General features: G+C 34.9%; 5 protein-coding genes and 1 long non-coding RNA gene across 6 annotated transcripts; 4 read left to right on the top strand and 2 right to left on the bottom strand.

The window, feature by feature from the left end:
* The first annotated feature begins 1,351 nt into the window (after nt 1–1,351).
* LOC137405108 (uncharacterized) lies at nt 1,352–3,797 on the top strand. Its single transcript, XM_068091332.1, has 4 exons — nt 1,352–1,502; nt 2,010–2,125; nt 2,920–3,104; nt 3,659–3,797. The coding sequence occupies exons 1-4, from the start codon at nt 1,352–1,354 to the stop codon at nt 3,795–3,797; spliced, it is 591 nt and encodes a 196-aa protein (XP_067947433.1).
* Nucleotides 3,798–9,478: 5,681 nt separating this feature from the next.
* On the top strand, nt 9,479–18,684 carry LOC137405109 (uncharacterized). Its single transcript, XM_068091333.1, has 13 exons — nt 9,479–9,597; nt 10,385–10,538; nt 11,834–12,026; nt 12,134–12,238; nt 12,541–12,738; nt 13,184–13,452; nt 13,968–14,150; nt 15,171–15,327; nt 15,664–15,871; nt 16,410–16,503; nt 17,471–17,625; nt 18,094–18,232; nt 18,425–18,684. Exons 1-13 carry the CDS (start codon nt 9,479–9,481, stop codon nt 18,626–18,628), a joined length of 2,178 nt encoding a protein of 725 aa, XP_067947434.1. The 3' UTR covers nt 18,629–18,684.
* Nucleotides 18,685–24,363: 5,679 nt separating this feature from the next.
* On the bottom strand, nt 24,364–25,118 carry LOC137403593 (uncharacterized). The gene is made up of 3 exons (XR_010979594.1): nt 25,048–25,118; nt 24,717–24,782; nt 24,364–24,423 (listed from the first exon to the last, which is right to left on the bottom strand). It is a non-coding gene; the product is annotated as an uncharacterized lncRNA (long non-coding RNA).
* A 12,859-nt stretch (nt 25,119–37,977) lies between these two features.
* LOC137404232 (intersectin-2-like) lies at nt 37,978–66,217 on the top strand. The gene is made up of 14 exons (XM_068090395.1): nt 37,978–38,080; nt 40,475–40,538; nt 41,628–41,789; nt 41,906–41,943; nt 43,889–44,008; nt 44,635–44,858; nt 46,025–46,188; nt 47,241–47,409; nt 57,308–57,491; nt 57,857–58,053; nt 58,936–59,106; nt 60,547–60,658; nt 61,877–61,957; nt 65,681–66,217. Exons 1-14 carry the CDS (start codon nt 37,996–37,998, stop codon nt 65,851–65,853), a joined length of 1,944 nt encoding a protein of 647 aa, XP_067946496.1. The 5' UTR covers nt 37,978–37,995; the 3' UTR covers nt 65,854–66,217.
* An 8,066-nt stretch (nt 66,218–74,283) lies between these two features.
* On the top strand, nt 74,284–78,226 carry LOC137403724 (uncharacterized abhydrolase domain-containing protein DDB_G0269086-like). The gene is made up of 3 exons (XM_068089739.1): nt 74,284–74,464; nt 76,271–76,338; nt 77,062–78,226. The coding sequence occupies exons 1-3, from the start codon at nt 74,377–74,379 to the stop codon at nt 77,791–77,793; spliced, it is 888 nt and encodes a 295-aa protein (XP_067945840.1). The 5' UTR covers nt 74,284–74,376; the 3' UTR covers nt 77,794–78,226.
* A 12,246-nt stretch (nt 78,227–90,472) lies between these two features.
* LOC137403617 (medium-chain acyl-CoA ligase ACSF2, mitochondrial-like) lies at nt 90,473–124,766 on the bottom strand. The gene is made up of 15 exons (XM_068089594.1): nt 124,478–124,766; nt 123,231–123,362; nt 122,518–122,571; nt 121,677–121,834; nt 120,958–121,078; nt 114,561–114,635; nt 113,125–113,291; nt 110,514–110,679; nt 103,660–103,761; nt 97,104–97,252; nt 95,949–96,096; nt 95,686–95,741; nt 93,437–93,494; nt 91,767–91,850; nt 90,473–90,737 (listed from the first exon to the last, which is right to left on the bottom strand). Exons 1-15 carry the CDS (start codon nt 124,631–124,633, stop codon nt 90,633–90,635), a joined length of 1,731 nt encoding a protein of 576 aa, XP_067945695.1. The 5' UTR covers nt 124,634–124,766; the 3' UTR covers nt 90,473–90,632.
* Between the last annotated feature and the right edge of the window lie 517 nt (nt 124,767–125,283).

Genomic DNA, 125,283 nt, shown 5'->3' on the forward strand with positions numbered 1-125,283 from the left:
TGAGCTACTGCAGATTGGCCGACATGTTTCACAAAATTTTGTCTATTCAGTGTTACCTTATTCTGTTTATGTTGTTGCAGGTATTCGTTTCAATCCTGGACAGAGCTTCAATGTTACACTTAATGCTTTTGAAGTCATCGCTTTGAGATCAGTTGGAGATTTGACTGGAGCAGAGCTCATGTCCAATGATAAGGTTGACCTCTCTTATTCTGATTGATGCTGTTTTTATTTGGTCACTATCTACTTTCTCTTTACTCTAACACTATCTACATGAACTTTCTCTTTATTTCAACACCATCTACAGGCACTTTCTCTTTATTTCAACACCATCTACAGGCACTTTCTCTTTATTTCAACACCATCTACATGCACTTTCTCTTTATTTCAACACCACCTACAGGCACTTTCTCTTTATTTCAACACCATCTACAGGCACTTTCTCTTTATTTCAACACCATCTACAGGCACTTTCTCTTTATTTCAACACCATCTACATGCACTTTCTCTTTATTTCAACACCATCTGCAGGCACTTTCTCTTTATTTCAACACCATCTACAGGCACTTTCTCTTTACTTTAACACCATCTACATGCACTTTCTCTTTATTTCAACACCATCTACATGCACTTTCTCTTTATTTCAACACCATCTGCAGGCACTTTCTCTTTATTTCAACACCACCTACAGGCACTTTCTCTTTATTTCAACACCATCTACAGGCACTTTCTCTTTATTTCAACACCATCTACAGGCACTTTCTCTTTATTTTAATACTAGCTACATTTACTTTCTCTACTTTAACACCATCTACATGCACTTTTTCTTTTCATTAAAACCATCAAAAGCGCTTTTTTATCTTTACTACATTTACATGCAGCTTGTTTTTGTCTTCATTTTATTTACATGTCATCTTTTGTTATATATTGTGTCCCTATTTTTCTACCGTGTACTTTTCACCTAAACAAGGAGTTACTTTTGCCTGTAAATTTTCTACACCATCTTTACTTCTATGATCTTTGCTTTCAGGCATTTTCTCTTTTCGCCATCACTTGTTTGTACTTCCTAGTTGTTTGGTTTACTATACGACTTCTTGTTTGCTTTTCTTTATTTTCATACACTTGATTAGTTTTCTATTACATATTCTAAGGTTTTTTCTGTTTTCATATTTTTACTTTTCAGCATTATACAAGCTGATTATTTGTGATGCTGTTTGTAAGTGTTTAATTAGGTCAGTTCACTTATATGTATTAGGTCAGCTTATTTACATTCCTTTAGGGGTCAAAACTCACCAAGCATAATTTATTTTACATTTTCACTTCATATAAAATAATTTTTTTGTCTATCCCACAGATGGCTTGCTTCTCCGGAAATGTCAGGGCTCACGTAGAAATAGGTCAAGAAGGATGGTCAAGAGACCATTTGGTTTCCCAGCTTCCTCCTGTGTCTACCTGGCAGAGAGAGTTTGTGATTGCACCTGCACCATCTGGTTTAACAGGGGCCTGTAAGTAGCGTATACAGAAATCTTAGCCTCTGTATTCTGTTGTTTTAGCCGTTGTTTTAATATTGTACCCACAAACTGATTGTATTGTTTTCATCTGGCTCATTACTTTCACCAACTATTTCTTTTTTCTATTATTTTTCTAAAGATTTCATAGTTATATATAGATATTTATGTATATTTGTAGATACATGTATATATATTTATATATATATATCTACAATATATAAATAGATTTATATGTATATTATTGTGCATATGTATATATATTTATAAATGTATATACAGTATATACATGTATAAATATATATACATGTATATTTATATACCGTATATATAAATTTATACATGTGTATATATTTATACATGTATATATATATATTATATATATACGTATAGTTATACATGATGTAGTTTTACAGCCACCTGTGTTCAGCTGTCACAAACAGTGAATTTTATAAATGCATTTACAACTACTTATTTATGTACTATGCGTCTGCATTCTTTTAGCGCTGGGAGAAACTCACATATTTGTGAGCAGTAAACCTGACACTACGATTGTAATAACCCAAAATGGTGCAGCTCCAGTGACTCTTTACATTCCGGAAGCTCGTGGAAAAGCTTTTGTAAGTCTGACCCCGCATGCCTTCCTTAGCGACAGATGACAGTGGAGTAGGAGCTCAGACTATAGATTATATCTCCTTAGAATACGATGAACATATCTTATTAAAACTAATCAAGGAAATATTGAACTTTTATAAATATTATTCTTATAAGTATGTACTAATAGAAGTTATCCAAAAAGTGTAGCATTTTTTGGTGCGGCATTATTGCATTTAGTAGAGAAAACCCTCTTTATACACACATAGCCACAATCTTTAGTTAGGGTTAGCAGGCTTGAACTCAGTCTAGCTTGATTGACTGACTTTACTTTAGCTCAATTTTGATTGGCTGACTTCAGCTTATTTCTGATTGGCTGGTTCTGGTTTAGTTTCAATTAGCAGACTTTAATTTTAATGTAAAGCTGTAATGCATTGTTGTATTCTTAAAGTATTAGGGCTTTGTATCATTTACGAATGGCTGTGTCGGCACTTCCTTCAACTCAAGTCTGTTACTCTCATGCTATAATATTGCCATTATCAAAACCCTCTTTATTCTCTTAGTAAGTTTTCCATCCATTGATCTAAGTTGTGAAATCATCTGTTAATAGCCTTGGTTCTTGTTAGCTAGAGAGGTTTTTCACCAATTTTCACAAATTTTACTCAAAAATAAGTTGTAGCCCTTATCTACAAATTGTGACAAAATGCTGTTCTTTACTTAATTTATTCGTTAATATTTTTGGTTTCACTATTATGTTATATTAACAGATTTAATTACGTATCTCATGCTTTTAGCTGATTGGTGACTTACATGTTTTCAGATAACGAGTTTGAACAGCTTTGCACATGTTCAGTCCAACAAGCCAATACAGATAGCTCAAGTGTTCGGTTCACAGCAAGGTCGTGATGCCGCTGCTACTGGTGACCCTAGTATGATAATATACGGTGGAATAAACCAGTACTCCAGCCAACCACAAACAACCTTGCCTCCAGAAGGACACTTTGGGTAAGTATTGATGATTGAGTGCAGGTCACTGCGTACGAGCACCCTTCCTCTAGCTGATCTATATTTAGGGTAGCCGAAAGGCTTATAAAGCTCGACCGACTTACAGATTTTTCCTCGGGACTCAGGAGAGACACAAATCAAAGCAAACTCAACACATTGCTTGATTTCTTTCTATTTTTATATGAATGAGTTGGTCATCGTCCAAATCCTTAAACATTTCTGCCACTAGTTTATCAGCTTGTCAAGGACTTGCTCCTTCTCACCCGCCATTCTCTCATAGCATTGTACCTTTAGTTTGTCCAACTGTAGCATTTAGGAGTTATCAGCCACATGCTACAGCTTTCCAGGATGTCTACTAGCATTGTTTCATGAATGACTTTTTAAAACCATTTCAAGTATATAAATGATCTCCTCAAACCATTTCACATGCATAAATGACCTCTTCAAACCATTTACCGTAGGTGCATAAATGACCTTTTAAAGCCGTTTTGGGTACATAAAAGGCCTCTACAAAGCATTTCATTTACATAAATGACCTCTTGAAACTATTTCAGGTACATAAACCGTGTGATGATCATCATTGACCGAGATGAAAGGACTGGCTTAAGAATGAGCAGAATTCGAAGCCGTAACCTGGAGAACAATGGTTGGGTCTCGATTCCTAACACAAACCTTGTAGCCAGATGTAAGTGATGATTTACACACATTTCTCAGACTATGATAATATAATTCGGTTTGAGACATAACATTTTTTTCATTTTTATGATGGTTTTTAGTATTAATAAGATATATATACAAGAGTTAAGTTTAGCTTTTAATGAATAGAACACAATGTAGTAAGCAATAAAGCTGACTTCCCTATGACTCTATCAAAGTAGTTGACTAGTGATATCTAGTAACCTTTCACAGAATTAAATAAACTTGTATATTTTGTGTTGGCCAAAGGAAAATAAACCTCATTGCTTTTGTAACTAATCCAAATTGAATGTGTAATTTATGACAATATTTGAAAAGCAAGTTCTATAATATGAAGCAATAAAAATTTTTAGATCTCAAGGCTGCCGAAGGTCGTGTGACACAGATTTATCATATTAACCCTGCTGTCAGGTTCTCTGTCCAATACTACGGTTTCTCTGACAGAGAGAGCTATACTTACGGTGGAGCCATAAACCTGAATGTGGTGAGCTCATTATAGCTATTATGTCCCTGCTTTCAAACAACCATTCAAACCAGATTACCATTCTTAACTAGTTCGTAATTAATAATTCTTTATTGTTTTTCGTTTGAGAAACGCTCATAAGTTGTAGTGTGGAGTGAAACTTACGAATTATAAAATTTAGTTTTGCAAGTTTTTCAAAGAAAATTTGGTTGAACAGGTTTTGGAGGTGAGTGAACAAGTGAAGCCCAACAGCAAGATGTAAATATCAGCCTGAGATTTTGGTGAATTTTTTATAAACAAATTACATGAAATCAAGGAAATAGAATGTTTACTATACTATTTTGATGTAATTCACAATATGGTTACATTACATGCTGTGTGTAGGGTTGCGATCACACACCTGCCATAGCTGGGGATGGAATTGACAATGACTGTGATGGTTACATAGATGAAGAGATCATCGACAGATACGGTGAGTGAGTTGGAGGGAGTCTCTCCAGTTATTTCTATTGTTGTTGGAATAATTTTGGAATGAAGCATTACTAAATTATCAGCTGGTATGTAGGCTAATTAGATCAATTCGACAAATAGCAATTAGGCTTGTATCAAACACGTAGTCATCAACTGGCAAGAGTTATTACTGAACAAGTACAGCGCTCTCAGAAATTATGAGACCACCCAATAATTCATGCCTTTGTTCACCTTAGCAACCTTGCTGGAGTCATGTTAATCTATTTAATTACCAACTATCTCATATGCACCTCATTAGATGCAAAAATTTCTCTTTGTTCAAGCAGAATAAAGCAAATGTCATTCAGTCACATTTTATAGCAGAGATAACTGAATTACTGTTATCAGTGTTACTAGTATGGCTAATACTTCAGTTGCTAAATACATGTATTTAGCAACTGGCAATTCAGTAATAGTTATTCACACATTTAGCTACTGGTTGTCCTCACTCTACTTTGGCATTGCTGGTTTAAAATATAGGTTGTAAATGGTACATAGATGTTACCAGACAGCATCTTGACAGATTTTGCTTAGGATAGTAAAAATGTTTGTTATTAGGTTGAAAATATAATATAATACACACTTAGCTATACTCCATACCCGTCACTTGAAAAAATGTTGTTAAAAGCTTTGTGTTTACTGAGCGCCTAGTTACGCTGCCTTGACCTTGCTTTGACCTTGTCTTGACCTGTTTTAGACAATGACAATGATGGTCTACTAGATGAAGATATAAACACTCGACACCCACATGAGCTGGCTGGAGGCAAGGAATATGTGCTGACGTTCATGGAAAATGCTGCTGAACAGTTTGGACAACAAATTCATCTGTACATGTCGGTTGCGCCAGAAGTTGGCGCTGACAGAGTCGATGTTACTCTCAGGTATTGCTGCTCAGAGGAGCCGCTGACGGCTCATAAGATATACCTTATATACCGCTACCCACTTGTTACATAGTTACTAGTGTTACATGTGTTTTAGTTGTAAACATTGAATAATTTATTATTCTGCAAACAAGTAAAGTATTTATAAAATTTATTGCTATCTTCTACCTTATCACTACTATTATTAAGACTATTCTTACTATTGAATGGTGAAGTTTATGCACTATTTATGCTGTTATTGACCTAGAATCTCTCGACCAGTAATGCTGGCTGATTCCAGCTGCTATGATATGGTGTATCTTTTCCTTTACTTCTAAGGTTCTAGAGCTTCTAACAGTCTATTTAGAACTTCAATTACTTCTGTTATCTCCTTGTATTACAACATTAATTTCATACTCCTTAGCTATAAGTCAAAGTGTAGCTTCCAAGTTGTTATATACTGTAAAAGCGTTTTACTCAATACACCTGCTGTTCCTAATATAGTTCACTTTTGTATTGTCTCAAATGGCCTGCTGGCTCCAAATTCTGTCTGACATGGCATATAATATGATTATCTTTATTCTTGTTATTGCTCTTATTGGCATTATTATTATTATTCTCGATGGTGAAGTCTAGTCTATCATTATTTTGATTATAGTTATTGCAATTTTTTTTTATCAATATTAATGTTATTACAATTTTTTACGATTACCATTGTAGCTATTATTAATATTATTGATGAATTTAACCTGTAGTTTAGCTTTAGTTGGTTGGGACCAGATAATCTGATATACTCATCACATCCTCAATAGGTTCTCTTATTGTAACAGAGCCGTGCACTGTATCTTGCAATAGTTTGTTTTCTAGACACTCATATGGAGTAAGCTACACTGGTAGTTGTCTCACCTTTATGGGTACTAGCGACTATTTCATTAAAACTTTGTCATTATATTTTCAATTTACATGTAAGCGTAAATCTTAGAACTAATGGCGTTCTCTATTTCTTCACCTCCAACAATATTATAGCTAATGCTATTGTAAGCAATTGAGAAGTTTGTTATATCCAGTCAGCATTTCCCTATAATTGATAATATTGTTATTTGTGAGTTGCTGTCGCAAGACTTGTTATTCATTAGTCTTGTCTTTCTCATTTCAGTCAGCCACGACTTGCACCACCTGCTGGATTCCCTACAACAACTGTAACTATTACCAAGGGACGTTTCCATTTAGTGAACCTGCCTCCCAGTGCTACTGTCATCTACGGTACCACCAAGTAAGGTTTTTTTCTTTAGAATATTCTCATTTTAAAAATACCAAGGTTTTTAGTTGTAAATTTACCTATAAACTTAATGTCATGTTCTAACACACCTTATGGCAACTGATGGCAGGTACTTGGATGTCATGTTTTGGCACGCTCTGTAGACACTACTTTTGTGCCATGAACTGACTCACTCTATTGATGTTAGTTCTAGATCCTTGTATACTATATTCTTGCAGACTCTAGTGACATCAATTTCAGGTACTTGTGCGTCATGCTCTCTAGACATTAATTACAGGTACCTGTATGTCTTGCTCTGACATTGTAGGTCAGATAGAGTTATAAAGATACAGGCCACAGAGAGAGTTGTGGTATATGCACTCAACAGAAAGCTTTTCTCACTTGACGGAAACTTACTCTATCCTGTTGATAGACTTGGTACAGAATACTACACTGTCTCTTACAGGTATGATTTCAAATGATCACTCTGTATCTAGTTGTGTCAATTTGTATTTAAGTGATGACAAGGCAGCAGAAGATGCATTCTATTGGTCTCTGTACTATTTCAAGAACGCTTATCACACATATCGTCAGTTCCAACCAATTTTTCTACTCAGTTGCATGTTCTATGTCAAAATCAGACGGTTAAGCCTGATATAAAGACAAATACCATATAAATAACAATAATCGATGAGCTATTTGTGAATCCAGCTGAATTATGTAGCCAATATACCTACATGTATTACCTGTCAACTTTTAAAGAAACTCAAATTATCTGTAAATTTTAGATATCAATGGCATCGGCGAAATACTTTAAGATGCACTATATTGTTTTATTTGTAATAAAGAGTTCATCATATCTGTTGTTAGTATTCATTTATCATCTCTAAACAGTATCACTATAAGGCTATTATTATCACTATCAACATTCTTGTTTTAGCCCAAGTCATGTAGCCACACAGTTTGCAGTGGTTGCCACTGAGCCAGGAACTGTTCTCGATATTGAGTTTCCTCCAGAAGTAACTGGCACTCCATGGGCTGATGGCCCGATACAGGTAGCCTTTTAAAACTTTGAGTGAACCTTAATGTTCATATCAGGAGACAGCATAAAACATACATTTTACTCCTACCTTCATTTCTAAGTAGTTGTGAATCACATGATATTTTCAGGTTATAATGTTCATTATACCCTGTTGGAGTTTTGGATGAGTGTGTGCTTTCGGAGTTGTCACATCTTTGCATCAAATACTTGTGCCAGTGGTACAAAGGCCTTCTCATTGGTCACCAATAAGTTACACGCTAGTATAATAATCAGAGCTCAGCTATATCAAGATAGTTTTTAGAACTTTAATATCTCACTTCAAACGTAGTCACTTTTGACACAGCAACTGTCATGCTTTTTACATATATACTGTATATATATTTAAAAAATTTCTATTTAAACTGAAATTATCGGCAATATTATTTATCTATCTATTTATACACTCTATCAGTAATAGTTTCATTTAAAAAAATTTTTAAACTATGCCATATAAGAGTCATAAAACAAAAAGGGGCAACAGTTACGCAATGAAATCCAATTAATGATTTGACATACTTTTTTCTACTTTGAGGACGAATATTAGATTCGAAATGATATTTTCAAAATATTTGTTAGAAGTTTTATGTAATTTGTTCACATCGCGTACGCTGAAGTGAGTTGAAACCTGTAATTGCCCTGCAAGAAATGAGGCGAAAACCCATGAAAGATCTTGAAACCTGTAATTTATGTAAAATAAACATTCAAGATAAGGCAAAGTAAAAAGTTGGTGAAAATTACTGGGAAAAGTTGCTATACCTCAAGTGAGTGCCAAGGTAACTAGAAACCGATTGCTGTTCACTTAGTCTCATAACTAATAATTCCCTGTGTTTGTCATCATTTTCAGGTGCCTTGGAATGGCCTTATGTGGCACAACAATCACAAACTTACCATTAACCTTGGTCAATACGAAGCTCTACAAATGCAGAGTGGCTATGACATTCCAAGAACTTTCGACAACCGTTACTTGAGAGGCGATCTTACTGGCACCCGCATTACATCTAACAAACCAATTATGGTTCTTTCTGGCAATGGTCGTGTTAATACCAAACCTTCAAAATCAAGGGTAAATTAATATATAATTAGTATAAAGATATTCCGTCACGTAACTTTGTGGAGTTCGATAATTTTATTGTCTGGCACATACAGCATGGGGGAACAATAAGTAGTATGCTTGCATGGAGCTATTCAGAGGCATAGAATAATTTGTTAGCGTAAAGCAACATGATGACATACAAAAACTTGATGGCGTAGAGTCATCTTATTTCATAAAGTGATCTAGTGGCATCAAGTTACTTGCTGACAAAAATTCTTTCAGTTAGCCAAAATGATTCAGTATCATAGAATGCAGGCTAATATACAGTAGTTCTGAGCTAATGTCCATTTTTCCTATCATTAATATCTTTATGTATATAGACTCCTAAATCTATGTATTTTGCTCATCAGAGACTCTACCAATTTCAGAAGCTGACTGCTGTTTTTTATTATTAGGATCACCTGGTGGAACAAATGCTGCCCGTCTCCTCTTGGGGTAAAGAGTATATTGTCACTCCAACACCTGGGCGCACCAGTGGAGAGTATTACAGAATTATAGCCTCAGAACCTAACACTCAAGTTATTGTTGATAGGTAGGCAACAATTATGTACACAACTAGCATCGCTAACTAATACCCTGGCGTCTAGTGTCCCGTGAGAGATTATCAGACATCATAACTGGTCGAAAGGCGGTCGGTTAGTGCAGTTGTTGGTCTGTCAGGCTGCTAAGCTGAATGTGGCTGAAGTAGTTGAAAGTTCAAATCCTGCACGGAGCAGTTTTTTCCCACTCTCTAACCGAGGCTTCGACAAACGCTGCTCTTATTATAGTAAAAACTAGTACGGTGGCAGTCTCATGCACCGTGAGAGATCATCATGTGTAATAACTATGTGCACAATTATTCTTTGATATGTAAAGGTGGTCTATGGGTGCAGATGGTAGGCTTGGAATCGGAATCTTCAGGTTTGAATCTCGTTTGAGCAGTTTTTTTCCTAATGCTCTAAGGACGGACATACACGGCTCTTAGTGTAAAAGAGATTATTGTTAAGATTGTATGTATGCAGCAATGACATTAATGTAAGTGCTATTAGAAACTGATATAATGCTGTGTCATTAGTGGGGGCGATAAACTTGGCTATTCTGGTAGCGAAGGGTTTTGGTTTACATTGGACACATAGGATATCATCAATATACTCCACTCGACTACCTGCAAACGCAGAGAACACTCGTTAATTATTTACTTTGGATGGAAAGATTAGCCAACCCAGTTTTGAGCTGAAGAATTACAAAACAATTAAAAACTATGTTTTATTGTGGTGATATGGGTTCTGCTCATAATTGTATAATTATAAAGGACATGTATATATTCCTCATGATTACAGGAGTGATGGTGTCTACACGACATTTCAGCTGGACAAGGGAGAGTTTAATCAGATAAATATAGAAACTGGAGGAGTCTCAGCATCCATCTACGCTGATAAACCAATCATGGTTGTCATGTTCATGAAGAGTCAAGATTCTGCTGAAGATGCATTGGTATGCATGTCAATTAAGTTTCATCAAGCAGTCTCTTTCTCTATATAATGTATCTCCACTAGTTGAATTTTTACTAGGAAACAATTTCCCGTGTAGTATGTTTGTTTAGACATTTAGTTTTTCATGTATAGCTTTTAGTTAATCCTATATAGGCAAGCAATGTCAATGAGTTATTTAGTAATGTGAAAGAATTGGAATTCAGGGAGCGTTGATAACATTGGTTGAATTGCTGGTACAGGGTATGTCAATCTCATTGGTAGAATTGCTGGTACAGGGTATGTCAATCTCATTGGTAGAATTGCTGGTACAGGGTATGTCAATCTCATTGGTAGAATTGCTGGTACAGGGTATGTCAATCTCATTGGTAGAATTGCTGGTACAGGGTATGTCAATCTCATTGGTAGAATTGCTGGTACAGGGTATGTCAATCTCATTGGTAGAATTGCTGGTACAGGGTATGTCAATCTCATTGGTAGAATTGCTGGTACAGGGTATGTCAATCTCATTGGTAGAATTGCTGGTACAGGGTATGTCAATCTCATTGGTAGAATTGCTGGTACAGGGTATGTCAATCTCATTGGTAGAATTGCTGGTACAGGGTATGTCAATCTCATTGGTAGAATTGCTGGTACAGGGTATGTCAATCTCATTGGTAGAATTGCTGGTACAGGGTATGTCAATCTCATTGGTAGAATTGCTGGTACAGGGTATGTCAATCTCATTGGTAGAATTGCTGGTACAGGGTATGTCAATCTCATTGGTAGAATTGCTGGTACAGGGTATGTCAATCTCATTGGTAGAATTGCTGGTACAGGGTATGTCAATCTCATTGGTAGAATTGCTGGTACAGGGTATGTCAATCTCATTGGTAGAATTGCTGGTACAGGGTATGTCAATCTCATTGGTTGAATTGCTGGTACAGGGTATGTCAATCTCATTGGTAGAATTGAGGACATAAAATCTTTTAGTGCAAAGCACTTTATTGCCATATAAAGCTTGATGGGCTTCCTTTGAAACCAGTTTTACTCGGTAATACTACCTTTTTGCTGCTTCTTAATGTATTGTTTGGGTGGATTAGTTACATTGATTATAGCAAAGGTTCCCGAATTTATATTTGGTAAGATAACTTAACAGATAAAGCAGCAAGCAAATGTTAAGCTTTATTCGCTTCTTTCCATAGTCAAAGCATCTATCATCGATCTGAAAACCATTGATGATAGCGTATAAGGAACAACAAAACAAGCAGTAAAGTGTTGTCTCTATGTCAATAATAGATTGTGATATCTCTATTGCAGATAGAGCCATCAGATCCAGCCATGATTGTAATCCCTCACAGATATCAATGGACATACGACATACAGTTCGGCACGCCCCTTGCAGATTACCAAGATTTCTTTGTCACTGTTGTTCTGCAGCGCAAGTATAATGGAGGACTCAAGTTGAACGGACAACTCCTTAGTTCAAACCTGTTCACCAACACACCCAGATGTAAGCTAGTCGAATAGCTGGGCATAGCATAAATATGTTTATGAAACTCATTGTAAGAAGTTGTCTCCTCATTCTACAGAGATTAATCACAACACTATCTGTTTCAGTGGGCCACCAGACCTTCTCCTACATCGTACTGCAAGTGCAACAGGGAGATAACTATCGCCTCACACATGAGGATTCATCAGCGAGCTTCTTTGCGCAAATTTACGGTAAAAGCATTTCTTAGTGAAAAGTGAATGGAAAACTTTATATAAGGGCAACTGGTTGACAGTACTTGAGTTCCTAAGTTTATCTTATCAAATTGTTATGATTACCAAGAGATCATATAAAAAAACTTGAACGAACTGCTTGAACATACCCCCACCTCGTCAGAAGGGTTTCACTAAGAACGTAGGCTATCGCGATTAAATGCATCTTCTTGCTCTATTCAGTAACTGGTTTTATCTGTCGGAGCTCTCCTCTTCCCTGATCTATCATATAACAGCCAATAGCGTGCCGTTTGTTTCTGCAGGTACAAGGGACCGTGAGTCAGTAGGCTATGTCCTTGGAATAAATATACCAATCGAAAACAAGGCCTACCAATATTTCCCTGATGCACCAGAAGTGCCCGGCGGTTTCACCTCGGATCCTTTCGACTTCTTCACCGTAGAACTCTGCAATGACGGCATCGATAACGATGGAGATTTCCTTGTGGATGAAGACTGCGATCGTGAGTATTAGATATAATATATTAAATATAATATAAATATAATTTATATTATATGAATTGTAAGTATAAGTATTCATAAAGTGAAAGTTGATCATTGTTCTGCTCAGCTGCGGTTCAATTTAGAAAGTGAAACTATAAAATTGGAAAATTGATATTTTCGTCCTGTAACAGGAAGTTTGAGGAAAGGGGATTTTTTGTCTTATATGTAAGGGTGTATTCTTACACCCGTACATCGTATGGGTGTAAGAATCCATGTACATGCACACATACATGCATGTATATGTACGGCGCACATATTTTTCTATAAATTACAAATATGTTAACATAGTCTAACATTAATTGTGCTATAAGAGAAATAAATAAAACTTATCAAGCATCTTGCTTAATTTTCATATTTTCACATACTTGTACTGTGTTTGAAAATCTCTGCAAAACTTGACTTTAGATGTCCATGAATACTACGCGATGTTCATGACTAACACCGTACCCAATGCCATGGACCACAGTCTAGAGATTCATTGCGTGTCCACTTCTAACCAGAACTACGTGAGACTCACCACTGGTCTTATCAATCGTCGCATCGCCAGACACGAGGTCGAGAAAAACATCATACAGGAAGTGATTCTGAATCAAAATGAGGCAATCCTGTTCACAGTGCCAGGCCATTATCGAGCCCAGCTCAGTCGCAGTGGATATTTTGATACTCAATATAAGGTATGTAGAGATTTTAACTATGATCTATTATAGCAAAAAATAACATTGGCTAAGTTTAACATGTTCAACATAACAGTAAACATGGCATTTTCCAGCAACAATTGAAAATGGAGGATCTATTTTTATTCGTTGGCAGAAAATTTTGGGTTTACTGCTATGATTTAAAAAAACTTAATATGTCGCTTGCTAAATGCAATATACTTTTATGAGTTATAGTTGTTAATTATCATTTAAACATTTGTCTATGAGAAATCTGCCCATTTTCTGAAATTTTAGGCTTTCGGCTGTATCATAAATTCTATGTTCTGATTGTGTGATCTGAAGTCATATAGTTGTTAAAAATTGAAATCGCTTGTTACTGGTAGTTCGTTGTGATACAGTGTGAAACATCAACCAGGAATTAGAGTCGCTGTAGTGAACATCACCTTAAGGTAATGCATCTATATGAAGCGTAAACGCAAGAGAACCAAGAGATTTATAGATTAAATCATAAACTTATTTTTATTGGATTGCAGGGAGTAGTAGTAGAATCTGATTGGGCGTTGGAATGCTTTGCATTCAACAAGGATACTGGCAGCGCTGACGGCTGGATGATGAAAGACTACTATGATCTTGGCAACAGTTATGTTGTATCAGCAGCTCATCCGTACGCTAATCACCAGCTGGTTGGTCTAGTCGGCGTAGATGATAATACAGAGGTAGGTTTGTGCGTTGACTGTGGTCAGTTCAGCCATAATATGTTGGATGGCTGCTCTTTATACACACCCTTTTCAAATGATTATCTTAGTTTATAACTTTAATTATCTTGGTTTTGTCATAAAAATAAGGTTTTCATGACTTTTACATAGTTACAGAGCGTAAATATGTAAACTAAATATGTACTGCTCAGTAGTACCTTGCTGATTTACAGTTTACCTACAGTTTGTGGCTTCAGTATTTCACAGAAAATTTATTTAAGAAAATGAAATAAAATGCCAAAAAGGAAAGTACATAAAATACATAAATATCTCCTATATTCTTGGTTGGTGAGATCCCTCCGTGAGCATCACTGTTCTAGCAGCTGTCCCAGTCTGCTACTTTCCTGTTACATTGTGTTAAGTGTAAAAGTGCAAAGTACTTGCGACACTCTTCATCATGCCTCTTACACTCTCTTACATTTTTGCCTTTTACCTCAACTCTTAAAATCGTATAATAAATCTAAGAAAAAAGGAAAAAATGCTTACGATTAATGAAAATAAGTTTTTATTTCACGGATTTTACCTATCGGGGAGACGTTGTTCCTGATTAACCGCTACTAGCAAGGGATGACTTGATGAGAGTTTGAACATACCCATCAAGTCAGAGTTAAGTCTGACTCGATGGGTTCAAGGTCATGGTCTGCTTCTTTTTCTATTATTGATTTCATAAATATTGATAAGCTGTCGATGACCAGATCAAACAATAGAATGATTATATGAATGAATGATCAAGTATACTTTATAATACATACACGGCTATTTGAGTGAATGACCATTTGTTCGCATGGTTATTGCTACTGTTTATCTCCTTCACTACTTCTCAGGCTAGTCACTCGTCTAATATACTGTTTCTCTAAAATGTAAACTTTTTTCCGCATAATAATTTCAAAAACCTTTTACAATAAAACTATTACCAAGTAACACATTATCATGGTGTTTTTTATTATATGTAGGCTGTAAAATGTTTTGTATTTTAAACAGGTGTCCATCACACTGCCAGTGAATACAGACCCGACCCTCTACTACACATATGTAGATGTTCAGGGGTACAGATACTACGCTGGAGAAACTTTCAATATCACACTTGACAGGCTTCAGATATTCCAACTCGACGTAAAAAATGGTTTTGATTTAACAGGTTAGTACCTAAGTTTACAGTGGCGCACTTTGGTTATGCCTTGACTTGTATAGCTGGTCTCATTTAGAACGTATTGCAAATTTTAGATCAGTAGAAGGTGTGATTAGACTTTTTATTTTAAATATTTTCATGAATAACAGTAGAGTTACAATTATATTCAGCAAAGCCATAACAATATTCTAAGTATTTGATAGACAATAAAATCCCTGGTGTTTACACATTAAATACAATTCTTATATATTTAGCAAAATGCCATCATATTCAGTCGATATGAGTTTGGAGTTGTCTCCTGGTTAGTAATTATGACTGCTAAATCGAATGTTGGTGGTTTTACAGGAACATTCATCAATGCTAATAGACCAATAGCGGTGTTTGCTGGTAATGAAAGGTCAGGGATTCCATATGACACCTACAGAGGTTGGGATCACGCTGCTGACCAAGTTCCTAAGATTGCTAAGAGCGTTGACTTGGACCCCAATCTTGGTTCCATCTATAGATATGATGTCATGCCAACTGTTGGAAACCAACAAAATGACAGATTCCAGTGAGTGATGACTTATTTTTTATTAAATTATTTCCTGTCACCTGATGTCATTGTTCAAGATACCAGGTACCTCATGTGATCACTTAAGATACGAGGTACCTCATGTGATTACTTAAGATACGAGGTACCTCATGTGATTACTCAAGATACGAGGTACTTCATGTGATTACTTAAGATACGCGGTACCTCATGTCGTTGCTCAAGATTACGATGGCTCCATCTTGCTGCCATTTCATAGGATGAGTTAGGATACATCTTTGGTGGCAGCAGACAGAGCATTGCTCAGTAAATTGCTCAGTAACAGCGTTTTGCTGATCTTTACCCTGAAACATAGTTCTAGTTATTTCAAATGGCGGTATAAAACATGCTATGCGGAGTTTCATAGAGTATTCTACCATAGAGCAAGCTTACTAGGAGCATGTTATATCATGATACCTAGAACTTTCCATGTTACTTTGTATTGCTATTCATTTTTTCCAAAGCTCTATTATCTGTAAGGAAAGTTATGTATCATCAACCATGACATGATGTATTTCAGGTGTGTTGGCTGGGCTCAAGACACAACAGTTAACATTCAACAGAACGGTATCAGTTTGGCCACTCTGCCCCTCAACTTCATGGACAGCTTCCAGGTATATATATTGGTCTCTATAGCAGTGTTATGAGCCATGCTTGCCTCCTGTCTACAGTTATGGCTAAATCACAGCTTCTCCGCATCAGTATGTTCAGGATATCTAAAAAAATACTGTTAATAGCTCTCGTTAACAGAAAATAAATCTGTCTATAAACTTAGTGTCTGCATCGAACCATTATATATTTGCTGTTCTCTAAAGTATGTTGTGCATTTGACTCCCTTGTAAAGAATATTTTGTAGCACACTAGTTTGTAAATTGACGAAGCTAAATGTCTGTTAAGCATGCTATGTAATTGGCTGGTCTGTAAAGTATTGTGTAGTTGGCTGGTCTGTAATGCATGCTATGTAGGTGTCTGGTCTGTAATTACTCTGTGTAGTTGACTGGCCTGTAACTCACGCTGTGCATTTGGTTGGTCTGTAAAGCATGCTGAGTAGTTGACTGGTTTGTAAAGCATGATACGGTATGTAGTTGGCTGGTCTATAAAATGTGATGTGTAGTTGGCTGGTCTGTAAGGAGTGCTGTTTAGTTGGATGGTTTGTAAATCACCCTGTGTAGCTGGCTGGTCTGTAAATCTCACAATGTAGTTAGCTGGTTTGTAAAGTATTACATGTAGTTGGCTGGTCTGTAAAGTATTATGTGTAGTTGGCTGGTTGGTAAAGCATGCTACATGTATGTAGTTGGCTGGTTTATATAGCATGTTGCATATTTGGCTGGTCTGTAAGGCATATCCTGCAGTTGGCTGTATTATTTGGGGTTGGCTGGTCTGTAAAACCTGTGTAGTTGGCCGGTCTGTAGTATTATGTCTTGTCAGCTGTCTGACAAGACATAACTCTACAGACCAGCCAATGTTTTTCCATACACACAACGATGATAATAGATGATACATAAAAAATTGCTGTTTAGCACTTTGGTGGAAAGAATTGCATTTCCATTTTTTACCATTTTATTCTTCTTTTCCTTACAGAAAGATCTCCCCAGTCAAAATGGACCAGTACAGATCTTTGCAAACAATCCACTTATGTGTGAACAGTTCGCCTTTTCCGATGAGAACAGAGTTGGCAATGCACCAGAGCTTGCTGCCAATATTCTCGCAAATACCTTCTATGATAGCAGGCCTTGGTAAGTGAAGGTGCAATAGCAAACCTATAAGGGCATTCTAAAGTTCGATACATATATAACTGATGCCTAGTAAAAACTATGATGCATGAAAACTGTGAAACATTATTAAGCATTTCATAAGTATTTGATGGTTTTATGTGTAATATGTTACGAATAAAACATGTGCTTCTCGAATAGCCAATGTTTCAGTGAAACTGTTTAAGCAATATTGAAGTATTTTGAAATGAAACATTTTGCTTGTGTGTTTGTCAAACTCAGGTTACTCTAGTTATATTGTATTGAAAAGAAAATGTGTTTTGTAATAAAAGTAAATTATATTACAAAAGTTGTTTTTCCTCAATGTTAAGTGCTGAATATTTAAGGACTTCTTTCAGATTTAGTAACTTTATTTCTATAGCATATGTTAAAATTTAGATATGTGACTGAGTCTTATATTGATTTCATATTTATTTGCGTTTTTCTATCCAGGTTTAGATTCGTTGTTCCCAAGATATCAACGCTAAGCGCTGTCTATGATGCTCATGTGGTTATTTCCTTCAATATTGACCAGCTATTTGCTGGGGAGTCGCCTGCTTTCTTCCTTGATGGCCAATGGGTGGACAATGTGGTAAGTTTCACTTTAGTCTTCCTCTAGAGCAACATTCACTTTGTTTAAATGTGCTATTTCACATTTTCACATATAAATATTATATTTCGTGTAAAAAGTAAAATGAGTCAACTCGAATTGCGGGTTTTGTTTCAGTTTTTCTGTCAATTGTGGTGATTTATCTTGACTAGCCTGATGCAATTGTATTTACAGGCTGTCACTGTGGTTGGTGATCAGGCTTGGTTCACTATCAGCAACCTTGAGTATGGACCACACGCTATTTCTAGTGCAATAGTAAATGATGCCGACAACACCATTCTCAAGGCTCTTTTGAGATTTAATATTCAAGTGTTCATGAATGCAGGATCAGAGAGTATTGCACTCTCTCCCGTTCCAGAGCAGCTTTATTCTGCCTAACCTTTCCATCTCTCACAGCTATTTATTATGAGTCCATTTATTACGGTTTTAAAATTCATGTGCCTAATGTTTGTGATAATACCAGTTGAATCGCTTCTATTTCAATCATACATATCATTGATATGATATACCTTGACATTTAAATGAGATATATAGTAATAATGACAATATATACCAAATTGTTACTGTACACTTTTAGTTTTCTAAATTCTCAAGCTTCTTCCTTTGGTGCTGTGTGCCTTATTATCCCAAATATATATCTATATATCTTTTAACCATAGACACAACATATATATATCTCTTATCAGCTCTGCATTTCGCCGTCGGTTCTCTGTTTAGGTTGAGAGGCTATTCTATTCATCTCACGTTTGCCTGATATATCTTTTTGTATTTTTATCTAAAGTTGACAACTAGCAAAGCGCTGGAGCTCTACAGATTTTCTCAATTGATATTAATGGCTACATGGTGCATAGAATAGATGCCATGTGTATGTAACTTATAACCATGCAAGTTGTAACAAAATGTACTTTTTTATTTTCATATAAATTGAGAATATAAATATATGAAAAACTTATGAAATATAAAATTTCATATAAATTCAAATAATAAATACATACCAGATGTCATAGCTAATCTACAATGGTGGTACGATCACTTGGTTTAGGTTATGCTTGAGTCCTTGCATTTAGGTGGGCCCTTAGTTAACTATATGAAGCCAGGAGTGTTGGAAGGTACATATATGATAAAGCCAAGAGTATTGAAAGGTACATATATGATAAAGCCAGGAGTATTGGAAGGTACCTATATGATAAAGCCAGGAGTGTTGGAAGGTACATATATGATAAAGCCAGGAGTATTGAAAGGTACATATATGATAAAGCCAGGAGTGTTGGAAGGTACATATATGATAAAGCCAAGAGTATTGAAAGGTACATATATGATAAAGCCAGGAGTGTTGGAAGGTACATATATGATAAAGCCAGGAGTGTTGGAAGGTACATATATGATAAAGCCAGGAGTATTGGAAGGTATATATATGATAAAGTCAGGAGTGTTGGAAGGTACATATATGATAAAGCCAGGAGTATTCGAAGGTACATATATGATAAAGCCAGGAGTATTGGAAGGTACATATATGATAAAGCGAGGAGTGTTGGAAGGTAGATATATGATAAAGCCAGGAGTGTTGGAAAGTACATATATGATAAAGCCAGGAGTGTTGGAAAGTACATATATGATAAAGCCAGGAGTGTTGGAAGGTACATATATGATAAAGCCAGGAGTATTGGAAGGTACATATATGATAAAGCCAGGAGTATTGGAAGGTAGATATATGATAAAGTCAGGAGTGTTGGAAAGTACATATATGATAAAGCCAGGAGTATTGGAAGGTACATATATGATAAAGCCAGGAGTATTGGAAGGTACATATATGATAAAGCCAGGAGTATTGGAAGGTACATATATGATAAAGCCAGGAGTATTGGAAGGTAGATATATGATAAAGCCAGGAGTGTTGGAAGGTACATATAATTTATTGTTGGCATTTGTAGTCATCAACAAGAAGTTGTTTTTTATTATATATCAAAAGGAAAATGAAGAAAAAAAATGAAAAAGTAGAAATCAGGAATTAAGTGAGTTGAACAAATGTGTTTTGCAAGTTGGTAATCTAATAATATTGTGTGGGGAGTTGCATTAGTGAAAGGAATGTTGTAGCAACAAAAAAGGTTGTAAACTAAAACATACAGTGGTAGCTGTAGTATGTTGGTGTAACGAAACAAAAAACAATATTTGTCCTATTTGTGGAAGAATAAATACAAATATATATATATATATATATATATATATATAAAATTGAGTAAAAATGAAAGTTAAAGTTAAGTTTAAAACAACTTTATTACTAATAGTTTCATATTGCCATGCAATAATCATCAGATAAAATTGTTAGCACTGAAAACGACTTATATATAGATGGAAATAAAAGCGTAGGTCTTAAAATACCTAAATACACCACTGATACGTAGGATTAAAATTAAAATTAGCAAGCAACACGATTTAAAGCCTCAACAATGCAGAAGTTTAAAAGTTAAGTCTTAAAATTGCTTAAAAGGAATTTGCCAGCATGTCTACATGTTGAAACTAGTTCGCAGCGTTTGTTTAAGGTAGCAATGTTAGGATTGTATATAATATAAAATTTCTCATACAGACATAGGTTGCATCTGTCTGTGGTCTTGTTGTATGATGTAGCTCTTTTGACTATGCTCCACTTGATGTTATATTCTATGCCTTGGTCTTTTAAGGTCCATATGTGCTTACTGAGCTCAGTGCTTGATCTTTTCTCTACATTTCTAAAGGTTGTCATATGATTGTAATAGCGTTGTTTGAATGTGGTGTCAGTCAATCCTATGTAATGTTCGTCCGTAGATTGATCATTGGTGGTGACTGTCGCCTTATATATAATTGACTTGCTCAGGCACTTTCCTTGTAGTGGGCAGCCATTCTTATGTCGGCAGTTGCATTCTCTTGGTTCTGTAGTTATAGGGGTCTCATTGTGATGCTGCAGCAATCTGGTATTATGAGCGCTAATGATACTGCTCACATTGTTCAAGGTGAGCAGGTGCTAGCAAGGTGTATATATATATATATATATATATACCTTGCTAGCATTATTAACAAAATGCTAGATATCTGATAAAACTAAATGTGATATTCATGCAAAACTGCAATTATTTTTCAGAGAGAACTTTACGGATGTAATTGTTTAGTGACTTACCTTGTGATTTGACAAACTGAATGGATGTAGACAAACTCATTAATAATTTGTTTACGTCAATAATAGTTGAAAAGGGCACAAATTTAAATGTATATATAGCAAGAGTTTTATTGCTACAAACTATTTTTTAAATAATGTTTAGTAAGCAGACCAAACTACGACATTTGTAAGAAAGCAATCATCGAAAACGCTGAACACTGACTGGTCACAAATGAACGACTGAATGCTGATCTTGTTCATGCGTTGAAATTCTTAAAAGTTAACGTCTATGATACATTGTTTTGTTGTTAGTTCTGTGCTGTTTTCATGGTTTATGTATATGCAAGTTAAGTTTCTTTGCTATAGCTATTGTGTATGTCATGTTCAATTTTTATTGTGTTTGTCCTGTCACATGCTACATCTATGGTCCGTATCACACCCTGTTCTATTTTCATGTTGTATTTAACTCTTGTGCTACATCTACAGTATCTGTCATATCTTTTGCTGCTTCCTTGATTTTTATTGTCTCGACTTGTAATTTATTAAGTGTCATATACACAAATAAAAAGGTAATTTTATTAGAATAGGTAATTTTATGGAATCTGACAAAACAAAATATAGCTTGAAATTTTTGAACAAAAAGGACTATGAGCCAACAAAAACTGAAACAAAACAAAATATTTATTTACAGTCAACATTCAAGAGCCTGTGTTCTATCCTTGGGCACCTTTGACCCAAATGTGAGCAATTCTTTCTTCATACGTGGCAGACAACCCAAACCTTTCACCTGGCGTACCATCTGCAAAAGTACACTAGACCTGCTACACAGTGTACAGCGAGAGAAATGTACAAGAGATATAAAAAATTGTCTCAATTATGCATTTTACATAAGGATAGAATATTATAGTATTCAGAAAGCTGTATAGTAGAAAACACAGTATTTTAAGCAAAGGCTGAATTTTTTCTCATGCAGTTGTTCATAAAAATAGTAAAGCTAAACTTTGAAATACCAAGTTATTCTGTTATGATGTTTAATTGGCAGGACAAAACCTCTGAATCTTCGAGCCATTATTTTTGTAGACACACTTTGTATTTATTACTCTACTCAAAAACTAGCGAAAGGTACTTCAATTACTAGATTGTTTAACAAAAATATGACCTTACCAGATTTATGTATTATATAAAACTACATGAAGCGCAAGTGAACGAAGAGCTGACCTTGGCAATACAGACCGGTGCTGAGCTGGTAGATAAGAGATGATCTATGTGAACTCTTGCTGACCTGACTCATTTATGCTTTTAGTTTTATATTAAATATATTTTACTTTGTTTCAACTAGTACCCTGACTGCCCGGTGTGCCATAGTGCCCGGGTGTGCCATGAGCGATAGTCAGCGTGGCTTCAAACAGGCAGATGAATGAACATGGCTCTTATTATAGTAAACATACCATCCAGTTTCTCCATTTTAACTTATATCAGGCTGTTTATCAAAACCATAGGTTGCTGTAAGTAGTATAGTGAGAGCAGATCTACACATAATAGGCGGAGCTTAGGGAGCAGGAAGTGACATCACATCAGGATCTGTTTGATTGACAGTTGGGGGGCGGAGCTAGGCGGTGTTGAGTCATGGTGTGAGTCATGGCGATCTGTGTGATTCGTGGTGCGAGTAATGGTGTGAGTTGGTTGATGACGTCGCGGTGGTGGTGTCGGTGGCCGAGTGGTGAGTCGGGCCGCGAGACGATTCGCGGTTGTATTTGGGATTATCGGATTTCGTTGGCGTCCGGTAGAGGTCGCTCTTCCGTGCCGTTTCGGGGATTGACGGAGAGCTCGGTGGCGACGGGTTGACGGACGGTGGCGGATGGATTTCGAGATCGTCGGAGCTTGTATGTATTTTCTTTTTTCCGATCCCGAATGAGAATGATGTGTCTGCGAACAAATATTCATTTTGATTGTAAACTTCATAAATTCTGAAATTATCCATCGCTGTTATGGTTCCACTACTTTTTCAAAGATAATGTATAAATTGATGAAGTATTATTAGTTAGTGTTGATTGTTACTGGAGCTTCTGAGGAGTCAACTTCCAATAGTATGAATATCGACATTATTTCTGAAAGAACTTCCCAATTGAATATGAAACAAAGAGAGTATAGAAGACCAACCAAGTCTAGATTGAACAGAACTACGTCATTACGAAGATCATCAAGAAAAAGTTCGGTAGTAAAGCGGTTATTCGAATCCAAGGAAAAATATATGGAAGGAGATGAGAAAATTACGTCACCTATTGCAACAGTTTTTAAAACCGAGGAAATGCAAGAACCATGGAAATGGATTGATCTAAAAGTTTTGGATATTCCAGCTTCGTTAGAAGTAATACAAGCAAATAAGTCTGAAGAAAATGACAATTGTGAGATTGCGTTGCAATTCTTCGTTGAACGTAAGGGAGAGCGTGTGGTATTATGTTCGATCATCGATCCTCAAAAGTATAACATTCCCTCATCATTTCAATGGTTGACACCAGCTCTCATGATATTGGATCGAAGTGAGATTTACATGAACTCTAAGTCTTCATCAGGATTAAAACTTTTCAGAATTGACGGAGCATGCAATCTGAAGGAATTCAGAGAGAAATTAAACAAAGATTATAAACTCTGTATATCAAGACAGTAATGAGTTAAGGAAATGATATTATGATTAAATTTTATATAGTTTATTTGATGATATGTCATAGGGATTTAAACTTACTATCAATGGATATGTTATTGAATAAAAGTTTTGTATATAAAAATGCTAAAACATAATATAAAAAAGACTATTGAATTTCATTCAATCCCAATTTTCTTCTTCTTCTTTCATTGTCGAATGAGAATGAACTGTCTACAATCAAAACATACATTATTTTTAGTGAGATATAGTAAAAGTAAGACATACAATCAGATTAGATCATTCATTCAAACTAAAAATCAAATATAATGTAATACTTACTGAAGAAGAAGAAGATCCATCCTTTTTCTGAATGGAATCTTCCTGTTGAGATACGGGAGCCTGCAATTGCAATGATTACAGTCAGGATGGATTACTATAACCTTGCTGAGATAGTAGACTCTACATTCACAATGGACTCCAACTTAAATTGTAAATTTCAATTGCATTAGTCATCGAATCATAGAATGATATGCAAGATGTAATGCAGACAGAATAGGATATGCAATCAGCTAGAGTAGGACATACAGACAATAAGAAAAACAAATATGTTACATCACATAGTCAGACTAGGACACACAGACTGAGGAGGATATTCAGTTAAAATAAAGAAATAAATATAATGTACTACTTACTGAAGATTCAAATTCATAAAGCCTTCTCCGAAAAGGACTATATTTAGTTCGGTGATGCCCAGGATCCTACAATTGCATTGATTATAGTCAGAGTAGAACATGCAGACAAATTAAAACACAGTCAGGTCTTACTTTGAATTTCAATTCCAACTCCTTTTGTTTTAAAGTGGAGTTATACAAAATATTAATTACTGTTTTCACAGATTGATACTCATTTTAACATTCCTACATACCAATTGGAGTGAATTTTGTTGAATGTATTTGATCTTTAGTTACATGTTTTATCATTATACAACGATATTAGACGAAATAAATATAATGTAATACTTACTTTTAAAGTCAATGTAACATCGAAGTTACGAAAGAACTCCTCTCTTTGCTGCTGCATGACCAATGATTTCTACAAAAATTTCCAAAATTACTTTGTATAATTTAATTGTTTCATTTAAGCAAACCCTATAATTCGAAATATATTTAATATGTAGTTTATATTCTCAAGTTTCCTTTAATCAAAAATATAATTTAGTAAAATATTATAATGTAGTACTTACTTTCTTTTGAAGCTTGATCTTGAATCGAAAAGCCTTCTGTTTTTCAGGATCTACCTCTCTACCCCAAGGGCAGTAGCCCCATATCTCAACACACGTGTCGATGCATTTTGTCTGAGTTAGGAGTCTATCCACGTTTTTGTCTCGAGCACACATTGTAAACTATTATAAATAAAATGAGATGAAAAACTTATTCTTTCTCGTTGCTTATATAGTAAGTAGAAGCAATGTTATGGTTGATTAAACTTGTGTAATTTATGATCACGAAATTGTAAAATCAGCTAAACAGATTTCGCGAAATTCAATTTCGCGAAAGTTGACTATATAATATATATGCTGTGAAATTTCGCGAAATCCAATTTCGCGAAAGTCACTTTCGCGAAATTCAATTTCGCGAAAGTTGACTATATAATATATGATGTGAAATTTCGCGAAATCCAATTTCGCGAAATCCAATTTCGCGAAATTCACTTTCGCGAAATTCAATTTCGCGAAAGTTGACTATATAATATATATGATGTGAAATTTCGCGAAATCCAATTTCGCGAAATTCACTTTTCGCGAAATTGAATTTCGCGAAAGTTGACTATATAATATATATGATGTGAAATTTCGCGAAATCCAATTTCGCGAAATTCACTTTCGCGTTGATGTACAAGTGAGCCGTGATTTATAAATGTATATATAATAATAAAATGTGAGTAAGATAAAAGCTACTGAAGATACAATAAACAACGCTAGGATTGTGCTAGTCTATGTTAATATACAAGTGAGCAGTGATTATAATTGTATATAATAATAAAATGTGAGTAAGATAAAAGCTAGGGTTGTGCTAGTCCATGTTAATGTACAAGTGAGCAGTGATTATAAATGTATATATAATAATAAAATGTGAGTAAGATAAAAAGCTACTGAAGATAGAATAAACAAAGCTAGGATTGTGCTAGTCCATGTTAATATACAAGTGAGCAGTGATTATAAATGTATATATAATAATAAAATGTGAGTAAGATAAAAGTTACTGAAGATACAATAAACAGAGCTAGGATTGAGCTAGTCTATGTTAATATACAAGTGAGCAGCGAATATAAATGAAAATATAATAATAAAACGTGAGTAAGATAAAAAGCTACTGAAGATACAATAAACAAAACTAGGATTGTGCTAGGCCGTGTTAATATACAAGTGAGCAGTGATTATAAATGTATATAGAATATTAAAATGTGAGTAAGATAAAAACTACTAAAGATACAATAAGCAAAACTAGGATTGTGCTAGGCCATGTTGATATACAAGTGAGCAATGATTATAAATGTATATATAATAATAAAATGTGAGTAAGATAAAAGCTAGGGATGTGCTAGTCCATGTTAATATACAAGTGAGCAGTGATTATAAATGTATATATAATAATAAAATGTGAGTAAGATAAAATCTACTAAAGATACAATAAGCAAAACTAGGATTGTGCTAGGCCATGCTGATATACAAGTGAGCAATGATTATAAATGTATATATAATAATAAAATGTGAGTAAGATAAAAGCTACTGAAGATACAAACAAAGCTAGGATTGTACTAGTCCATGATGATATACAAGGGAGCAGTGATTATAAATATATATAATAATAAAATGTGAGTAAGATAAAAGCTACTGAAGATACAATAAACAAAAACTAGGATTGTACTAGTCTATGTTGGTGTACAAGTGAGCAATGATTATAAATGTATATATAATTATAAAATGTGAGTAAGATAAAAGCTACTGAAGATACAATAAACAAAGCTAGGACTGTGCTAGTCCATGTTAATATACAAGTGAGCAGTGATTATAAATATATATAATAATAAAATGTATTATTATATATACTCACATTACTTACTCTCATTTTATTATTATATATATATTTATAATCACTGCTCACTTGTATATTAACATGGACTAGCACAGTCTTAGCTTTGTTTATTGTATCTTCAGTAGCTTTTATCTTACTCTCATTTTATTATTATATATACATTTATAATCATTGCCCACTTGTACATCAACATAGACTAGTACAATCCTGCTTTGATTATTGTATCTTCAGTAGCTTTTATCTTACTCACGATTTATTATATATATATATATTTATAATCACTGCTCCCTTGTATATCAACATGGACTAGCACAATCCTAGCTTTGTTTATTGTATCTTCAGTAGCTTTTATCTTACTCACATTTTATTATTATATATACATTTATAATCACTGCTCACTTGTATATTAACTCTTTCGCTACCACGTTAATTGTTGACCAAACGATTATTCTGCCCAAGTTAATTCAAACGGATTTTCTAAAAAATCCGATATACCGTTAGTATTTAAGCAATATCTCAAAAAATGAAAACATATATCGTTTTACTTTTAAATGTATCTTATTCAGAACAAAATTCTCCACAAGATAGGTGTAAAATTGTTTAGCAACTCTTACTCTCACAAAATTCCTGACGCTTTTCTTTGCGTTGAACAAACTCGGTGTGTTTCTTATTGTCATGACGATAACGGTCTGGTTTTACCGTTTTTGAAAAAATAATTAGAAATGGAATTGTTGAACCAAAAATTTAGTTGCACGTCATTGGCAACAAGGTTGTTTCATTGGAAACAAAATTTGATTGGCCTAGCTGATGTGTGGGATTTGTAATTAAAAGAAAAAGTGAAACCCTATTGATGAGTCGATACACCGTCTGATTGTCTGTATTTATATTACCGCGAATTGATGGAAATGTTCAACAAAAAAAAAAATTTTTTTTTATTGGTTACACCTGATTGGCAAAAAGGCTGTTTTATTGGAAACAATTCTTTCAACAACATGTGGAGATTACTGTCTTCTCTTTGCAATATTTTGGAGCAGAGGATGTTCAATAGAAGATTTTCTAACAGTTATGCTAAAAATTTCTGAAACAGATACACGAGATCATGTAGTTCGAAAAACTATACTAGATAGATATGATTGGAATGAAAAAAAATTAGTAAAAGTCTTAATAACGAAGAAAATGAAGGTGTTGACAATGTACATATTCAAGGAACTTCCCAAATTGTTAAATTACTAGAAGATCTGACATAAATTTTTTTTTCTATATTTTACAATTGAATATACATATATACTTTATATCGAAATAAAGTTGGTAACAAATACAACCGAATATTATTTACTTTTTGATATAAGTTTTATATATTGATATACTCACACTGAGTTGGAGCTATCCTCAAAATAATCCACATATTAATCCATGTATGCCCCTTTACTAGTTCATCATCTTCATCTATTTACTGGTCGAGAAACTGTTATGGAATGGTTAAGCCAAACCAAACAGGAGAATTCCATAGGTAAACCTAGGAAAACAATCAGGTCGAATGCCAAGGCGCTTGTCCACACAACAGCCCCTGAAAACAGCGACACTCAACGAACTTAATCGCGAGTAGCCGGCTAACAGAATTCTAGCTGAAGCATACAAGCCTTATGGTATCAACACTCGATCGACCCAAATTCTCAAATATAAGTAGGCATCAAGAGATGGTTAATGAGGCAGAATATTCCATCAGATTATGCAACGCTTATATAGTGAATTGAAGAATGATGGGTGTGTCCAAAGGAATTAATGAAGCGAAAATAGTAAACAGATTTTCGCGAAATTGAATTTCGCGAAAGTGAATTTCGCGAAATTGAATTTCGCGAAATTACACATTATATATATTATATAGTCAACTTTCGCGAAAGTGAATTTCGCGAAATTCAATTTCGCGAAATTACACATTACATATATTATATAGTCAACTTTCGCGAAATTGAATTTCGCGAAATTACACATTATATATATTATATAGTCAACTTTCGCGAAATTGAATTTCGCGAAATTACACATTATATATATTATATAGTCAACTTTCGCGAAAGTGAATTTCGCGAAATTCAATTTCGCGAAATTACACATTATATATATTATATAGTCAACTTTCGCGAAATTGAATTTCGCGAAAGTGAATTTCGCAAAATTACACATTATATATATTATATAGTCAATTTTCGCGAAATTGAATTTCGCGAAAGTGAATTTCGCGAAATTGAATTTCGCGAAAACTGTTTATATATATCATTAGATCACAAAATTATTGAACCGCGACAACACTTCTACTTGTTATAAAACCTTCGAGCGAATATGCCTTTTTAATTCAGTTCATAACTTCACAATGAGTACCAGAGACAACAGAAAAAGGAAATTTCAAGAACGATTACAATGTGTAGATAAATGTGTGAAGCGATGGGGTTACTGCTCTCATGGAATGGAAATAAGCGATCGGAAGCGAAAAGCTTGTCGATTTCTCTTACGTGAAAAGTTCTATCAAGATCTCAACGAAAGATTACGGTTTACAGTAAGTACTACAAATTCAATCTAGATGTTATGTAGGAATGATACAATGAATCTTCTCTTCTGAGTAGTAACTATGTGTTCTAGGCTGATTGTATTCATTGCAATTGCAAACTCCAATATCTTAGCAAATTGTATGTTATATCCCTACTCAGATTAAAACAGATTATTTTAACTGAATATCCTCCTCTGTCTGTGTGTCCTAGTCTGACTATGTGATGTAACATATTTGTTTTTCTTATTGTCTGTATGTCCTACTCTAGCTGATTGCATATCCTATTCTGTCTGCATTAATCTTGCATATCATTCTATGATTCGATGACTAATGCAATTGAAATTTACAATTTAAGTTGGAGTCCATTGTGAATGTAGAGTCTACTATCTCAGCAAGGATATAGTAAACCGTCCTGACTGTAATCATTGCAATTGCAGGCTCCCGTATCTCAACAGGAAGATTCCATTCAGAAAAAGGATGGATCTTCTTCTTCTTCAGTAAGTATTACATTATATTTGATTTTTAGTTTGAATGAATGATCTAATCTGATTGTATGTCTTACTTTTACTATATCTCACTAAAAATAATGTATGTTTTGATTGTAGACAGTTCATTCTCATTCGACAATGAAAGAAGAAGAAGAAAATTGGGATTGAATGAAATTCAATAGTCTTTTTTATATTATGTTTTAGCATTTTTATATACAAAACTTTTATTCAATAACATATCCATTGATAGTAAGTTTAAATCCCTATGATATATCATCAAATAAACTATATAAAATTTAATCATAATATCATTTCCTTAACTCATTACTGTCTTGATATACAGAGTTTATAATCTTTGTTTTAATTTCTCTCTGAATTCCTTCAGATTGCATGCTCCGTCAATTCTGAAAAGTTTTAATCCTGATGAAGACTTAGAGGCGATAGATAATTTCAGAATTTATGAAGTTTACAATCAAAATGAATATTCGTTCGCGGACACATCATTCACATTCGGGATCGGAAAAAAGAAAATACATACAAGCTCCGACGATCTCGAAATCCATCCGCCACCGTCCGTCAACCCGTCGCCACCGAGCTCTCCGTCAATCCCCGAAACGGCACGGAAGAGCGACCTCTACCGGACGCCAACGAAATCCGATAATCCCAAATACAACCGCGAATTGTCTCGCGGCCCGACTTACCACTCGGCCACCGACACCACCACCGCGACGTCACCAACCAACTCACACCATTACTCGCACCACGAATCACACAGATCGCCATGACTCACACCATGACTCAACACCGCCTAGCTCCGCCCCCCAACTGTCAATCAAACAGATCCTGATGTGATGTCACTTCCTGCTCCCTAAGCTCCGCCTATTATGTGTAGATCTGCTCTCACTATACTACTGCTGTAGCTACTCTTACCACTACAATGCCAACCTTTGTCAGAGTACCTATCAAACTTACCTGTACAAGCCATAAGCAGCAGCTACCACTCCAATAGCTATTATGCCGGATTTTAATATGCCATGTGAGCTTTTGCTTGTGTTCTTGGGCAGCTTTTAGGCTACATACAACAAATTGAATAGAACATGACAATAAGAATCAAATATTTTTATTTATCTACTAGTTAGTTCATGATATTTAGACATATTTTGTACTAAGCATTCATGGCTCTACATATAATTAGGGTTTGTGCTTGTGGCCATGTTCAATATGGCTACGAGAGAAAAACTCCCCATTCATTTGCTTTTAAGAAACCTGTAGAATGTCTTCATGATCGCCCATCAAACAGGGTAATTAATTGGCAAGAAGTAATTAACCATAAAATAAGACCAGTAACAATTATTATATATCATTAAAAATAAATTGAACGTTAAAAATGATGATGCGCCTTTAGAATACTTTTAATATCATTGGTTAAAACTGATGCCCTATCAATACTTATTACTTAACACTAACTCTCAATTAGAATAATAACAACAGTATCACAGGAGTCATACTTCGATTACTATCTGAGTAATACTAGTTAGTGAATAGGGGACAACTGCGACAATGACAAGGTGTGACAAATTCAATAAATGTGTTCATATGATCAAGTAATTCATACAGATACAATCTAAATATGCTTTCCTTTTAAATGTTCTACTAACTCTTTTTAAAAAGATATCTGGTTAATTAGCATGTTTTTCAAGCTTCTGATAGGTTGTGGTTGATCCAACTAGATGTGCAATACTTACACTCATTAGAGTCCAGATTTCTCATTTCACTTTGAGATATTGGACTGCAAGAGCTCTCTGTACAACGTCTTCCCTAAATAATAATAGAAAAAATAACATATTAGTTGTTAATAATAACACTGTTAACTGATTGGATAATGATATGTAATATAGACTTATTGTGGAATGTTCAACACTCAACCAGAGACTAAAAACTGCTAGTCATCAGCCTTGACCTACATACTTAGCTGACCTAATTAGTTTACTAATGTTGGTGCATGTTGACTTACTTACTGTTTCTGGATATCCTGTATTTACAGCAAAGAAAGGAAGATGGTAGCACATAATGGATGATGAGTGCCTTGCTTTCAGCCAAATATATTTTATGAAAAGAGTTAAATAAATGCAACCTCATGCAACTCAAGAAAGCTGAACACTAAATGTTGTGATGTCATCGATTCTGCCAAGATTGTGCATTGTAGGTTGAATTCTTTTGAAATTACTCTTAAGAAAAGCAACCAATCACAGGTGGTTGTTGTTCCAAAGCATCTTGTATCCAGTTCTAGAAGGCAATTTTATGCATGTGCCTGTGTAAGAATGTTGAAACACATCAGTAATTTCTCTTACTTTTGCTCATAACCGCAAGAAAAATTTTTTAATAAATTACTTATTTACAAATATATGCAAAAAATTATACTTACTAGAAATTCCACTGTCATACAGCCCACGACCAAAGTGATATTGAAAAAAAGAAAAAGGTACTGATGGTTGAGAAATGCAATTTTAGCAGTCAAATAGGATAACTGCAATGGTAGCCGTAATGTACTGGGTGTGGGTGTTATTATATATAACAAATAGCAATAATGAAAGGAAAATATTACATGTTTATATCTCTCCTCCTGCAAAAAGAGAAATGCAATATTGGCCAATATTAGAAGTCAAATGCACTGATATTATTAGAATAACCAATATTATTTATATAGTAATAATATAAAACTAAAGCACAAATTTTTTCACATTTCAAAACGGCATAGCTAACAATATCACGAAGTTGTGATATTTATATAGATTTTTAGAAAATCTGTACTACGTAGTCATTGTCCTGTAGTCATCCAAACTTATAACTAATTATTGTAATAATCTCATAAGAAACGTTGAAAAAATATCATCATCATTTGCTTTACTAACACTGCGTTGGACATCAGTTAGAATGCGAAAGTATTCAAATATGACGGCAAATGAAATTGAAAATGAAAATATTGAAATCGGCAAAAATGAAACGATTTCTGTACTCCTATGTTAATTGCCGAAACCTTCGGCAATTCGACAATGCTATAGACTGGTGAAAAGTGCACGTGTTTTTTTCGCGAAACACGCAAGACTTTATCGTTCTATTCTCTGTCGCCGGCGTTTCAATTTCCGGTCTTAACTTTTATTCATCCAAGCTTTTCAAGCGTTTTGTGGCGACTTTCGTCCAAAAAAATCTGTCTATTTGTGTATAATCCGATCAGATGGGTTAGTTTTAGGAATTTGCAGTAATCTTTCAAAGGCTTGGTAACATATTTAAATAGGTTTATATGCGTTTTGTATCATTATTATACTTAAACGACTTTACTGAAAAATAGTTAAATTTGTTGATAGGATTTCGTTGCAAGGGTTTGGTGACGGCCGTTAACGGATAATTTTTCGGGAGTTGTGTGCACATGTGCATTTATCATAATTCTCCCAATCAATCGTTTCACTCTTGTTTGGTCGTGGGAAAACCTAACTATTCAATACTTTGCTATAACAAAACAGTCCTGAAACTGAAACAGTCCATATTTATACAAGTGTGCAATAGCAAAGTAGAAGGAAGCGAACCAAGTCAAAAACTTCTTTTACTTTTGCTGATATATTTAATATACATGTAGAGTGTTTAGTAGATCAATTAATACATTAAAATAATATGATTACCACCATATGTATGTGCCAACCAGCAACTTTATGTTAAAAATCAAGTTACGCTCTGCTTTTATCGTATTTAGTTTCATAACTGGTAATAAATGACCTGAGAGCCGTATAAGATCTGGCCTTAGATACACGAATAATACAATTAAATACAAAGATGTTAGGAGATAAAAAAATATAGCGTATGCAGTGTATTTGAAACTTGGTAAAAGTAAAAGTAATGCTCTTTTCACACGAGGTGGTTCTTGGCTAGTGGGACAAATCGTCCAGACAATTGCTAGTGTGAACGCAGCTGAAATGTTACACATGTACTTTCGTGCAACAATTTGGCGCAATAATGTCAACTCACATGAGCGAAAGAAACAGTACGTGATGATTTATTGGTTTTGAAATTAATTCAAGTATAAAAAAAAAAGCTCTCCGCATCAGGGAATTGAACCTCTGTCTCCTGTGTGACTGGCCGGCATACTCATTAATAACACGGATTGACTTATGAGTGTAGAAATTTTACTGTACTGATGCAACATTATATTGTAATAATGTAAATCGCAGAAGAGATGCACCTCTATCGTGATTGCTCAATATGTGCAACAATATTTTTAAAGCTATTGATATTTGCTGCTCCAATGTCGAGCCTGTTGCACCTAGACAACAACTCTCATCTTAATATAGCCATAATTTCGATAACCCAATTCTGGTGCCTACAAGACATTACCATAAAAACAATGCTTCTGTATTATTTTTTCTAATCCAATACAATGACACATCTATTGGTTATATAATATAATTATATATATATGGTTATATATATTATATATGCTATGTAGCTATATTTAATACTAGGCGAATGCCTGGCATTGTAAAGGTAACAAAAAGCAATTTTTGCTCAAAAATAAATTTTTTTAATCAAAATATACAAGATTAACTATTATAACTTTTAAATGAAAGTGTTTGTTTATTTTTGTGTGTGCTATGAGTTTAATTAAGTTTATACTATATATACATATACAGTATATTTATAGTATTTTGGGAAAAGTCTGAGCACGTATTTTTTCTAGCCCACTTGCAGTACCATGGGCCATTAAAGATTGGCAGGTGTAATAAGCATTTCTACAATTATTCTATAGTATGCTGGAAGTAAGCTGGTGGCATGGGATAGTGGTTAAAGCACCTGTTTGCTGAACTGATGTTTCTGAGTTGAAGTCCTCTGTGAAGCAGTTTTTCTTTCTTAGTAAATTGATTAGCATTTATTATTGCTATAACTAAACATACGACAGACAAACAAACACTGTAAACTTACATTTATTAAAATGCATAAGTTTTGACTGAGTGGAGCTTCTTCCTCTTTTTTTTAAAAAGAGGAAGAAGGGAAAATAGAGGAACAGAGGAGATGGAAAAAAAGGGAAATAAAAAGAAATGGGATAAAAGGTAGGCAGAGAGAGAGAGAAGAAAATTATAGATGCGAGAGAGAGAAAACAACAAAGAGAGAGAGGGAGAAAGAGGGAAAAGAGAGAAAGAGGGAAAAAGAAGGAGAGAGAGAGGAGGGAGAGTGGAAGTAGGAAAAAAAGGAAAAGAGAGAGAGGAAGGGAGAGAGAAAGAAGAAAAGGAGAGAGGAAAAAGCAGTGAGAGAGGTTGAGAAAAAGGACAAAAAAGATTGAGGGAAAAAAAGGAAAATAGAGGAACAAAGAAAAAAGAGAAAGAAGGAGAGCGAAAAGAAGAGAAAAGAGGAGAAAGGAAAAAAGAGGGAGAAAGAGGAAGAAAAAGAAGAAAGAGGGAAAGAGAGAAATTTAGAGAGAAGACAAGAAAGGGTGAGAGGGCAAAGGAAAGGAAGAGAGAAACTGGTATGTGTTTCTGTAGTCTGTTGAAACCTTACTATCAGGATTGCCACACAAATGACACGGTGAGCTGTTGTGGTTTCATAAAGTTATAGATTGGTAATCAGTTGGAAAACAAATAAGTCAAGGTATGAAATAAGGAGAATATTTTTATTGCAGCTATAGTTGACAAGCACAAAAACTTGTAAACTTTGTAAAAGCCTTGATACATTTTCATGATTTTTCCAATTGAATTTGGGTTCTTTACATTGACCCTTGGTTTACTAGTCATAAAAAATAAATACTCATCCCTTCCCTGTTTTACATTTTTCACAACTCCAAAAAAGCCAAGTAAATTCCTATACAATCTGCAGAAGTATTTGTGTTAGAGTTTTTTGATTCACCTAAAACATAATCTTTAATTGAATTTTTGTGAAAACTTCATGATTTACATACGAGTTAAAGTGTACTTGCTATTAAAGTTAATCGCTAAAAGATTTCTGATATATAACATAAACTTTTCTTCAAGGGACAGTTTTGGCTGGGTGACCAGAGTTTTTCAATAAGGGCAGCATTAGGAACAACCTTCAAATGCTCTTGTTGCAGTACCAATTTTGGTGACCACTAACTTGCAAATCGCATTCTCAAAACAAAAACTTAAAGTTGACCATCTCCATACAGTGTAATCTGCTTAAAGAGGCTGCATAACTCGCTTCTCAAAGTTACTTTTTTTTAGGAAGGTCGTACACTAGTCATTTTAGGTACATGATCTGGCTGGGAGAGATGTAAAAGATATTCTATGTATCCAGCTGAATGCTATGATTCAGTCGTTCCTTGTTTATCATCAAGTTTTGTGGGTGTTTTTGGTTTTCCAAGTCATTAATCACTAACCATAAGGATTAGTATGTATACATGAGTATGAATTACGTCAATCATATCATCTTGTGATCTTCATACTTACTCATCAAAAATATTCTAAATTTACAGCTGTTTGTATCTCTTATCACGATTCCTTCACACGGCTAGGCAGACGAGAGGTACTAGCTATAACGCACGGAGTTACTTTTAATGTAAGTGTTCTTTATATTGTTCGGACTAAGCTTTTACTAATAACACAAGCATGGTTTTTACATAGCTAGATAATATAGTAGAATGTGAATCTATATATATATATCTTAAAGCTTGTGTGTGCATGCGTACTTCAGGTTGTCTAGCTATAGCTATTAAAATATTGGAATGAAGAATTCGTATAGCAGAAGATTTGATCTCGGTTCCCATGAGATATATCTCACATTCGCATAGTGACATATATTGCACAGAATTGGGTGATATATGTCACTATGTGAGTGAAAATACGCTACCTCTCTGTGTTACGGCGCAACTTAATTTTATGCTTGCGCTCACGGCTTTTATTAGTAAGCTTACTCAAATTAGCCATTGACAACGTGCCAGGCTAATGGTAAGTGGCAAGCAACTACATTACCTCTTACTGTTTATAAGCTAATTTTTAATACCCTGGCAATGCTGGGCGTTCTGCTAGTATTGTTAATACATGGTGCTAACAGATTGTTGTGTATAAATAATATAGTTAAAAATACCTTTAAAGATGTATCACATTAACTACAAAAAAAAGCTGAACACAAAAACTAAATTGCACTTACACTAATAAAACTATTAATAAAAAGAAGTTTTTACCGCTATTATTTTTACCCTTCCTTTGCATTAAGGAGATGTGAACATAGATGTTGCGTTGGTAGTACAGAAGACAAGTTATTGCAGACTGATAAGAATAGTAAACTTTACAAATAAAATAAGCTGTACATTTTCTAATCTGCCTTAATTTATACAAATAAGAAACGTATACTATATAGGATATAGCATTGACCTGATGTAGAAGTGATAGTGAATTTATTTTGGGTTAACATGACATTAGGCCATTATTTTGTACTTTATGAGATATTCTCTACTTACGATCTCTTGCAACAATGCCATATTTAAAATCGAGAGCGGTACACCATCTGAATACCAAATGGATGCTAACTGATATTGGCAGAGGTATGATTGCAGTAAAAACAGCTACCGTTTATAGAGTGATAGTCACAACTGCAGCTGACATGCAACAGTTACAAACCAAAATAAAAGTAACTATTTAGCAATATCTGGTAGTTTTTGTCTTGCATGCTAGTGTACAGTTAACACGAATACCTCATTGTTTTTTCTGTGGTATCTACTGTCGCTAGAAGTGAGATATACATATTATTGCATATGTTCTACTGAAATAACGTATTAATTTATTTTATATCAAGACAGCTAAAAGAACACGAAAGGATTGAGACAACAAAACCTTAACATCTCAACATGGATGTATGGAGAGTTTCTGTGAGTGAAAAAGCCAAATATGACAGAAAGTTTTCTTTGCTGACCAACCTCAATTATCTGACGGGTAAGTTATTGTAAGTTATACTTGGATGTACTTGTTGCTGCGTGTCTGCATTTCTTTTCTCCTTTAGACTCTCCTTCCAGTTGATCAAAGTGTCTATATACATTTGTTAATCTTTACTAAGGCTTTATACAGTGATATTGTAGTAACACCTGCTGGGCCAGTACCGAAGTGCTATGCTGGGCCGACAAGCAGAACATGCCTCCACAAGTTGCTATAGTAGGGTGTTGGTTGAAGCAGCAGGAAAGCAAGACTTATGCACACGTACAAGTGTGATGCTGTTGGTTGCTAAGGCTGCGTCCATGACACAAATATGGAGCGTAGCTTGAGTGTTTTAATTCCAAACAGCAACCCTGAATCATGACAGACTGAGAGCAACACGGCTATTTCTATGATGACATTGCGGTGTCATATGGGATGTCTCGCTCCGCTATCACTTCATGGAAACTTAGTACATATTGGGATTAACCACCCTCAAACAAAGAATAGAACAGTCTTTCCTTGTAGAGCAGAAAAACGCTTAGTAGTTTTGCTCTCTGCTGATGCTAGTTGTGATTTTATACTGTACACCGTTTCTCTAAAGATAGTGTAATTCTATGCTTTTCAAAACTTTTTAAACACACATTGCGAAATATCACATTATTATTTATTAGAGGCAAGAGAAATGTTATTTTATAATCTCAACTAAGAGGTCTGCAATTTATATACATTATATACTAGATGAATGCCCTGCTTTGCATGGGTAATAAAAACAGCTTATAAACATTACCTTACCTATCCCATTCCCTTTACATTATCTGCAACTGTTTATAAGCTGTTTCTATTACTGGTGCACTGCTAGGCATTCACCTAGTGAGGCCAGCTGGTAATGTTACATGGGTCGCATGTCGTTATGTGTATTTTAACCGATGAAATAAATATGTACACCATTGTTGAGAGTTACCCTCAGTTGAACAATCTAGTCTAATAGGTAAGCTCATTGCCTCCAGAGTTGGAGGTTTAGAGATCAAATCCTCTGGTATGTGGATTTTTTGTTACTAAGACTTTATCGCTATAACTGGAACGATGTACACTGAGATTTATATACAATGTATATAGAAGAAGACGATACTAACTGTACACACTTTGTATACTTATAAGTTATAACCAATTGAGCTAATCAACCGCCTTCCGAAACGCCAGAATAATTGTGCCAATCAAAGAAAAAGATTGCCTATTTATTTTTTTGTTTATTCATTTGTTGTATTTATTTGAATGTTTGAAAATTTCTAAAATAAAAATAGTAAAAATTGGAAAGTAGAAATTTAAATTGCTGTACCGCTTTCATGACAACAATCTATGAACAAGTTCATTGAAGGCACCTCCTCTTAATGCGCACAAAGGCACAATTTTGAGTTTCTAGTCAGATACGTAGATTATGACACATTTTTATGGAAAATGAATGTTCTAAAATTGGCAACTGAGCCTGAGGCTTGAAGCTGGGCTGCTTTTTTACACAAAATAAACCATTTAAATTGCGTAGAGGCTCTGACAGTTCTCTCTTATAATTTTTTTCTTACACCAGATTTTCTTAACGTTCTAGAACATCGTTCTCATTATAGCAAAGGTTATTCTACCTATGTGGCAGGTTATGGCAGGTTGTGGCAGTCGTGGTAGGGTGGTTGTGGTAGAGTGTCTGTCTACCAAACTGAATGCTAGGAGTTTAAGACCTGTACATACTGTAGCAACTTTTATGAAGGACTCTAGTGACAAATTGTTTTATTTCTTCAGTGTGACGGATTCAAGCAAGATTACGAGATCCGTGTTTAACGATATAGTAGATAAATATATATCACAGCAGAAAATTGCTTTATAAGATTTTGAAGAAAAAAAGCAAACAAAACTCGAATTTTTCAAAAATCGAAAATTTGATTTTTTTGAAATATCGAAAATAAAAAAATTTAATTGTTTATGAGAAACTTGAAAAACTGAAAGATGAAAACTAGGCTACATCGAGAAGGTTGGGTTTGAATTGGAAGCTTCTAGCTTTTAGTATCTTACCCTTTTGGTTTCATTGAGCATGAATGAAGTTAATTCTGTGCACCACTGTGAAACCACAGCTAAGAACTATAGAGTGGCATATCAGTATAAATTAACATGTATATGACTATTAAATTGTTTTGTTGCTCATGCGGTTAAAGATTCACCAGTACAAATATGTAATATATCACCGATCATGTACCTGTCATTGGTTACATTGATAAACATTAGTACTTTACATCGGAACCCTTAAGTTGGAGAGGAAAAGGCTACTATATCCTTGCCGTAGCTTTCTCACACTTTGGCATGCCAGAATTAGTAGTGTCATGTAAAGTATTGCTACTTTAGTATATGCTTATATGGTATGACAATTTTTAGAAAAGAAAGCTAAAGATTTTCTCTCAGCCAAAGGTGTATCTGAGGAGGTACAGAAGAAGATATGGTAAGAGTCATTCAATGCTTCATGCAGTAATCATAGCTACACAGGATCAAGAAAGCATGTAGATGGAGCAATACTACTTTATGATTCATGATGTACACACTCGTAATGCCTCGATTATGATTTTAAGGTTTTGTTTCAATCAAGGAATTTATGGGTATAAAAAATGTTATTTAACGATTATGATCAAAATTGCTCCGGTTGACTGTTTATCAAACTTGAACATCTGTTGTAATTTTTATTAATAAATTAAAGTATGTCATTGCTATGTGTCTTTTCATTTTGTGACCGATTTCTTCCAAACTTCACACACATGCGCTCTGTGCCTTTTTCCAAGGCTCCAAAACTGTTTGACTTTAAAACTCTTCTGGATTCCTAAGAACCAGCCACTTGAACCCCCACCTTCAGTCTATCTGATCCAAAATAGAAATTCTGTACATCACCGGGCTTCTGATGGTTTAGATTGAAATAAGTAGTGTGACTGCCAGCCAATCAATGAGAACAAGAGTTGCTCAATCACATGACCTCATGTTATAAGTATTTACTCTTCATGTTAGTTTAGTTGAATATTTTTATTTGGTAAATAAATTATTTATTACGTTTGTTGGTATTAACACATTATCTTTTGTTTAAATTTGCGTATCAAAAGTTTCATGTCTCTTTTGTGCCAGTTCCTAGTCTCTGACATTCTCAAATTGCCAAGTCATTTTTTGACCCAGCTGTAGGCTCTCTGATTAACAACGAAAGACATTTTGGGCATCACCTGGCATACTGTTAATTTCCTTATAAACATAAATAATCTGATAACACTGTAGAAATCCATTAAAATATTGTAAGCTTCTTCTAAGAAGTAGATTAAAATACTGCTAATGAAAATATGCAATACTCTCTGACTAAGCAGAAAAACAAAATTTTTATCACCAGCACTCCGAGTATCTCATGATTTGAAGATTAGCTACAGATATGTAAGTAGGCTGTTCATGCGTGATATAAAAGAGTGACAAACAGCTCACAGAGCAAGCATACACCTTGTACCTGACATCAGCTCACTGATCGCTACTCCATCCATCATAACTCTCTATGTTTATGCAGGGAGCTCGCAGATGTCACATCTGATGGGCTTCTGGACAGAAAGGAGTTTTCAGTTGCAATGGTTCTCCGCAAGCGAATGAATCAGGGCTATTTATTACCTGATGTTTTGCCTGCAAGCTTGTTACTTGAACCGATAATGAATCTTTCTACAGCAGATGAAATGTGAGTTTCAACTAAAGAACTATTCAGAACTTACCCGCTTGCAAATATTTATAAGCTACCAGTATTATGTGTTGTAATTACAGCTGAGTTGATTATCATCCCATTTAATATTTTAGGAGATCCCAATATTCAAATCATCCTCCTCCTTCAGAAGGTAAGAATTATACACTAATTTTATCACAGCCCACTCATTTGTTGGCTTGTAAAAAAATGGAGCAAAAGTTGTAGAAGCATGACTGGCTTGAAAAGTTTTGTTATTTATGATCTGTGATAAGTTTTACACTATAATAGAACAGATTTGAAACCTCTATTTAATTTTGTTAATCAACAATCAAATTTTAGTGTTTTAAAAATAGGCTTTTGTAACAATATAATTGTATTCTGAAGTACAATATTTGAAAACAAACGTTTTATTTACAAATATTAGTTTTGTTACAGTTTAAAGAATGAATCTACAAGTTTTTTGTTCGGAACTTTGTTTTAATCAATGAAAACAATACAAAAACTCTAGCTTTGGTCTATTGATTGACAAGTGATTTCAAGTATTGATAAAATAGACTTCTAACAACTTGATTGATTCTGAAGCTGTCAAATGCTTCAGAGCTATACTTGATGACTTAATTATGACCCAAGTAACTAAAGAAACTATAGTATATGTCAAGGATCTATAAAATAATTATACTATAATCGAGATACAGCTCAAAGTGTTACCCTCGTTTCTACTATTAATAAAGAATTCTATGCTCAATAATTTTATAGGTACATATGCTGCTTGGTTCTTTAAACAGAAGAGTTGGTAGTTACTTGTTTAGTACAGTCTTTTTCTTCTGAGCGCTTTAACTGCGATCAAGTTTTGTCGATTTTTATCTTGAAACATCCTGGTACTGAAAGCGTTTAAGATACACTCTCACAAAAAGCTAGCAAATTTTATCAAGAATTATCGGCATTTTTCTATCATTTATGATTGCTTTTGATGATTGAGTTGATCTGACTGCCAGGAAGTTTCAAGGTGAAAATCGACAAAACCTGATCACGGTTAAGATTCTCAGATCAAGCAAAAGTACGAATATGGTGTCTATAGATGCAAAGAGACCGACAGAATAAAGACTGTAAAGCTAAAACTTGAACGCAGTAGCTGATATCCACTATGGCAACAATAGCGACTAGTGATGTCATTTTGTCACGCAATTCTTTTTGAGCGTTTTAATCGCAATCTAGTTTTGTCGATTTTGGTTTTGAAACATCCTCGTAGTCAGATCACCTCAAATATTATTATCTAAGTGATAGAAAAGTGTCCATCCTTAGATTTACTTTCCGATAAAATCTTTTAAAATTTGACCACAGTGACCCTCTGGTAGAAAAGATATTCACCCTACCTCTTCATATTAAGTCAACATGTTGGGTTAAATGACTGTTACTTACTGTTACTGCTACTTACACAAAATTTTAATAGATTGTATCAAAAAGTTTCGACATTTTGATAAAATTCAAATTGCTGTTGATGTTTGAGGTGATCTGACTGCCAGAATGTTTTAAGATAAAATTGGCAAAACTAGATCGCTTTTAAAACGCTAAAAAAAGAAATGCGTGCCAAAATGACATTACTAGTTGCTATTGTTGCCATAGTGGGTATCAGCTACTGCATTCAAGTTTCAGCTTTACAGTCTCTATGCGATCGGTCTCTTTGCAATTATAAACACCATATTCGTACTTTCGCTTGATCTGAGCATCTTAACCGTGATCAAGTTTTATCGATTGTAGTCTTGAAACATGTTGGCAGTTAGATATATACATATATATATATATACATATATATATATGTATATATATATATATTTATATATATATATATATATAGTACTTTATTGGCAAAACTTTTGTTTTACTTAGATCAATTTACACATGAAAAACAATAGCAACAATCAATAAAAAAGTACTGATACTTTTTGATAAAATCTACTAGGAGTTTGAGTAAGTTTATCTTTAATTGTTACATAAAATTATACTTGAATAGCTGTTAAGGAATTCGTTTAGAGCAACTTTATTTGTTTTTTTTCTTGCTCTTTTATTCCATAGTGCGCTATCAACTAATATTTCAGGCAGCACCCTAACTCTTTCACAATCTGGCACCAATGAAAGGAAAGGGACACCTCAAAAAGGTCATAGCAAACATGGGGCAGCTGCTTTTGTACATCCTGGTGATGAAAATTCTGAAAAAGGTGATGAATTTTGTCTACTATAATATATCAATTAGTATAATATAATAATATATAAATATTATATTATAACCGATTACAATGTATTGCAACGCCATATAATGTACTGCTGTGATGAAAAGGTGGTGAAGCTTGGTTATAACACTTTACTGCTCTATAATAATATAACAAATGGTATAAAATAATACAATATGTTATATTATACTGCAATATAACATACTAATATGTTATAGAATTTAATTTGATAAAACAAAATAGTGCAGTATGTTATGCTATCAGACTACAAAGATAATACTATGCACCATTTTATCATAGCTCTTTGCCTTTATTATATTGTATCATTTGATGCTATCCTATATTGTAATATAGGACAACATATTATAATACATTGTATTATGCCATAGTATACAGACCGTGTTATAGAGATAAAAACATATAGATACTAAATAAGAATGTACTATACTTTTTATAGTATAATATATAGTCATGTTTTGAATTACGGCAAGTTATATGACACTTAATTGAAGAATATCTTTTTGCATCATGGTATACTATTATTATTATATATTGTGGTATATTATTTAAAATACTTAGAGTAAAAATAGTTTGTTTTAAAATTTTTGTTATAGTTACCAGAAGTTTCCACATGCTTGTGAGAAGATACATGATTCTCAAAAAAGAGAAGACAAAAGTGGATGAAGATTCGCTGAATGCAGCTCAGAAAGCAGATACTTTTGTTGTTGTGGGAAGAGGAGAGATGAGAAAGAGAATAGAAATAGAACCAGAAAAGCAGATGAAAGAGAGTTCAAAAGAAGAAGAGAAAATAGAAGCAAACTCAAAAGAGACAAAAAAGGTATTGAAACAGTTGAAATATATAGTAGCAAAGAATGAGATGAGGTCTTGTGTAGAGAAAGTAGATGATGAGACATGCGCCAGCTGCTTTATATGAGCATGAAAATGAAATGAATTCCTTTTAGTGCTAAACTATTGTGTATTATAATTGATCATTTCTGTTTATGGCATTACCATGTTAAATGTTTATATGGTATAATAATCAGTATGAGTCATTCAACCAAACTGATTTAAAGACCTGATGATACAATTTGGGTCAAAACCAACTTAATGCTATAACAGAACTGATAGTAAAGAAACAAATAAACGCATATAACGGAACATTTCACTTATCTAAAACAGTATAAATAAGATTGAATTACACATATGTATATATATGTACATTTATTTATATAAAAGTTTCTTCATCCTTTTTAACCAATGTGTGTTTTGTTTCTTTATTATTGTAAACTCATGCTAACTTGGCTTATTTATAATTTCTAGTGTTTTAATGTGTAAAAAAAGTAAAAGCGTGCAGGACCTACATGCGCTATCAATCTCTTGAGGGTTTGAGCACTTGCCTTAAGATCTTAGCCGTTCCCAATAAAGCACTTTTTTGCAGCAGGCTTGTAATAGTTGTTGCCACTATTTGGCCAAGCCATATTTGATGTGCAGGTGTTGTATCCAATGTTCCAATGACTACTGGAATTACAGTTGCTCTTGCATGCTAGCTTATATAAACAGGAAAAACAAAGCTGTAGTGTTATCTTGGTAGCACACAACTATATATGTATCCTACTTTCCCAGAAAATCCATTGTACCTTACACCAGACTACAACCTTGCCAATCCCCATTGTAGAACAACGTTATGCAAAAAGAGCTTTTTCTTCCAATTCGCATAATTTTACTTCACTTGCTTTATTTTTTGTCTCATGGTCTAATTTGATTTAAACGACTTTGACCGGTGTAAATAAAGTTCATATTTATCAAATATAAATAATAATAGTAATAAAAATTGTGCTCATTATAATAATTGCATTACAATATTTGTCAATATGTAAAAAATTCTTTCAAAAGTACATATTTATTTTTTAAACAATGATGCCACTATTTATGGCTGTAAAACAGTTACACATAGAAAGTGAAAGTTATCAACTTCTTGCACTACATGGCTATGTCTGACCACAGGCACTAATATACTCAGAAGCTGAGTGTATAGAGTGTGGATTTTGCTTACGAAGAAATGAATTCATGGAAGAACCGAAAATTTTACCATGTGGACATGCACACTGCCAAGGATGTCTAGAAGGATCTAAGGCTGTACGCGGAGTTCTTACCTGCCCAGACTGCGAGTATGATAACAACTAGTGACGTCATTTTGCACGCATTTTGCTTCTGAGAATTTTAATCGCAATCAAGTTTTTAATCTTGAAGCATCTTGGCAGTCAGATCACCTGAAACATCACCAACAATCGTAAATGAAAAAAAACAGTTTCTTTTTGATAAAATCTACTAGAACTTTGTGTGTTCATTTTTTACTTTGCCCAGTCTTTAGTCTTTTGATTCCTTTCTATATTGAAATACTGAGTAAAAGATATCTCCTTGCTTTTAAGATGGTTTATTGTTGCTGCTTTGTACGCGCTGCATCTTTTTGCATTTGGGATAATTTGTCCAGACTTGTCCTTGTTAAAAGTATTGTAAAGAAACGTCTCATTGACTTATCATACCGAATGGACTATATAGAAATTTGTGACAAGTTGAAACAATTAGCATATATTGTCACAAAAGGCAGCCATTCCCAACCACATATGAGTTAATGCCTAAATATAATATGCAATAAAAGTTGTCTCTGTTTTGGTCATCAAATCATTTTTGCTGTCAGTCTTGCAACCTGGTTGACAACTCTTAGCCTTTTTTCTATTTATATAAATGCACTTATTTGATAATTACAAAATGAACTACACTTCTTCTTTGAATCTTAGGTTAAAATTTTATGTTAATATCCTGCAAGTCGATTTTAGAATTTTTTGTTATTTGTCAGATTTTCTAAAGCTTTTATACTAAAAACAAAAAATTAATACTTATATGATTTTGAAAACTATAAGCTAGTATCATTGGTATAATACAAAAAAATATAAGATTCTGTCATATGTTTTTTGTTTTTGTCTCATGGTCTAATTTGCTCTAAATGATATTGCCCCTGGTAAATGGCATTTAGAACAGTTTAATATCTATCTTATTAGATATATATAAAATAGATAGATAGTAGTATCTTAGTTATATATCTATCTTAATATATATTAAATTAATATCTATCTATTACCATATAATATAGCATCAAATGATACAATATGAACGGCTTTGACATAAAATTCCTGGCAATGTCACCAAACATGTTTTGCAGTGTCATGCTGAATCACCGACCAGACAGTTTACCAAAGGCTCCTGTTAGTAGCTCAGCTTTTGACCAATACTGTGACACGTGTGCCAGAAAAGGAAAAAAAGCAGTTTCTGCTGTAGTCTACTGCACAGACACTAAATGCTGTGAGAAGTACTGCCACAAACATCGCAAGGTAATTACGCAAGGAAGGATCAGTAACATATCTCTCGGTCTACTTGATAGCTGTTATACATTTGATGGTCTACATGTATTAATAAAAACAGTCCAACTGGAAACATGTTAATCATAATAACAATCATTGTAAGTATGGTATGTGCTCTCTTGGCATTCAGTAATATCCAGGCCCGTATTCCCTGGGGCGACTGGCCGGCTGGGCTGCCCCAACTTTTTAGGAATTTTCCGCGGCTAAGTACAGTCAAACTCGGATAACTTGCTCTCGGATAAAATGTAACATTTTATCTCGAACACAAGGTTAACTCGAACGGATTTGTTTGGTCCCTGTTCCCCCGCAATGATAAATTGCTTCAGATAACTCGTCCTCAACATCATTTACTCGAACAGTAATTTGCCCAACGGCTATGGGAATGATTTTTATAGCTGTAGAATATCACTTTATTCCAAGCCATAGAGACACATGAACTTTTAGTAGTTCTTAGGCATCATTATTATCATCATCGGCAAACTATTCTTGCTACGACTTTTATAAAGGTTTGCAAAAGGTCAAGTTTTACCAAACATTCGCTTGACCATGTCCCATCAAAAGCATGGAAACCTTTGGATGAACTTAAAATTAAATCGGCAAAATTGATCTTTGTTAAAACACTCAAAAGAAAAAGATGTCGTTTTTCTGAGTGTTTTAACTGGGGTCAAGTTTTGCCTATTTTAATCTAAAAACGTCTCGGCAGTTGCATCACCTAAAACAAAACAAATCTCAAAAAATAGAAAAATGTTCATACTTTCCGATAAAATTTTTTTATAACTTTACATGAGAGGCCCAGTTGAGGCCCTACATAAGAGAAACCTGTTGGAGGTCTTACACCGCCCTGCTCCACACCCCCAGGTGTTCATAACTAGTCACTTAACATTTGCCGCCCCAACTTGCAACTAGGGAATACAGGCCTGGTTATATCTTACAACTCTGTAGTCAGTATTGGATTTATCTGAGAGACTGGGATGTACGTTTCTAACATGCCTGTTTTATATAGAATTTTAATTTACCATAAAACCTCTAATTGAACACCACCTCTATTTGAACACCACCTTCAATTGACTGCCACCCTGAGGGAAAGGTTAAAAAATAGAGCACCACTCTCTAATTGATCGCCGCCTCTATTTGACCACCATTTTGAAATTACTTGATCTTTACAAGCCTATAATATCAATTGATCAGTAGAAAGGTTTCTACAAAATCATATTAATAATGAATCGTTTATATCAATAACAATTAATTTTCTTGTTGTCTAATTCCAAAACTTTCGATTTTTTTTCGTGTAAATTTTGAAAGCGACACCATAGAAATAATCAATAGTCTGCTCAGTCTAATATTAGTTTCTTGTTTAACGCAGTCGTGATACTTCGAAGTACTTGCATGTATATAAAAACGGTTTACACTTATGAGGGTAGATGAACGACTAGTTTTAGGGTGAAGGTTGCGTTTAACGAGCAAAAATTTTACGCATTGCATTTGTGCTAAATGCAGCGCGCAAAAGTATTGCTCTACCAAAAAGTTGTTTGGACACTAATATCGACTAGTTCAGTAGTGCAGAAAAAGAATTGAGGTCAGAAGACATTGTGGAAGGTATTGGACAACCAGGAAAAGCTCGTTCCATTAAAAGCAACAATCAGAACAAAGCTATCCGAGCAAATGATGAAAATATTTTTGTTTTAAAAACATAATTTCTGTTTCTGCATGTAATATAAGTATGGTTTGATTATGTCACTTGTTCTTGAATATATATTTGTAGCAATTGATTGATTATCGTTACATAACTTATAAAGTTGCAGATTTAGAGCATATTATTTAATAGCATCCTTGTGGTTATCTTAACATGACTTACAATGGTTTTGTAAGCTGCCCTAGTTTTGGCTGCAAGTTGTAGCAAACATATTAATGAGTGCAATGATCTTCTACTCAATATTGTTAAATATAGATATAAAACAAAAGTACGCCTTCAAATTTAGAATGAAATAAAGAATTGAAAGCTCTAACAAATTGCAAAGAAGGGCACAGGCTATACAGTCATACTTCAACTTACGAGTGCCCCAACGTACGAGAAACTTGAGATATGAACCAGCTTTTAAGCAAGTTTTAGCACTATCATACGAGCTGTGTTTGAGATACGAGCATGTGAGTCAGTTGCCAAGTATGTCGGAGGTGTTTTATGAGAACAGCATCACTCTGTATTTTTCAGTGCATTTTTACTGCACGTTTTTCAGTGCAGAATTTAAGTAAATTTAAAGTACTGTGCGTAGACTGAAAGTTAGCCGGTACAATGAAGGATAATGCAAAGAAAAAGCGAATGATAACTAACTATTGATATTAAGTGTGAAATTATTGAAAAATATGCGAAATATGTATGCGTGATTGAGCTAGCTCAGCAAAATGACAGAAATACATTCACAATTATCAAGCAGAAGAATTATATTCAGGGCATTTAGTTTGCAAAAGGACTAACCATAGTTTCTAAACGGCGCAGCGATCTTCACGATTGCTAATGGAGAGACTGCTCAGGCTTTGGATAAAAGACAAACGATTAGACGGCAACAGCGCAACTGAAACGATAATATGTGAAAAGGCCAGTGCTATCTATCAAGACTATCAAAATGAGACATTCGGACAAGTTGGTTAGTGGTCGTGCATTAGCCCTTTGTGACGACACCTGCATTCATCTTTATGGCAACATGTTGAAAGGGCCACAAAGGCAAACGCCCTTAAATAGGTTTTTCTTAAATCGACCAACTGATCGTGAGAGTGAAAAAAAGGAAAAATTACCTGAGCCGCAAGAAACTTAAAACTATGAGCGCCGAAGAAATTTTGATTACGTTAAGTTTAAAATTAAAGTTTGCTTTTAAGTCTGTGCATCAGAATCCAAATTTATCCAAGTCAAATGTTATAATGAAGGATAACTTATCTCTCCCCCTGGCAAATGCTATCGTTAGCTGCTATTGTATGTATTTAATTTTACATTTTAATTAATCACATCTCCTTGCATTATTTTTTATCTGCTGCTTTTTGAAAGCATGTGGTAAGTTAGGACAATAACCAACATGTTTTTTCTGTTACAATATCTTGTTTTAAGTGTTTCTGTTAGCATTTTTTTAGACTATGGAAACCGATCAATATATATTTAATTGTTTTATATATAAGTAAATTGCACGAAAATGCGAGTAAGTTGACATACGAGCTCAGTCCCAGAATACATTAAGCTTGTAAGTCAAAGTATGACTGTAATATCATTGCAGATTAATTGCAAGCAATAGATAACAACTGGTAAAGATATCTCTTGGCTTTCCAATGTGAATATTTTATTTAGAGCTTATCTTATTTGTGTGTAAGCAACTACGTAAAACTTGTACGGGAAAGATTGGAATCCATTAAACTGTATATACATGAGATATGAAAAACTAAACATTTGATTTAGCAATTAGACTAGATATCGAATTAATTGATTGCACTAATGAATATATGTAGAAAAATAAATTTATCTATCGCCGGAGGCTCCCTACTCTACTATTTAAAAGCCAGCTATGTCTTGACAATGTCGATAGCCCGTTTTTATTAACAGAGAAAAAAGCAAAAAAACAAAAGGATATATACACACAAACACACTCCTACCTATATGTATATATATGTTCACACTTATACATACGCTCGTAGACACACACATACACATATATATAAAATTGTTTCCTCACCCCGGTTAACCCGTATGGGTGGTAGTTTCTGTTCTAACTCGGGTCTCCTACCAGAGACCTGGGAGTTTGAGCACTCGCCTCAAGATCTTAGCTGTTCCCAACAGCGCACTTTTCTGCAACTCACCTGAGTTGATTGCTGTTGGTATCTGGGCAAGCCACATTTTATGTGCCGGTGTTATTGCACCCAGTGCCCCAATGACTACTGGGATTACAGTTGTTTTTCCATCCCAGCATTTTTCAATCTTTTCTCCAAGAGGGAGATATTTCTCTACCTTTTCTTTTTCTTTGCTAGCTATATTGCAGTCATTGGGTACTGTTATATCTATTATAGTAGCTCTCTTGTTCTCCTTGTCCACCACCACTATATCTGGTTGGTTTGCTAGGATATGCTTGTCAGTCCAGATGTAGAAGTCCCAGAGGATCTTAGCGCGGTCATTTTCATTGACCTTACTAGGAGCTTCCCACCAGTGTTGTGGTTTATTAAGGCCATACTCGTCACATAGACTTCTATACACAACACCTGCGAAATGATTATGCCGCACAGTGTATGCGTTTCCTGCTAGCTGCTTGCATCCACTGATGATGTGTTGGATGGTCTCAGGTGCATCTTTGCACAGTCTGCATCTAGGTTAGTCTCTAGTGTGATAGATTTTTGTTTGGAGTTGCCTTGTTGGGAGCACTTGCTCCTGGGCTGCCATGATTAGCGACTCTGTATTGGCCGTTAGGTTTCCTTTGTTCAGCCACATATATGTCTGGTGAAGATCGCCAACCTTAGATATTTGTCGGTGGTAAACACCATGAAGAGGTTTCGTGTGCCAGTCAATTTCCTCATCATCAGGGCGAAGGTCCATTGTAAGAGCAGCCGATTGAAATTCAGCTAGCAACTTATCTGAAGTGGCCATGGAGGCTGCATAGGCTTTGATGCTTTGCTCTTCCGCTTTCACTGTCTGCTGTACACTTTTGAGTCCCCTACCGCCATCTTTCCGATCGAGATACAATCTAGTAGTATCAGATTTTAGGTGGAGTGCTCCATGCATGGTCAGCAGTTTACGAGTTGCTATATCTGTTTCCTTGATGGCTTCCTCAGTCCACTTTATTATGCCTGCTGGATATCTTATTACTGGCAGTGCGTAGGTATTTATTGCCATGACTTGATTCTTGGCATTGAGCTGGCTCCGTAGGACCTGCCGAAGGCGTTTTTTGTATTCAGTAATGGCTTTGTGACGTACTTCGGCTTCGTGGTTGATGTTGCTTTGCATAATCCCCAAGTACTTGTACCCTTCTTCTATATCTTTGATGGTACCATTTGGCATTCTTAGACCATCTGTGAGCATAGAATGGTCTTTCTTAAGAATTAGCCTTCCACATTTCTCAATACCAAAGGTCATTCCGATGTCCTTGCTGTATACCTGAGTGAGGTGTATTAGCGAATCAATGTCCCTTTCTTTGTTAGTGTACAGCTTGATGTCATCCATGTAGAAGAGGTGGTTTATCTTGGTGCCACTCTTAAACTGGTACCCATATTGAGTCTTCTCCAGCATATTGCTTAGAGGGTTTAGGCATATGCAGAAGAGCAGGGGTGATAAGGAGTCACCTTGATAGATGCCTCGCTTAATTTTTACACTCTCCAGCTTTTTGCCATTGGCCTCCAGTTCCGTCTTCCATTTGGTCATTGACATCTTGATGAATGCCACAAGAGCAGGGTGAACGTTGTACATACTGAGGCACTCAAGTATCCAACTATGGGGAATTGAGTCATAGGCCTTTTTGTAGTCAATCCAAGCCATGGCAAGATTGGTATGCCTTCTCCTGCTGTCTTGACAGACCGTCCAATTCACCAGTAACTGATGTTTGGCTTCTCGGCCGTTGCGCCCAATTCCTTTCTGAGCACTGGTCATTTAGGGACTCATGTGCTCTTCCAGTTTGTTTGCAACTATTCCTGAGAGCAGTTTCCAGGTGGTGGGCAAGCACGTTATTGGTCGATAGTTCTTGGGAATCGGCCTCTGCTTTGGATCTTTTATCAGAAGTACAGTTCGTCCTGTACTTCTGATATATATATATATATATGTATATATATATATATACATAAATATACAGTCAAACATGGATAACTCGAACTTCACGGGACCGAGCAAAAGTGTTCGAATTATCAGAGCGTTCAAGTTATCAGAGCACTGTCACAAGTCCATGTATTTACTTATTTATTAGTAGATGCATGTACATATGCAAACTATAATATAAATCAAAAGCACAAATGGCTTGTTTCAAATTAAATGCTTCTAATGTAAAGTTTAAAACGTTTTTATCAAAAAGTATAGAGATTTTTCTATCACTTGAGATTGGTTTGTTGTTTGAGGTGATGTTATTGCCAGGACGTTTTTTTAGATTGACATTGGCAAAACTTGATCGTTGTTGAAATGCTCAAAAGAAAAGACATCTTTTTCTTTTGAGCGTTTTACCCACGATCAATTTTGCCGATTTTCTTGAAGTTTTTGCAACTTCAAGAAAAGGTTACCAAAGAAAAATCCCTTACTTTACTCCTAGCCGGGTCACGCACTCAAGGATTTTCGCCACGCACATACAAAACAACATGCTGTTTTTGTTTTGTATGTGCGTGGCGAAAATCCTTGTGCGCGTGACCCGGCAAGCCCGTGCTATTAATCGTATAGCAGTATAAATCAAATTTGACCAAACCTTTAGAAAAGTCGTTGACAAAATTATTTTGCCGATGGTGGTAATAACAACGCTTATGAATTACGAAAAGATGAGGTTTACCTCTATGGCTTTGAATAAAGGGATTTTCTAAAGCGATAACAACCGTTTCGGTAGCCGTTGGGCAAAAAAACAGTTCGAATTAACAGTGTTGAGTTCGAGTTATCTATAGCAATTTATCATTACGTGGGAACGGACCAAAGAAACCGTTCGAATTAACCATGTGTTCGAGCTATCCGTGGACGAGTTATCCATGTTTGACTGTATATATATATCAGAAGTACAGGAAGAACTGTACTTCTGATAAAAAAAGATTGCATTATGAGGGGTTTTAACTCGCAACATTCACCTTGGTAGACCAACACTCTAAGACCTGCGAAATATACCACCATACCAAAGTTCACAATCTCTCATGGCGCACCGGACTGTCAAAGTACTAGTAATAACGATAACCACAGTTCTTGGGACCGTTTTAAGAAAGTTCTAGAACAGCTTTGTGTGATAATCAATTTAACACAAAGAGAAGACTACAATTGTAATAAAACAGGCTTTCATTACAATTGTTTTAGCTACTATCTGTTTTGAAAAATAAACTTCGCCAGTTAACTGGAAACAGCTGATGACATGCAAGAGTTTTATTATACTGAACTAGGTGAATGTCCGACATTGCAGAGGTAATAAAAACAGTTTTTGTAAAAAATATTTATTTAAAATCAACATATACCACATTGACCATTCTAAATTTCAAATGAATGTGTTTGTTTATTTCTGTGTGTGCTATAAATTTAATTGATTTTGTGCTATAAATACATTTTCTACTGCATGCCCGACGTTTTCCGGGTAATAAAAAGGTCTTTGGACATAAAATTTATTTTTATTTAACATATGCAACATTTACCATTCTAACTTTTAAATTTCATATCATGGGAAAGGTGTTTTTTGTGCAGTTTAAGTAAATTGAAAAAAAAACTGTAGTAAAGGTTTTCAAACTTAGTCAAACAACTGTAACTTTTTTAAATTTTATATCATCAAAGAAGTGTTTTGTTGAAATAAATTAGGAAAAAAATGAAACCGTAAAGGTGTTTAAATGTAAATTTGAAATCGTTATCAAGTACTGGCTAAATTTAGTCTGTTTTGCTATGATTACAATAAAAATTTATTTGGTATACGATTATATGATTTTAGTTTGTTTCAATGTTGGCATCATAAGGCGAAAATATCGTATAGCCGTATAGAGTGGTATAGAAACCCACAGTAATTATCTACTGCAATCACTGCCGAGTAAAAATCATCAAAATCATCATCATTCAAAATAGTAACAAAACGATACGTTAACCTTGGTAACTATAGTTACCTACAATAACTACAAAACATTTTGTTGTTATGATCTGCAAGAAAATGTAACATTACAATCTACTACATGCAGAGTTCTTAGCTTCAAGACAGACGTGTAACGTAAATGCTGAATCTAACTTATATGAATTTAGCTTGCTGAAACATACTTGAAGGAAGTTTCAATATGCATTTTAATAAACTTTCAACAAAAATTTTATCACTTGTCTGTTTGCGAACCCATTTTTACCATAACAGATGACGTTGAACTGAGATACAATTGCCAAATTTGAATTTCAAGAGAAATGCTTGCAGATATTGTTTGGCGGAAAAACAAATTAGCCCCTAGTACGGCGAGGACAAACAAGCATTGTGTTTCATAGAGGTAATAGTGTTCACAGAGTTTCAATTAATATGGCATCTAGTGTGGGCAATCAAGCAAAGGTTATACGGTGTATGATAAGATTGACAGAATCGTAAGAACAGAGTAGCTTGGTGGCCACATGCATGGTTTAAAACTTGCGCTTGTAAGTGAGTTCAGATCCAGCAGAGTGTGAGCTTTTAATTCGAAGATTTTAATAGCTATAGCTGGACATACCAAAAGACATAGAGACACAACAATTTTGAAATTTGTATATATGGATTTATAGCAGTTTTGAAAAGTCTGGGCATGTATTTTTTTTCTAGTACACTTGCAGTCCCATGAACCATTAAGGAATTAAAGAATGGCTGGTGTAATAAGAATGTCAATAATTATTACATAGTATGGCAAGTATGAAAAGGCGGCTATGTAGCATAGTGGTTAGTGCACCTGTCTGTAAAACTGGTATTTCTGAGTTTAATTCTAGGGTGAAGCGGTTTTTCAGTTCCTAATGCTAGCAAGCGCTGCAAGTGTGCGTATTTTATCAGTATAACTGGACATACGACAGACCAACAAACAAACACTTAGACTTATATACATAGGCGAGGCAGTTAACTAATCATCACTCTGTGTTTTACTCGAGCTGTCTGGCAGTCAACCAAACTGTTAGAGAGCTTATTAATAAACTGGGCCATCCCATAGACTATCTGCTCATCCGTCCCAAAGCAAAGGAATGCTAAGCGGTGTTGCTCTGCGCTGATATTAGTTTTAATGTCATTCACTGTTTTTCTAAAGATAATGTAAATCAGTGCCTCTCAACACTTTTAAACACATTGTGCGAAATAGCGCATTATCATTCGCTAGAGACCAGAAAATGGTAATTTTATAATTTCAACTACAAATATATAACAGATATTATATATATCTATAGAGATTATAAAAATATATAGTATTATATAGTAATGTTATATATACTAGTGTATATATTATATGTAATATTATATTATTTATATATTACATAGTTATAGAAACTACAAAATGAAAATTTATATATATAATGTTATATATTAATATATATATATAATATATATTTATTATATATAATATTATATAATGTATATAACATTTTTTCTCTAAAGTGATGATATATATATATATATATATTATTTGACTTTAAAGAAGTAGTCTGTCATTGGTTACTATATTACTCAAGGGTAGCAATACAAACAGTCAGTCATTCAGCTCATTCATCAAATTTATTACTCATCCACTCGGACTTTTGCATAGTCAGACATCAAATAGACATAGACATTGCTTGCTCGTGTTTTAAGCTTTTAATTTGATCTGCCACATGGCAGCTCTGCATGTGTATTTGAAACTTTTTTACTCCTGTTAGCAATGCATGTTTCATATGTTTCTAAATTGGCAGCACCATGATGAGCTGGTATGTTTCTATATTGGCAGCACCATGATGAGCTGGTATGTCTTTATATTGGCAGCACCATGATGAGCTGGTATGTTTTTATATTGGCAGCACCACGATGAGCTGGTATGTTTTTACATGTATATTGGTAGTACCATGATGAGCTGGTAGATTTCTATATTGGAAGCACCATGATGAGCTGGTAGGTTTCTATATCGGTAGCACCATAATGAGCTGGTATGTTTCTATATTGGCAGCACCATGATGAGCTGGTAGGTTTCTATATTAGCAGCACCACGATGAGCTAGTATGTTTCTATATTGGCAGCACCACGATGAGCTGATGGAAGGACACGAGTTGATTCAAATTGCTGCCTATGCCAGAGATTACATCAAACACCAAAAGATGTTCTGCTCCCTTCATAAAAGCAGCCCTCTGACTAACCTAGGCTGTCGGGTTTGCCAACAGCCTCTCTGTCTTTGCTGTTTGAATGAGTCCACTGGCTGCGCAGGTAGGTTACCAAAATGTTTTTAAGGTATATCTTTGTTTTTAGTAACAGTCAAATCAGAAAGGTTGTTGCAATACCTTACATTAGATTCCACATAAAACTAACACCACTTTTAAATCACATGATGTTTTATGTTAAAAAGTTGTAGGTTGTTTCTTTTAACGCTCCAATAAGTAATTACAAGAGGAGTTTGTAACGGCTGTTCATTTTTTACTTGCATTAAAAATAAGGTCAAAAGTAAGTAACAGCTTAAATCAAATCATTAAAACACAAACAACATATATTCTGGACGTATTGTGAATTGGTCTCATGCTACTTGGCTAACTCAGATGTTAAAACAAATCTGACTGGCTAACTCTGATTACTAGGAAAATCTCATTGGCCGACCACCTTGAAAATCATGAAAAAAGCAGTCAAAGAAAAAGCAGAGGAACTAGAAAAAAGGGTGGCAAAGAGACAAGAGGAGTTGTCCGAACTATCTAAATGGTGTGATAAAGTTATAAATGACTATGAGGAAGAAACGGAGAGATTAATCAAAACTATCGATGAAACCAGAGGTTCACAGGTTAGTAAATAAGGTAATTGAGCAATAGAGCTATCGCAAGAACTTTGGTCTATTCAACTAATAACATAGAAGCACATACATAGAACTGTGAAAGATTGTTTTTATATATTAGTACTTGCCACAAATTTTGGGCACACTGCGTTGTTTGTGGACATATACCGCAGTAACATGGTTTACTGTGACTACTGCATAGTTTATTTGATTCTGCTCTGTACATGACCACTGCATGACTCATCATACATTTCTCATAATTCTGCAACTGATGTGGAAGGGCGCATGTAAATACAGGAATTTTCTAGAAGTTTTGTTTATAAGCAGGCAGAGCTCAGTAGTAGGAACTAATCCTATCTAAAAAGTTATTCAATCAGGTTATTTGATATTTTGCAGAGACATACGTAAATGAATTAAGTTATGTTACAACGACAGATCGACCTTGTTCACCTTATCGACCTGGTGACAGTACCAGTATGTTGAAAATCTAGTATAAAGGAACAGGCATGCACCTACCTACCTACTTGTTAATCTTTAATGGTAGAAGATGAGTGTATAACTAGTTTGTGATTCAACTTAAGCAGAACATCAAAGGATAACTACTTTGCATATTTCTCACCTTATTATAGATAGAGACGCGCATGCAGCTCTATAGTATGTTGTTTCCGTATCAGTAGGCGCGTAACACCCTGATTCATATGAGGAAATCTTGACAAAAGTCATTGAATTGAAAAACATTCTAGGTGGGAACATCATCATTCACGTTTATTAGGGAAGTGGGAAGTGTTTAGCATCTTATTAATCACTTTTACTCATCAATAAAAACAATTCATATAGCGTTTGTTATGTTTATCTTACTTTAGTAATGGTCTTGATATAAACTCATTTTAGATACTGGAGATTAACAACCAATACGAGGAACTAAAAGAGAATTTCATAGAAGCAAGACTGACACCCAGAAACCAAATGGCAGAGTTTAGAGAAACACAGATAGAACCAAAGCTAATTGACCTAACGTTTAGCTTAAAATCCTTAATAGCAACACTACAACACGGGCATGAGGTACATGTATGTAGCGCCTATACAATACCGATAGATCGGAACAATCTAATTATGACCTAGATTGACAATATCGTAGACAATATTCTTGCTTCTCCGTTTCTAAAAACATAGTAATGCTAACTTCAGATTGCAAAATATGTCATGACGCATACAGATAGTCACCCTTGTTGATTACAAAAGCCACTTTTACCAAAATTCTAATCTAAAACTGCAACTCTTTAAAAGCTTTGCAAAAGACGATTTTGTATGAAGTATAAACTCAAGAAAATTTTACAATGGGTCTTATTGGCTGACTGGCTACACGTAGTGGTTACTTTGTTTGTATAGTAATAGCGGGTTTCTGTAACATGTCTATGTACCTACGACAATAAACAAGCCAAAACATTGATAGAAAATCTCTCATTCTTTCTTGTATGTGACAAGAAATATATCTCTACAATTTATATTATTTATTATTATTTATATTACTCTAAAATATATATCTACAATTTTTAACTTTGAGGCCTTCTATTTTTCATCAACAGCCAGATGATTGTTGAAGAAGCACTGTGTGTGACACAATTTCTATATAGAAATATTGCATGAAATCCTATGTTAGAATCATCTTTATCTCATCTCAGCTTATACACTGGAAAGTTTGAGAACCAGAGTAGCAGTTATTTGCTTTTGATTGAAAGTAATCAAGGTTTGCTTTTCTGGATTAATATCTATTATGAAATATCAAACGCTTAATAGATAATATCCAATATCTAATTTCTAATATCTAATGTTTTATATGCAATATCTAATATCTAATTTCTAATATCTACTGTCTACTATGTAATATCTAATGTCTAATACCCAATATATAATGTCTAATATGTAATATCTAATGTCTAATAATCAATATTTAGTGTCTAATATCTAATATGTACTGGCTAATACCTAATATCTAATGTCTAATATGTAATGTGTAATATCCAATATCTAATATGTAATATCTAATATCCAATGTCTAATATCTAATATGTCATGTCTAATACCTAATATCTAATGTCTAATATGTAATATCCAATATCTAATATGTAATATCTAATATCCAATGTCTAATATCTAATATGTAATGTCTAATATCTAATATCCAATGTCTGATATCTAATTTCTAATATGGAGTATCTCATACCTTATATCTAATGGCAAATATTAGATATGAAATATTACAAGGTGCGAAATGCATATCGGATATTGATTATTGAATGCCACTTATCTAGTACCCCATACCTGCTTTCATACCATAATTATTATACCTTATTCAAAACTTATGAAATATTGCATACAATGTTAGTTTGTTTTGCAACAAGCAACTCTCTAATAACAAAGATCATCTTTTCAATTGATATTTGCTAACACTTTTGGTCACTAGCCTGAGGTCTTTGACTACAATGGTTCGCATTATTTTAGGCTGAGATCGCCAAGACATACAGTGAAACAGAGGCTGTAATAGAATCAACCTTGAAAGAGGGTTGCCCAGCGCTGATTGTAACAGAGCCTGTCGTAGAATTGAAGAACAAAGGTAGGCAGCTCTTGTATGTTTTTTTCTGTACAAAAGAACTCAAGCCTTGCCAAATTTTATTGTATCGACTTAAACAGACAATGACATTGACAGTAAGCACAGTTTTCATACAGACAAATTTGGTCTAAAGAATTACGGTATTTTAAAACAATTTGCAAGACTTAACTGTTATTCTGTTTGTTAATGTCTATCCATTGAATAAATCAAAAAATATTTTATTGCATACGAGAGTAAGTTGGTAAACTATTCATAGATAAATTATTTTGTGAACATAAGCTGCAGACATACTTCATGACAATATAGAATAGAAGAGGTTTGTGAAATACTTGTTTAGTCAACAGTAAGATATTGAGCATAACTAACACTATGGAGGGTTGTCTACTACCGACAGAGCTCAGGCTCCATAGAGGTACCATCTCAATTGAGTTGTTTAAGAAAACAATAGTATTTGTAAAGCAGAGTTTCTTCTGACTAGTCTAGTTTTCCAAAGAATACCTCTTGCGAATGTCTGTAGCTATTGTCACTAACCCAATGAGAAAACAACTTTGACTCTCTCATTTGATAAGCGGTAACTAGTTAATACATTCTGAGTAAAAGAGTTGTCTCACTCCAATGACATGTGCAGATAACTCTATAACTTATCCACAATTATTGTGGAGCTACAGGGGAGATATTGTCATGGGATAATTCTTGTGTTGATGTAATTGATTTTAGAAATAAATCAAAAGCAATGCTTGTCAACTAAAAAGAAAAAAATCATAGGATATTTTTGGGCCGGCTGTATCAATTTTTGTTGTAGAGCCTCAAATATTACTGACCAAACACAATAGTGCATTTATAGATGTGTGCAATCACTTAGCAGTTTGTACAAGTTTAGTTTAAGCTAAGTTTAAGTTTGTATAAGAAGACTTGTGGGCTAGTAGCTAATATAGCTAATGCAAGCCTACAGTTCCGACACTCAGGAAGGTACATGAGTAAGCACTAGGACTCCTACTATATAATCTAATTACAATCTTATAACAAAACTAATTATATGCTAAACTAGATGAAGGAACATGGAATCCACTTATATTTATCACACTTATAAACCATATGTACGTTCTATCTCATGGTATAAACTCTCTCATTTGTATGTCGAAAATATTTTTATACATTCATGACTAAAATTTAATTGACCAGTGCACTGAGAACATATGCTTAATAGAATATAACTTACAGGTACACAGAGAGAACTGGAGCTGGAGATTGCACCTTCTAAGTTTCCATTGCGGATTGATAGACAAGAAAAAACAACACCCAGTAAGTAAAAAGAAACATTAAAATATAAATAAATTAATATTGGATGCCAAGGCTGAAACAAAGATGTAGAAGAAAGTTAAAAAATTAACATTGGGTTTTGTGTGTGCGTGTGTGCATGTGTGTGTGCATGTGTGCATGTGTGTGTGCGTGTGTGCGTGTGTGCGTGTGTGTGTGTGTGCATGTGTGTGTGCATGTGTGTGTGTGCGTGTGTGTGTGTGTGTGTGTGCATGTGTGTGTGCGTGTGTGCATGTGTGTGTGCGTGCGCGCGTGTGTTTGTGTGCATGTGTGTGTGTCTGTGTGCGTGTGTGCGTGTTTTATTCCATCAATTAGTAAAAATATAACATCAAGCAACAAATAAATATAGTTACATTATTGATTAAATGAACAAAAAAATAAATGGAAGTCTAATTCCTACATATTAAGGTATGATGAGACTCACATGCGCAGTAGCACTTCAGCTAGTCAAGGTGCTGGACCAAACATACAAGAGAACATACAAAAGAGGTGCGCCTGTAACATACAAGTAAAGCTTAATAAAGGATTTACCCAAATGCAAATTTGCTAAATGATGCATAACGTTATCAAAGCGACCTAAAACAATATTATAACTGCTACGTGCTAAAAACTTTATAGCATATTTATGACTAGCAAATCATCAAAAATTTTTTGATTGTAAATAATATAATAAACACAATATATATTTAAAATTTAAGTTTATTTAAAATATAAGTTTTAGACAGACGCTAGAGTAAAGCATTCCACTGTAGAAGTCAAACTCGGCTATATAAGTGCCTTCCTCAAGCCTTGTTAAAGTCAGTTGCATAAGTGAAGTAACAACTTTATATGGACTCTAACTGAGACATACTCAGTTGGCAAGAGCAATACTGCGTAGTTGGTGCAGTATTGCTCTCGCCACTAAATTGTTTTATTATGAAATTGCAAAAAAATGGTAAAAGTTTGTTGGTGTACGATTCTAGAAATAATAATGAATGTTTGCTAAAACTGAATGTGGCATAGAACCACACATATCAATAGCAGTTTTAGCTTTTTGTCATTACTATTGTTCTAAAGAATGCTATAGCCTCAACTCTAGCCTCAGCTCCAGCGTCAGCTCTGGCCTAAACTCTGAATCCTTATCAATGAATCAATGCTTAAAAGCTTTTAAAACTAATATTTGTGAGTTCCTGTTTCATTTGATAAACATCTTTTAAAACTAAATTTTCACGTTGTTTGTGATTTTGTTAGAACACAGCCAGGAGTGTTCTAACAGTTTAGATACACGCTAGATTGTTAGATAAATGTCCGATAGCCTAGCTATGGTCGCTAAATGTAGTTAGTATAACAATATAGTTAAAAGACAAGACCTAGCCAAATGGTAATTTTGAATATTCTACTCTGTGGCACTCTATAGATGTTGCTATTTAAAAGTCTAGACAGCTTTTATAACTTTTTTAATTGATATTTTCATAAAACAATTAATAAGCGTTATTGTTGTTGGGAATAATGTCCTCCCAGTTTTAGGAATTCTAGTAAATATTATAAAAGCATTTTAAGAGTGCAGAGGCTTGATAGTCATTAAAGTAATAAATCCAGTTTTTGAAAATGATATACATGTACCTCTCAATTTTAAATTCCCATATAGACTATAAAGGTATTCATAGAGTTAGAGTATACAAGTTGTGATTAATGGGTATTTTCATTTTTGAGAATTCTATTTCCTTGAATTTGGGAACTTTCGTAAAGGTTATAAAGGTATTTATAGACTGAAGATACATACACAAGTAACCATTCATGTAATATTTTCATTTTTAGGCATTATACTCCCTTGAATTTGAAGCTTTAACCCATTCAGGACTAATTAGTTATTGGTTGACTGCTCCCCCAGCCCAATTAATTTTTCACTAGCCTTACAATTAAAATAGAGCTACACAAAATTGAGTATAACTAGAGTTCTTTTCAAAATAATCTGTTTTTGTTTTTTGCAGCTTAACAAAGACATTCCAGGCTACAATGTGATATAAATTTTTGTGCACCTTTACAAATTCTACTGACCACAATTTCTAATAATTCTGTGAACTTTTTTTTTATCAAAATTGTTTTTCATGTTTCGTAGCAGCTCACAAGCAGTTTTTTGATACTGAAATTGTTGGACCTATGTTAGATTGATAGCAAACTTTATCAGCAGCAAATAAAAAAAAGATTTCTCAATTCCGAGCAATAGAACAGGTGTTACTAGCTTCTAACCAACACTACGTCACTGACAGTTTTATCAATTATATAATCAAACAATTTGTTAATTTATATTGAAATGCATTGCAGAGGTTATTATAAATATATTACGCATAAAAAATACTCAAGTTACCAGCTAACAGACAATCAATTACTAGCAAAAAAATAGGTGTAAAAATACAGTAAAATATATTGTAAAAAATACAGTAAAAATGAATATGCATGAAAACGAAACAATATATACATGTATAATAAGGGTGTGTTCATTAAAAAATTATGACACGGTGAGAGTTATTTGATGCCAACTACACATGCATATTTGCTGCCATTATAAGTTAGTTGATGCAGTATTCATCAGATATTGGTGTTGAAGCCCTAGGCTCATCAACAATGGCATCATCACTCACAAGCCCTTGACTGTCTTCACCTACATGTAGCAAATATGATCGGTAGTAAGCAACCTATTTGCTTTCAAACTTCTTGTACAGCCTAGAAAAAATTGTGCTTTAGTAGCTTTTCAGGGTAAATACCTGATAACAAATTGAAAATAAGTAGTCTACTGCAGCTAACAATTGGTAATACAAATTGCAAATATTTTTTGATACTGTAAATATAAACACAAAAAGTCATGAAGATGATTACTGTGGTAAGTGTCCCCTATCGACCAATATTAGAGCCTAGTGGTTGAGGCTAGTTTATAGTAGATGTTGAGGTTGAGAACTATATGCTTGACTAATTGTGGGTTGAACAATTGGATATAAATGAAATAAGAAATTTTTATTATCTTGTAGTTCTACAAGGAAATCATAAAACTATTGTTTATTATGGGGTAATAGAGTAATGAGCTCCTGCTGCAAAAAGATCTAAATTTTATTGGATTGAAAATGTTATAATCATGTGTATCATGAAAAAAATCCATATCTTACACTGTTAGAATAAAGTTTGTTAGAAATTCACAAGAAAAATTTCGGCTTTTTATCGTTTTTTTTTTCGGTAAAATTCTATAAATAGCCACATAAAACTTACCTTCTTCCATCAGAAAATTCTCATTTTCTTCTTGAACATTACTTTTGTTGCTATTTTCTTCCCCTGAGCTGATTACCGCATCTAATTCACTTAAAAATTTTGCCATCGTTCGGATAAACCTTTTCCAATATGGCGATCATCAAATTTCCAAAACAGTTGATATCTATCACATAATTTGTTAGTTAAAACTTTCTTGTCCAATCACATATTTGGTATCAAAATGATGCCCAGACTCTTAAACTTCGTTTGGTGAATGAATAAAACCGATGTACTTAAACAGCTAAGCAATAGAGCAAATCAAAGTTTAACCCGAGTACTTCGGGAATGGGCCCTGGAGAGCACAACTCTTCCCGAGGTATTCGGGAACAGTCCTGAGTGGGTTAATAAAGAGTTTACGGTAAAGGTAGATACTCAAAAGGGTGCAGGCCTTATAGCCTACTGAAACTACTTATCCATTATTAATTGTAGGTGCTGCAACAGCTTTATACAACTTTACTGCGCTAAATGATGATGAACTGACTTTCAGAGAAGGCGATATTATCAGAATAACGTGTAAGAAAACGGAAGACTCTGGATGGTGGAGCGGGGAGTTAAATGGAAGAGCAGGCCTGGTGCCCGCTAACCATCTACTCATCTTTTAATGATTGGCTGACGATCTGCCGGTGCTAGTTAAAGCATTTTTCGGTCTGGACGCGTACGTCTGCAGTAGACCTATAGCGGTAATCTGCAGAAATATTACTTAATGAGTTTACAGACGGCGGTTATACTCGAGTTATACAAATATCTGTATCATTATCTCTTATAAGGCCATTATAAATGTATCACACTTTTTATTTAGTGCGCTCAAAACTTTATATTCTTATAATAGACATGAATGTTGCTAGAAGCATTACTGCACTAATGATTAGCTGTCTATGTAACATGCTATCGTTTGTTACCCGCTGTTTGTTATATCTTATTTATATTTTTTTATTCAGAAAATACTCTTAGTTTGAGAACAGCTTCTCTTACAAGAATAAAACCATTCGATAATTTCTCTGTAGTATCAGAATATAGAGATTATGAAGCTAATATAAGCAATGCAAGATGAAAAAGGTTCAAGCATAAATGAAGCAATCCGATAACAATAAAATTTGGCTTAAATTGAAAATAAACATTGAAAACTGGCATTGAGTATTCTTACACTCTGGTAAGGTTTCCAGTAAATTTATATGTACATGTATATCATTATAGTAAAAATTTTTTTATAGATTTAACAAGTGTTCAGCTATATCCCATACTTTAGTAAGTTATTAATTACTACACAGAGTAATGTTGTCTCACTGTTTGGGTTTGTTGACTTTTTCAGTTTTTTGAAACATTAATATTGATAAAACTGTTTGAGGGGTGTCTGTAGCAATATTTACTATAGTCTTTACAATAATAAGAACTAGTTCGTCTGTCTGTCGGTCCGAAGCCATTGTTAGAGGATAGGATAAAATATTGCTTTCTATAGGATTCGAACTCCTGATAATCACCTTCCCAGCCCAACACTTTAAACACCTGAACTAATCACACACCTTTTAACATTTCAGAGTAGTTGTACGTATACTTATTCTCATGTTTTATCAGCACACCTGACAATCTCTCGGCACACTAAACTATCAGGGTATTATTCAGCTATAAAAGATGAAAAGTTCACTCATTTGTTGCGGCCTTTTGACCAGTATGTAAAATGTATATTTATAAGCGGTGTAGCTTAAAAATTTGATGAAACTGAGCTATATACTTCAAATTGTTACGTTGTTTAATTTCATTAAAATATACAGCGCTTTTGAGTTTGGATAACTTCTAAACATTAAGCTGTAAAATCACAAATAGTCGGTTATATAATTTTCAGTGCGCACCTCTAATCTTTTGTTTCTGGTGTGCCGCTGAAATACTATTGAGCTATAATATATAGTTTTTATTTGATTGATGTAGTGATGCTCAAAATAAATAAAATTATTTTTTACAGACTATTTTTCCATTTCTATGCATAAAAATAATATCAAAAATCAAGTTCTACTCACTTTATCAAACCTTATTAAAAGCCGATAATTCTATAGAAGTATAATAAACAGTAGATAAACTAGTTTAGCAGGTCTTAGTAGGCAATTCAGTCTCAAAATCAACATAACTGAAAAAAAGTGTGTTTGTCAACTTCCAAAGTATCTTGGTGTTGTCTCCCTTAAACATTGACTCGCTAAAATAATGGAAGACCTTCAGATATCTCAGGAGTACAGGCAGCTGAAAATAATATTAAGCTGAACTAATAGATACTTTCGAGGGTGGGAAAGGCTAGTGTGGTGTATGAAAATTTGAGAAATAGTAACTAGAGCAACCACCATATTTTCATTAAAAGGAAATGTTAGGTACATCAGGCTGTAGAGGTGACAGCTTTATTGGATGCTGCTGAAGCATGGACTATTTACAGTATGGAAACATACAAACAGCAAGGTCATGTGATGAGACATTTATCATCAATAACATTATGGAAAAATAAGACAACTAATGCTGAGGTGCTGAAAAACACAAGAAAGTCATCACTCCTGGTCATTCTTATCCAAATAGATTTGAAACGGCTCAGATATGTTGAGAGGATGGATAATGATGACTTGGCACAAGAACTGTTGTAATGTTAGCTGAAAGACGGAAAGTGCTATTAGGAGAGCAAAAATTAATATATAAGGACAGTCTAGAAGAATATGACGAAAGTAAATATACAGTGCACCCCCAGGTTACCACGCCCCTGTTTACGGTTTTTTTGCCTTAAGACGGGGAACATGATGTTTTTTCATTCCCTACTTATGGAATTTTTCTCGCCATGCGACATCAACACAAATGTCTCTCAAAATTAAAATTTGGTGGTAGATGTGCTGAATACGTTAGATTAATGAAGATGGCGATATGCTAGTCGACAAAATCTCTCCCACAATGTCTGAGAAAGATACGATATTCGCTTTCTCTCAGTTCAGCATTGTTTATGTTTCTTACATGCTTGATATTGCGTGAGTGAAATAAAAACCAATGAAAAGTAAGGAGAAGTGAACATTTATTGTGCATTTTAGCGTTTAATGTAATATTTACTATAAACTTTAATTCATTATACATATATAAATATATAACTACATATAACTTTAATTTGTTAGCCATGGTTCCTAAGATTGATAATGACGTTGAAGAAAGAAGTAAGAATCACAACCATAATCATAAACAGATCATGACCACTGAATATACTAAAGTTAATGTAGGTAACTATAGTTACTAAGGTTAATATACTATTTTGTTATTAATTTTTAATATGTACATGTATATAAAATTTTGATGTTTTTTACAAGGGGGTGTTTGCATTAGATAAACACTATGAGTTTTTATACCACTCTATACAACATTTTTGCCTTATGATGCCAACACTAGAACAATTTAATGTCATGTGACAGGGTTCCACTGTACTATTTTGCTACTGGCTTTTAATATGTACAATACGAATATAAAATTTTGATGTTTTTCACCAGGGGTGTTTGCATTAGATAAACACTATGGGTTTCTACACCTCTCTCTACGATATTTCTGCCTTACGATGCCAGCACCGAAACAAACACATGTTGTATGGCAGGAGTTCACTGTATACCATAATGACTGGCAAAGGATCGCTAAAATAGATTACAGTAGAGGTGTAGGATTAGACCAACAGGCAAATGTTTTAATAGAATACTATTATAGTGATGATAAATTTTGATCGGCTAGCAATAAGTAATGAAAAACTAAAACAAGTTGAAGCTAAATTAGTGACAAGAAATGGTATAAACAATGATAAATTATGAAAGTATAATTATAGTATAATAAACGTGTACTTAATTTATGTCTGCTGTCTTCAGCTTACATCTTCAATTAAAATTTTTAAAAAGGCTGGCTAAAAGTGAAGGTAAAAGCGAGTAAGAAAGAGCCAGAAGAATAAAATTGAAATTAAGTTTAGTGTAACGTAAGATTCCAACTTATTTTAAGTGCGTGTATGGTGTGCTAAGCTTTTAAAGTTAGACTTAGAGTTTATGTTATGTAGCGTTACAAAAGTCTACTGTACCAAATTTTTTGCCATCAAGTCTCTTTCTCACCCCCATAAGTCACTACGTCTGTCTCAAAGGTAATAACTGCATACAGTACTGTACATAGCGATGCTACATTTTATTGCAGATCATAACCATTAGATAAGTTTTTTTTACTTTGTGAGCATAGGTGGTAAATTAGAACAATTAGAAACAAGTTTTCCATTGTGATATCCTGTTTTTTAGGTGTTTTTTTCAGATGATGGGAATGGATTAATTTATATTCATTCGTTTTATACAGGAAAACTGATTAGAGATACGAGAGGAGAATTAACGTACGTTATGCCTGGTCTCGGATGTATTAAACTCGTATGTTGAGGTATGGCAGCAATTTATCTTATCAGTTGCTTCAATGTTGAGTGAGAGTAATCCTCTCTTTGGAATTGTTTCTCAAACCTGAATGTGGAGTAAAGTGAATTTTTAGTCAAGAAACGATTTGATACTTACAGTACTATAGCGAGTTTCTCTGCATCATTAATGTTGCCTAAAACATACAAAAATGAGTGAATATTTTTTTAAGCTGGAAGTTTTCAAATTTTACTACTTGCATTTTGATGCAAGATCAAGTAATTTCTAGTGTCGAGCAGCAGTTGACCTTCCGACAAGAGAAACGACTTCTAATTTGAATGTCTACTATTATTTTTTGCTAAATTTTGGTGCATTTTGGTGAAGATGAAGGGTGAAGATTTTGAAAGTATGAATACTGGCAAGAGAGAGACCACTCAAGCTTATGACTATTCTGCACCAATCTAGATCAGAAATATCTGACTACAGTCAGTGTTGCTAAGATGCTGGTAAGAGACCAGACAAGAAAAAATATAAAGACCTTGAAATTATTAAAACTAGCACCCTGGTCGTTTAGTGCGCTGTCAGAGATCGGCAAGTCTGATATGAGAAATCTTTAATAGGTGGTATTTGCACTTCCTTTATGTCAGTTTTGTCTCTTATACCGCTAAGAAAATAACTATTTACACAGTTTTTCTGCATAGCTGAAAGGTGGTTGATTAGAGCTGGTGTTAGAGTGTTGGTCTAACACATTGAATGTCAAGAGTTGAAGACTCATTGAAAGCTATCTTTTATCATAACCTCCAACTTTGGCTTCAGACAGGTGGATGAACAAACAGACAGGCACCGCTCTTGCTATAGTAAATATAAGGTGATTCTTTTTGTATCTGTAGCTTCTTGACTCAGTATATACTCTGGTTTATGCTCTACAGCCTCCTGAGGTCGTGCAGTATCTTCATTGCACCAATCAATTGTTTTAGTTTGCTTGACCTCATTTAGTATTCAATTTGTTCATCAAGCCGAGCTGTTTAGCAAATTAATGTGTCAATATGTCTGAGATCACCTTCCTTTCATAAAATAGTAAGTCGATTCATCTTTTTCTTCACGAATCAAAATAGCCTTCCTCTGTCATCCTCGTTTCTTTTGGGTTCCCAATCTGCCAAAGTATTGCCGAGTGTTTAAGTGACTTTTTTTCAGAGCAGTAGTGTTAAGAATCTCAGAAGCTAATCTATTTCAAAGACACTTGTGAAAAACGTGTCTTACTACGCTGCACACGATAGTAAAAATTAGCAAGATAACTACAGGGTAATAAGTACAGATAACTACATTACTACTGCATCTGGCAGGTCACACTGACCAAGCTTTAACTCATCCATATTCTTTCTTGACTAACCATGCCATCATCTTCCTGTTTGGCACAGTTGCACAGGACCGCAAACTGCAAAATACAGAACGGCATACAAGCACATCAAGCTGTGATCACTAATTATGGTATCTTCTGATTTGTTGAAGAACTGAACTTATCATAGCATTTAGCTCACATTGCTCAAGAGTTTTCCATTTTCAATCAGATCTTAACACAAGTTCCTACTCTGCTTTTATCACAGCAATCCATGAATGTGTTCAGTGAGGGCAATTGTCTTTAATGCACAGGAAGGTGCATTCTTGAGTTTCTGATCCAATAGGTGTTAGAGACACTGATTCTTAGGACCCAGTAGAGTTCTGAAACAACTATTTCAGCGACCTGGCGGAAGCTACAGAGCATAAACAGTCAAACATGGATAACTCGTCCACGGATAGCTCGAACACATGGTTAATTCGAACATTTCCTTTGGTCCGTTCCCACGTAATGATAAATTGCTATAGATAACTCGAACTCAACACTGTTAATTCGAACTGTTTTTTTTGCCCAACGGCTACCGAAACGGTTGTTATCGCTTTAGAAAATCACTTTATTCAAAGCCATAGAGGTAAACCTCATCTTTTCGTAATTCATAAGCGTTGTTATTACCACCATCGGCAAAATAATTTTGTCAACGACTTTTCTAAAGGTTTGGTCAAATTTGATTTATACTGCTATACGATTAATAGCACGGGCTTGCCGGCTCACGCGCAGAAGGATTCTCGCCACGCACATACAAAACAAAAACAGCATGTTGTTTTGTATGTGCGTGGCGAAAATCCTTGAGTGCGTGACCCGGCTAGCCCGTGACGAATAGTTTTTCGACGTTGATTCCGTGTTGAATCAACGTCGGAATGTTGAATGTTTAAAACGTCTTAAAAATTGTTTTTATTAAACGTATACCTTGTCTTAGCTAAAAAAACTATTCATCGTTTGACCTAAACACAGAATACGTGTGTACATTCAATAAGTATTTATTCAAAAAGCGTGAGTGATATACAATGTACCGTTAAACCTCGTAAAACTTTTAATTGAACTGCCTCGGAGTGTTGCTCTTAACGAATCCCAGGTAAAGTAAGGGATTTTTCTTTGGTAACTTTTTCTTGAAGTTGCATAAACTTCAAGAAAAATTGGCAAAATTGATCATGGGTAAAACGCTCAAAAGAAAAAGAGCATTTTCTTTTGAGCATTTCAACAACGATCAAGTTTTGCCAATGTCAATCTAAAAAAACGTCCTGGCAATAACATCACCTCAAACAACAAACCAATCTCAAGTGATAGAAAAATCTCTATACTTTTTGATAAAAACGTTTTAAACTTTACATTAGAAGCATTTAATTTGAAACAAGCCATTTGTGCTTTTGATTTATGTTATAGTTTGCATATGTACATGTATCTACTAATAAATAAGTAAATACATGGACTTGTGACAGTGCTCTGATAACTTGAACGCTCTGATAATTCGAACACTTTTGCTCGGTCCCGTGAAGTTCGAGTTATCCATGTTTGACTGTACATGTCAAGTTTGAATAAAATTGATCAAAAATAAGGAAATGCATAGCATTCACGCAGACTAACAGACAGACACAAGGACAAAATGATATTTATTTGTAGGAATACTTATGGAGATCATATTTTCCATATTTCGTGATTGGAAGCTACAGATCTCTTCATTAGTCAGCAGATGTATCAATATCATCGCATTTGATACATTCACGCATAGCATTCATGCAGACTAACAGACAGACACAAGGACAAAATGATATTTATTTGTAGGAATACTTATGGAGATCATATTTTCTATATTTCATGATTGGAAGATTGAGCTTCCTCTTTAAAAGAGCTTGCGGGTAGCTACAGATCTCTTCATTAGTCAGCAGATGTATCAATATCATCGCATTTGATGGCACTCCAGTTAGAGATCTAGCAGAGTGCGACACTTTCAAAGTTTAAAATACATGTATATACCTATTTTTCCTCCGCCTGATGCTAATCATTCTGACGAATTGCTGTGACGAAACTTTTCCTATTGACAGCATAGATATGGGCCTTGCTAAAAAAAGTCTTCCATTTTATAATGAGCTCTCTTTTATGCAGCTCAAGCAAGAACTACCTGTTTTTGCACGTCAAAAATTTGACACCCTGTAGCTTACAAAAATATATAATCATCTGCATTTCTATTAATAGTACGAAAACAAATTTGATGTAAATTTGCCTCTGCCCGAAAATGTTGAGTCTGCATATATTCAGAAGGCAGACCAATAGAGGCCAACCTGAAAATAGTTTCAGTCTGAGCCAGTTTTGACGAGGTTTATGTGCATTAGTAACTATATCTGAGTGAACCGGCCATTGTCAGCAAGACTACAATAAAAAATGTTTTGAAACTCACAAGTTTTAAGGAATATGATCATTGGATAAACTCAGTTTTTAAAGCTGAAGGGAGTTTGTCAGTTTGGCATTGCTTGTGGTATATCCTTTGCTAAGCAACAACTAGCTATTGTTAAGTTCTCCAGAGAGACTTCCTAAATATCTATATGATACCTCAACTTGGGGAGTGAATGTCTATCATCTGGAACTTCTGAGACATCAATCATTTTATTGCAGATTTTACTGCAACTCACTTTACCAGTGTAATCTTGTTAAACTCAACAGAAAGAGCTCTGGCTGTCAGATTTCTGACAGTATTTATTCAAACGTCAATAATAGTATGATCATACTTGAGAAGATTAACACAAATGGAAATCTCTGTCTGACCTGGGCTCGTAGAAATTATTAGACGAAAAGTGAGCTTTGATATAGACCAATATGATATACAGACAGTGGTGTACGGTAATTATACAAGTACTGTTAAAAAAAGACTCGATAATATAACAGCATAACACATCTTGAAATGCACTCTAGTGAGCGTCATCTCATGTGTAGGAATTTGCATACATAGGGAGATAACTCTTACATCATCAATTTGAGAATGATGTAAGAAATTATGAGACATTTTCAGTTCTTGTTATTGTGGATATTACCTTCCCAACAGCGACTGCATAAACCGTAGTTGAGATAATCAGTCGATGAAACAGACATAAACAATGCATTGACATAATTGCTAGCCAAGCGGTAAGCATGCAAGCATGCAGTAAGTTAGTTCGTGAAGTTAGTTCGCCAAGTCTCATGCTATTTCACTTTTATGGGGTCCCGCACTCAATGACTCGTAACAATGGTTTTATCTTTGCAGGCTTCATTGTGGATCAATCAGGCGTGAAGCGGTACACGTTGCAGGCAGTTTTACTTAAAAGTATCTGCTGGTGAGTGTCGGTAAGTTTGCATAGCATTGGCACTAGCAACCTGCACGAGTGACCATGCTACCCCTTCCAGCATTGGTTTTGATTCTGGTCGCTTTAGGAAGAGATGGAAACCTGCCTAATGTGGAAAAACAGTTTCGGCATGGTGAGTTTGGTTGTATAATGATCATTTCGTTACAACTTTTGCAAGATAATATTACACCCTAAGCAGTGTGATTAGATGATTCAAAGAGGTAGCTTTCTGCTGACTTTCTATAAGGTGAAGGTTAAATCCTACTAATAGGAAACCTTTACAGATCTAAAACTTATTCTGCCAAGGTTTGGCTGATGACATGTTATGACATGTCATTATGAGCAGACTCGTCATACAGCTCAAGGCTCTACTTTGGAGCATCAGAGGGTCATTCTTGAAGGTATCCATCATGTCAAAAACCTGTCAAACTAGTCCCAGCAAATGTATGACAGTATAAGTTGTGTTTTTAGGTAGATAAAACACTGCCCGTACAGCTGTAAAATATCACATTAACTTTTGGTCGCTATACAAATAGTACCTCTGCTTCTTTTGTCTAGCTGTCAAAGTGGGTAATTGAAAGTAGCCTTAGCTTCATGAAGTAACATCGATTAGGAAATAGTTCAAAATCGACATACATGTAGCTATAAGTTGCAGGCTTTACCTGAGAAGGTTTGCAAGCTTTGCTTGTCATAGCCTCAGCTTCATAACATAACTAAAATTCAAGGTCAATGTTCTTCATCTACCTGTAGCAATTCATTCTATTTCGACAAACCACTGGACTAAATAAACAGCCACTACTTTTTGGTGTGAGTCAGGAATACAGAAGTCTTCTAGTAGCCATGATTACTAACTGACTTGCTTGTATCGGCAGTCTAGAGATTGGATTAGCCTGCCTGTCTTTTGCAATGGATTAGATTTGTAATAAACACTGAGCCATTTTGGTTAGTAATACTAGTACTCCATTGAATATTATAATGCTCATAATAGAATTTACTAATTATCAGAGGTGAAATTCCCATGAATTGCATTTAGCTGCTGTAACAAAGAATTCTGGTTTATACACTTGAATATATAGGTTTGATACTAAGTCAATACTAACCGGTGATAAAAATTTCTAATTCTCTAATCATGATCAAAACTGGGAAAGCATTTAGTAATAACGGAAACTTATCTTAACCTAATAGCAGGGGTTTGGGTGTAGTCTTCGTACTTTATTTAATATGTTCCAGTGCTAGTTATACACTGAGAAGGTCCTCTTTACTCTCCGACTCTTTGCTCACCTCTACTACTGCTTTCACCTTGAAAGATCAGCCCATTCTCTCTTTCCAAACACCGATTCACTAGACTGTAGACCACATGATTTTCATGTATGGCACGCTTGCATTATTTACCCTGTTACGAAAAAATGACTTCATTGGGTCATGTTGCTCACCCAACGCAGTTTGGGCCTGCAATATATTTTATACAGTCAAATCTCCACATACGAAACTAATTCATTTGTAGATCTGCTTTATGTGCTAAAGTCATCGAATTTTGGAGCAAGTATTCCTATAAGAATGCATGTAATTTGTTATAGAATTCAAAGACTTACAATAATTCTAAATCAAGTGACAGAATTGTACAAAAATAAGGCAAAAACTAACTTAACAAGTTAACAATTGAAAAATAAAGTTTTTATTGTTACCATAGACAGGCGCCAATGTAAGTTTAGGCATTGGCTTGAAGGTGCAAAGATATGCGATGTAACCTACTTGGCTACAAGCTATGTTAATCTGAACTTCAGCAAGTATAAAATGCTGAAGTTTAAACTAACATGACTCTTTTTCATTATATTCTGAAGAAGAAATAAAATATAAATATTTTTTGAACAAGCTGTTCTGCACATAAATGTTTGTTAAGCGCTAAGAAATGTATATTTATTATGTCCGTGTGTTTTAGTGGTTGAGGTGAGCCATTCAGACATGGACTACTGTGATACTACTCTATGTGACTCTTTACCACTGAAGGTAATCTTTTGTGCTATTTAAGTCAGACAAGTGGAGATAATCATATCCATTAGTCTTAGTCTTTTAGTGAGACAGAGAAGTCTTTATGACATTGACTTTATTACTCAGCATAGATACATATTTTGACTATAATATTTCATTTGTTATTAATAGTGATATTTTTATGAAACTTTCTCAAAATTAATTTTGAAATGTTGTGCAAAACATCTTTCCAAAAGAAACAGTTTTCTTCGTTCATTTATATACAGCATGCAATGGGTGAACCCCTTGTAGGATTAAAAAATTATTTAAGAAAAACCAAAACATTTTGTTGTCTGTTGTAAAATCAATTGGTTATGAAAATGCAACTTGCTCTATTTAACGTCACTAATAAAATTTTGTAATTTCTTAATTTAATTGTGTTTTAAGTTTGTCATATTTTTCATGAAACTTACAATATCACTATTGCTCAGTGCTTTTGGTAGTGTATGAAATCACCGTGAGACCTTTTCCACCGATGTGCTAAGATACCAATAAATATATCATATATACTCTGTGGTGAACACCTTATGATTAAGGTGTAGTTAGTAAGCTACTCTTACGAATAATCTTAGTTTGGAATAGCAGACAATGTTTCATAAACTCCTTGCGATTCAGTTACGTTTGTGTTTTTGTGTACCAAAGTAAATACCTGTTCATATACTTGATAGCAAAACATACGATGTGTTATGGAATTTGATACAGATACAGAAAGACTTAAAGCTAGCTGAAGAGCAAGCTAAAAAGGAAAGGTTGGAAAAAGAAAAAGTAGAAAAAGAAAGGGTGAAAAGAGAAAAGGCAGAAAAAGAAAGGGTGGAAAGAGAAAAGGCAGAAAAAGAAAGGGTGGAAAGAGAAAAGGCAGAAAAAGAAAGGGTGGAAAGAGAAAAAGCAGAGAAAGAAAGGGTGGAAAGAGAAAAAGCAGAGAAAGAAAGGGTGGAAAGAGAAAAAGCAGAGAAAGAAAGGGTGGAAAGAGAAAAGGCAGAAAAAGAGAGGGTAGAAAGAGAGAGGGCAGAAAAAGAAAAGGTGGAAAGAGAAAAAGCAGAGAAAGAAAGGGTGGAAAGAGAACAAGCAGAGAAAGAAAGGGTGGAAAGAGAAAAAGCAGAGAAGGAGAGGGTAGAAAGAGAGAGGGCAGAAAAAGAAAGGGTAGAAAGAGAAAAAGCAGAGAAAGAAAGGATAGAGAGAGAAAAAGCTGAAAAAGAAAGGGTGGAAAGAGAAAAGGCAGAAAAAGAACGAATTGATCGCGAGCTGGCAGAAAAGGAAAGATTAGCAAAAGAAAAACTTGCAAAAGAAAAAGCTGCCAAAGATGAGGCAGCTAAGGAGAAGGCTGAAAAGGCCAAAGCTGAAAAAGAACGATTAGCTCAAGAAATTGCAGAAAAAGAGAAAAAAGAAAAGTTAGAACAGCGAGCAGATGCAGACAAAACAGTAGAAACCGATTAAAAATTAGCCAACGAGGATTAAACTTGTAAACTTCAGCAGGTCGCGGACAAGTGTAGAACTGCTTGCAACTCAAGGAAGATGAAAGACCAAGTGCAACTCCATCCAGAGAACTGTATTCCACCAAAAAATTGAGATCAAGATCTCTAATTTACTTGTAAGAATACTTGAATTTTAATTTTTATGTGATTTGAAAGGTCTTCATTTTAAAAACATACTTTATTGCCATAATTGCCTTGCACCTACTTCAGTTTCTTTTTAAACTTTTGTGTGTCTGTCTACTTTTTAAAATATGCCAAAAAGCATTTGATAATAGATTAGTGATTATGAACTATGTGCATGATTGATATACTCTTGAAAAGTAGATATGTGTCTCATACAGAGTTTGTTGTAGTCATTTTATTTATACAATAAAGCCTGCAACCGATCAATACAATATTCTATTCCTTTTTTCTCTAGTTTTTGAAGGATTTAAATAATTTGAGAAGTTAGCTTTGGTTTAGTATCAGCATCATCTCTGAAGGAAGATAAACTAATTGGCAGTTGACAGGTACATCAAATGTATACCATAAGGAGTAGCTCTTTAATAATAAGCTCACGGGAGAAGATTGGACATACACAGAATAATGAGTTTGAAGATAATCAGATGCAATATTATTATTATTCGGGAATATAGTTTCCCCCGTTATTTGACTAGTACCATAGTGAGTTCAGGTCATATCTATAGACCAACGAGTTGTCACATAATTGAATACTACAGCAGCGCCTTTCTGAGAATTTGTGCTTCTCCTAAAAATGTTGAATTCTGGTTCGTTTCAAAGGACATGTTCTCAAACGAATGTCCAAGAGTTTCTCTTTGAAGCTCATCTCGCTGGTTTATACTAACATTCACTCCTGTAATACAACCAAACATCTATTGATGATCGGTATTGCAAAAATGATAAATAATGTAGATTATTTTGGAGTTATCAAATCATCATTTTTATTACTTTGGAGTTGTCCTACATTCATCAATGTGAAATTAATACAGTGAAACATGGATGACTCAAACTTCACGAGACCGAGCGAAAGTGTTTGAGTTATCAGAGCGTTCAAGTTATCAGAGCATGGTCACAAGTGAATGTATTTATCAGTAGATACATATACAAACTACATGTATATATAAAACTAAAGTATAGGTTTTTTGTTGTAAGTTAAAGGGCATCTGATGTAGAGTTTTAAAGTATTTATCAGAAAGTATAGATATTTTTATACATTTGAGATTTGTGTGTTGTTTTAGGTGATGTGACTGCCAGAACTTTTTCAGATTAAAATTGGCAAAACCTAATCGCGGTTAAAACGCTCAGAAGACATTTTTTCTTCTGAGTGGTTTACTCGAGATCAATTTTGCCAATTTTAATCTTAAAACGTCTTGTCAGTCACATCACCTAAAACTGCAAACAAATCTCAGCCCAATAGAAAAATATCTATTCTTTCTGATAATTTTTAAAACTGGACATAAGTAAACATTTATGACCAATGCAAAAAAGCATGCTTTACATCTGATCAGTTGTTTCATTTAAAAAACTTATCGAGTGTAGTCTGTGACAAGGTATTTTTTTTGACAAAGATCAACAGTGTGACTTATTGTAGAAATAGATTTTAAACAGTTATTATAGTCCTTAAAAACTTGTTAGCCTTTTCTAACAAAATTGGCCCATCGATAGGTACGCCTTCACTACGCACTTGTCTAAACCAAGTCGATAATACACCATCCAAATCATCGTGCGACGTTGAACGATCTCTTAGCCTTGATGAATTTTGGTCACATAACGATCTTATTCTTTCTTTTTGTTTAATCCATGTTGACACTGTACTTTTTGGAAGATTTTTTCTTTTTGATAATGCTGATAGCTTTTGTCCTGTTTCGATTTCCTCGAGTACTTTAAGTTTGTCAGAAGGTTTCCACGCTTTTTTTTGCTTGCGTGATGCCATCGTAAAGCGGATGTCTGTTGTAGCGGACGCCAAGCCACGAGCTTATTTGTGACATTTTATCTTTATGTATCCGCATATAATCACTGTTACAATATGTATTTTGCATGCTGTGTCTATCTTTATTAAATTTTTATCGCTAATACCTTCTAACGTTTATAGCTTGGCCGTAACTAAGCGAACGTCTTAGCGACCCTATTAATCATTTTTATACGATTTCTTTTTCGGTTCCATTATACGGTACGGGGGGAAAGTATATGTACACTATACGCGTATAAAAAGCGCTTTCGTTAAGAAAGTAGAGTAGTCTCAGCTCCGCGACTAGTGGAAACTCCTTCGAAATAAATTGAACGGAAACCACGTTTGTGAATTCGGCAAAAAACTGTTCGGGTTAACGGTGCCGAGGTCGAGTTATATAAAGCCATTTATCATTGCGTGGGAACGGACCAAGCAAATCCATTCGAGTTAACCATGTGTTCGATATATCCGAGGGCGAGTTATCCATGTTCCACTGTATTGGGATTACCATTAAACGTATGCAACTATGCATGCAGTTAGTCTGTTGCAGGCAGCAATACAAATAACTTTTGATGGTGATGCCACAACATGGCAAGCTGTCTCGTGCTGCTTATTCATTTTAGTGACTATTGTACATCAAGGTTTAACTAGACAATATACAGTCAAACATGGATAACTCGTCCACGGATAGCTCGAACACATGGTTAATTCGAACATTTCCTTTGGTCCGTTCCCACATAATGATAAATTGCTATAGATAACTCGAACTCAACACTGTTAATTCGAACTGTTTTTTGCCCAACGGCTACCGAAACGGTTGTTATCGCTTTAGAAAATCACTTTATTCAAAGCCATAGAGGTAAACTTCATCTTTTCGTAATTCATAAGCGTCGTTATTACCACCATCGGCAAAATATTTTTGTCAACGACTTTTCTAAAAGTTTGGTGAAATTTGATTTATACTGCTATACGATGAATAGCACGGGCTAGCCGGGTCACGCGTGCAAGGATTTTCGCCACGTACATACAAAACAAAAATCGCATGTTGTTTTGTATGTGCGTGGCAAAAATCTTTGAGTGCGTGACCCGGCTAACCCGTGATGAATAGTTTTCCGACGTTGATTCCGTGTTGAATCAACGTCGGAATGTTGAATGTTTAAAACGTCTTAAAAAATGTTGTAATTAAACGTATACGTTGTCTGAGCTACAAAAAACTATTCATCGTTTGACCTAAACACAGAATACGTGTGTACATTCAATAAGTATCTATTAAAAAAGCGTGAGTGATATAGAATGTACCGTAAAACCTCGTAAAACTTTTAATTGAACTGCCTCGGAGTGTTGCTCTTAACGAATCCCAGGTAAAGTAAGGTAATCTGCATAAACTTCAAGAAAAAACGGCAAAATTGATCGTGGGTAAAACCCCAAAAGAAAAAGATGTCTTTTCTTTTGAGCATTTCAACAACGATCAAGTTTTGCCAATGTCAATCTGAAAAACGTCCTGGCAATAACATCACCTCAAACAACAAACCAATCTCAAGTGATAGAAAAATCTCTATACTTTTTCATGAAAACGTTTTAAACTTTACATTAGAAGCATTTAATTTGAAACAAGCCATTTGTGCTTTTGATTTATATTATAGTTTGCATATGTACATGTATCTACTATTAAATAAGTAAATATATGGACTTGTGACAGTGCTCTGATAACTCGAACGCTTTGATAATTCGAACACTTTTGCTCGGTCCCTTGAAGTTCGAGTTATCCATGTTTGACTGTACGTATATTGCATAGTGGGGAATAAAACTGCTCAATTGATTAGCCAAAGTTAAAAGAGTGATAATTACTACACAGCTCGGAATTGCCGTTTCAAATTAAAAAAAAATTATAACATAAACAAGAAACTACATTATGGGAATACTTATTAAAGGCAGATTTTTTATATATAAAATATTAATGTACTTCCTCTTTATAGTCACTTGTAACTTTTAAAAAGTTAATAGCTTAACTACCAATATTTTTAAAGCTCTATAGTAACTTATGACTTAATAGAGCTATTCCACACATTAAAGTACCTTAGGGGACTCTTGACTAAAAAGTTGTCCCCTCTTTAAACTGCCTATGTATCTGTAATGTTGTTGCCTTTAATAACATAACAACAGCCGCTAAAGAAAAAACTTTTTACTATGTTTGCAATCACAGTAATGATAATTAAAAAAAAAATAATGGGAAGTTCATAAAATTCATTTATCAGAGAAAACTTAATTTATTCTATAAACCATACTAAAACCATGAGGTGTCTAAAAACATGTAAAGTACAAAGGAATATTACTATGTTTCAGCGGTGAGATAACTCTATGCTCATACCAATCTTTGGTTTATAGCCTAAGCTCTCATACCTTGTCATGTACCCGTACCACTGAATACTGTTGGATTGGTTTCCGACATATTAGTGAACATCGCGTTTAAATGAGAGTTAGCTATAGATGGTACGGCTGAGCTCGGTAAGACGATGCCTGCGACAGCTTCTAAAGATGCCATTGGAGCACTTGGTATCACAGCAGCATCACTTGTCTGGGTGCAGTAGGATATCACATGACCAACCTAGACAGAGTATAAGTTAAATTATAATACAACAGGTTACTAAATTGGCCAACTACAAACATACTCGTGTTTCCAAGTGGCTGTAACAAAATTGCGCAACAAGTAATAAACCTTGCAAGTATTAATTTGAAAAATTTCTGAAATTAGAGTTAGTGTGAGATCCAATTAGCTGAGGCTAAGTTATTTGTGGAGATCTTTTAGCATTCATCTATATAAATGTATTTGTCTTTGTTCGTCAGTGATTTTGTCCTGTACACAAACTAACTTATAATTAAACTGTCTGTATGAAAATTGCTTGTGGTTTTTTGACACTCCTGAAGTTTTGGGCTCAAAAATATTTTGAGGTCAATGCCCTATGCGCTGCTAAAGCAAAAAAGATATATGTGTAAATGAAAATACTGCTAAATACAATTTCGTAATGAGATGACTAAAACATTGACTATTATGAGGCTTCAAGGCATAATAGTCAGCTTACTAGACTGACACCCCAGGGTTGATACTCTGAAAGAAACACCCACCTGGCTAGGCCAAGACTTGAATATTGTACCCCCAATCACCTGGTTGGTCAATTTGAAATACACCCCTTAAACACTGGGCATTCCCTAGCGGCGCCCAGGTTCCTCGCCCCGCTAAACATCCAATATGATTCAGAAGCTATAAAAATAATTTTTACTAGGCCTATAGCATATTTATCCCTGTCCCATATGTAAAACTATGAGAAACAAGGGCCCTTTCACTGGCTTGGCTGTGGGAACCCCCCCCCCTCCCAAGTAGTAAATTCACTGACAGTGCCCCATGATCTGAAACGCCCCCCCCTAAAACATGATTTTGGGCCAAGCCTTTTGGGGGAGTATCAACCCCATACTGACAATAGCCATCTGAGCTAATCGACCGAATTCTGCAGCCTCAGAACAATTGTGTCAAGTAGAGACAAAGATTTCTTATTTCTACCATTATTTTGTTTGTTTGTTTATTGCATTTGTTTGAATGTTTAAAAATTACTAGGTTAAAAATAATAAAAATCAAAAATTAATCAAATTAAAAAAATTGCGTTTTTTCAACTGAGCAATGATGGGCAAGCCCACTTGGTCATACACTATGTATATCATCAGTTACAGGTTTTTATGCACAACCTTTTTTGAGTATTTTGATATTTATCATTTAGTTATTCATTTTATGGGCCAACAAATCTTTAGGCTAAAAATATCAAAAATTTTTTAATTTTTTTATAAAGCAGCCACCATATTAGACTTGCTTCACCGGCAGCGTAATGATTAACATGTGAATATTGATAGTGCACCAATTTAGGGAAACAAAAATTAATATGAAAATTTTAGAAAATCATAAAAACTGAGTTCATGGATATTATAATTAACTTTATAGCAATCAAAAAGCTTTCAAGCTTTAAGCCTTTTTTGGAATCCACAATCATTAGATTGTTTAGTTGAAAAAATGTGACTACTTACACCATCTTCTGCAGGACCATAGCAACAGGTGCAACACTTTCCACAGCATCCAACTCTTCGACAGCAAAAACATGCTGCCACACTGCTGTACAGCAGCAATGCCAAGATAATACAAAACTCAGTGATGGAGCATAGTAGCAAAACAGCATCGAGCCCTTGCCACGTCTTGAACTGCCTCTAAGAATATAAAGATGTCAACTCAAGAGTTTAAATTATTCAGAAACCTTCAGACTACTTTAGCAGTCTAAAGATAAATATACTAAGTTATTGATAGCGCTTCTAGTTGTAAGAGAACACAACTTCTACAGACATTTCAGGTATTAAATAACTAGCTTTTTAAAGGGCTTACATGCTGGCAGTAAAATAACCCTGAGCCATCCTTGATCTCTTCTCCAAAGAGCTGGTAAGTTTCTGGTGTTGTGCTGACATTACTCCTCCGAAGACTACAAAGCATTCATGTTATTATTATTGTTAAATTGGAATTATATTAATATACATATGATATATATATATATATCTTATACATCTTTAGACTAATTGGATAAATAATGTGCCATAAAATGCTCATTGTACTAACACTAATAGACTCCTAAACAAGTCACAGACTACCAATATGTTGACAGATTCTTTAATGACCGTAGTGTATAAGGTGGCAGGTCCAAACAATTGTTTTTAAAAATTTAGCAAAACTCCATTTGATTTTTACACACACTGCTTATTAAAAAACTTGAAAAGCAACAAAATGTTGGTAAACAAGTTGCAAAAACGAGGTAAAGATCATTTTAAGGTGAAACCATTATTTTGGAGATTTATAGTTATATATAAGTTATAAATGTAATGCACAGTCTATAGATTCTGCTCAAATATATCTGAAGCAACAAATTATTGTTCTTCACGTACATGAGAAAATGATACTGGAATCACCCTCACATTGTCTATGTTCTTTTAGTTAACTACTGTCATTTAAGCACTGTCAGTCAATCATTGTCAGTTAATTAGTATCAGTTTACTAGTGTCAGTTAACTACTGTCAGTTAACCAATGTCAGTTAACCACAGTCAGTTAACCATTGTCCGTTAACCACTGCCAGGTAACCACTCTCAGTTAACCACTCTCAGTCAACCATTGTCATTTAAGCACTGTCAGTCAATCATTGTCAGTTAATTAGTATCAGTGAATCAGTCTTAGTGTCAGTCAATCATTGTCAGTAACTAGTGTCAGTTAACCACTGTTTATAGTCACAAGTTTATATAATGCTTTTCATTAGCAATGATAAGCATAGATGTACTGTATAACAAGTGAAGCCTCTAAATATGGGCTGTCACTATGCGTAAATACATTATTTTTGTCCTATGCTATTAAGGATAGTTAAAGATAAAGTTGGACACCTATGCATGCTGCTGGTATAAAACCTGTTACATCGGTCCGCTATATCTATATCTAATCAATAGTGTAAAAGTCATTAATTAATTACATCTTCAGCTAGCAATAACAATAAGAATAACAATAATCAACTAACTGATGATGCAAACTTCACTGGTGATTGGCTAGCAGTCCAATATAGTAGCAGCCAATCAATAGTGAAGTTAGCCCTATAGCCCTATAGGAGTATAGGAATATAGGGCTGCAACTTCACACATATGCCTCTAGTACAAGAGTGGCAATCTAATGCAAAGATATCTGAAGATATGAGGATATACAGTTAGTCAAACTACTAACTCTTTGCTCTTATATTATGCCATAATCAGTGTATTTCCATGAAAAGGCGCCAATGTCCCCTACACTGACTAACAGTTTTGAATAAAATAATACAAAATATGATAATGAAATCAATTTTAGAAATGATAGGCTAAAGATGGAACTAACAGTTAGAAAAAAAGAACAATGTTGGGATATTTCAAAGATAAATTGGTAAATTAAAAATTAAAATGGAAAAAAAATCTGTAGTTAGATTAAAGTCTAGCATGTGGCAATGGCTGCAGTATCATGTATTCATACATACCTGATATTGTAGAGGAGACCAGTGCTTCTGCACATTGTGAGCTGTTGAATGTTGATGCAGAGTAGGAGGTTTAGGATGAATGTACTGATCAGTGCCAGAATATTGAGGATCAGGTGCATCAGAATCTGTAATAATAAAACAAAAGAACATGATGATTGTCTGTGCAGGAAAATGGATAAGAATGAGGATTTTTTGAAGAATCTGACAAAATTTTTGAAGTGCATAAATACTTACGAATCCTTTAGTCTGTTTTTTATATGCTCCTAACCCAACACCTGCAGTGACCGCTGCCTGTAATAGTAGCAAGTTTGATACCTCTAACTTAGACTAATAAATTGGATAGAACTACAAAAATGAGATTATTAGGTCTTTGCTGTTGGTGATCACCATATTTTATTTTTGCCTGTGATTTCATACAGTAAATGTATTCCTTACTGCTACATATAGCGATAAAAAGCAAGTATTCGGAACTAGGCTATGGTTGATCTTTGTTCACGTGCCCAGTAAAGGGCTCAGTCAGTTTTATTTTAATAAAGGCATATAAGACAGCGATTTCACTTCTAAATCTTATTTTTATTTTTCAAACTTTCTGTTGTTGAAAATAAAATCTTTGTGGTTGTACATTTGCCACTAACCTTTTTTTGCAAATTGGCTATATTCCAATAGCTAAACTAACTTGTACAGTTTTGTCAATCAAAGAACTAGGTCTTGTACAATAGGAGCTTTTTTCTGCAATTTTGTAAAAAGTTGTAACCAAAGGTTGTTTTACAATTAAAGACAAACTTACACAAAAATGTAATACATTTTATCTTAAAGTATTGATATATTTTACTGCTAACAATATTCGTTGATGTTTGAAGGGATCTGACTGCCAGAATGTTTCAAATGTTTATAACGTTCAGAAGACAAAGATATGCAAAATGATGTTATACTCGTAGCTAGTTGTGCTATAGTTGTTATCGGCCATAGTGTTCAGGTTACAGCGTTACACACCTTTATTCTGTTGGTCTCTTTGCGACTATAGACGTTATAATCACACTTTCGCTTGATCTGAGTGTTTTAACTGCGATCAAGTTTTGACGATTTTAATCTTGAAACACGCTTGCTGTCAGATTACCTCAAACATTAAAAAAATCACAACAAATGGAAAATTATCGATATTTTCTGATAAAATTTATTAAAAATTTTGACCAAGTTCATCTTAATAGGCAGATATGATCTGTGGATAATAGTTGTAATACTATTCAGCAGCAGTTTACCTCATTTATCAATCGTATGATTGATTGGCAGCTATCAACACTTACCAGGACTCCAACCCAGACACCGGTTCCAGCATGATCAGGAAACGTTCCATCAAACTCAAACTGTGGCTCGCTGGTTTGTCGTTTTAAGTCTGTCAATTGATTGTAGAATTTGTCTCCTATTGATGTTGTTATGGCATGGAAAAACAGAGTGGCACCGGCAAAGCCTAGTTGAGCTTGTGTCAGCCTATAACATATGTAATTTATTTTTATCATGTTTGCTTCTGCAGACAAATATTACAACTATTACAAGTTTTATCATGTACTCAAAATAATGCACTTGACAATAATATGGACACAGACAATAAAACATATTGATACAGAAATTAAATAAGTCAATTGAAAGGTCCTTTGATGCTGTAAATTAACGCATCAAATAATTGTCATCAACTATGATTAGCTATCAACATTCAAGTAAGGTTTGTATGTATAGCTTTTTATTGGCATTAGTAATTATCAACAAAATCATGTTTTTTATTAAATACCAAAACTAAAATGAGACAACAGATATCAGGATTTATTGTTTGAGTTCACATAAGTGTTTTAAAAGTTGGTAATTTAATAGTGTTGCAGAGGAGTCAGGATAGTAAATTGAAACAGAACAGTAGGAACAGAAAGTTCATTAAAGTGAAACATATGATGTTGGATGTAGGATGTTGCCGCTACAGAATAAGTGTGGAAGGATAAATACAGACATTATGGGCATAGTTTATATATATATATATATATATATATATATATATATATATATATATATATATATATATATATATATATATATACATATACGTGTGTGTATAAAACTTGGTAATGTGTGTGAAATTGGTACGAAAATTTCTTTAAAGAGCTTTTTGTGTTATTTGGCGCTTGTCGCCCATCAGTGTGATGTGATAAAATAAATTTCTATCACATCGAACATTACCATGCATGCAAACTTATTAGACCAATGGAGCCATGAAAGACCAAGGATGTTTCTAGTTATACAAGTCTCTTTTTATGTTTAACTTGCACGTGAGAGGCTGCCAGACAGCTGTATAAATTTTTTTACCAAAAATCTTCACAAATTCTGAAGTGAAGGTGTCGAGGTGGTCATATCAAGTATACATGGTTACAAAACAGAGTCAGTTTTCTTTTCATCGCAGACTGTGATATTATATTTTACTAACATTTCTAGTCTCTACGACTAAGTAAAACATTCAGCACAAATGTGTCAGTTAGTTATGTTTATGCAGTATATTTATGCTAACAAAAATAGCCAAGAAAACGCTCTGCTTTAATTGAATATAATAATCAAATATAATTTTTCATTTAGTTTATTTCACCCAAATAAAAACATTCTTAGTAAAAAACAGCATTACCTGAATAATTATTATGCTATGCAAAAAAGATTTTTATCCAAAACTATTCTATGCAGGTCCTAGAGTAGTGTTTTGTTACATTTAACATTTGAGAAAGTTGAGATGACATTTGAGCAACCTTCAGACACCAGTTGTACAATTGTGTGATCAGCACAGTTTTGATTGCGCAAGCAACTCTAGTTGCACAATTATCTTTAGAGTCAGAGTCATTAGCTATCCAGATAAAAATATCGAGATAACGAAAGCCAATGGAATACACGCGCTAACAGCGATTGTAAAAATGAACTACACATGTGCACATGTTGTCATACAGTATGCTAGTTTCATGTGACACAACTTATAGGATATCACCTAAATCTGCCCCAGGACTACGAAAAATAATGATTTTAAGTGGAAGTAGAAATGATACTAACCTTTTCACGGTAGGAATGATAGATTGAGCATACTCGACTCTCTGTACAGGCCTCGAAGGAATGCTCTGTTGTATGATGAGATACTGACGAGTTCGCTGAACCTCTTGAGGTCTGTAGAAAGCTTTTGATGTTGCCTTATCAGCCATATTTCTCTGTGTGACCCCTAACTAACATTTCTGATCATACGAAGATATTGTACGATTCGACAATACAGGGAACAATAGAGCGCAATGTCTGAATGGTGCTCAAAGACATCATCAATATTGATTAATTATATATAACGAGAGGACACTTTAGAAGGTGCGTATTGATTAAGCTGTGACTTGCGTAATCTCTGTTAAAAAGAGACCAATTAATACGCTTATTGGTGCCAATTTACGTGACATCCTCTATGCACAGGAATGTGATACATGCTGTTGAGCAGTGTATCTACCAAACATATCAATATACTATTTCTTTATCTTGAGAAGGTCATGGACAGCCTTGAGCTATTGCTATTTTCTACTCAATAAACTGTGTAATTTTGAGAATATCCTGGAATAAGATTAATTTGATCATTACATCTAATTTGCAGAACAGAGCATACGAGTAGCTCTATCGATGTCACCAGTGCTCTTGTTTTTTAAATTCCGTTCACTTCTTTTATTAAATCTGGCTATTTTTCTATATCCCCTTTCCTTCGATGTTTAATCTACTGTCACACAATTAAATAATACTGAATGTAACATAATATAATAATTATTACGTAATATAATGTAAATTAATATAATACAGCATAATTACAATATTTTATATAATGATATAGTGCATCACAATATAATACATAACACATTGTTGTTATAGTATATTATTATTGTTATTATTGCTGTTATTTTAAGGAATCATTTTTTGAAGATTGTAGCCCTAAAATCTTTAAACAAAGCAGCTTATGATTACTCTTCAAGACTAATATGCTGGTTTTCTGTCAATAAACCTATGACTAAGAAAGTCACAGATGAAGCAATAACTCATAGTAATTGTGTGCCACAGTTCTCTCTGATACACCACAAACAAACTAAAAATTGTGTCATCGTTTTTGGTAAATGTTAGTTTGAGAGTGTAAAGCACCGGTTAGCTTTATCTGTTGCTAATTACCATAACCAATGCCCAAATGTACAAGGTCAAAACACTACCACATGCTTGCATAAGCGATCTGTAAACATTGAACTTATTGCTACCGTTTTCACTTGTTTTATTTCGTTTTTCAAGTTTTACACTGTTTTAATGCTGTTTTAAACAGTAAATCAGATGCGATGATTTTTCAGTGGTAATAAAAATTTGTGGTTTTGTCTAGTTACGATAAAACGTTATATATCTGAATATATATTTTCAACAACAACTTTCACGGAGTTAGGCTGTCGCCAGAAAAAAAAATGTTTCTTTTGCTTAATGAGGGGTGGTCACTGGTTTTTACCCCTCATAACTTCTGCATGAACAGAAGATGTTTTATCAAACTCTTCATATTGTGTTATGATATGAAATCATAAGGATTTGCTATTAGATTGTGTCATTCACTATATTTATAATTCTCTCATCAAAAGTGATCAAAATTTATAAAACAAAAATTAATTGCATTCGCACTTAAAATAAGAAAGTCATGATACGAGCCATGATTATGATTAATAGTTTTGTTACAGGGTAACAGGGTTCATAATCGTCCAATAACCAATTCAACTGTATGATCCACTGTACACCTCTTCATCCCACACCAAATTCTCTTTTGGGTTAGCAGCCACTCTGGCTTCAATCTGTTCTTGGAGAGCCTTTCGATTCAGCTAGAAAAAACATTTGTTATTGGTATCGGATAGTTCTTCAAGCAACAGTATGACAAAGTGACAACAGTTCTTCCACACATATGGCAAACACCGTTTTCTATTCCCTGACACCAACATACTACATCCACCATCTTATATTTCAGGTTATACAATTTCTGTTACTACAACCTTTAATTCACTATTCCAACTGCTTTCCGATACTATAAGATAACCAACTTTTGAAACACCTTTGTTCAACTCACTCAATAATTCCTGATTTATGATTTCTCTCAGTTTTGTTTTTGACGCGTAACGACAAAAATTATTTTGTTGATGATTACTAGTGTCAATAAAAAGTTATACATATATACAACAGTTATAGGTCAGGCCTACATCTGTAATTCTGTGGTGAGCGTTAAGGAAGTGCTACAACTATTGAATGAGCGCTTAAGAAGCATCCTAGAATACTTAGAGAGCCATAAGAAGTCATAATTTAGAGTAATAGCACCTTTGAGCTCAGTAACTCAGGTAAAACTGGAGTCGTGTGCATGCTGCTTCAAAACCTTTAACGGAAGTCACCAGAGGTGTCAAAAATGAGTGATGACACAAACACCAAAATTTGAATTGATTTTGGAGTTGGTCTTTATAAGCCTGTAATTTGAGTTGTACATGAGCTATAATAGAACACTTAATTATAAATATTTCATCATTTTGAATAAAATCAAATGTAAAGTCAACTAGTTTTAGTAATTGATTTAAGATGGAGAAAGCAAAATACAATTAGATTGTAAGACATTAAAATGTTTCCGTGATTATCAGAATGTAACATCTTATCTAGCAGGGTTGTTAATGTTATAGCGGCTTGTACTTGTTTCTTTAGTTGTATAATCTGTCAAGGACTAAACAGCTCAACTCGTGATGTATAACACCAAACTAATAACCTTCAAAAGTCAAAATAAATGTTAGCAGGAGTAAAGGATTGCATGCTGACAGAAGGTGTCATTTAATGAAGTAGGTGTGGCTATTTTTAAGAACAAGCGCAGAGCTAACCTTCCTTCTAGATCCTGAAGTATATGGTAACTCATCATGTTCGTACATGAATATTCTTATCGGCCATTCCAGTCGTGTGTTCATCTATGCGTAGATATACAAAAGTGATGGCAGTAGAGAACTGTATATGATTGTGTATGAATTGTAGATACTGTAAAACCTCTATTCGAACACGCCACCTTTAATTGAATGCCATTTCTAATAGATCGCCACACAGAAGGGTTGAAAAATACACTATCACCGTTTAGTTGAACGCTATTTCTATTTGCTCGCCACTATGACATTCCTTGATCTTTACGAACCAATAATAGCAAGTGATCAATAGAAAGTGTCCACAAAATGATACTAATAATGACATGGTTACATCAGTAACAATTAATTATTTCATAGTGTTTGCCATGTTGATGGTTGCCATGGTGATGGTTGCCATGTTGATGGTATATCTAAGAAAATCAACCGTAGCAATCATCAGGACTCTGATTCGAAGTTACTTATATCTGAGTACTATCCATTGTTTTCAGATTCATCTATAATATGGTTTACAATCTTACCTGAAAACTTTAAAGGGTTTTGATGAATGTTGAGAATATTCTTCAAGAACACTACACAATGTAATAGCAGCCATTTTTATGGCATATTCCAACTTTAAAACTTCAAAAACGTTATGTCCGTTTTCTAATTTCAAAGCTTTACAGTTTTTTTGTTAAAACTTTGAAAGGGACACCATCAAAATAATTAATAACTATATCCATGCCATTATTTTATAATCAAAGTAGTTCTTCATTTAACTCGGTCTGATACTTCGACTAATATGAAAAACAGTTTAGCAACATGCTGAGCCCGACTGTATTAATGTTGATTCTCCATCAACATTAATACTGAAGGAGAGTGCAAAATGTAGGCGACATTAGCACCCCTTAGCCTGTATAAGGGTTAAATTTATCTTCCAAAAATTCATATGAGCTAGTCGAATTGAATTTGAATAAACTTGAAAACCTCTATTTGAATGTCACCTCTAATAAAATGCTACAAAAGAGAAAGGGTTGAAGAATAAGGTGCCATGGCGTTCAAATATAGGTTTTACGGTATCTATATGCATATTTATATATGTCTATTTATATATCTAAGTGGGCACACATCATTTTTTAGTCACACCATCCTCACGAAACACGCTAAAAACAACAAGACATACAATAGACATAGCAATAACAATAAACATAGTGATATTCCTAAACAGACAGGCAAATAAGAGATTAATGTCTAACACTACAAGTAAACAAATTGTTAAATAAGCAAGTAAAAAATAAGTAGATATAATGATAGCTATCTGGACAAACCAACCCTAGCTGATGGCTAAATAATAAGTCAAAAACAATTGAGTGCTCGCTATAGTCTTGAGTAAGGATCTAATTGTGCATCCATATGCATCAGCAATGCTTAGAATGGGTGTAGCCTTTAATCAGCAGAAGCTCCTTTTGTCATGGATGTATCAGCTGATCCTGATAGATCTATGCAACTTTCATGCATCTTACTTTAAGTCCTAGCTTATTACCAACATAGAGATATATTTAACCTATTGAAATATTTTTTGCATAAAATGAGTTTTTATTTTCTGAGTAAGCCAAACTTTTTTTGATCTTGCAGAATTCTCAAAGAATGAATTTACCAACCTTTTCCATAGCAAAGTTTTTGATGTCTTCAGGTGTGAGACCGGAATCTGGTACAGCTCTACAATAACACATAAATTCAACAAGCCTTGAAAATAACAGCCATATTATTAATTTATCAATAATATGTAGAATAATTAACTTATTAACTTATCACATTAACTTTATGAGATTAGACTACGTTAATAACTAGTTAGCATGAGTAGCCAATTCTAACATTAATAATAAAGAACCGCTGGATAACAATAATTGTAGTAATAATCAAAATAATAACAATAACAGTTATAAAAATGAAGAAATATTTATTATAATAAGAGCAGTGTTCGTCCAAATTAAGCCACGCTAAGAGCGTTGAGAAAAAAAATTGCCTATGGCAAGAATCAGTCATGGGTGCACCAGATATGAGGAAATGTGATTACAAGCTCTTAAAAGCTCAAAAACGAACAGTTAATTGTCGCCATCTCGAAACCACTGTAGATTGGAAACAGTTTATTTCTTTGACGTAGTCATCCCATTTGGTTATTGTTTTAACACGTGATGTTCTCATGTGAATTGAAAGGTCAATAAAAGGCTTATTATAAAACTTCTCGTAGCACTAGTTTATGACAAACACTTCGGGTTTTACCGAAGACCCCGTATCAAATATAGATGCTTGCTACTTTAAAGTTTTGTTTCGGCTTGGTCTAATTATCTAGTCATAATCTGATCATGTGACCCATGATTCCTGCCAAACAGCGCAAATAATTTCTGCAGCACTTTTGGATTATCACATATGACCAACAGGCTCGTCATGTTTATCAGACAATGATATGTAGGCCTACTCCTTCGAGCTAAGGTTAAAGAATTAAATGAATTTTCACGGTAGGTTATAAGATATCAGTGCTGAAAGTGACAGCATTACAATGACGACGGAATAGTCGCATAAGCACAATAGACATGGTTTTATTGAATGCATGAAGTATATTTGCAAAAATATTTCAACGAATGAGGTTGCATGGAAGTGTAAACAGAAGCCATCTCATTCATCTACGTCCCATTTGAGCCGTTTTGGAAAGAGATTCTAATCTACGGCAGTTTTTGATGGCGGCTATTAACTGTTCGTTTTTGATTAACTGTTCGATAATTCTCCACATACTGATTACTCATGACGATCTCTCACAGTGCACGGGATTGGCAAGAGTACTAGTTATAATAGCTTGTCAGCTTGACAATATCATTAACAGACTGTAACTACAACTAACTGTAGACAATAGCTATAAAATATTAATACTAATATTTATGAGAATAACAATGAAATGTAAATAGTGAAGTGCCTAAAAGTAATACATCAAGAATGCTGCCACACATTATCGACAAACAGAAAAAGGCTTAAAAAAGCCCAGTCAACATCTTCGCTATCGAACAGGGTATGAGGAAGATAAAAATAGTAATAACAATAGCTAGTGGTAATAGTAATAACAATAGCTAGTGGTAATAGTAATAACAATAGCTAGTGGTAATAGTAATAACAATAGCTAGTGGTAATAATAATAACAATAGCTAGTGGTAATAATAATAATAAGAGCTGAAAATAATAGTAATAATTACATTTATAATAATAATTATAAAAACCTTAATGGTGACTGTACACATATAAAATGTATATAGATTATGTATAGTTTATATATAGAATATATGAACTACATTTTCGTGAACTGACGTTATCTGGATGTAAAATATTTTTATTCACGCTAACAAAATTAGCCAAGAAAACACCTCGCTTTATTCGAATTGAATTATTGAATTGAATTCTTCATTTAGTTCACTTAACCCAAATAAATGCATTACTAGTACAAAGGTGAAATTACCTGAATAATTATTATATTATACAAAAAAGTTAATCCTGCAAAACTACTCCATGCAGTTTCCGAGTCTAGTATTTATTTGAATTTCTTCTGTATAATTCCATAAATTCATGATATCAACATGTTTTCACTAGTGCAAGCAACTCATGCTGCAAAATCATCTAGATAATAAAAGATCTTTAGAAATGTGAGCATATATTGAACCTAAAAAGCCACCTATTATCCAGATAACAAGATCCAGATAAAAACATCAACATAACGCAAGCCAAAGGGATACACATGATAACAATGACTGTAAGATGAACCACTCATGGGCACATGTTATCATACAGCATGCTACAAGCTCAAATAGCAGATCTTATAGACTACCAACAGACTAGATTTTTAGGAAACATGTGCACTACTCACTCAATTACGTAGTTGATTTCATGTTCAAGGGACACCTCAGCCTTTGTTCCTGCAACCTGAAAAAACTTGTTACATTAGCAGAAGTCTGCTTGTACTTTCAACTGACTGTCCTTCCGGAATATGGCTTTTGTATAATGTAGAATAACAAGTTTCAGAGTATAAGACTTAATATATAAGTAAAGCTTTTAACAAATGAATGTCAAGGTTTTTCGCTTCAGAAATTGCCAGCATTTGGTACAACAAATTAGACTACATGTAAGTACCAGACACGTTTTGATTGAAGGGTGTGTTCGCAAGATAGACTCAATGCTGCAAGAATAAACCACATCTCCTGCCACTTTCCATCTCAGAGAATTTGCCATTCTTCCATAGATGTAGAGATACCCGGCTTCATCCATAGAGACCAGATCACTACAACAATTGCATATTGTAAAATAGATTCATGCATTCATAAATTTGGGATAGCATTAACTCAAAATTTTCAAACCCAACAAACATAGAAAATCCTCAACATGCGTTGAAATGTTAGGAGCGGTTTGTGGGACCCATAACACATTGATAAAAAAGAGAGGATGAATCTCAAAATTGGTAACTAGACTATCGTGAGCTATAGCACAAGTCTATTAATATCAAAGGGAAAATATATGCAGCTGCATTGTTGGTACTGCATTGCAACTAAAGGTGGAATGATGCCAAAATTTATTATCACTTCAATTGAGCTTGTTGACATTACATCCACTAATACACTGGCAGTTTGGTCTACCGTGAGAGATCATCAGGAGTGTCAATAAAACACAGAGAATAAGTATGTGCACAACTATTTTTGAAAGCTGGAGTGATTGAGGCAGGTGTTAGAGTGTTGGTTTGCTGAGCTGAATGTCCAGTTGAAAGCACTCTTTTATCACAATCTCTAACCCTTGTTTTGGACAGACGGGAAGATAAAAAAATACGGCTCTTATTATAGTAGAGATTTATACTAAGGGGATTAAAGGAAAAAAAGGAGAAACACTTGAATGCATGTTAGTTCTCTCTTTGTCTCGTCTATTTTTTCTCTAGTAAAAGTTAGCTTTATAATTCAAAATTTTAAAGTGACATTTTAGTCGGCCCCCATAATAGAATTAGTAAAATGCAAGACTAAAAAGGCTAACCACACACATAGTAAGGATAAAAAATATTGAAATGTAAGGAGTTGCCTGCCCATTTATGACCAGCGTTCCAATTATCTTTAACTGATTCTTGCCTTTTTATCTTTGTAGCGTGTTCTACTGCAGCTTCACTTGTAAGTAGCATGGTACTCAGGTCAGCTAAATCCTGTGGCCTTTTGTGAACTTTTCAAAGCAGGGCATTAATTCCACCACCCCCAACTCTCTTGAACAATCTCACTTTATTAGATATTTACTAAAGCATCAAGATCTTACCCTGTCTTAAACCATCCATCTGCGGTTTTTGCAGCTGCTGTGAGCTCTGGTTGGTCTTTGTACTCCAAAAACAAAAACGGACCTCTCAGAAGAAGTTGTCCTCTCACATTTACAGGGACAATGTCTCCATTCTCATCCACTACTTTTGCCTAAAAGTAAAGCTTATTAGTCATATAAATACGCGAGCCACTTTTGGCGCATCTACTAACTTGATGTCAAAAGTTTGTAATTGTGTATGGTTCATCATCATCAGTGTAACATGAACCAGATAAGTACATTATCAGCATAATCTAAGCCAAATGCATTATTACCAGCATAACCTAGACGAAATGCATACATTATCAGTACAACCCAAACCGAATACGCATTATATCAGCATATTTCTTAAAGGCATGCTCGGCAAATTATTGTGCATTGCAGACTAAATAAGTACTGCCTGGTACTGCAAACAACTCCATTTAAAAAAATATTCAGATAATGAGAGCTCTATGGAATCGAAGTTAGAAAAAAACCCATTCATTATCCAAATAATGTGTGGTCTATGAAAAAGCATGGTCTATACTCTATAGGGACTTTTTGATAACTATCAGTCAATGATTGCTTTTTCTATTAATAATTTATACACTATATATAAAAGCCATTTATTAGTTTATAAAGAATTAAAGGTGATGAATATGCAAGGCTTTCATCAAGCATTCACTCCAGAGCGTTGGGAATGCTCTTAGATATACTTTCCTGTAAATGTCAGGAATGGCAACCAAATTTTTTTACCCAGTTTACATCAATAACTTAAAATAGGTGCAACAGCAGCAAAGACTTGATTTTGTGAAAACGTCTTCATTGCAAACAAGTTTATTTTGATCAAGAATTGCCTTCTCCTGAAACAATTTCTACTCATTCAACAAGCTTGTGACTAGCAATAGTTTAAACCAAGGACAAATATAAAACTGTTATAACAGATTCCTCTTACAGAAATCTATGCTAAGACTTGTGCACTACCGATCATATATTCCAGCTCACCACACTTCCCCCAATCACATCACAAAATCTGTGAACACCTTGTCTTATCACAAGCTTGTTCATTTCTACATATGTGTTACAAATTTCAAAATCCTGCATAAACTAAGTGCAGAATACTAATATTCATTTTTCCGCACATATGACAAACAATGCTTTCTATTCTCTGACAACAACATAGTACATCCACCATCATGTTTTAGTTGGCGAACTGTTACTACAACCTTGAATTCACTATCCCTACTCTTCCGCGATACTGTTAGATTACCAACTTTTAAAACACTTTTGATCAGCTCACTCATTAATTCCTGATTTCTGTCCTTCCATTTATTTTTCTTTTTGGCATGTAACAAAAACATCATTTTTGTTGATTATTACCAATGCCAATAAAAAGTTATATACACAACAACTTTGTTGTCAACTATCTACATTATCGACTAAAAATATTTTTGTTTTGGGTTATGCATTATTACCACGATGTTGTTTGTTGTCAAAGACATTCGGAGAACCTTATTTAATGATGAGTTAATATTCAATATGAAATCAAGCCTTGTCTCTGATAGAGTCATGGGTGTGTTTTTATCCTACTAACCATTCAGTGCGCATTGGTTAGGAGCTAAGTCTATTGTGTGCCTTTTTCTATCCACACGAGCAATTTTATATTGCTATAACAATAGCTCTAAAATCCAGAAAGCTCAATGCTAGAAGAATTTTGTCTTGCTTTTTATCAAACTCATTTCACTATAACAAAATCATCACATACACAATTTCAGACCATCCATCGTTAGCTACACTATGAAAATGAAAGTAACTCAAATTTTTAACTTCCAACTATATAAAGTATACAATGTGTTAATGATTCTGCAACAAAAATGTGTAGTACATGTAGTCAGCATTTCAGCAGTTTATCAACCAAGGGTCAAACCAAGGGAGATAAATCTGACATTTGTTTTGACATGAAAAAATTATTACTCGTGTAAAACTATTAAAATTATCATGTTATTTCTTTAATATGGCTATGTAAGGTCATAAAGAGATCTATAGTTAATTTGTGCTTGTCGCAATGCACATATGACAAGCAAAAGTTTGGGTAGGGAGATGGATATAACCTTTTTTTAATGAACACACAAAATTGCCACTCTGATAATAGTACATGTAAACCAACTAATTAAACAGCTGGGATTATTTGTAATCTTTTTGCAATGCTCCAAAAATTCTGAAATTTAGAGTCATTTCCTTCTAGCTTGGCAAACTCTAGACTACAATAGCCACTTCTGAGGATTAAAGGAGTTGCTGAGTAGATAATTCTAAATTTCACATTCATAAAAAAATGGTTCTTGCTTAATTGATTTGTTATCACAGGACATATTACTGAGAGAAAGCGAAAAAGGATGAGCGAAAATGAGCAAGGGAGAGGAGAGTGCAAAAGAGAGCATGAAAAAAAAAGCAAGAGAGAAGGAGAAAGAGAGCATGAAAAAAGAGCAAGAGAAAGGGATAAAGAGAGAAAAGAGGGAGAGAAAGAGAAGGAGAGCAAAAGAGGGAGAGCAAGAGAGGGAGAGAAAGAGAGGGAGTGAAAGAGAGGGAAAGAAAGGGAGAGAGAGAGAGAGAAAGAGAGGGAGAGAAAGAAAGAGAGAGGGAAAGAGAGAGAAAGAGAAAGGGAGAGAGAGAGTTGAGAGAACGAAAGAAAGAGCTAGACAGAGTGAGAGAAAGAGAGAAAGAGAGCATAACCTTTATCAAGGCTTCAGGAAAAAAATTATTATTATTATTAATTATGCAAAACTTGTACTTTGCACATACTGTAAATTTTTAAAACTTTTATAGTGAGAAAGTATTTTTTACAAATACTGAAATTGTCTTTACAACATGACTTGCTGTTGTTCCATTTTTTCCAAAAATTAAACATATGTAAAAGATTCATAGCTTTAACACATCAAAATAAATGCTACCAATACTTAAGATTTGTCTATATCTTAAAGGGAAAGTAAACACAATTTACTGATGAAGGCCAACATTTACCCTATTTGTTTTGTGTAATTTACTGCGTTTAGAAAAATGTAAATTATTTCTTACAACAGATAAATACTCAGAATAATATTTTAAAAAGAAAAAATGCCCGTGCATTCACATATAACTGAGTACAGAGTCTTTTTTTCAATCGCATATTTTGCAAAAATCGGATAGATAACGCCATTGCGAAAATGAGTGTGAAATGGACTCGCCACTGGGAACACGGAATCCTAATCATTCATCCAATCACGAGACACGTAGCGTTTGACTTGAATCGTGATCTAATGTGAGGGACATCGCACGTCTCTCGCAATTGTGACAATCCGGAAACAAGTGCACATTTAGAACACTTCTTTGACTAATACACGTATCGCTAAAATATTTCAACTTAAATTTATTTCTGTCGCTGTTCTATTACGTTCACAATACAACGGCTAAAAGACTCACAGCTAAAACAACCACTCCTTATAGAAGCTACCCAATTGATGACGAAGTTGAAGATGGGCAAAGATATACATACATCAGTGGTGAACTATTCAATGAGCGCAAGCGAAACAGACAGTCAGATTCATCATTGTCATGTTCAACAACGATTAGTATAGCAACGACCACGAGCACTACTATTACTACTACTGCTTCAACTACAATTGCTTCACCTACAACTACCTCCACTGACGTCTTACCAACTCCAAATAAATTTCACATGTGTGGCAATTGTTCTGACTTGCTGGCAGCAATTGAAAAAGTATGTTGCTACACTGAAAATTTGGCTAATACAAACTTTTAGGATGATCAGTATATTCCCGGTATAAATAGCTGCATCCTGCAGTCTAATTTACTAATACATCAGATATTGGGGAAAGTTGCCATACAACTCTCATGGTTCAAGCATCAAAGGTATCTTGGCTTCAGAGGAGATGCTCTTCTGTTTACTAACATGACTAATTTAAACTAATGATACCATGCTTATTGAAACTATAGATTTCGTCTACGGGTACCTTGGAAGAAGAAACCGGAAAGTTATTCCTTTATGCGTTGTTGCCTACATTCGCACAATGTGGCCTGATCCAAATGGGAGTTATGTAGGCTTCCAAAATGTGGAATCGGAAGATGAGGATCGGAAGGACGCAGATGAAGTGGAGCTTTTTATTATGGATGAAGGAAATTAATGCATAAGTTCAGTTGAGCAAAATATGTTTTTTATAAATCTTTTAACTGAATCTGACAGCAACGTTACTTAGCTGATCTTCATGACTTGTACAGTGAACAAGTGAATAATGTAGGGTTTGAGAAATAATTATATTTCAATCATTTGACTTGCGCCATGACATAAAAACACCACATTTGACAGCTTACATTACATAAATCTAAATCGTGCTATACAAAGAACTGCATAATATTTATAATTTGAATAGCCTGTTATATTAATTTTATCAAAAAATATCTCACATAAAACTAGGGATTGAGTTTAACTTTTATGTAAATCTTGACCTATGCATTTCTTTCGCTGTGTTACCATCTGGTTTTATAAGATATTTTGGAAGTGGTGCTGCTATGTCCTGCAATTCAAATATTTGTATATTACACCATCAGTAATTTCAGAATGTTGCACAGGCTGTGGTGGTTTTCTAATGAGGCTGTGGAGGTTTTCTAATGAGGCTGTGGAGGTTTTCTAAAGCACCCGTGTGTTGATCATGGTTCAACAGACGCAATGGGTTTAGCAGTCTCGCTTGTCCTAACGCATCACAAAGGACTTTGTGCCCTGCACTTCCTGGAATTAACCATTTCACCTTTCTTTCCATTTTTCTGTAAACATGAAACTATTCGTTGTTATTTTTCAAGATATTATAAACCTGCAAAGTTTTTGTTTATTTAAATTTCAACCAGCTGCAAAATATTTAACCATTTGTACAATTTCTATTTACTATTATGCAACGAATGACTACACATTTTTCTATCACAAACCAAAGGCATTCTAAGTGATATATAAAATATTATATTACACATCTCCCTGTGCTTTGATATTTCTGAATATTATTATTAAATTCAACATACAGTTTTCATGCCAACATTGGGTATAAATAATATATTTTTTCATCACTCACAAATGAATTGGTTCATGAGAGCATTGAATGAACTTGTTGTGTCCTGAAAAGCTCCTGTGAATATTAGCGACATGGTTTGTATACTTGCATGGGATGATTGCTAAAAGTATAGAGGAAAAAATAAATGCCAACACAAACAATAACAAACTGAGAATTAATTTAAATCTGCAATTTATTATTATATAATTAGATTGTAAAAATTAGGTTTTCTTTTGATGAAGCAACGTTACACAACAACGCAAATACTACACATATAATCATGCGGGCTAATCGCTTCAAGTGATCTGTAAAGCCGATATTAGTAATGGTAGCATGAATCATAAATAATAATGGAATCAAACTTTTATGATAATATCAGTCATATATTTTATGAACAATTAGAGCATTTCTGACAATTCAGACCGAACAGAAAATTTAAATTCTCTTACTAACTTTTACTCAGTTAACCAAGTTATTTCAAGTGAACCAGGTTAACATCAAACGTAGCCTATGCAACTCAGCCTGAGTCTCATTGTCACCCAGTCATATCAAATCATTTCTTTGTACTAATGTACAGTACTACATATTAGGACTTACTATATTTATTAATTTATATTAAACCTATAAAATAACTATATTTGTTATTAATATTTATTTAAAATTCTTCATAAATGACTTACGGTTGAGGTTTTCCTGGTTGACGATGCTCTCTTGCTGTATGGCACAACACCATTAGGGAATGGAACCTCTCCCACTCTTAATCTTGTAGTTGTCCCAATTTTCTCCGAATAAAGCTGTCTTTTATGGAAGTGCCTAATGCACACGACTGCACTAGCGAAAAGTTTGCAAAAAGTTAAGTCGGCACGCTTTGCCTTAGACAGCCATAGTTTTGCTAAATTTGGCGACTGAGAGACAGGAACTTTATAAAAGGTTATGCTACGACTTCTAGTGTCAGATTCACAACTAGCAAAGATACATCTACCCATCGTACTTAACTGACTGTGGTTAAAAGAAAATAAAATGAGTTGAATTACTAATGAATAAGTAAAGAAATCTTTACCGGAAACGGCTTTATTAGGATTCAATGATGGTCCGATGTAAATGCACCAAAATATTTTTTCAACTTTGAACTTGCTAAACTAGTAAAAATATCTGCTAAAATTTTGTTTTCTCGTTCAATTAACATAGTATCATGCATTACCAATCATATAAAACAATGTTAAAATTATGTGTTTACTTTCACTTTAAGTAGGTCATGTTGTAACTGTATTCGATTACCTGATTGAATTATGTGTCTTTTCTGACCAATCAGCTCGTTACTCTTTAATTGGGTCATGCTAAATAGTTCTTGTTTTTATGTACATGTATGTCTTAAAACATCTATCTGTACCTCGACTTCAATATTATTTAGTGTAAATACAGATAGCTGCTGTTGGTTATTTGTTTACCTCAGTATTAGGGTAAGGTTGTCCCACTGATGTGGGGCGTAACAACAATGATCCTCCCTCCGCTGCTACAGTGCTGAAGAACTCAGTGGATCCATAAATATCCTGCAACAATATAACTAGGTCACATTCTAGAATTACAGTTTAAAGACTAGTTTTAGAGGCTAATGTTGGTGGAAGTCTCTGCAGTCCATAGGCTATGCGATATTTCGATAAGAGCTGGCAGTCTTTACTGTTTTTGTATAAAGTTTTCCTTGATCAGGACATGATCAGTACTTGGTTACTATTTGGTCAATACTAGCCTACTACTTGTTTAGTATTTGTTTAGTGCTTGGCTAGTACTTGTTTAGCATTTAGCTATTAGTTGTTTAGTACTTGTTTAGTACTTACATGTAGCTAGTACTTGTTTAGTACTTAGCTAGTACTTGTTTAGTACTTGGCTAGCACTTATCTAGTATTTGATTAATACTTGTGTAATACTTAAAAAATACTGCATTAGTAATTAGTTAGTGCTTGATTAGCTTGGCATCAGTATATGATTAATAATCAGATACTACGAGATCAGTACTAGATTAGTTCTTGTTTAGTACAAGGCAGGTATGAGGTTAGCACTAGGCTAATATATTGTCAGTGCTTGGCTAGTAGTACTAGCCTGTACTAGTCTAGTACAGTCAAAGTTGTATTCAACTATGAGCCAAAGCTGACCAAACTATTTTAGCATTGTACAGAGGCAGATGTAGAGTAAGGCGGATTGTCATCTTAGTCCAACAGTAATCAGGCATCAAACAGTCTTTTCCATATTTCTAGGTTATGATTTTAACAAACAATATACAGTAGTTAAACTTTGATTGTAAATTGCAAATACATATAGTTTATCTTAAAGCAAAGTATGATTAGACAATTCTATCTCTGGGTAGTTCAATATCAAAAGACACGCTTGTCTACCACACCAGAACAATGTAGCTTACGATTACATAAGAAGAATTACATACTAAACTAAAATAGATCTATCAAATGAACACTCGATTATAATAACCAGCCAAACGAACCAATCATTGTGCGCTTGCTCTAAAATAATCAATTGCAGCATTGATAAAAAACAATTAGGAAAGGATATGCTAAAATGTTTAACAAAGCTTTCCTTTATGCACAGCGTTACTTAACAGTGCGCTGTCGATACTACAATGCAGTTGCGCTTATATCATTACTGAGTGCGAAGGATAGCCTTTGATCAGTCTTTAGAGTTTTGATCAGTAGCGCTTAGAGTTACAGAGAAATGGCTAAGCAAGAAACTAGTTGGTGCAAAGAGAATGAAGTGAAAGAAGATACCGGAAGTGAGAGAGAACAGTCAACTCCAAGACATTTTGTGCAGAACTTTAATATCGACAAGGATGATGTTACTACTAAACGGCTGTTAAAAGGGAAGTGGTTAGCACTGCTGTTTTTGATTTACGTGCTGTATATAGTTTTTGGCGGTATTGTGTTTCATTTCATTGAAGATTCAAACCAGAAAAAAACTGCGATCAGGTATAATGACTGGATTGCAGATCTTCTGGCAAACAAAACATGTATTAGTAATGTTGAACTGCTGGATATGACAAAGAACATAATAGAGGTCTATGAGCAAGGAATACTGCTAGCTGAAAATAGCACAGTCAAACATGGTGCGAGTTGGGGTTTCACAAGCGCCATGTTTTTCTCCACGACCATCGTCACCACAATAGGATATGGAAACATTTCGCCTGAGACACTTGCTGGAAGATTTTTTGCTGTTGTGTATGCTATTTTTGGTATCCCTTTATTTTTCTTAGCATCGAGTGAACTAGGAGCAAGACTACATGCGCTCAGTGAAAAGTTGTCTCAAAAGTCAGCAGCTAAGTTAAGTAATATGAGATGCCGAACTATGGTGGGACCAACTTTGATTGCCATAACAGGATATTTAGTGTTCAGTTTGTGTGCGGCAGCGATATTTTTTGTCGTAGAGCATTGGTCTTACGCGGAGTCGGTCTATTTTACTTTCATCACTCTGATGACCATCGGATTTGGTGACTACTATCCTGCTTTTGCCGCAGGTTCAGGTGACCAATCAGCGACCATCCTCTATATAGTCCTAGTAATTATCTGGATCATTTGTGGTCTCGTCTGGATGGCCTTTATTATAGCAGTCATTTCGGGTTGGTTAAAGCATCTTTTGTCCAGTTTAAAACATCATTATAGTTTTGATTTGAGCTATGACATTGACGAGAAGTGCAGTACTAGTTCAGTACAGCTTACAAAACTTTAAAAGTAGATTACCTGGTTTCAATACTGTTATGTTATGTATATATATTTAAAGCTGTATCATACAAAACAGTTGTATCCTTTTATATATTTATATGTAAGGCCATTACATGAATTTTTTAGGCAACTGAATAATAAATCATTAAAATACATCATTTAATAGACTCATTAAAATGAAGATCTATCGAGTTATCATGCATGTTTCTCAGCAGGAATACTGTCCATATTTAAGTGTGTCAATCATGTTGTACCTACCATATAAGTAATTAACCATTTATTACATGGGCAATTCCCATCTACTGAGTCAAAATTGTAACTGATGCTTGCACTGGTTGAATGAGAATAACATTGATTGTAAACTTCCTGATAATACAAACAAGACTATACAGGAATAATTAACTGTCAATAAGCATTCAGTTATGCCTTTTGATTGTTTCGAGCCTATAATACTCACAGCGTTTATTTTCTTACATTCCCTATTTTGCTGCCTTACCATTACATTGCATCATTTATGAAGACATAAGGAAAATGGCATCAAGTTCCGTGTATTGATCCTTTAAAAGTTATATATAGCTGCTATTGCCTCTGGCAGTATATATAGTAGAGCTGATATTGGTTAGTCACAACAATATGCTGTCGCTTTTATCTCTTAGCAAATCAAGTTACAAGCGTGAGAGTTACAAATCTGACAGTCGCAAACCTGAGAGTTACAAACCTGAGAGTTACAAACCTGAGAGTGATGAACCTGAGAGTGACAAACCTGAGAGTTACACACCTAAGAGTGACAAACCTGGGAGTTACAAACCTGAGAGTTACAAACCTGAGAGTTACACACCTGAGAGTTAAAAACCTCAGAGTTACAAACCTCAGAGTTACAAACCTGCATGAGAGTAACAAACCTGAGAATTACAAACCTCAGAGTTACAAACCTGAGAGTAACAAACCTCAGAATTACAAACCTGAGAGTTACACACCTAAGAGTTACAAACCTGAGAGTTACAAACCTGAGAGTTACACACCTGAGAGTTACACACCTGAGAGTTACTAACCTCAGAGTTACAAACTTCAAAGTTAAAAACCTGAGAGTTACAAACCTAAGAGTTACGAACCTGAGTGTAACAAACCTGTTACAAACCTGAGTGTTTAAAAACCGAGATTTGCAAATCCAAGAGTTACAAAACATGTTACTAGGTAAATCTTTTGAAATATTTAATTACGATAGCTAAACTATAGTTGAAGCTCTAAACTTTTGTACAATTGACTTGAAGTAACAAATATAAACAGTCATTTCCTAAATAGATGTATGCATGAGGATATTTTATTTTAAACTCATAAGAATGAAAGACTCCAAGTTGTCTGGACATTGTTCATGCTCTGTAATAGCAAATTCAATTATCAAATTCACAGTTTTAAGTTTTGCATTGAACTGCACATCAGCATTGCTGCAAAGATAAAAAAAAATTAACAAATTAAACATCTGCTGGCAGTTTCAGCTACATTTTACTTTCGCCTTACTGCTCTTAGATGGCAGTAGAATTTATCTTTTATGGTGATTCTTTATTTTATAGTTTAAGAAATGCGACAATTATAGTCTGCTCCAACAACCATCTATCGAATCAAGCAAAGGAAAAGTGATAGGCTGAACAGCCTGTAATGACAAACTAAATGCTAATTTAAAAATTGGAAATCTTTTGGTTTTGGTAAAATCCTATGATTAAAAAGTTCGTAGTATCTCAAACTACTTTCGTTGAATATCAAGCTCATCTTTTCATTTACCAACTCCAAATAATGTTATTACACTACATGTACAATAAACGTCAATAAACTAAGCAACTCCACTGATTACAACTAGATATCAATGTATGATAGTTGAAAAACATGATATTAGAGCATCTTCTTCTAAAGATGTAGAAAGCAGTTGTTATCGATTAAGGTATCAATGCAAAATGTTAATTATCTGTTAAGATACGAGCCTGAAGCAGTTTTTCGGGTCTTTTCATCTCTTTACTACAGCATATTTTACATTTATGTGAGTGCTCAGAGCAGCGTTGAATAGGTTCAGGGCACCAGTTTTTACAGAGCAGTAAAGCAAGCCTCATCAATATTGACACTGCTACCACGGGAATTAGAATACACAACATGAAAGCTTGCAAGGAAGTTGTTGACCTGTTCACTTTTGTTTACAATCAAGCTGGCTGTTTTAGAAATTGGATTTTACTGTTCTTACATAATGGAGCATTTTTCTCTGATTAATAGTATATTACGTGACTACTACTCTTGCAGTTTGCAACTGTAAGGCTGACGGTGACCACCTCAACCCAAATATTTTTCTTTATAAACAAGGATTTTAGATGTAACAATCTTTTTTGGTGACCTTTAAAGAATTACATCCATAGGTTATTAAGCTCTAAACAATGTCTGTGATGGGGAATTCTGTGTGAACACTGCAAATGAAGTGATACAAATATAAATGCTGCTTGATATAACGTAAAATAAAATATAAAACAAATAAAATTAAAATGTTGAATCTTTACTATAATAAGAGCCAAGTCTGTCCATCTATCAGTCTGTCCGCAACCAGATAGGATTCGAACTCGTCATATATAAAATGATACAAACATAAAAACATGAAAAATATAGGCATAAAAATGAAATAGAAAATAAAAAAGGAACAATGTAAAACAAAAGGAGAATAAAAAATAAATTAAAACAAATTATAATATGACATAAAAAATGAGATAAAATAAAAAATAAGCAAATTATCTAAAATATAAAATAACAGAAGTATTAATGCTATCATATTACTAATGGGTTCTACCCATTTCTAATATAATATACACTATAAATGATGGCATGAGAATTGCATGAATGTTACACTTCCCTCAACTGCTTCCTCCATTTTAACTCAGCCATGTTCAAAAATATTCTAAGTGCTGCTTGATTTTCAAAGGCAATGTCTGATTCTTAGATTAAACGATGCTCTATACAAAAGGTAAATTAAATAAGTTTCTTTACAGCTAAAGTATAAAATTCTGGTGTTAGTGACTTTCGATATTCTATTATTAAAGCACATAAATTACATAATTTTTTTATTGTATATTTCAATACATCAGAGTCTTGGCTTTCGAATGAGCTATTGTTTGCCATGGTGAGGCAGACATTGGTTGGTGTTTATAGGATTTTCTCAGAGCTCTACCGCGAAAAAGTTTACTGGCATAGTCTTGAAAATTGTGACGTCACAATTCTCATATTTGTTGTTGTGTGCTCTTACGGCTTATTTATCAACTACGAAAGTGACGATAATGACGCTAGTGGCAGGCGAAGGTAGGACAACTCCAGAGAACAAATGAAGATGACAAAGGAATCAGTGTCATTAGTTCTCCATGTACATATTATTTCTATGATAAGTACCTCAGACTCCAAGAACCATACTATATTTTCCAGATGATATTATGCACTAGCTCTTTATTTTTAATGCGATGTTAAGGGTGACGACTGAGACTAATTTCAAGCATTGCGTGATCTCGCGAAAGTGCGATTGACATTTAGTCCTAGGGCCACGCAACCGCAGGTCATAATTTAATCGATGTGATTTCATTACCTTTATCAACGACAGTACATATGTTGAAGCATAATTAATTAACCCACAACATGTGTTTGTATTGGTCGGGCGTTAGCACGATCAGGGCATTGTTGATTATCTAGAATCTTAGTTTATTATTAGTGCTCTCCAGGTTTAACAGCACCGATTGTCACAGAAAAACACAGCCTCAATGGCAGCGAAAGGGATCGACTACCTAAGGCTAAATGAGAATTATGACGCCACATTTTGAGTACCTGAACCAAGTGTTTTTTTTGCAAGTCGTACTTTTGACACCCCGTTTTTCATAGTTCTATTATTCTTTATGTATTGAATATAGGCTCATTCGAAAGCCAAGACTCTGATGTATTGAAATATATAATAAAAAAATTATGTAATTTATGTGCTTTAAGGAGTTGTACTCCCATTTTCCTTCATAGTTTACCTTCTAATAGGATGAAAGCGGCCTAATGCATGACCAAAAACTTTATTCTAGACAGTATCAAATTAAGTATAGTTGAATTTATTTCTGCTTTTATTGCGGCCAGAAACCAGAACCCTGACACCTAGCTGAAAACTAAAGATGTCTCACCCCCCCCCTTCCCATATCTTACCAGCTACGACACGCAGATAATCCAATGGTTACATACCGGTATTTATTTGTTAGAACACAGTAGTTTTTAAAAAGAAAGCTTTTAGAATAGTTGTGCAGCTTTAGATTTATAACAAAATTAATTTACAAGAAGTTTTAGATTTAATAAAAAAATTTAATGATGATTAGCAATGTTGGAAAGTTTGTAAAATTTAGAAATTATCAACTTTACAAAGCTTGTGGAGACACAAAATAGGACATACCAGGCTAGCAGTACTCTTTCCTTAGTGATGGTGGACTATACTGATTTCTTAAAAACCCATTGTTCATCTTAAAAAACTTGAATCATCATTTTAACATCCACAGAAGAGGCATATGTAGAGGCTAACAGCCTTGACTACTTACAATTGAAAGTGAAGCTATTTTCAACATCCTCCTTTTAAATTCTAGCGACACGATGTTTCCTGCTGTAATTATGCAGCACAAGGAGCTGAGGTCAAAGCCCTCTCTGTATTCTGGAATGTTCACTATCTTCATTATGTAGTACTGGTCCGTGTAAAATCCTGTCACCCTAGTCACCATATAAAATGAACAGGTTAAATGAGAAGTTGTCTTCTTACAGACTGTTTCAGACAAAGTACATACATTTCCTTTAATAACTTGAAACCAGTAGTTAGCTCTAATATTTTGTGGTCACACTAGTTCTTTTACTCAGTTGCACTAAAGTAGGGCTTAGCTAGGGTATTTTGTGGTCACACTCATTTTTCTCACCAATTGCAGCAAAGTACCGGTTAGCTATAGTATTTTGTAGTCACACTAGATTTTTTTCACTTAGTTGCACCAAAGTAGGGCTTAGCTAGAGTATTTTCTGGTCATACTAGTTTTGTTTCACACAATTGCAGCACAACTATCTATTTTTGCTTGGCTATGCCAAACATCAGTGTCTATTAGAGGCGAATATCTACATCTCATCAAATCTACGCCACAAAGGTACTCGCTACATGTTTGCAACTACACTGTTGTTAATTCAAACCCTTAGTTGAGGGCTCTGTTTGCATACTAGCACACGTATGTATGAGTATCACACACACGCACACACGCACGCACAAACGCACGCACGCGCGCGCACACACACTATTTCACCGTTTCATTTTTTAACATCCTGAGGAATCCTTTAGGTAGAAGCTATACAAGGTTTCAATAGCTACTTCCGTATCTTGAGCAGGAAGATTGTGTTTTAAAACCAACCAAACAATGTATAAGCTTTTTTAACTGTAAAACAGTTTCAAAAATACATTCACTTCATAAACTAAAAAATGTTTGAACATCGACTGAGATATCATCAATTACAGCTTTCAGTAGCTTCTTAAACTTTGAATAACATACGTTAAAGAGGTTTTCTTGTAGCTGAGAAGACGAAAATTAAAAACAGTAACAATTTATAGCTATTTTATCTAGTATTAGATTTATCTGATATAAACTTCTAGAGCACTGGAGATGAAATCTTTCAACCACGCCTAAACTTTATAATGTTAAAATTCTGTTGAAACATTTACACTGTTAGCTGGTGCTAGATAGGAACTCATAAGTCATATTTCTAAAACAATTTAGAAGAGAAATTAACAATTTCAGTTCAATAACAATAACATTGTTAACCATAACAATTAAGAAAAAATTTAGTCGCATCATTTTGCAACTGCAGATTTTTAGCTACGAAAAAAATACATTCTTCTGTTGATATTAATAAAAATGTTTTAACATATTTTTTCTTAATTGTTTCCAAATATTCAATCCTAAGTTTAGCAGGGTTTTTTAAATTACAAGCAGTTTAACAAATACTTCTCAATCTTACTCGATAAATATGAAAACTATTGTACAAATGCACTTCCAAAACCGCTAATTTTACCTGACAGTAAAGGTGTCAAGACAAACAATACATCAAAAAACAAAAATAGACTCATCCACTAACACCATGCCATCCGGCCGGCTATCCTTCTGTCCTAAACAAAACTTAGAGATTAGCAGGCTTGTGTTCCCTGGTTGCAAGTTGGGGCGGCTGCAAATGTTCGGCGGCTAGTTATGAACACCTGGGGGTTTGGGAGCGGTGTAAGCCCCCCGAAGCCCCTGACCTTTTAAACATGAACAACCCTCAAAGTATGCATAAATGCAATCAATTGTAAGCATCAAAATCTACATAAATATATTGTTTATGGTTCATGGTAGGGAAAACCTCTTCTTTATTTAACGACCGATATAAAACTCATGACACTACAGATTTCTGTAAGGGACATTGACAGAACAAGAGCTATTACTTCTTTATTGCAATAGCTTTTGTTCTGTCAATTTTTCCTATTCAGAAATCTTTCACTACTGATTCTGTATCTATTTCAACATCTTTATATATGTGCAATATTAGAAGATTATTTAGACGTCCCAATTATAGTGCTCTTCATCGATGTTTTGATTCAGTTATGTTATGAGAAGGGAAATACAAGTTTGGGGTTCTTTTTCACACCCCTACTATAAGCTATAACGTTCAGTTTCCAAGTCTCAACAACGTCTCACAAGATCACTCATTTGGCGAGATCACCACGGTCCACGGAGACGATATAGAACGCTAGTTGCCAGTAAATTTGTTTTTGGAAAATCCAAGTTAATGGAGCATAGACTGAAATTCTTATTACTTAGCCGCCCAAAATTACTAAAAAGTTGGGACGGCTCAGCCGCCCCAGGGACTACGGGCCTGGAAATTAGTAAAAAATTGCTTTCAACAGGATTTGAGCTCATTACTTACCCTTTGGTAAGACCAGTCTCTAAGAACTGGACCAATCAACCATCCATGCGTAAGCAGAATAATTTTACTTATAGCTATTACACCTGATGATGAGTAAAACAAGGTCGCAGTTGTAGGCTACCTATTAAAAAGCCCTATTGGTAAAGATGACAGAAAGACTCGATTGAAATATCTATTTATTAAGACTTCTCGTGGAGTATTTATCTGTAAATAAATATTTACCTGTAAGTTTCTATAGCTTGCAGAAGTTCTGACACAATGGTTTTCTCTTCTCTTCTTCCTCCATAAGGAAACACAACAAGGTCACGATTCACAAATCGGCTCTCTACCAGCTGAGCGCAGAGCGTAATTTCTTCTGTCGCCGCATCGGGTAGTCCAAGAACTTTGAACTATAATAGAAATTAATACTATAAGATTAATAGCTTGATGAGATGAATCATTCTAATTTTAGCAATGTGGAAACATTGCTTGAACTAAAATTTGGAGAGGTTATGACTTTACAGATGTGTGTAGTTGTAATAAGCTTTATTGATTTTGAACCTTGACTTTCAACCCCAACACCACCGTAAAGTTTAAAAAACAAATGCATGTAATCAATACCAAAGTTCAAAACTAGTTAAATGAATTGCAGCATCACCAGGTTTGCACAGTACAACCATAGCAGGTTTGCACAGTACAACCTTAGCAGGTTTGCACAGTACAACCATAGCAGGTTTGCACTGTACAACCATAGCAGGTTTGCACTGTACAACCATAGCAGGTTTGCACCGTACAACCATAGCAGGTTTGCACAGTACCACCATAGCAGGTTTGCACAGTACCACCATAGCAGGTTTGCACAGTACAACCATAGCAGGTTTGCACAGTACAGCCATAGCAGGTTTGCACAGTACAACCATAGCAGGTTTGCACAGTACAACCATAGCAGGTTTGCACAGTACAACCATAGCAGGTTTGCACAGTACAGCCATAGCAGGTTTGCACAGTACAACCACAGCAGGTTTGCACAGTACAACCATAGCAGGTTTGCACAGCACACCCATAGCAGGTTTGCACAGTACAACCTTAGCAGGTTTGCACAGTACAGCCATAGCAGGTTTGCACAATACACCCATAGCAGGTTTGCACAATACAATAATAGGCAAATGAAAGAGCATTTCTAATATACTGTAAATGTAAAAGTTCATAACTAGCACCTTTTGCCTTCTGTCAAATAGCTTTGAGCCTTTGCGTAACAAGAATTATTTTAGTAACTATTAAAATACATGCTTAGCTGCAAGTAAAGCAGACTGGTTCATTTTGACTGAACAAGCTAACTGCACGTTCGTCTGCAAAACAGAGTTCACAGGTCAACGACCTGAAATCACATATCACTGACTAACTCTTATGGCCCATTCTCGCCAGCCAATCATGCGATGCCAATCACAGACGCGCGTATCACGCAGCCTGACTCAAGATCACTTTGTATTAGGAATGATGACGCAATGCAATTGATGAGCAAGGGAAAAGATAACTCCTTTGTTTGTGTCTATGATATATGAGCATAATAGTACAAGATCTTTACACTAATAATGGGATTAGTGAGAGTAATAAAGAGTATAAAGAGATCAATCTAATCAGTTAATCGTCAAAATGAGTCATCCAAAACTATAACCTACTTCAGGTTTTGTCTTGTCAATTTTTGCAAACGTTGCACCGCTGAGAAGCACCAACTTGATGTCTCCTGTGGAGCCCTGTAACAACATAGCATATTAGTCAAACGTAGGTTTCAAAAATATTTACTCCAGTAGTCAGTGTATTTTATTGCAAAGTTCATAACAGGTTTTTTACATATAGGTGTAATATGATTAAACACTACGTTTTTCAAGAATGGAGTGAATGGAATAGACGAAGGTGTCTGAAACAATCAAAACAAGATCCTTCCAAATATTACATGTCTCAAAATTGAATAGCCCTCACACATCTTGCCCTCTATTTCTAACTTCTGGTTCAAATGACTTCTATGGTAATAAGTATGGTGACTTGCATATCGATAAGTGCGTCACACTGATAGAGTCCATGTGCAGAACAAAACTCTTTTCTTTTTGTAAAAAGAATAATGGTTATTGTTATGATAATTATTTATCATAACAAGTATTATTTTTTGATTGTTATGTTAGATAAAAATTATTAATAATAATTATTAGGATGTTTATAGCTGGTCCCGTAGGTTTAGAGCAATGGGTGTCAAACTGTGGTTCGCCTACCACTAGTGGTAAGTGAGAGCTTTTTAAGTGGTTCGCGAAGATATTCTATATTTGTATATATCTATATAAATATATTACATGTTCTAATACAATCTGTTTTCATGCGGCCATGTTATATTACAACCAAGAAGTTGCAACAACTTCAGCTGTGCAAGGAATACTTTCCTATAGATTTCTGACTAATCATGAGTTCCAGCTACATAGTGTAGCCTGAAAGGCTATTCATCAGCTACGAGTTTGCCCCTCTACATGGGGATGTTAGCAAAGGTTTATGACTTTGGCTATTAAACCCAACAGCCGACATTGTCCACCAGAGCCTAGACATGATTTCAGATGCGCTCATAATCAGGTTGTACCATGGAATTGTATTAAATTGCATTTGATTATTTATTGATGTTATAATAAATACTATTAGAGTTGAGCAAAATAAGTTATTTTGATACGAGGTGTTGCAAAAAAGAAATGGATGTTACGCAATAAGAAAAAGTTGGAGAAACACTGGTTTAGAGCATCTGTTTTACAAAGAAATGTGTTTAACATAAAGTTTGCTAGCTTTCTTTCTCTGTAACTTTTTTGATTCAGTGCTAGGACAGCTGTTGCCCTGATGGTCTGCGCCACGAGGTTATTTTGATTCAGTGCTAGGACAGCTGTTGCCCTGATGGTCTGCGCCACGAGGTTATTTTGATTCAGTGCTAGGACAGCTGTTGCCCTGATGGTCTGCGCCACGAGGTTATTTTGATTCAGTGCTAGGACAGCTGTTGCCCTGATGGTCTGCACCACGAGGTTATTTTGATTCAGTGCTAGGACAGCTGTTGCCCTGATGGTCTGCGCCACGAGGTTATTTTGATTCAGTGCTAGGACAGCTGTTGCCCTGATGGTCTGCGCCACGAGGTTATTTTGATTCAGTGCTAGGACAGCTGTTGCCCTGATGGTCTGCGCCACGAGGTTATTTTGATTCAGTGCTAGGACAGCTGTTGCCCTGATGGTCTGCACCACGAGGTTATTTTGATTCAGTGCTAGGACAGCTGTTGCCCTGATGGTCTGCACCACGAGGTTATTTTGATTCAGTGCTAGGACAGCTGTTGCCCTGATGGTCTGCGCCACGAGGTTATTTTGATTCAGTGCTAGGACAGCTGTTGCCCTGATGGTCTGCGCCACGAGGTTATTTTGATTCAGTGCTAGGACAGCTGTTGCCCTGATGGTCTGCACCACGAGGTTATTTTGATTCAGTGCTAGGACAGCTGTTGCCCTGATGGTCTGCGCCACGAGGTTATTTTAATTCAGTGCTAGGACAGCTGTTGCCCTGATGGTCTGCGCCACGAGGTTATTTTGATTCAGTGCTAGGACAGCTGTTGCCCTGATGGTCTGCACCACGAGGTTATTTTGATTCAGTGCTAGGACAGCTGTTGCCCTGATGGTCTGCACCACGAGGTTATTTTGATTCAGTGCTAGGACAGCTGTTGCCCTGATGGTCTGCGCCACGAGGTTATTTTGATTCAGTGCTAGGACAGCTGTTGCCCTGATGGTCTGCGCCACGAGGTTATTTTGATTCAGTGCTAGGACAGCTGTTGCCCTGATGGTCTGCACCACGAGGTTATTTTGATTCAGTGCTAGGACAGCTGTTGCCCTGATGGTCTGCGCCACGAGGTTATTTTGATTCAGTGCTAGGACAGCTGTTGCCCTGATGGTCTGCACCACGAGGTTATTTTGATTCAGTGCTAGGACAGCTGTTGCCCTGATGGTCTGCGCCACGAGGTTATTTTGATTCAGTGCTAGGACAGCTGTTGCCCTGATGGTCTGCACCACGAGGTTATTTTGATTCAGTGCTAGGACAGCTGTTGCCCTGATGGTCTGCGCCACGAGGTTATTTTGATTCAGTGCTAGGACAGCTGTTGCCCTGATGGTCTGCACCACGAGGTTATTTTGATTCAGTGCTAGGACAGCTGTTGCCCTGATGGTCTGCACCACGAGGTTATTTTGATTCAGTGCTAGGACAGCTGTTGCCCTGATGGTCTGCACCACGAGGTTATTTTGATTCAGTGCTAGGACAGCTGTTGCCCTGATGGTCTGCACCACGAGGTTATTTTGATTCAGTGCTAGGACAGCTGTTGCCCTGATGGTCTGCGCCACGAGGTTATTTTGATTCAGTGCTAGGACAGCTGTTGCCCTGATGGTCTGCGCCATGAGGTTATTTTGATTCAGTGCTAGGACAGCTGTTGCCCTGATGGTCTGCGCCACGAGGTTATTTTGATTCAGTGCTAGGACAGCTGTTGCCCTGATGGTCTGCGCCACGAGGTTATTTTGATTCAGTGCTAGGACAGCTGTTGCCCTGATGGTCTGCGCCACGAGGTTTTTTTGATTCAGTGCTAGGACAGCTGTTGCCCTGATGGTCTGCGCCACGAGGTTATTTTGATTCAGTGCTAGGACAGCTGTTGCCCTGATGGTCTGCGCCATGAGGTTATTTTGATTCAGTGCTAGGACAGCTGTTGCCCTGATGGTCTGCGCCACGAGGTTATTTTGATTCAGTGCTAGGACAGCTGTTGCCCTGATGGTCTGCGCCACGAGGTTATTTTGATTCAGTGCTAGGACAGCTGTTGCCCTGATGGTCTGCACACGAGGTTATTTTGATTCAGTGCTAGGACAGCTGTTGCCCTGATGGTCTGCACCACGAGGTTATTTTGATTCAGTGCTAGGACAGCTGTTGCCCTGATGGTCTGCGCCACGAGGTTATTTTGATTCAGTGCTAGGACAGCTGTTGCCCTGATGGTCTGCGCCACGAGGTTATTTTGATTCAGTGCTAGGACAGCTGTTGCCCTGATGGTCTGCACCACGAGGTTATTTTGATTCAGTGCTAGGACAGCTGTTGCCCTGATGGTCTGCGCCACGAGGTTATTTTGATTCAGTGCTAGGACAGCTGTTGCCCTGATGGTCTGCGCCACGAGGTTATTTTGATTCAGTGCTAGGACAGCTGTTGCCCTGATGGTCTGCGCCACGAGGTTATTTTGATTCAGTGCTAGGACAGCTGTTGCCCTGATGGTCTGCGCCATGAGGTTATTTTGATTCAGTGCTAGGACAGCTGTTGCCCTGATGGTCTGCACCACGAGGTTATTTTGATTCAGTGCTAGGACAGCTGTTGCCCTGATGGTCTGCGCCATGAGGTTATTTTGATTCAGTGCTAGGACAGCTGTTGCCCTGATGGTCTGCGCCACGAGGTTATTTTGATTCAGTGCTAGGACAGCTGTTGCCCTGATGGTCTGCGCCACGAGGTTATTTTGATTCAGTGCTAGGACAGCTGTTGCCCTGATGGTCTGCGCCACGAGGTTATTTTGATTCAGTGCTAGGACAGCTGTTGCCCTGATGGTCTGCGCCACGAGGTTATTTTGATTCAGTGCTAGGACAGCTGTTGCCCTGATGGTCTGCGCCATGAGGTTATTTTGATTCAGTGCTAGGACAGCTGTTGCCCTGATGGTCTGCACCACGAGGTTATTTTGATTCAGTGCTAGGACAGCTGTTGCCCTGATGGTCTGCACCACGAGGTTATTTTGATTCAGTGCTAGGACAGCTGTTGCCCTGATGGTCTGCGCCACGAGGTTATTTTGATTCAGTGCTAGGACAGCTGTTGCCCTGATGGTCTGCGCCACGAGGTTATTTTGATTCAGTGCTAGGACAGCTGTTGCCCTGATGGTCTGCGCCACGAGGTTATTTTGATTCAGTGCTAGGACAGCTGTTGCCCTGATGGTCTGCGCCACGAGGTTATTTTGATTCAGTGCTAGGACAGCTGTTGCCCTGATGGTCTGCGCCACGAGGTTATTTTGATTCAGTGCTAGGACAGCTGTTGCCCTGATGGTCTGCGCCACGAGGTTATTTTGATTCAGTGCTAGGACAGCTGTTGCCCTGATGGTCTGCGCCACGAGGTTATTTTGATTCAGTGCTAGGACAGCTGTTGCCCTGATGGTCTGCGCCATGAGGTTATTTTGATTCAGTGCTAGGACAGCTGTTGCCCTGATGGTCTGCACCACGAGGTTATTTTGATTCAGTGCTAGGACAGCTGTTGCCCTGATGGTCTGCACCACGAGGTTATTTTGATTCAGTGCTAGGACAGCTGTTGCCCTGATGGTCTGCGCCACGAGGTTATTTTGATTCAGTGCTAGGACAGCTGTTGCCCTGATGGTCTGCGCCACGAGGTTATTTTGATTCAGTGCTAGGACAGCTGTTGCCCTGATGGTCTGCGCCACGAGGTTATTTTGATTCAGTGCTAGGACAGCTGTTGCCCTGATGGTCTGCGCCACGAGGTTATTTTGATTCAGTGCTAGGACAGCTGTTGCCCTGATGGTCTGCGCCACGAGGTTATTTTGATTCAGTGCTAGGACAGCTGTTGCCCTGATGGTCTGCGCCACGAGGTTATTTTGATTCAGTGCTAGGACAGCTGTTGCCCTGATGGTCTGCGCCATGAGGTTATTTTTCATTGAGAAAAGATAACTTCAATTTATGCATGGTGAACTTCATCTAACTGCGTCCTTTTGTGGTAAAAGCGCATCACTTAAAAGTGAAATGAAAAACCTTAAACTTGAGGAGAAACAATTTAAAGAAAGTAAAATTATTGTTATTACGATAATTCTATTGCTGATATCAAAAGAAGCTCTGAAGTAACTTAACGTGCTTTCTAAAACTTTAGTTGTACACATACAGGCTGTATATTACGGGCTGTTGTACACATACAGGTTGTATATTACGGACTGTTGTACACATACAGGTTGTATATTACGGGCTGTTGTACATATACTGGTTGTATATTGCAGACTGTTGTACACATACAGGTTGTATATTACGGGCTGTTGTACACATACAGGTTGTATATTACGGACTGTTGTACACATACAGGTTATATATTACGGGCGCTTGTACACATACAGGTTGTATATTGCTAGCTGTTGTACACATACAGGTTGTATATTACGGGCTGTTGTACACATACAGGCTGTATGTTACGGACTGTTGTACACATACAGGTTGTATATTGCTAGCTGTTGTACACATACAGGTTGTATATTACGGACTGTTGTACACATACAGGTTGTATATTACGGGCTGTTGTACACATACAGGTTGTATATTACGGACTGTTGTACACATACAGGTTGTATATTACGGGCTGTTGTACACATACAGGTTGTATATTACGGTGACTCTTATACCGATGTTCTTTATTAGGTGACTTATTTGCTTATTTCAAGTTACATGTATATACATGTATATGACTTCTAATATGCAAATAAAAATGCATGTGCAGTGATCCTATCTGAACAGATTGCTATCTTCAACCATTAAAACAGGAAACGTTCAGAATTAAGCTTACATAATCATTCAAAAACATAATTTTACAGCATTTTGCTCTACATGTTTAAAATCAAAACAAAATGATGGTTAATCTAATACATAATTTATGGATATTGACTAAATTCACTATGAGTAACAATTTTGTAAGTGACAATATTAGTTGTTCAACAAAGGGGTCCAGTTTATTCCGCACATCACTGCATATTGTAACTTTGATTTTGAGCTGAGCATCATATAGTATGTTCTACAACCAAGTAATTGTTTTCATCTCTACTGCAACTTTCAGCACTTGAGAATACAATTTTATTGTAATCTCACTATTTAGAGCTTTAGGATTGTAGACTTTTTGAAGTTGTCTTCTCTAGCCATTCACAATTCCTGCAGCATTTGTGAAGCGTAAATCAGCAATATAAAAAGGGATGTTTAAATAATATTAGCTTTGGAGATCCACAGATCTTCATATAATACTTACAGAAGACAAGGAGTACAAACAAGGCTCTCGTTTCTCCACCTTAGATTTGGACGAAGCAAGAAGTTCATCTGATATAGTTTTCACTCCCTCCGCCATGACACTACTTAGTGACCTCCAGTCGCTGTGTTAAAATGATGATAGCATCAAAAGGCTAAGCATATTTAGCAGTTGATATAAAACATTGCCAATATCTCCAAGGTCAGAACAATTAAAATGTCATTTATTATTATTTGATAGTGATTATTAATAATAATGTTATTATTATTAATGCTATTTATAAATTATTTAAATAATTTATTATTATTTAGCATAAATCTATTAGAAAATAAAAGGAAAAAAGAATAGATTGAAAAAAAGGATTAAAAATCTCTTGATCTTTGTAGAGATTGATAACAGAATGAAAAAGAATATATTCTATTAGAAGCATGTATTAAGTCATATTTAGTTCAGTAAAAAATATTCATAAAGATGATTTAACTGTTTACTAGGTGACCGTAATCTTAACATTTATCAATTCAATATAAATTTTAAATTTGTAAGCACTGGCTGTTTAAAATAGGAAGTGCAAATAGTCTACTGATCTTATCTCTGCTTCTACTTAGGCCGGTGTGTCAGTTGTATTTGCATACATTCATCTAATAAGCACATATTTTCTATGCCTATGAGCAAGTCTTTAGATAACTTGACCTATTAATTGCTATTATACAAACAAACCTGACCTAGATTTTGAGTATCCATCAAGTTTTTCAGCCTTTCTGTCAAAGATCACATGGGATATTTTGTGATCGGTGACACTTTGGGAAGACCTAACAAAATGGCTGCTAAATGGAGTTTCATCGCAAGGTATCTCTCCAATGAGTACTGCAGTTGGTTTGACCTGTTATGAGAAAATATTTCAATTGTAAGAATTTAAAAAAAACAGAAAATAAACCATTTTTGGGAAAAAGGCATTTTTGTAAGGATTTTTGTAAGGATAAGGCAGCACAATATTTTTACAAAATTGAAAATATTTTCTCCCCACCGACAGATAATGTTGTTGGCTACATTAACTCAATGACAAGGTTTTGCAGGTTTCTCTCTTAAGCTGGGGTTAGGAAAGAATGTTATCAAGGTTTAATAGCATTCTTGATATCATGAATTTTTTTAAGAAAGCATGATATCCACAAAATTCTAATGATATCAAAAACATGTCAGCACTACAATTATAATATGGGTTAAAAAATTTAATGGAATTAAAACCATTGTGAATCAACTGGCGGCTTCAGCCATACTCACAAGTGAGACTTTGAGCCTGTGTCTGAAGCCTTAGTTCCTAACCTTCCCTGAGATACATTTATAGTTTTACATAATTTTCCTTTATTTTGAATGAACTCGCAAGATTCATAGCAAACTGGCAAACTAAACGATCATAAACCAGAGTGTTGCAAAAATTCTGTACGTATAGAATGCTGATCATGGTTTGTCAAAACATTGCTTTTAAAATTTAGCGTGCAACTAGCTTTAACTTGGGAAGTCTTGGAACCAAGGCTTAATAAATAGAAGGAAATAATAAAATTCTACCTTACTTATAATCTTTTGCATAAGCTGGTCTACTGGAGCATACAGGTGGTTGCACTACAATATATAATTATGTGATCTGTCAAGCAATATTATAAGAGAAGACAATTTCATGTTTTAGGACAAATGTTGTCAACTATGAGCTCTTTCTTGTGGACATTATGATTCCTTGGTTTTAATAGAATTTATTTAGTTGTAAAGGAATTTATATATTTTTACAAATGAAGTTTGTTTAAAAGCTAAAAATAAAACATCAATTTTTTGATGTTGTTCCCCAAAAAGAGCATAAAAAGGGAAAAAAGCTGACACTACAGTAGTGATTAACTTACTATATATAATGTGTACTTTTGTTTTATTTACAACATGCACAGTACTGTTTCATGTGATCAGTACAAAAATAGACTTACGTCTCGTTATTTAAAAAGGAAATAAAATTGCTTTGTTAATCTGTGGAAAAGCCGGATTATATTTTAGCGTCATACAGCTGTAACGGCATTCTTTTCCGGAATGTTCTTCCTAAATCTGTGAGATCAATTACTCACTGTCAATAGTGATTTGGGATAAGAAAGTAAACAAAAATAGATTAAACACTTTATGAAGCAGTTTAACTGATAGTGAGTCTAGTTTGTAGCATTTCAAAGATTGCTTTAAAAAATAGTTGCAGGGCACATTACTGCTCTGGTGCACAGCATAAAAATTAATAAAACAACTCTCACCATGTAGATAATGCCTAGAGAACTGCAGGCTATAAACATTATCGCAGGATCTGAACCTCTGGAGCCAAAGCAACATAGGGTGTCTCCTCTCTTCATCCCAAGAGCCATTAGTCCCTTGGCTACTTGCATTGCCTACTCGAATAAAATTCTGGTAAGTGTGCATACCTTTTAAAAAAGTGTAACAGCGGTGAATTCGAGTCATAGATAAGTCTGACCTCACACATAGATGATAGCAATAGATGAGTAGTTAGGCCCCAATTTAACTTTCCAAGGTTTGTTTTTAAAATGGGGTAAAGTTTTTATTCTTTTACCATGATCTTATTTTTGCGTTCTTCTGCAAAACAGGCTTTCTATAATGAGATTACTAGAGAAGCTTTTCCTAGCAGAAGGACAACAATCAGCCTTACGATGAATCTCACTGACATTTGGGCAGTGAGAAATGCAAAGAGTAAGCAAGCGGAACAGACTCGACCGAATCACATTAAAGGTTGACTTGCAACAAAATTCACATTGCAGTTATTTGGTGTCAAAAGATTCACCATGTCTTACTCTGCTGTGTTGTAAGTGCAACATATGTGGAAATGCAATTACAAGCTCTTAAAAGCTCAAAAACGAACAGTTAATCGCAGCCATCACGAAAACCCCGTAGATTGGAATCCCTTTCAAAAATTGCTCAAATGTGACGTAGTCGAACATGATGGCTTCTGTTTACACCTTCATGCAACCTCGTTCATAGAAATATTTTCACAAATATACTTCACGCATTCAATAAAACCATGTCTATTGTCCTTACACGTCTATTTCATCATCATTGTAATGCAATTTTTTTAACCTTAGCTCGGAGGAGTGCATATCATCCTTTGATAAACATGACGAGCTTATTGGTCCCCTGTGATAGTCAAAAGATTCTGCACAAAAGATTCCCAAAAAATATAGCTAGTGAGATGACTATAACTAGTGAATCAATCGCCTATCAATTGAAAAAAATTCTTCCAGGATTAAAATGTGAAACTGCACAGCAAAACGCACTTGCGAAAATTCCTTGAGAATGATTTATAGTTTGTCACTAATATTAGCAGATAAAGGAAAGAGAGAAATATCGGTCGTCTCTTGTTTTGGAATACTTTTATAACTAGTACAATAATTATTGCGTTCAACAGCTTAAAGACAAGCAAATGGTTACTAACACTGGTGCGCCGCATACAAAGAATTTCAGAGAAGAAATAAAACAAGAACCTAAAATAAACCTGATTGTAAAGCTCTTTTTGTCCCATCTCTTCAAATGGATCCACCCATGTAACCTTGTTACCAGCATCTCTGAGAGCTGCTTTCTCCCAGAGCTCTGGAAGGGTGTAAGGACAGAGTGGGTAGCGAGTGTCGTGGTAGTAGCTCTTCACCAGCATCTTGACTCCTCAGTAGTCTTGTGTGAAATGTGGTGATATGCGTGTACTTATCTCTACTGATAGCTGCTGATGTCTTCAGTTGATAACATGTATTTAACCTCATTCTGGAATTAGTGTTGGACAAAGTTTGATGTGTATATGAAATAATACTGAGAGCTCTTGGCTGTTAGCTAATCACCACAAATTTGTCTTAAGCAGATATAGGTCTGCTCTAATCAGTGCCAATAGAAAACTTGAGTAAGCGCACTAATAAGAGCTTCGGCTTCTACAGAGCTACGTCATGACTTTACATGATGACCAAAAACGTTAGCCTATTTGTTTCCATATACCGACATATATTGCCTCACTAATCGATCAAGTTTTGTGGCTTAGTGGGTTAGTAAGGCGTTGGAATGGTGAACAGGAGGATCTGAGATCAAATCTTCTGTGAGACTGATTCATTATTCCAAGATTTCAATAGTTATAGCTGGATGCACCTACAAACAAATGACCAACTTTGAGAAATATATATATATATATATATATATATATATATATATATCTATATAACTATATATCTATAGATCTATATAGCTATATATCTATATAGATGGCATAATGTAAACTTGTAATGGATTGGTGAGGTAAGGAAAAAGGAGAGGGGAGGCAAA

This window comes from Watersipora subatra, chromosome 9, assembly GCF_963576615.1.
Source record: "Watersipora subatra chromosome 9, tzWatSuba1.1, whole genome shotgun sequence".
In the NCBI taxonomy this organism is placed as follows: Eukaryota; Metazoa; Bryozoa; class Gymnolaemata; order Cheilostomatida; family Watersiporidae; genus Watersipora; species Watersipora subatra.

Excerpts from the sequence above, each read along its gene's own strand:
- LOC137403724 (XM_068089739.1), top strand. The coding sequence starts at position 74,377 with ATGCTACCCCTTCCAGCATTGGTTTTGATTCTGGTCGCTTTAGGAAGA. Across the intron at positions 74,465-76,270 it reads GGAAAAACAGTTTCGGCATG|TGGTTGAGGTGAGCCATTCA; the intron begins GTGAGTTTGGTT and ends CGTGTGTTTTAG. Across the intron at positions 76,339-77,061 it reads GTGACTCTTTACCACTGAAG|ATACAGAAAGACTTAAAGCT; the intron begins GTAATCTTTTGT and ends AATTTGATACAG.
- LOC137405108 (XM_068091332.1), top strand. The coding sequence starts at position 1,352 with ATGGCTTGCTTCTCCGGAAATGTCAGGGCTCACGTAGAAATAGGTCAA. Across the intron at positions 1,503-2,009 it reads ATCTGGTTTAACAGGGGCCT|CGCTGGGAGAAACTCACATA; the intron begins GTAAGTAGCGTA and ends GCATTCTTTTAG. Across the intron at positions 3,105-3,658 it reads CCTCCAGAAGGACACTTTGG|GTACATAAACCGTGTGATGA; the intron begins GTAAGTATTGAT and ends AAACTATTTCAG.
- LOC137403617 (XM_068089594.1), bottom strand. The coding sequence starts at position 124,633 with ATGCTGGTGAAGAGCTACTACCACGACACTCGCTACCCACTCTGTCCT. Across the intron at positions 96,097-97,103 it reads GATGGATGGTTTAAGACAGG|TGATCTGGTCTCTATGGATG; the intron begins GTAAGATCTTGA and ends CAATTGTTGTAG. Across the intron at positions 95,742-95,948 it reads CTTCAATCAAAACGTGTCTG|GTTGCAGGAACAAAGGCTGA; the intron begins GTACTTACATGT and ends AAGTTTTTTCAG.
- LOC137405109 (XM_068091333.1), top strand. The coding sequence starts at position 9,479 with ATGCTGCCCGTCTCCTCTTGGGGTAAAGAGTATATTGTCACTCCAACA. Across the intron at positions 10,539-11,833 it reads ATTCTGCTGAAGATGCATTG|ATAGAGCCATCAGATCCAGC; the intron begins GTATGCATGTCA and ends TCTCTATTGCAG. Across the intron at positions 14,151-15,170 it reads GCGTAGATGATAATACAGAG|GTGTCCATCACACTGCCAGT; the intron begins GTAGGTTTGTGC and ends TATTTTAAACAG.
- LOC137404232 (XM_068090395.1), top strand. The coding sequence starts at position 37,996 with ATGGATGTATGGAGAGTTTCTGTGAGTGAAAAAGCCAAATATGACAGA. Across the intron at positions 44,009-44,634 it reads TGATGAAAATTCTGAAAAAG|TTACCAGAAGTTTCCACATG; the intron begins GTGATGAATTTT and ends TTTTTGTTATAG. Across the intron at positions 61,958-65,680 it reads ACAAGAAAAAACAACACCCA|GTGCTGCAACAGCTTTATAC; the intron begins GTAAGTAAAAAG and ends TATTAATTGTAG.